Source organism: Plecotus auritus, assembly GCF_963455305.1.
Source record: "Plecotus auritus genome assembly, chromosome: X".
Classification (NCBI taxonomy): domain Eukaryota; kingdom Metazoa; phylum Chordata; class Mammalia; order Chiroptera; family Vespertilionidae; genus Plecotus; species Plecotus auritus.
The window spans coordinates 14,142,836-14,271,641 of NC_137784.1; the positions used below are offsets into that span (position 1 = coordinate 14,142,836).

At 43.5% G+C, this 128,806-nt stretch overlaps 1 protein-coding gene across 4 annotated transcripts; it reads left to right on the top strand.

Annotated features, from left to right (window-relative positions):
• The first annotated feature begins 48,630 nt into the window (after positions 1-48,630).
• SMS (spermine synthase) lies at positions 48,631-107,765 on the top strand. 4 transcript variants are annotated; one of them, XM_080653895.1, is made up of 11 exons: positions 48,631-48,938; positions 72,584-72,704; positions 76,951-77,041; positions 77,555-77,619; positions 82,087-82,262; positions 83,875-84,029; positions 84,467-84,556; positions 96,801-96,915; positions 97,728-97,807; positions 103,920-104,035; positions 107,224-107,765. In XM_080653895.1, the coding sequence occupies exons 1-11, from the start codon at positions 48,890-48,892 to the stop codon at positions 107,261-107,263; spliced, it is 1,098 nt and encodes a 365-aa protein (XP_080510021.1). In that variant the 5' UTR covers positions 48,631-48,889; the 3' UTR covers positions 107,264-107,765. The 4 variants fall into 4 exon arrangements, with proteins under 4 accessions (XP_080510021.1, XP_080510018.1, XP_080510020.1 ...); XM_080653892.1 differs by lacking the exon at positions 48,631-48,938 and adding an exon at positions 49,174-49,296; XM_080653894.1 differs by lacking the exon at positions 48,631-48,938 and adding an exon at positions 62,751-62,860.
• The last annotated feature ends 21,041 nt before the right edge of the window (positions 107,766-128,806 follow it).

Sequence of the window (128,806 nt, forward strand, 5' to 3'; positions counted from 1 at the left end):
CTACCACCTTTTGGTGTATGGGATGACTCTCCAGCCAAGGTATGTGCCCTTGACCGGGAATTGAACCCAAGACCCTTCGGTGCATGGGCTGACACTCCTGGAACACTAGCCAGGGCTTGATTCTAAAAGCAGCCTTCAGTTTTTACTCAAGCGATCTGTATGTGAAAGCCCTTGCAGGCATGGAAAGAAGTCTTTAAAATAAGATTCCTGTGCTCTCACTACTGTTTTGGAAATGGCCTGTTTATGGATGAAGAAAGAGGACTACTATCATGTTTCCTTTTATTAGTGTCTGACAGAAGTCTTCTTTAAATTAGTCTATATTTTTAGGAATTTGTGAAAGGAAAGTGCTTCAACTATGACATTTGGTTCTTCTTGACTTTTTGTCCTCGTGCTTCCTCTCTTGTCCGCAGAGCCTACCCCTCTCCCATACTCCTATATGTACACACGCATGCACACATGCATGCACACATTCTCTTTCTAGGAGGTTATTAAGGGCCAGATAAAATAGGCTGAAAATTTAACCCAATTCCTGATTGGTTAGCCTCGTTCTCCTCCTCCTCCTTGCCTCTGATCCCATTGTACCACACTGGCCAGGGCTGATCTTAGTTGTTGTTTTGTTTTGGTTTTTAATATATTTTTATTGATTTTTTACAGAGAGGCATAGAGAGTTAGAAACATCGATCAGCTGCCTCTTGCACACACCCTATTGGGGATGTGCCTGCAACCAAGGTACATGCCCTTGACCGAAATCGAACCTGGGACCCTTCATTCCGCAGGCCGACGCTCTATCCACTGAGCCAAACCAGTTAGGGCTGATCTTAATTGTTTTTACATTTTTTGTTTAATTTATTGTATTTGAGCAACATGACTAAATGACTGGTTATCTAAATCACCTTTTTTATTAGCAGCTTTGTTGAGATAAAATTAAATACTATAATGTTCACCTGTTTAAAGTGTGCAAATCAATGTAAACTATTTTTCTTTTAATGACTTATGAAACAGTAATATACCTATGCTTTAGTATAATTGAACCTTTATTTTTTTAAATATATTTTATTGATTTTTTTTTTTTTACAGAGAGGAAGGGAGAGAGAAACATCGATAAGAGAGAAACATGAGAGAGAAACATCGATCAGCTGCCTCCTTCACACCCGCTACTGGGGATGTGCCCGCAATCAAACCTGGGACCCTTCAGTCCGCAGGCTGACACTCTATCCACTGAACCAAACCGGTTAGGACTAATTGAACCTTTATTTATTTATTTATTTATTTATTTATTTATTTATTTATTATAATTCTTTATTGTTCAAAGTATTACATATGTTCCCTTTTTTCCCCATTGACCCACTCCAGCCTGCTCCCACCTCCCCCCACCCCATCCCAGACCTTCAGCACCCTATTGTCTGTGTCCATGGGTTATACATATTTGCATGCATGGTCTCCCTCCCACCCTCCCTCCCCCACCTTCCCTCTGAGATTCCACACTCTGTTCCATGCTTCCATGTCTCTGGATCCACTCTGTTCATCAGTTTATTTTGTTACTTAGATTCCACATATGAGTGCGATCATGTGATACTTGTCTTTCTCTGACTGACTTATTTCACTTAGCATGATACTCTCCAGGTCCCTCCATGCTGTCTCAAAGGGTAGAGATTCTTCTTTTTTACTGCTGCATAGTAATCTATAATATAAATGTACCACAGCTTTCTTAACCACTCACCTGCTGATGGGCACTTGGGCTGTTTCCAGATCTTAGCTATTGTAAATTGTGCTGCTATGAACATAGGGGTGCATACATTCTTTCTGATTGGTGCTTCGAGTTTCATAGGATGTATTCCTAGAAGTGGGATCACTGGGTCAAATGGCAGTTCAATATTTAACTTTTTGAGGAAACTCCACACTGTTTGCCATAATGGTTGCATCAGTCTGCATTCCTACCAGCAGTGTATTAGGGTTCCCTTTACTCCACATCCTCAACACATGTGATAAGAAAAATGTTTCTGTGATGTCACAGCTATTTCAACTTTGAAGTAATTTTAAGCACTAGCATAGAGTGGAATAACAAATTTCTTTTTTTTTAAACTGGAGTTACTGTTTTTTAATATATTTTTATTGATTTCAGAGAGGAAGGGAAAGGGAGAAAGAGATAGAAACATCAATGATGAGAGAGAATCATTGATTGGCTGCCTCCTGCATGCCCCCTACTGGGGATCGAACCCGCAACCACAACCTGGGCATGTGCCCTGACCGGGAATCGAACTGTGACCTCCTGGTTCATAGGTCAACACTCAACTACTGAGCCATGCCAGCTGGACAACAAATTTATTTTTAAGGTGAAGTATGTGATATACTTTGAGACAATAAGCCTTTTAATCAGTGCATTTGCAAGCTACTCTTACTGTTTAGGCCATACTAATTGGAATAATCCATGGTATTTTATCAGACCATGGCAAATTAATTCAATGAAAGGAAAGCCTGTATTTCAGAACCTAATGCTACAATAGATTATACTCAGGGTGGAGGTAGAAAACAATGGCTAAAGGAAGTTGCAATTTCTAATTAGCAAGCAGGTTATATTGTTTGTGTAATTTAATTTTCCATTAAAGAGAGAGGAAAACATCCTTATACCTTAGTTTTATTTAGCTAAAGATTGATGAGTATTCAATAATTGTCCCTGCTTGTTAACTGTTTCACAAATTCTTCTACTGAAGTGTTCCTGACACTTTAGAGGAGGGAAAACCCAGAAGGAGATAAGAGTAGTGCCCTGTAAGTGGCTCTCCATCCTACAAAATTCAAGTCGCACTTTATTTTATTATTTTTTTAAATATTTTTATTGATTTCAGAGAGGAAGGGAGGGAGAGATAGAAGCATCAACGACAAGAGAGAATAATGGATTGGCTGCTTCCTGCACGACCCCCTCTGGGGATCAAGCCTACAACTCGGGCATGTGCCCTTGCCAGGAATTGAACCATGACCTGGTTTGTAGGTCGACACTGAACCACACAGACCGGGTAGGTCTCATTTTTTTTTAATTCATGTGAATTTTGCATGCCATTAATCAGGCTTTGTAAAGACAGTTCTCTTAAAGATAGAAAACTAAATGATAAAGGAATTAGATGCTAATTATATAAAGATTTTCTACGTGTCTAAAATACATTGGTAGAAAGTAGTATATAACATATGGTCTGGAGACTAATGGCAGTCTATGATAGTGTTTTTGTTATTGAAATGAGAAAAATAAAGCTTATGTAGATTCTATAATTACAGAATTTTTTTAAAGTATGTGTGTTGTGCCCTAGCTGGCTTGGCTTAGTGGATAGAACATTGGCCTGTGGACTAAAGGGTCGTGAGGTCGATTCCGGTCAAGAGCATATGCCTGGGTTTTGGGCTCGATCCCCAGTGGGGGGGCATGCAGGAGGCAGCTGATCTGTGATCCTCTCTCATCATTGATGTTTCTCTCCCTCTCCCTTCCTCTCTGAAATCAATAAAAATGTACTTTTTTAAAAAAGTATGTGTGTTGTTATAAAGTTGCCTGGTGCCCTTTATCAAAGAGCTACCATCTATTTGCAGTATGGAAGGACTTAATTTGACTTAGCACTTCCAGATTGCTCTCCAGAATGGCTCTCCATAACTCACACTCCTTGGCAAGACATAAGCGTTTCATGTTTCCCCACACCCTTACCTCCACCTAAGTTATCTGACGTCCATGTTCTGACAAATCCGTTGAATGCAAAATGGAATTTTTAAATTTGCATTTCTCAGACTATTAATAAAGTTGCACGTCCATAAACTTGTTTAGTCATTGGATTTTTTATTCTTCCAAATGCTTGTTGATATCCTTTGCCTGGTTCTCCACTGAGTGTTTTAAATTTCTCTTATTGACCCATGGGAATTGGTTGTATATCCTATATTAGGAGGTAACAAACAACAGCCTGCAGGCCAAATCCTGCTCACCACCTGTTTTTGTAAATAAGGTTTTATTGGAACACAGTCACTTTCACTCATCTGTGTATTGTCTATGGCTGCTTTCGTGCTGTAACACCAAAGTTGAGCAGTTGCAACAGAGACCCACAAACCTAAAATATTTACTAATTAACTGGTTACAGAACAACCCATGTTCTAAATATCTATCTCACCCACTTAAGATGTTGCAAGTAATTTTTTTAATGTATTTCTTTATTGATTTCAGAGAGGAAAGAAGAGGGAGAGAGAGAGAGAAACATCAATGATGAGAGAGAATCATTGATCGGTTGCCTCCTGCACGCCCCCCACTGGAGATGGAGCCCGCAACCCAGGCATGTGCCCTTGGCCGGAATCGAACCTGGGACCCTTCAGTCTGCAGGCCCACGCTCTATCCACTGAGCCAAACTGGCCAGGGCTGTTGCAAGTAATTTTTCCCAATCCATCATCCATCTATAAATTTTCCTTTCTTGAACAAGGATATGTTTAGTTTGATATAGTCAAATCCATTAATTTCTAGTTTCATTATTTATAATAATGAATGCATAATATGCTAATTAGATCAGACATCCTTCTGGATGAAGCTGGAGACAGAGGGAAGCCCAGGTCCGGGGTGCCTGCCCCCTGGTGGTCAGTGTGCTCCCACAGGGGGAGCACCACTCAGCCAGAAGCCCTGAGCCTGGCTCACAGCTGGTGAGTGTGGCAGCAGTGGCAGGACCCTCTCCCACCTCCAAGGCAGCGCTAAGGATGTCCAAATGTGGGCTTAGACCAGCCGTGGGCAAACTACGGCCCGCGGGCCGGATCCGGCCCGTTCGGCTGTTCTATCCGGCCCGCGGAGCCGAAAGAGTGGAGGGTTCTCTTGCTCTCCCCTCTGCTCCTTCACCAGCAGCAGTGTTAACATGGCAACGTCGGGAAACACGGCCGCAGCTCCTTCTTCTGAGTGGGCGGATTTATATCCCCCATTCAGTAGAAGGAACAACCTCTCAATCTTCCAGAGGCTCCTTGTAATGCCCGCGGACGCGTCCCCCTGACATCACCCTGGGAATGCGTAGATACGTTATCGTGGTGATGTAGGGAGACACGCCCCTGGAGAGCACAGTATCAGAGCATTAGCTAAAAAGGAGACCAACAACACTGTTCCCACTGAAGTTGGTGTTTTAAAGACCAAAAACCTTTCAACCCAGTCTACATTGCCATCTACATCGACGTCCCGGACATAATTTGGAAGTTGCACTAAAGAAAATGTTTAATTTACTGTTTACACATTTTGTTCTTTTCTATTTGTTTTAGTTTTAAATTATTTTATTATATTTAAGTTTTATTTGAAAGGCTTTTGTACCTTTCCTTTGTTAGGCAATTTTATTTTGCCTTTGCCATCTTCAACATAAGGTATGTTATTGTGCTATGATTCCTCCATTTTTTGAAGTTTCAAATTATAATAATTAGTGTTTACATTCTTCTTGTTAAAATGTTTGAAAGGAATAAAACTATTGAAATGAAAAAAAAAAGACCGTACCCTTTTATGTAATGATGTTTACTTTGAATTTATATTAGTTCACACAAACACTCCATCCATGCTTTTGTTCCAGCCCTCCGGTCCAGTTTAAGAACCCATTGTGACCCTCGAGTCAAAAAGTTTGCCCACCCCTGGCTTAGACCCACTCCCCACGGGGAGGGGACCTATGCCATCAGTCGGACATCCCCCAAGGACTCCTGGACTGTGAGAGGGCACAGGCGGGGCTGAGGGCCCTCCCCCCCACCACTTCCAGTGCACGGATTTTGTGCACCAGGCCTCTAGTGTTACTATAAAAGCCCTACCCTGTCCCAAAATCATAATAATAGTCTACACTTTCTTCTATTTACTTTAGAGTTGTACTTCCACAAAGAGATCTTTAATTTCTAGAATACAGGGTGGAGCAAAAGTATTTTTACAGTTGTTCATTTGGAAAATAATACAATAATTAATAAATATTAAACAAGAATAAATTCTGTTGCACATACAACTATAAACCTAATTTTGCCCCATCCTCTATATGGTGAGAGGCAGGAAATCCAGGTTTCTTTTTCTGTGTAGAGTAAATGATCTTTAAAATAAACACAAGTATTTTCCTGTATAAGATTAATAAACAAAAGTTTACATAAACTCACATTCTCTAGTTATGTACTTAAATGACATATTTTCAGAATGCAGAATAATGACATAAATTTGCCCTGACATGTCAGTCTACACTTCAGTTAGATCACGCCTCCTCTTGGTATACCTTCTTGGCTTCCAGGCCTCAGGCTGGCTCTGGTTGTCCAGAGGATCTCCCAGGCCTTGGCCCTTTTAAACATTTCCCCTCAATCAAAAGGGACCTAAAATTGTAATATTGAAGATGTTGGCTAAGGATTTTGTTCAAAATAACTTGTGTTCATAGGTGTTTTCATTGATAGTAATATAGGCATTTAAATCTGGTCTGACCCAAACAATAACTTAGGAGGTACTATGACAAACCAATATAGGAGAGAATTCAGGATAGTATGAACTTTCAGGACTAAATCAGACAATACAAAGCTCTCTACTCTGTACAGTCTAGGATATCACATTTCAAAATGAGTTTTGTGGGTTTTTTTTAATGAAATTGTCAGCACCTATTTTATTTTTTAATATATTTTATTTTTTTACAGAGAGGAAGGGAGAGGGATAGAGAGTTAGAAACATCGATGAGAGAGAAACATCGACCAGTTGCCTCCTGCACACCCCCTACTGGGGATGTGCCCACAACCAAGGTACATGCCCTTGATCAGAATCGAACCCGGGACCCTTGAGTCCGCAGGCCGATGCTCTATCCACTGAGCCAAACCGGTTAGGGCTCAAAATAAGCTTTTTAACATGCTTATTTTAATTTGCATTTTTAGCTAAACTTTTATTAATGTGTCCTTTTGTAGATCTTTTTATCAGCATATTTCGCCCATTCTTCCCTGCAGTAATAATCATCTTTTCATCATCCAGTACCTATAATTTTACAGTTTGCAAACATATTTGATCATACCATAGCTTCTTTTATAGGTCCCCGACTTTCATACTTTATTCCTAGCATTCTTTGTTTTTTTCTTTTCTTTCATTTCAACCACTTTGTTTCCATCTTAAATGGCTTCTAATTTTATTTCTAGGTTTTTATCACCAGAAATCTGCAGTTCAGGGCACTCCTTTTCTGTTATGGAAATACCTAGGAAAAAGGTTGGTAGTCACGAGTTTACTTGGGAAGTATATAATTGGAACAGGAAGAGATAGATAATGTAATTTTTGGCCTGTATAGAAAAAACAATTCTTACTGAAAAGAAGTACACTTTTATTATAGAAAACATGTTAAATCAAAACAAATTTTAGGCAAACTGGGAGGGAGGGGGGGTGAGAGAGAGAGAGAAACATCAATGTGAGAGAGACAAATGGATTGGTTGCTTCCCCCACACACTGACAAATGGATTGGTTGCCTCCCACACACACCAGGGGGGTGGATCAAACCTGCAACCCAGGTATGTGCCCTTGACCTGGAATCTAACCTGCAACGCTTCTATGCACAGGCTGATGCTCTAACCAGTGAGCAACACCTGCCAGGACGGTAAGCTGCTTTTTAAATTTGACAGTATATTATAAGCATTTTTTAATGTTATTAATATACTAGTGTTATTTAGTGGCTATATAATATTGCAGTGTTAAATACGCCATATTTTAATCAACCTATTATTTCTAATCTCACAATATTATGAACAAAGCTATAAGAAATATATAACTATTTTTTTTGTATATTATGATTTTTTTAAAATATTCATGAAACTTGAGATAATCCTAAAAGGAAAATTGCTATCTTGAAAATTGCTATCACAAACAAAGTTTTATATACATATTGCCTCATTACACTGTTTTTTCTGGTAGTTAAAATGGCATCTCATTTTAATTTGCATTTCTTTGATTAGAAAAAAGGTTGAACATTTTTAAATGTGTTGGCCATTGTATTCTTTTTGTTAATCCCCATCCTTTGCCCATTTCTCATGGGAGTGATTATTGTCTTCTTACTGCTTTTTATCATTCTGAACTCTACTGTTTGATTTGTTACATGTGAATATATTAAAACTTTATTTAAATGTAATGCTTATTTTTATGTTTTTATTTATATCATTGTCCATCTTTGCCTTATGTTTGCCTTTGGTGATATGTTTTTAAAGTCTCAAGATTTTATAAACATTCACAAACAACTTTATGAAAATTTTATGATTTCATATTTTTCAAACATTCAAATCTTTGATCTACATGCAATGTATTTTGAAATTGGTACACAACAGGGATATAACCTTGTGTTTTGTTATCTCCAAATAACTAAAGAGGCATTTTTTTTTAATCCTCACCCGAGGATATTTTTCCATTGATTTTTAGAGAGAGTAGAAGAGAGAGGGAAAGGCAGAGAGAAACATTGATGTGAGAGAAACACATTGATTGGTTGCCTCCTGCATGAGCCCTGATCAGGGCCCAGGCCAGGGAAGAGCCTGCAACCGAGGTATGTGCCCTTGACCGGAATCAAACCTGGGACCCTTTGGTCCGCAGGCCAAGGCTCTATCCACTGAGCCAAACCAACTAGGGCCAGGCATATTGCATACCATCCAGGAGAAGGTGTAAATTTACATCCTTTGGGGAGAATAGATACAATAAGTGAAATTTCTCTCATTTGAGAAATCATATTTATATAAGAGGCAACTATTACTTTACTTTTTTAATTCAGTAATACAATGAATTGAGACTATATCTCATGTATTTTAATTGAATAGAGTGCTTAATTTTTCAGTATTTTTATTTTTATTGAAATAGTATTTCTCGTTCCTAAACAATATAGATTAGCATTCTGAAGATTATCCTTGATATATATAATTAATAAATAAATAAATAAAGGTACTGTTTTATCAACTTCTTAATTAAAATATCTTTTGCTTCTCTAGATTTTCAAGCTTTAGTTCTCTCTGTGTGTTGTCTAATATTAGTCTTTAAAGGTTTAAAAAAGTGTTTTTGGAATAGATGTCCTGATTTTAGAGTAAATATCTTCATCTCTTTTAGTTATATAGTGATTAAATATGGAATACTACATTCCCTGATTACTTGTTTATTATTTGTTTAAATATATGCATTACTTTTTTACTCATAATTTATTTTTTTTAATATATTTTATTGATTTTTTACAGAGAGGAAGGGAGAGGGATAGAGAGCTAGAAACATCAATCAGCTGCCTCCTGCACACACCCTACTGGGGATGTGCCCGCAAGCAAGGTACATGCCCTTGAGCAGAATCGAACCTGGGACCCTTGAGTCCGCAAGCCGATGCTCTATCCACTGAGCCAAACCAGTTAGGGCTTTACTCGTAATTTAAAATCATGAAAATAAGAGGGTACTATAAACTTGTATTTTATTTCTTATAAAATGTTAACAACTTTTTCTATTCATAGTAATCAGTTTCAAAGAAGTTGGTTGAGCGTGTTTTTCCCCCCATTTACTAGTAAAATGCTTTTTTTCTGCAACCATTGTAGTTAGTTTTTACACTTGCCAAATTCTAGCGTATGACTGTTGTAAATATGCTAATCTAAGTGATGCTTATTGGATTTAAGAGGTTCCGTTTTATTGCTCATCCCCATACAGTCATTGAAACTGATACATATTTTTTTCATTCATTTAAGAAATATTTGTTGCATACCTACTATGTTCCGGGCACTGTTTTGGCTTCTGAGGATACAGCAGTAAGTAAGACAATTTTTCTCTTACATTTTATCAGAAAAAAAAAATACCATTTATTTTTTAAATAATAAATATACCCTGAGTACTACTTAGTGTTGCAGGCATAGGCGGCAAAAGGTTAAGCTAAGGTTAGCAGAGGCCAGATGTTAGAAATACATTAAAGAGAGTGTGTACTTAAGCCTAATCACAAATAGGAAGTCATTGAAAGTTTCAAGCAAGAGAGGGCCACAATGAGATTTGCATTTTGGGTAGATCACCTTGGCCAAGGGTAAATATGGATTAGCCGGGAGAAAGTTTGGAGGCAATGAAATTGGTTAGGAGACTGACTATTTCAGTTATCTTGGCAAGAAATGGTGGTGATACAGAATAGGACAGTGAGTAGAGATCGAAAGAGAGTAGAGGAAAACCTCAAAATTAGAATCCACTGTACTTGATGGTTACATGTAGTTTTGGTTCAGGAAGGAGTCAAGAAGACTTCAGGTTTCAGGCTTGGACAATTAAATGATGGCAGTGCCATTAACAGAGGACATCAGTAAAGGAGCATTTCCATTTGAAACTCTTGAGTTTGAATGCCTGGGAGGACTTCAAGTGGGCCATTGGACGTATAGGTCTGAAACGTGGGAGAAATTAGTTGGCTATATGGTGTATGAGCTCATGTACCCCAAATATGTAATTGAACTCATGGAGTGGATAGGTAGTCTTGGGAGAATGTAGAAGAATTAGAAGGAAAGAGAAGGTGTCTTAGGATAAAGCTCTCAGGAACACCAGCATTTAGGTAAAAGGGGTACAAGGAAGCAGAAACAGAAAGGAAGCTTCAGAAAATGAAGAAAACCTTAAGAGTATATCTCCCCGCCTACCTATTCTAAGGGCCCATTTATCTTCCCAAAGTTATTTGTTTTCCCATAAGTGCCCTTTCTTTCCCACCTTCTAAGAAGTCATTTGTTCTCCTAGAAGGGTACCATATCTCTCCCCATCCCCTATTAATATGGTAGATAAGCCCCAAATACTAAGGTCTCCTAGAGTCACATTTCCTTGTGAACTTCTGGCCCATGTATGTAATTAAATCTGTTTTTTCTCTTTGATAATCTGTCTTTTGTTAGCTTAATTTGCAAGTCGCAAATCATTAACTCGAGGGCAGAGGAAAAGTTTTTTTCTCTCTGACAAAGTAAAGACATGCTTGAAACTTATTCTCAGGTGGTTGGTTCAGAGAGAAAATAAAGCAGATATGTCAAAATGGTAACAATTGTTGAATCCGGATGAAAGGTATGAGGGAGTTCTTTGTACTCTTCTTGAAGAGAGAAAGAGGATAAAGCAAATATGTCAAAATGGTAACAATTACTGAATCCGGATGAAAGATATGAGGGAGTTTTTGTACTCTTGAAACTTTTGTTTGAAATTATTTCATAATAAAGTGATTTTTTAAAAAGAACCAGCTTCTGCATTTACTGATCATCTCCACCTTCTTTATTTTCTATTTCATTCTATTTCCAATTTCAAAACCTTTTTATTTCATAACTTTCTATGAGTGGAAGAATGAGGGATTTGAAAGACAGCTGCTTTGGGGGTTTAGGCAAATTATATCTCCGTATCTTAATTTCATCTTTGCAAGGATAATACCTTCAAACCTTTGCTATGTAAACTGATATAAGAACACAGTAGGCACTCAATAAATGTTATGTCCTACTATGGTATTCACATACTTGTTTTACATTCTATAAAGTCTTTCGTTATTCCCACAACAACAACTTATTTTGCATCACACCATACATTAAACTAAGTGGCTTTTTATGCATTACCTCTGAATTCTCCCAATAACCTTAAATCAATCATTTTCTCAACCTTGTAGATTAGGACATTTAATGAAGTGAAATGACTTGGCTCCGGTCACACAGTCAGTGGAAATGCAAGGATGAGAACTCAGGTTCTTTTAGCCCAAGGCTTGCGTTCTTTATGTCACACCACAATTTCTTATTTCTCCTCAAGTGTTTCTTTTTATTCGTGGTAAACTATACATAACAAAATTCACTGTTTTAGCCATTTTAAGTGTACAGTTTAGTGGCATTAAGTATATTCACATTGTTGCGCTACAATCCCCGCCATCCCTCTCCAGAACTCTTCATCTTGCAAAACTGAACCTTTATGCCCATTAAACACTAACTCCCTTTTCCTCCATATCCCCAGCCCCTGACAACCATCATTGTACTTTCTGTCTTTATGAATTTGGCTATTCTAGGGACCTCATATAAGTGGAATCATACAGTTTTTGTCCTTCGGTACTGTCTTCTTTAACTTAGCATGATGTTTCCAAGCTTTATCTTTCTGGTAGCATGTGTCCTACTTAAGTTTTATACACATTTGTGCCCATGACATTCACCTATGACCTCATGTGTCTGATTTCCTTTCCTGGTTTATAAATTCCTTGAGGGCCACCCTCAGAATGTCTAGTTCCTAACAGTACTTAATGAGCTCTCTTGTGAATGGATATGGGACACTCTAAAGTCGAAAATGATCCTTTCTTATGCTTGTACATTCCAAGTTTACTCCTATTCTCAGCATAATTGCTCTTTGTACTATTGCAATGGGAGACAGGCAGAACTTAAGTTTCCACAGGTTGCAAGCATGGCAGCACGTGAATTTTAGGCATGTAAAGAAAATGTCTTTTAGTGCAAGTTCGGCAATTTTTTTCTCCTCCTGAGGGAAATAAAAGTGACTCATCACATTATGGTAAGGATGAACTTTTCAGATGATTGATCATCAGTCTTCGGTGTCCTGTGAGTGGGCTGGAAATGCATTTGAATTGTCATGCTATTTGATTATTACATAATTCCTGTAAACATTCAAGGATACAAAGAGAAAATGAACAGGAAATATTTGGGGTCTGGATTTTAGCCTTGCTGCCCACTTTGACTTGCAGAAGGTGAAGACGTTAAGCCGAAACCGGTTTGGCTCAGTGGTAGAGCATCGGCCTGCGGACTGAAAGGTCGCAGGTTTGATTCCGGTCAAGGGCATGTACCTTGGTTGCGGGCATGTCCCCAGTAGGGGGTGTGCAGGAGGCAGCTGATCGATGTTTCTCTCTCATCGATGTTTCTAACTCTCTATCCCTCTCCCTTCCTCTCTGTAAAAAATCAATAAAATATAAAAAAAAAAAGAAGGTGAAGACGTTAAGTCCCTTCCCATTAGCATGCCCAGGTCTCCCCCTCTAGGAAGCAGCAGAGCTTCAAGGGCAAATCTGGCTTTGGGGCCAAGCAGGGGATATGGCCAAGCCAGGAGCACACCCAGGAGGCAAAGGTCTTCCTCTCCTTGTCTGGCAAGAGCTGTTGCTGGACCACATGCCACCAGTCCCAGCCCTGAAGGAGAACATTCGATGAGCGGCCGAGAAGCAGAGGCCACCTCTCCCAGGAAGAAAGGCTATGCTTCAACAGCCTAAGTCTACTTCAAGCCAGGGCACCCAGAGGAGGTGCAACCTGAGGGATTCAGCCGCATGTCTCTGAGCCAGGCAGGACCTCTAGCACGCTTTGGAGCAGCGGTCGCCAACCTTTCGGACCTCACGGACCACCAGTGGTCCGTGGACCATCGGTTGGTGACCGCTGCTCCAGAGGTGTCCTTAAAGTGATGGTATGAAATAACTGAATGCAACCTGAAAAGAAAAGTTATTGCACTTACTGATTTCTCTTGGTGTGTCTGCAAAAAATGCCATTGGGGCATCTTTCTTAACATTGCAGTCGCTGTGGAGATAAAGCAACACACACGATTTTAGTATATGTGCTGCCGAAGCGAGCACAACACACACGATTTTAAAAGATTACCCCTAATTGGCTCAGTGGATAGAGCGTCAGCCTGCGGACTCAAGGGTCCCAGGTTCGATTCCGGTCAGGGGCATGTACCTTGGTTGCAGGCACATCCCCAGTAGGGGGTGTGCAGGAGGCAGTTGATTGATGTTTCTCTCTCATCGATGTTTCTAACCCTCCCTCTCCCTTCCTCTCTGTAAAAAAAATATATATGTATATATATTTTAAAAATAAAAAAATAAAAGATTACCCCTACTAAATGGAAATCAAGCCGGCTTTTATTTTAGCAACCTACTTAATAACCTCAACCTATTTGTTTTATGTAGTATAAAATTTTTCACATACTGAATTGGGTTTCTTAAAGCTCATTTCATTTTATTTTTAATCCTCACCCAAAGACATGCTTAGAGAGAGGAAGGCAGAGAGGGAGGGAGACAGATCAATGTAAGAGAGAAACATCAATCAATTGCCTTCCGTACGTGACCTGACAGGATCGAACCTGCAACCTAGCTATGTGCTCTGACCAGGAATCGAACCAGCAACCTTTTGGTGCACAGTACGGTGCTTAACCAACTGAGCCAATCTGGCTGAGTTTAAACCTCATTTAAAGTTTTCAAATCAAAACAGGAAATACAGAGAAAAGGCAGCTATTAGCGTGCTCTTAGGACATTGGTAATACCACAGGCTTTTAGACTGAGGAGCAGTCTCTTAAAATAAGAGTTGGCATACACATTTGGTTACCTACCCAAAAGCCATTTATCTTTCTCTTCTCCCTTCTAGCAAGGTCTGTTCCCCATAACAGATGCTAAAAATGCCAGATACTCTCGCTCCCACTCTCCTTGCATGTAGGGCTGGCCACGTGCCCAGGTCTGGTCAGTGAGCCTTTCAGCAGCACTCCTTCTAGAAAGATTTTCCATCCTGATGAAAGCAAGCTATTCAAGAACTTTCTTTCCCACCTCTTCCTTCCTGTCTTTTTCATAGGCTCTGGGAGCTGTGGAGGCCTTATCGAAGCCAGTGAGTGGCAGACAAAGGTGAATGTGTTGAGGCTGGCAACATATAGGGGTGAAAAGAGTCTGACTTGCTGAAACCGGTTTGGCTTAGTGGATAGAGCGTCAGCCTGTGAACTGAAAGGCCCCAGGTTCGATTCCGGTCAAGGGCATGTACCCTGGTTGCGGGCACATCCCCAGTAGGGGGTGTGCAGGAGGCAACTGATCGATGTTTCTCTCTCATTGATGTTTCTAACTCTCTATCCCTCCCCGTTCCTCTCTAAAAAATCAATAAAAATATATCTTTTAAAAAAAAAGAGTCTGGTTAGCCTGGGATGACCATCTACCTCTCAACTTCTTGTTAGGCAAGACCATAAAACACCTGCCCTAACTGGTTTGGCTCAGTGGATAGAGCATCAGCCTGCAGAGTGAAGGGTCCCAGGTTCGATTCCGGTCAAGGGCATGTACCTTGGTTGCGGGCACATCCCCAGTAGGGAGTGTGCAGGAGGCAGCTGATCGATGTTTCTCTCTCATTGATGTTTCTAGCTCTCCATCCCTCTCCCTTCTCTGTAAAAAATCAAAATATATTTTAAAAAAAGAAAGACCATAAAACTCCCTGTTTGTAGTTGAATGCTATTCACAACTAAAAGTATCTTAACTGACCTAAGGAGATCTTTAAATATAGTCCAGGAGAAAACTATTTTATGCCAAATATTTACTAATTTTCCCTCAGATATTGGGAAGGCATGTTATTGAGCATAAGCATATGAGAAAATCCTAATAACATTGGGATAAATGGAGGCTCCAGGATAGAGCCCCAAGGGTCGCCCTAGCGATGTCTCAGGTATTGCAGTGTTGGAAAGAGTTGTTCATCGTGTAAGAAGAAGGACATGCTTTAACAGTGCAGATCCGTGTTGGGGGTAGGGGAAGATTTGGCCAAATTTATTGACACAATTATTAGAATAGAATCCAAAAATAATTGGCTTAAATTTAAGGGCAAAGATAAGACTGCCAATCTTTATTAGTGAAGGTTTTTCTTAAGGATTTTAATTCAAATGTGGCATTCATTCTGATCGTAATGAGGGTTTTAAGTTGTCCTATTTGAAATGCTATGTGAATCTTCCAGATTGAAAGTAGAATTCATAAGCAAAGCAGCTTTGAAATTGTTTCTGTAATACCTTAGAAAACTCAGATAGGTGACCTTGCATTTTACTTAATAAAACAGAAAAGGCCATTTGGTGATAAAAGATAGTTATTCACGGGTAACTACATAATGAACAAACCCATTTTGCTAGAAAACTTTCGTCATTAAAATTTATATTTACTGCAGTTTATATGGAAGTCACACATCTGGTTCACAGATTTGATACGCTGTACTTAGCAATTTATGTCCATTTTACTTTCCCACTTATTTGCTGAGAAAATACACTTTTCTCAAAATGTTACAATATTATTGAAAAATGAAATTAATACAAAAAGTGTATGTTAAAGAATGTTGGTATCCAGGTGTTCCATCTTTTCCATCTGTCATTCATTTTGGTATAACCAGAGCTTATTAAATAGAATTACCGAGCCCTGACCAGTTTGGCTCAGTGGATAGAGCCTCGGCCTGCGGACCGAAGGGTCCCAGGTTCGATTCCGGTCAAGGGCATGTACCTTGGTTGCAGGCACATACCCAGTAAGGGGTGTGCAGGAGGCAGCTGATTGATGTTTCCCTCTCATCGATGTGTCTAACTATCCCTCTCCCTTCCTCTCTGTAAAAAATCAATAAAATATATTTAAATATATATATATATATTTTTTTTTTAAATAGAATGACCGTAAATATACCATATGTAACATACCAGTGGTTCTCAACTGGGATGACTGTATCCCCCAGGGAACATTTGGCAATGTCTAGAGACACTTGTGAGTGTCACAACAGGGGTGCCACTGGCATCTAGTAATTAAAGGCCGACAATGCTACTAATCATCCCTAAATGCATAGCCCCCCGAAACAAAGAATGATCCGGTGAAAAATGTCAATAGTGCCAGGGTTGAGAAACTGGTCCACACTGAGCACCTTGATGTTTAAAATATAACACAAACTGGTTCTTTATTCGTTGGAATTCATAGAAAGAAAAGACTAGATCATTATCATTTTAAAGTCATCTCAACAATTTCTCAGGGGAAGCATTGATCCCTATAAACTGCAACATATTAGGTTGAAGTCTAGGTTGAATGTATCATTTGTTTTCTATTAGAAATTCCTTCTTTAGATGTTACAATATTTTCTTTCATGCAAAGATAGAACTTAGATGGAGTCCCTTCCTGGAACTCCCTTAAAAAAAATTGTTGTTTAGCCCAGCCTTGGCTCAATGATTAAGTGTCAACCTATGAACCAGGAGTTCATGGTTCAATTCTTGGTCAGGGCACATGCCCGGGTTTCAGGCTCGATCCCCCAGTAGGGGGCATGCAAGAGGCAGCCTAGCAATGATTTTCATCATTGATGTTTTTATCTTTCCCTCTCCCTTCCTCTGAAATTAACAGAAATATATATATTTTTTAAATTTTTATTTATTTGGTCTCTCTGAAGGTGAAGGAGTTTCGAACATCCCTCCCCACGATGTACCATTGTGACATGTGAATTAATTTGAGTTGAAGGGAATCAAGACCCTGTGGGCTCAAGACTAACTGTTACCCCTGCCTTAAAGAATTTAAAGTGGGGCTTTACCCATAATAAACATTATCACCAGAAATAATTTTATGACCTAGCTATAGAGTAAACTTCTAATTATTGAACATCTGATATCATCCTGATACCAATCTTCCTCCTCTTTGGCTGAGAATGTCATATATACCTCATTTTTCCTTACTGTCTGTGAACCTCTCATGTATGTGTGGTTCACTATATATACATATGTAATTAAATTTGGTAATTTTCTCTTGCTAATCTCTTTTATGTCTATTTGATTTTTAGACCAGCCAGAAGAACCTAGAAAGGTAGAGGAAAATTTGTCCCTGCCCCAGTGGTGAATCTGAACTTTACTAACATTACAAAGAGTTCTCCCCAAGGTGTGGGTCATATATGTGAGTTTGATATAAATTATATGGCTATAAGAAGGTCACTTAAAAAATGTTTTGTGTCTCAGTATTTCCCTATCTATAGAATAGACACTTACCTTGTGTGTAGAGATAATGTCAGAACATTTGACTTGGAAAGAAAGTCACCATCCAAATCTAAGATAGAAGGTAAAGACCACCATGTTCAGGTTAACCTTTCTGTTACTTGTAATTTTTTAAAATATATTTTTATTGATTTCAGCGAGGAAGGGAGAGGGAGAGAGAGAGAAACATCACTGATAAGAGAGAATCATTGATAGGCTGCCTCCTGCACTGCCAACACAGGGGATCGAGCCCACAACCCGGGCATGTGCCCTTGACCAGAATCGAACCCAGGACCCTTCAGTCCACTGAGCCAAACCAGCCAGGGCATGTAATTTAAATGTCTTTTCTTTTTTTATTCAGAGTTGGAAAACCTGTTTTATGTCTTTGAAAGTCTGTCCTAGAACATAGAGAAGGGAATTTGTGTTCTTTTTAAAGATCTCTAAAGAAGATTATTCTTCAGTCCATGAGGCTGTTCTAATATAGCCTATAATTTGTCATGATAAGACATGACACATTGCAATGTAGATTGATATAACTAGTTTGGAAAGCAATTTAACAATATTTTATCAACTAACCTCAAAAATTCCATGGCCTTTGAGGCAGTAATTTCTTTTCTGGGAATTTATCCTAAAGTAATCATTCTAAATATATACTAGGCTTTCTACAAAGAGATGTTCCTAAAGTATTTTACCCCATTGAATAACAGCAAACTACCTAACTGCCCAACAACCAAAATAGTGGAAGGGATACATTAAACTGGCTAACTTTACTTATTATGTCCAAAATATTAAAAGTTGCTTTTACAAAAACAAACAAGTAAAATTTTAAAATGCTTTTACAGAACACATGATAACATGGGAAAATATTTCTGTTAAAACACAAAACAGAATATGCCCTGGACAGTGTGGTCCAGTGGTTGGAGCATAGGCACTGAAGGGTCAAGGGGTTGTACCTGGGTTGAAGGTTCAATCCCTACTATAGTTGGGGTGAGTACAGGAGGCAACCAATCGATGTGTCTCTTTCACATGGATCCCTGTCTCTCCCTCTCCCTCTCCCTCCCTCCCTCCCTTCTACTCTCTCTAAAAATCAATGGAAAAAATATTGTCAAGTGAAGATTAACTAGTCGCCCAGTGCACGGGTGCGTGCACATTGAAAGGAAATTAATTAGAAGAAATATTTTAATATCACTATCCACCCTTTCTCTATAATAGAAGTGTCAACCAAATTCACAATCAACAATGACAGATCGAAACACACGTGTGCAATTGGCGCCAGTGAAAGCGTTACATGTATCACACATGCACTAGTCAACTTAGCCTTTTATAGATATAGAACAAACTTGCTTAATTAGACCTGCTTTCTGATGAAGCTAAACTTTTTCCAGCCCAGTGAAGCACCCCAACTTCTCTTTCAGGTAATTGTCAGCAACAAAGCAGTAAATATCAACACGAAGCAGATTATTATTGTAGATCATGCAGGGAGAACAAAGGGTAAAATATTTAACTGCAGCAGTGTTTGACTATATTCTGTGCAGTGAGAAAACCTGAAGTCATTTTCAAGGTCCTCCATTTCTTCTTTTCAGTCTGGTCAAATTTCTAAACTTTCTAAATCTCTGTTTTCCGGTAATGAAAAGAAAATAGTATTCTACCAAGTCTCCTATTTACCTACTCCAGGACTCTGGGAGGATCAAATGAGATGAGGCATGGGAAAACGCTTCACACACATTTGGTTAAACTGTAAAATGTATGCACCTGGCTATAAAGCAAATCATGTTCCTGGGCTGAAGAAACTCCAAGGAGGCTAGTCTCTAGGGAGAGGAAGCTGGGCATTGCTACATGACGTCACTACCCAGTGCCCATAGCGACTATTTCCGGGCTGGGCTGAGCTGTGGGCTTCATTTTGCACTATGGTGTCTCAGCAGCGTTGGCTGCAATTTGGTGGGCTGTTGCTCCAGGGTGGTGGCGGGGCCTGTGACCCACTTGGGGGAGGCTGAGTGTTGCTTTGTCGGCACCAGGTCCGCGGTGCCGTTTCTTTGTAAATGGCCAGTGCATGTCACGGCAGCTCCTGCGTTGAGCATCTGCTCCCTAGTGGTCAGTGCACATTCTAGCAACTGGTCAGATGGTCGGATACTTAGCATATTAGCCTTTCATATATAGATATGGATTATTAGTTAGCCAAAAGAACTTAGAAGGTAAGAGTAAGGGAAATTATTTTTCCTCCCCATTAGCTTATCTGCACTTACAGAAATTCTTCCTTAACACCCATAGAAATTCCTTCATTCTATTCATATAATCATTCCCCTTCCTTTCTCATAAATATCCCTCACCTTCACTTTCTAATTGGAACACTATTTGGGTTTCTGTCTGAATCAGTGCTTCCAGAATAGTTATTTTTTGGGATCTCAAATAAACACTTGTTGCCTCTCACCTTGACTTTAGGTTAACACCTAATTGTCTACCTTTTTTTACTATGAAAAAACATCCACATATAAAGAGATGCGCCATTAAAAGAAAACACGATGCAATGTCATCTTTAGAAGAAATATCTTGGCTGAATCACTTCCTTTGATTAAAACACCTGTCTCACATAGGATAGGCTAAGCTCTGTTGTGGTAACAAACAAGCCTAAGGAACACAATGTTTTCCTCTTCATGCTCCATGTCCATCACAGGTCATCTGGAAGCTCCGCTTCTCATAGTGACTCAGAAGCCAACATTTTAAACTGTGCCAGTTGTCAAATCAGAGGGGGAAAGAGCTCCGGAAAGTTGCACATTGGCAGCAGAATGCTCCACAATTAGTTCCATGGTCCTAATCCAACCCCAAGAGGCCCAGAAAGTATGTAGAACAGATTATATTTGGTGAATGGCACCTAATAACACAGCCTCAAAATATAGTAAGCAAATATTTGAAAAGTTCTAAGGATTCCTCAACAAATCTATAATCCAAGTGGTTGTACTTCTGGTACTTGCTACTGGAGTCTGTAGCCATCTTGATCTTGTTAGATATGTTTTGTAGGAAGCATACAGATGTGTCAGGTAGAGACCAGAAATCACGAGGGAATACAGTAATGCTGTTTGTGAAACCAAAAAGCAATAATGCATTTGTTGAATGTTTGGCAAAAAGGGAGCATGCGATACATACACAGGTGGAGACCTTTTTCATTGACTCACGTTATACTCAGTTGTGCTAAAAATGTCGTTTTTCTTATATCCCTAAGTCTGCTCTGATTTGCCTTACAAGCGCTCATCTTCTAGGTAGAAGTGCGGGGAGGGGACAAGATAGAGTCCAATATATTAATCTCAGTTTAATCCCATAGTTTGAAATGTCTTTGTAGTTTTAAAGTTTCTACTTGTATGACTCAGTTAAGTGCTCAACAGGTAAGAGTTCTGCCCCTCCCTCTGGAGCTCTCCAAGAAGGCATCTGGGAGTTCGAGGGAGGGGTATGGTTCAAGACATCATAGTAGCAAAGGGCAGATGTTAATCTTCCCAAAGAAAAGCAGTATCCACATCTGCCCCCTACTCTCCCCAGCTTGCCCAACAGCATAGCTAACATACTTCCCGCCCTAGTACCTGGAAGGAGGAGATCAGGACAATTGTGTCTTGAACGCCCCCACCACCACCACCACCACCTCAGACTCCATTCCCCCTCTCTTTTCCCCACAGCTGAGTCCAAAAGTGGGGGGACACTTTCCCCTCTCTTCTTGACAGCCTGGGGGGCCTCCTTTCTATTCTGCACACAGGGCCTATGTATTAAAAAGGAAGCTTTGTTACTTAGAAATCCCTTTTCCCAAAAAAGCCTGGGTTTTATGTACATTGTCTTACTAAAGAGAGGTCAAGAAAATCAGCTTTGACTGATGAATAGCCGCTCTGCTCAGGGAAGCACCTGCCTGTCCTTTCTTTCCTGGGACAGTAAGCTTGATGAATCTGTCAGAAGGCTACCAGGAAATAGGATTTAAAGGGTGGAAGCAAAATGCTTTGGTTTAATTCTTATAAAATGTGTTCCCCAGAGAGGTGAAATTAGATGAACTAAAGTAATGAGATTCATTTTCTTTGGTGTCTTGTGAGGTGCGTGTCTCTTCTTTATGCAGACACCGTATAATTTTCAAAACACAAGCCTAATGAAAATATAGACTGAGTATATGCCACGGGTTTTATGCATTAATGAGGGAACCAGCAGGATAGTAAATCTGGTACAAAGAGAATTAAAAAAAGACAAATTTATATGTTCCACAAGGAAAAACATGCTGAAGTAAGTTTGTTAAATTAGAAGCAAAACAGAGCCAAAATAAAAATACAAACATAACCTCTGGGGTTATCCCTTCCCTTGCACAGGACAAGTTAACATGTCTGAGCCTTAATCAGGCAGCAGGGCATTCCCGTAGAGAGCCGAAGAATCCTTGGGTGGGCCTGTTAGATAAAGGCCTTTCATAAAGTTTAGTCCAACATTGAAAAGACAAGGAATCACCCTTTTGCCTTGTTTTCAAGTGTTGGGTAATTTTTCTTACCATAGTCAAACATTGCATATATCCCACCCACCTTGACAGTCATACAACCAGGCTGGTGATGGAATGGATGAATTTATAAAGAGCCCAGGGAAATAAGAGAGGGAGTATTTAAAGCAAGTCCAGGTTTCTGCCTTAGAATGGCTCTAAAAATGTAAAATTGTGATGTTGTTCCAAAACTACAGATTTTAGAGATATTTATTATTCACAAATTACCTGTTCCTTAGAATCATAATCTAGATAGATTTAATTAGGCCTAAATGATTCCATTACTAAAGCAAATTAATCTGGTTAAATGAAACCATAGAGGCATGCGATAATTATTTTTTCCATCGTCATAGGTTACGTAGTTTACCATCACCCATGAAATGTATCCATTATTGCTAACAAACATTATTTCATCGATAAGACATACTCAGAGTTGGCTTAAGTTTAAGGAATTTGGCACCGTCTACATGGAAACCACTTTCCAACTGACAGTACTTTCCAAGACAGATTTTTTAAAATCTCATCATAACAGCTCATTTGTAATACCATCCTCCCTATTCACGTGGTTTTTGAAGTACCCTCTTGGTTAGAGAGAAATCAAAGAAAACGAATATTATAAAGGAACAAAGCCTGCTCTGACAAGCCATTTCCCCATGGAATTTCATTTTCTGAGTAGAGAGCAAGATCATCTGATTAAAAAGGTCCACTTTTCTGAACCTTTCCATTGAAGTCTATGCTGTGTAACATGAGCATGTTTCCACATTAAGGTTATTCAGCCTTGGAAAACACCAGAACTCACACGAAGCTTGTCCTTAGAAGTTGAAGAAATCTAAGACCCTGCGTGATTAGTGCAGAATGAGAAATCTAAAGGTGTTGCTCACAGACTGCTTGGCCGTGGTTTTTTTCCCGCTGCAAGAAAGCAAAGACAAATATTCGAGAAAGCGTTATAACTCAAAAGCATGACCAAAGCTAAGAAATTTAAGTAACCGTGTCACAGAAACATGGGAACATAGATTCTGTTGGCTAATCCAAATAGATAATTAATCATGTTCCTGACAGTGTGGAATGCAGATTAGCCAGCTATTTTCAGAGACTTTAGCAGGCAGGCGGAATGTTTTGAATACTGGAATCTGGAGTGGCTTGAGTAGCTGTTCAGTCAATGAGTCTGAAATCTACAGATTTCTTAGACCAGTAAAATTTCAAAATAATGTTGAAGACTAACATAGTGTTAGCATCTTTATTTTGCCAAATAATAATATTGGGAGGAAACCTTACTATCTACAATTACCAACATTTTATAAAAGAGACAGCTTCACATATTCTTTTTTTTTTTAATAGTTTATAGTTGGATTTACCAGTGGATTTTGGGTCAAGATACCTTTGGGTAACCTAACTTCTTTATCAAATCTTTCATTAGTGACTAACAGGCACATGAAGTACCTGCCATCCATGACTGATCAAAACAAATGCTACTCCTAAGACAGGTGAATGTGACAGGGCTAGACTTTGGCTTAGGTACGGGTTTGGTTTGTTAGGATAATTTTCTCTTAAGGACGATTTTTGTTTTCAAATGGAGAGGAGACAGGAGATTTAAACATTGACGAAATTCTGACTGAGGCATATGTTCTGTTTTCATCTGCCCTTTGGACAAGATTCAAATCAAATTCCCTTAATACCTATTGCTAAGAGTTCTGATCTAGGCTTTGGGGCAAAAATTCTCAAATTTAAGTCTTCATAATTATAGGCTGAGAACCTATCAAAAGTACATATTTCTGGGGTTTAGTGCCATGGTTTCTGAATGAAGTCTGAGACAGAAGCCATGGAATCTCAATGTTTAACAAGCATGACATGTGATGTTGGTACACACGGTCCATGAACCTAATCTTGAGAAACATTGTTCTAGGAACTATAAAGAAATGTCACTTCCAATTTAGTAATGGCACACTAGCTAGTGCAGATCAACCTTTCTGCTGAACATAATATATTAAACATCTCTTTAAAAGTATCAAAAGCTAACAGAAAAAACTGATAAATTACTGGGCTGATAAATTACTGGGATGAGATCTAGAATGGAAATCCAGAGGGGATGAGCCTGGCACTCTGGACCATTTTGCCTTGGAGTCATTAGCTAATCTGGAAGAGATCATTGACAGGGTGAGCTGTCTTTTTAGCCACCTCATGAGATTAGGGAGACAAGAGTCAAAGCAAGGCATGACAAGGGTGGAGACCTGGTAAACCATTCCAAGTTTCATATGCACATACCTGTTAGGAGTAAGGGTGAACTAGAAATGGCTCCTTTAGAAAGTTTCAAATCTTGAACTTGGACTAAAGTAATCCTGGAAAAAAAAACACAAAAGAACATCTCTAGAGGAAGATTACATCAACCTAGGCATTGAATTATTTCTACAAATATTTTTCATATATAATGTCCAGCACACAATCAAAGGTAACTAAGTTTTAATGAGAGACAGAAAACCATAAGCAAGAACCACTAGGAAAAATAAACAACAAAACAGACTCAAAGAGACTCCAGATATTGCGTAAATCTCCCTTGAAGGTAGGTGTGGTCTTACCAAGTTTGGACCAAAGGGATGTTAATAGAATTGATGTGAATTTATCTCCTTAAAGATGAAGCTGCTTGCCTTGATTTTTTCCCCACCAGCTTGGAAATGGCAATAATTGGGACAATTCTTTGGGCCCTAACAGGGATGCTGAGGATGGCAGAGCTGCCCATCAGCCAAGGTTACTATATGTCCTCATGGAACAGAGCTGCCCTGCAGGCCCTGGACTATCCTATATAATAAAAGCCTAATATGCTAAGTGTCTGGTCGTCCGGTCATCCGTTCAACCAATCAAAGGGTAATATGCTAGTGATATGCGAAGGCCGTTCAACTGCTCACTATGACGTGCACTGACCACCAGGGGGTAGGCAGTCAACTGGTCGACCAGTCACTATGACGTGCACTGACCACTAGTGGGCAGACGCTCCGACAGGTAGGTTAGCTTGCTGCTGGGGTCCAGCTGATCGGGACTGATGGGCCGGACACACCCTGGAGCCATCCCGCGGTCCCTCCCCGGCCCCAATCATGCACCAGTGGGGTCCCTCTGCCTGGCCTGCGCCCTCTCGCAATCTGGGATCCTTCAGTGGATGTCAGAGAGCCAGTTTCGGCCCGATCCCGCAGGCCAGGCCGAAGGACCCCACTGGTGCACGAATTCGTGCACCAGGCCTCTAGTTACATAAGAAAGAAAGAAACTCTGATCATATATAAACTATTGTACTTTGGGGTCCCTTTGCAACAATTTTGCCTGTACCCTAACTAATGCATAGATGTGTTATGGAGTAACACAAAGGTGAGTTGGAAAGGTGGGAGTGAAGAGGAAGCAGTTGTTGCAAGCCTTAATAGCAAGGTCAGGAGACAGGATTTGAGGGGCTAGGTAAGGTGAAGCAGTGCAGAAGGACCGGGTAGATGGTGGTGACATTGATGGTAATGGGGAAGCCGATGAAATGTCTTCAGTTACCTTGTGTGATGTTTATAATTCTATATCTCCAGGCATACCCTTCTCCAGAATTCCAGGCACATATTTCTAAAGGCTGGCCAGAATTTCTCTCTGGAGGTCAAACAAGCCCCTCAAACTCAACATTTCAAAACTCAGCTTTCTTCCCCAGAGAGCCTTTTCTTGTCCTGGTATTGCCTGTTCTTACTAATAACTGCACACCCTTCAATATAACCCTTCACTCAGTTGTCCTAAACTAGGGTTCCCAATGATTCTTCCTTCATCACCATGCCCAACTTCTCATAAAGGCCATCTCCTACCATTCTTTGCATTCATTTCTCTATTCCCATTGCCAGTACCTTGGCTCACGTCTCCATTATCTCTTATCTCAAACTAGAGGCCCGGTGCACAAAATTTGTGCACGGGGAGGAGGTATCCCTGAGCCCAACCTGCACCCTCTCCAATCTGGGACCCCTCGAGGGATGTCCGACTGCCCGTTTAAGCCCGATCCCAGTACGGGTAGTCGGACATCCCTCTCACAATCCAGGACTGCTGTCTCCCAACTGCTTGCCTGCCTGCCTTCCTGATTGCCCCTAACCGCTTCTGCCTGCCAGCCTGATCACCCCCTAACCACTCCCCTGCCAGCCTGATTGATGCCTAACTGCTCCCCTGCAGGTCTGGTCCCCCCCAACTGCTCTCCCCTGCAGGACTGGGTCCCCCCCAACTGCCCTCCCCTGCAGGCCTGGTCACTCCTAACTGCCCTCCCCTGCAGGCCTGGTCCCCCCAACTGCTCTCCCCTGCAGGCCTGGGTCCCTCCCAACTGCCTTTCCCTGCAGGCCTGGTCGCCTCCAACTTCCCTCCTCTGCCGGCTTGGTCACCCCTAACTGCCCTCCCCTGCAGGCTTAATCGCCCCCAACTGCCCTCCCTTGCAGGCCTGGTCCCTCCCAACTGCCCTCCCCTGCTGGCCACCTTGTGGCGGCCATCTTGTGTCCACATGGGGGCAGGATCTTTGACCACATGGGGGCAGCCATCTTGTGTGTTGGAGTGATGGTCAATTTGCATATTACTCTTTTATTAGATAGGATGTTGCATTATGTTCCTTTTTCACTGAGCTCTCTCATTGGTTTCCCTTATGCTTCACATTGCTCTCAGGACTGTTTTTTCAAAACACAAACTTGACCACGTCACTTTGTTTATTAACTTCCTCCCATTTCATATAAGCCAAAGAGCTTAAACTCAGTGCAGATCTGGTCCCCTCTGAACGCATATCAAGCCCCTCAGTGTGCTGTGGGCCCTGAGCATACTGGGCCTTGGCAGTGATTGCTCTGCCTGGAATGTCCTTGTCCTCTCCTTAGTGAAGTTCTACTCAGCCTCCAAAACCATTCCAGTATGACCCATTGGAAAATTTTCTCAGAACCTTCTAGCTTAGTTATTGCAACCTCAGTATCTGATAACTGAATGAGTGAATTAAAGTACTAATAACTGAATTCCAAAGGACACACCCAGCAGAAGAGCAGAAAATTTCAGAAGTATAGAATTTTACAACCGAGAAGGGAACTTTGAGATTTTAAAGATCATCTAACTGTGTTTGCAGATGAGGTTCAGAGAAGTTAAATGACTTTCCCAGGATTAGACAGCAGAGCTGGAGTAAAATGGGTTTCCTGGTTCCGTTTCTGGTGCTTTTTCTTACATTTTGCTGTGAAAGTATTAAAGAATGATTTCTAAAGAAGGGTTTGTTTGAAAGGTTGAGTTTAAAGGTTTAAAGGCTGTTTCAGCTTGTGGACTAGGTGGTGGTACTTGAGGGCAGATAAGAAATGATCAAAATGTCAGTGTAACCTTGTCACAGAGATAATTATCTAAGCTGTGAGCTATTTTGCCCGAGGGATGGAAAGAAATCCTGTGTACACACCAGTGTGAGCACTGACAACTTGATAGTGTTCAGTCCAAGAGCTCAAAACATCTTTTTTTAAGCGCCCAGGGGACCTTTTAGTTTGGCTTTTGAAAATATGGTTTTTGAATGCATAAAACATCATAAAGAAGAATACAAAGGAAATCAATTACATGAAAACATGGTTATCAAGGTATCAAATATAAATGTGTGATACATGTACTTCTCTATTTGATCTATTAAATAAGATCTAGCAGCAGTCTAATAACTACCATGCTTTTTGAGTGGCAATGAGTATGAATTATATTTCAAGATATCAACAATTGTCATGTGATATGAAAGTCTTTGTGATTTCTATTAGTGACAAGGCACAGGTCCTGCTAACATAACCATAGTTTGATACTTATATTTGCAATTGAAGGAAACACTTCTGTTAGAGAACAGTGAAAATGGAGAGGAAACGGTTTTCAAGTTCACTGATCTCCTAAACCCAGGTTGACAATCCCTGGCTTAGTCTAATCTCTTCATTTTAATGGTGAGGAATCTTTTATCTGAAATATGTAAAATGATTTCAAAGAAAACCATTGATGGGGTCTATAAAATTGTCATCTCTCAACTCAGCACACTTTTCTCAAGGAACTTGGGCTTAAAAACAAAGAATTAGAAAAGGGAGGTTGCTTTTTTGTGAATATAGGGTACTTTACTATATTCTTTTTTTTTTTATTATTGACTTCAGAGAGGAAGGGAGAGGGAAAGACAGAAACATCAATGATGAGAGAGAATCATTGATCGGCTGCCTCCTGCACGCCCCCCACTGGGGATCGAGCATGTGCCCTGGCCGGGAGTCAAACCTGTGACCTCCTGGTTCATAGGTCAATGCTCAAACACTGAGCCATGCCGGCCCAGCTTGCCTATATTCTTTAATTGAGCAGAAAAGACGCTGGGGGACTCAGAGCTGATAGTAGGAGTCCTCCTGACCCAGTTTACATTCTGAACAACAAAGATCGCCAAGCTACTCAAAGGGGCTATATTTTAAAGAAAGTCTCTTCTACAGTACTGAAGGACTGCTTTTTAAACATTGCTGCTTTCTGTACAGTGTCCCTGGTCCCTAAGTTCTGCTTGGTGCAAAGGGCTTTGGGGAGGAGAGATATAAGAATAAAACCTAAATCAGTATCTCAGTAAATTATCCTGCACCATACTGAGAACAAGGAAAAAGGTATGATTAACTTTTGAATAAGTGCCAACAATCGGAAGCATCCATATAATATATATCTATAATAATAAAAGCATAATATGCTAATTAGACTTGATGTCCTTCCAGACGAAGCCGGGGCTGGGAGAGAAGCCTGGGTCCTGGGTGCCTACCGGCGGCCAGAGGGAAGCCCAGGTCCCAGGTGTTGGAGGGAAGTCCTGGTCCCGAGTGCCAGAGGGAAGCCGGTGCTGGCAGGCGGGGGAAGGAAGGCCTACTCTTGCACGAATTTCATGCATCGGGCCTCTAGTATAAAGTAATTGTTGTACACCTGAAACTAATGCAATGTTATATGTCAATTATATCTCAATTAAAAAAAAGAATAATGTTGACTATTGGTTTGGGATACAAATTCACCTGAATTGTATTCTGGTTATTTTTAATTTGACCTTTTAAAAGAATACATTTTGTAGGGTGTGGAGTCAGGCTCTAAAAGATTTGTTAAACCAAATAATTGACTAAATATGGCAAAACAACTTGAATTCATGTCTCAATGGTTAATTTATGATGCCGCCTTTGTCATGTATTAGATTCTTATATGTACTAGAGTGTACTTCTTGATTATATAACTCTTTCCTTCTTTTGCCTCTCCATTCATGTACTATTACATCTCTGAAATTTGGGTCATTTGAATAATAATAATAATAATAATAATAATAAAGTAATAACAATATATATTAAAAGAAGTATCTGAAAATGCCCTTTTGAAGAACAGAATGCCCAGCCTTGAATTGAACTGGTATCTGGAAGTCCTGGGTAGTTGAATCTTTTCAACCATTTTGAGCATGACCCATGTTAATAAATAAATTTTTTAATTGGAATTCACCAATTAAGGGGCATGCAGAAAGCATGCATACACATATATGTGATTCAAACAAGTTTTCCCAAATGGACTTCTCTTCAGTGATGGAACCCACTGACATTATTTTGTTCTATGCCATTCCACTCCACTCAAAGAAATGCTGGCCAGTGACCTGCTAGTTATGACCAAGGACTGAGTTACAATCCATCCTATATAATAAAAGGCTAATATGGAAATAGACCGAACGGCCGAACAACTGAAACAACCAGTTGCTATGATGTGCGCTGGCCACCAGGGGGCATGCGCAGAACATGGTGGACTTCGCCTGCAGCGAGATGGTGGAGCAGGTGAGCGGGGCTGCCAGACCAAGGCGGGGCGCTGGACGCTGTCATCGGGGCAAGCCTCTGATGGTTACTGAAAATTCTTTGCTCCTGTGTGCCGCGGTTCTGCCCGGCGCTTGCACCTGCTGCCAGTGCCTGAGCCACCACTCGCACCCACTGCCAGTGCCCGGCGCCCGTCCCAATCGCTTGGCACTATCAGTGGGTGTGAGTGGCAGCTGCCGACCTTGATCGCCCCTCAGGGCTTCTCCGCCTCTCCCCCTGCTCCTGAGGGGAGATCAGGGCCAGCATCTGCCTCTCACACCCACTGCCGGTGCCAGAGCTGCCACTCGCACCCAGCACCCATCCCAATTGCTTGGCACTATCAGTGGGTGTGAGTGGCGGCTGCCGGCCCTGATCACCCCTGAGGGCTTCTCCTCCTCCCCCTGCTCCTGAGGGGTGATCGGGACAGCAGCTGCCGCTCGCACCCACTGCTGAAGCAGGCCCCAATCACTCCACGCCTTCAGTGGGTGTGAGCGGGGCTGGCGCCGTCAGCATGTGGGAGCAGTGGCAGGAGTGGGATGGCTGGCAGACAGGACCGGGGGCTGCAGTGGGAGGGACCAGGTGGGGACACGGAGGATGGGCCGAGATCTGCCGCTGTGCCTACCGCAGCCTCACGGCCCACAGTTCTTTTCAAGGTGCACAAATTCGTGTACTGGGCCCCTAGTAGTTTAATGAACACTAGGCTGGATGAACTCTGAGGATTCCCAGATTCTGTGATATATGTGGGGATCATATAAATAACTACAGAATGGCTGTAGCTGGTTTGGCTCAGTGGATAGAGTGTCAGCCTGTGGACTGAAGAGTCCTGGGTTCGATTCCGGTCGAGGGTACATGCCTGGGTTGTGGGCTTGATCCCCAGTAAAGGGGCATGCAGAAGGCAGCCTATCAATGATTCTCTCTCATCATTGATGTTTCTCTCTCTCTCCCTTCCTCTCTGAAATCAATAAAAATATATTTAAAATAAATAAATAAATAAATAAATAAATAAATAAATAAATAAATAAATACAGTATTTAGGAGGAAAATGTTTTCAAGAAATGCTCTTCTTGCCCTAGCTGGTTTGGTTCCGTGGATAGAGCATCGGCCTGTGTACAGAAGGGTCCTGGGTTCAATCCCGGTCAAGGGCACATGCCTGGGTTGCAGGCTTGATCCCCCAGTAAGGGGCATGCAGAAGGCAGCCAATCAATGATTCTCTCTCATCACTGATGTTTCTATCTCTCTCTCCCTCTCCCTTCTCCTCTGAAATCAATAAAATATATATATATATATTTTTAAAATGCTCTTCTATTTTTATCTCCAATTCTTTATTCTGAAAATTTTTTAAACCACAGAAAAGTTCAAAGAATAGCACATTAAAAGCTCTATAACATTCACCAAGATTGACAATTTTATCACATTCGCTTCTCTCTCTCCAAACACACACACACACACACACACACACACACACACACACACACACGTATGTATTTAAGTTTATTCTTATATTTCCTGAACCATTTGAAAATAAGTTGCAGACAACATTTTATCTTCTTTTTTAAATGAATATTTTTTAAATTTAATTTTTGATTTTTTTATTATTTGAGAGAGAGAAACATCAATTTGCTGTTCAACTTATGCATTCATTGGTTTATTCTTGTATGTGCCCTGACTGGGGATTGAACTTGCAACCTTGGCATATCTGGATGATTCTCCAGCTGAACTACCCGGCCAGGACCCAGAAATGTTCAATGAAAAACCTGGATTCCATTATACACAATTTATTTACTGATTTGCTTAATCCTAGAATGCATAGGAAGTAGTTTCAGGCTTGCAAACTCATGCCTATGCAAAACAAGCGTTCTTACTATAGCTCAATATTTAGTATTAGAGTGCTTTAGCCTAAGGGCATGCAGTCCGAATTCTGGGTATCAAATTACTTGGATTAATGCCGCCTCCCCAATGTGATTATGTTATTTGAAAAAACGCGTCAGTTAATGTGTTTGTTTGTATTCAATTTTAAGGTCCTCTCAGTTGTTATTTTAAACCACTGAATTCTACAGTGGTTTATCATGCAGCAATGGATAAACCAGACACCATGATCTCACATCACAAGGCACTTGATGTCAGTTTGTCCCATTATCAGTGATGAAAAGTTGGATCATTTGCTTAAGGTTTTATCTATCAGGTCGCTCCATTATAATGAATAAGTAATCTGTGGGGTGTCTCATCTTCTTTCTTTAGTGACTCTTGCTACATGAACTTAAGCCCACCATAGCAACAACAATAGAGGAACCCTGCTCCCGAGTTACATTTTCTCTGCTGAAGTACCTGCCTTAATGCCACAAGAGTACAGAGAGAAGGTGAGCACCTATTGGCTGATTACCCAGCGGGTGGGCTCCACAGATGGGAGGGAAGCTGGAAATCCAGCTGTGATGAAAAACACTTGATTCTATTTGTAGTTTAACAGCATCTTTGCTGGAAACAGAATGCTGCAAACTCTGTAGGTTTGCCAACTTGTGATTCTGATCTTCAAATCATGAGATTTGGAAAAAGAAAAAAGCAAAGAGCAGTCTTTTTATTTTAAGCTTTTCGGATGAAATTAGGATCCGGCGCCCACTGAGAAAGAAGTCTACTAAGGATACTGCTTCTCAATTTCACAGTAATGCCATTGTTTCGTAGTTAGGATGAATGTCCCACTGTATAAAACTAGTCAGGTCTAGGTTGTCTTCTTGGTTTCATGTCTTTTAAATTCTGCTTTCATAATATCCAATTAAACCATGGTCCTCTTATATCCCAAGCTTATAGATGTTCTAGGATGAATGCCACATAGTAGGGGCCTAAGTCTGTACATGCATGAAAAAAAAAAAGAATACATGGTATTCCCATTCTTTCATTCATTCCTCACATATTTATAGTAGCATGCCCACTCTTCCTGTCATATGCCAGGTCTCATCCTAGGCAGTGAACCACAGATGTTAATAAAACAGCTCCAGCTTCAAGGGCTCACAGGCTAGAGGGGAAAGAGAAGGATAAACAATGAATTCTAAAACTCGGGGTGGGTGGCAGGCACAGATAGAGATAAATACGTGCTGGGTTTGTTGTTCTCGCCGTCCTATTTATAAGGCATTGTCAGTGCTTTTTGCAGTTTTCATGACTTTATTTGACAATCAGCAGTTAGTTCTCATCCACACAAACTGTTTGTAGATTTTTTTAATATATATTTTATTGATTTTTTACAGAGAGGAAGGGAGAGGGATAGAGAGTTAGAAACATCGATGAGAGAGAAACATCGATCAGCTGCCTCCTGCACACCTCCTACTGGGGATGTGCCTGCAACCAAGGTACATGCCCTTGACCGGAATCGAACCCGGGACCCTTCAGTCCGTAGGCCGACGCTCTATCCACTGAGCCAAACCAGTTTCGGCTAGCCAGCTTTAAAATGGCTTGAGCCCTAGCCCGTGTGGCTCAGTTGGTTGGGTGTTGTTCTGTACACCAAAACGTTGCCCCACCCCCACCTGTCAGCCCAGTGGAAGATATGCAGCTTATCCATGTTTTGCTCTCTTCCTCTCTCTGAAAATCAATTTAAAAATCTTTTAAAAATGCCTTGAATTCCTGCACATAAAAGAAAACCAGTTTTAGATGGCAATAGTGAATGAAATAATTTCATTTATTGAAATTTTACTTAAAATTATAAGGAAAATACTAACAACTGTATTTTACCAAAAAAAGAGAAAGATCTTCAATTAAAACACAGAATAATTGCCTGTGGAATACCAGAACTTCTAACAGTACCTAAGATTAATTGATTTGAAATTGGAAAAATTGCAAGTACTTTTCTTTAGCTTTGGATGATTCATGTGATATACTAGTAGGACATCGTCTAGTTAGTATTTGGGGTATGTTTTGTTTGAAAGGACTGCCATGCTTGCAAATAAGTGCCAATTCATAGCCCCAAAAAACAATAGCATAGATATTTTATTTTATTTTTTAAAATATATTTTATTAATATTTTACAGAGAGGAAGGGAGAGGGATAGAAAGTTAGAAACATCGATGAGAGAGAAACATCGATCAGCTGCCTCCTGCACACCTCCCACTGGGGATGTGCCTGCAACCAAGGTACATGCCCTTGACCGGAATCGAACCCGGGACACTTGAGTCCGCATGCCGACGCTCTATCCACTGAGCCAAACCGGTTAGGGCAGCATAGATATTTTAAAATATTTTACATCTGTCAAAGAAGAACCTTAGTTGGATATAAAAAAATATATCATCACAGATGGTGCTCCAGCTGTTAGGTCAAGATTTTGGATCTGTTGAAATTTTAAAACAAGAGACTGATGTTTTTCTGGTGACTTCGTGCCACTTATGATACACACTGAAAATATTTGTGCTCACTTTTCTGAAAGGTATCATGGAAACGATTGTTAAAACTGTTCAGCATATACGAACACATTTTATGACTCATCACCAATTTATGGAACTGTTGAAAGAAGTAGACAATGAATGTAATGATCTTTCGTTTGTTGCTAAACAAAAAGTTTTACAAAGTTTGACTGTGCTGTTAACAATAACAAAAGGATTGCTTGCCAAATATCCATTACTTTAAAAAGCTGGTAATGTGATTTACATGTTTTCTTATGGATAGCACACTGCATATGAAAAAGATAGATGTGAGCTCTATGGAAAGAAAAAGCGTATTTATGATTCAGCTAGACAGGTATAAGAGTTTATGTTGAAATTGAAACGTTGCATGATTTAAATCAATAATATTGAGCCCTAACCCAGTGGTCGGCAAACTGCAGCTCGTGAGCCACGTGCGGCTCTTTGGCCCCTTGAGTGTGGCTCTTCCACAAAATACCACGGCCTGGGCGAGTCTATTTTGAAGAAGTGGCGTTAGAAGAAGTTTAAGTTTAAAAAATTTGGCTCTCAAAAGAAATTTCAATCGTTGTACTGTTGATATTTGGCTCTGGTGACTAATGAGTTTGCCAACCACTGCCCTAACCGATTTGTCTCAGTGGATAGAGTGTCGGCCTGCGGACTGAAGGGTCCCGGGTTTGATTCTGGTCAGGGGCATGCACCTTGGTTGCGGGCACATCCCCAGTAGGGAGTGTGCAGGAGGCAGCTAATTGATGTTTCTAACTATCCCTTTCCTTTTCCTTTCCTCTCTGTAAAAAATCAATAAAACATATTTTAAAAAATCAATAATATTGATTTTATACATTTTTCTAACATGAAACAATATGCAGAAAACTAATTATAATAGACGGCATTAGGTATATTGGCTGTAAAAATTGTAAGTAAACTTTGAAGAATGCTTTGTTTATATTGATGAATCTAGAAATGCTTTTCAAATAACACAATGCTTCTTTGAATTTAACATTAAGAATACTGAGTTGAGCCCTAACCGGTTTGGCTCAGTGGATAGAGCGTTGGCCTGTGGACTGAAAGGTCCCAGGTTCGATTCCAGTCAAGGGCAGGTACCTTGGTTGCGGGCACATCCCCAGTAGGAGGCCTGCAGGAGGCAGCTGATCGATGTTTCTAACTCTCTATCCCTCTCCCTTCCTCTCTGCAAAAAATCAATAAAATATATATTTTTAAAAAAAGAATACTGAGTTGACATAAATTAGTGAATTTAACTTGTACGGACGTGGTTTTGAAACTGATATGTTTTGCTTCAAAGTCAAATCAATTCTTTTATTTTTTATTTATTTATTTTTTAAATCTAGTTCTTTTTTTATATTTTTATTGATTTCAGAGAGGAAGGAAAGAGAGAGAGAGAGAGAAACATCAATGATGAGAGAGAATCATTGATTGGCTGCCTGCTGCACACCCCCCATTGGGGATCGGGCCCACAACCCAGGCATGTGCCCTTGACTGGAATCGAACCTGGGACCCTTCAGTCCAAAGGTTGATGCTCTATCCACCAAGCCAAACCAGCTGGGCCAAATCAATTCTTTTAAAATTAGTTCTGTCAATGTGGATGTAAACATTAAAGGAAAAGGATTTTTGGTACTTAGTTCAGTTATGGGAAATTTTTAGGTACATTAAGACAACTTGGGTATGTAATCTTTTCTCAATTGTAAATTTTATGAAATCTAAATACAGATTAAATGTTTTTCATTAAAATATAGCATCCAAAGATGTGCTATAAGGGTAAAATACTTACTGGAATTCAAAGACTTAGGATAAAAAAGATAATCTAAAATATCTCATTAATAATTTTTTTACATATTGAAAGGATAATACTTTGAATATATTGGGTAAAATAATATACATTATTAACCTCAATTTCTCCAGTTTGTTTTTATTTCATTTTTAAAAAATATATCTTATTGATTTTTTACAGAGAGGAAGGGAGAGGGATAGAGAGTTAGAAACATCGATGAGAGAGAAACATTGGTCAGCTGCCTCCTGCACACCCCCTACTGGGGATGTACCCGCAACCAAGGTACATACATGCCCTTGACCAGAATCGAACCTGGGACCTTTCAGTCCGCAGGCCGACACTCTATCCACTGAGCCAAACTGGTCAGGGCTTTTATTTCATTTTTTTAATGTGGCTACTAGAAAAATTTAAATTGCATATATGGCTCTATTGGACAGCACTGCTCTGCATTAGGTTACATTGGAGCACTTATTTAAGAATATTCCAGTACAACAAAGAAAGAGCATGGAGTAATCCTTTTATTATTTGATAAAAAATCTTAATCCCAAATTTTGGGTAATTTTCTTAACATCATTGGGTAGTGAAAAACCATGATGTGTCTGCGCCTTGCAAAAACTTAGCAGGGTTAGAACCTGTGTCTTTGGAGGAATAATAGGAGCCACGTGAGAAAAAGAAGGCTCAGGTCAGATTGTGAAAAGTGTTTAAGCCATACATAGCATTTGAACTTCATTCTGCAGGCAATTGGCACTGAAGAGTTGTAGCAGGGGAGTTGTTATATCATTAGAATTGTATTCTGGAAAAATGACTATTGAAGCCTGTGGGGCATGAATTGCAGGGAGCCAGTTATTACTGTGGAGGACAGAACGAATAAAGGCCCAAATTTAGGTAATAGAATAGGGGTTCCGGGAAATGACCAAATGTACTTAAGAAAGATTTGGTGAGGAGGCAAAAGTCTGAATTGATCCAGGGTTGGGAGTTTGCAGGGACAAGGGATGAGGGTTTGAGGGTTTGAGGATGTGATAACCAACTATGGGGAGAGAACAGAAATGAGGTGAGTGATAAAGTGAGGAGGAAATAGAGTGGTCCTCAGACTGAAGGACTATTTAAAGCAGCCTTGGGCAAACTACGGCCCGCGGGCCAGATCCGGCTGTTCTATCCGGTTCTCTTGCTCTCCCCTCCGCTCCTTTACTTTGAATTTATATTAGTTCACACAAACACTCCATCCATGCTTTTGTTCCGGCCCTCCGGTCCAGTTTAAGAACCCATTGTGGCCCTCGAGTCAAAAAGTTTGCCCACCCCTGATTTAAAGGGTGGAGGGTGTACTTTGATATGATCGAAGAATGGGCACTGTACACATATTCTGAGTGGCCATGACTTTTACATGCACTGCCTCCTGCCCCCACCCTGCCGCCAGCATCCAGAATTATTGGAGCTGAATAGTTGAAGGAACTGAGATAGGGCGTTGGCCAAATCTCCCACAAAGAAACAAAACTCCACCGAGGATGAGATGGGCATTGCATTCAGGTGTCAAAGTTGTCAGTGAAGGTGAGCTGCCACCTGGAGGCCTGGTAGTGAGCGATGGGGCTGGGTAATGCATTAACCTCTGGGTTTTTATTCAGCCTGTGAACAAAAAACTGAAAGGATCAAAAAGGCAACCTTCCTGTTTTCCTCAACTCTGCACTTTCAAAGGCTGAGTGTTTCCCTGAAGTCAAGCTTGCCTGTTACCAAGACATTTAAACATGTCTTAGACACCACTGTGTCATATACACCTTAGGAGCATGGCTTTTCTTCCTTCTTTTTAACATTCTTATGTTTTCTATACATTCACTGCCTCTTTTAAAAATATATATATATATTTCTTTATTTCAGAGAGGAAGGGAGAGGGAGAGGGAGAGAGAAATAGAAACTTCAATGATGAGAGAGAATCATGGATCGGCTCCCTCCTGCATGCCCCACACTGGGGATCGAGCCCGCAACCCAGGCATGTGCCCCGACTAGGAATCAAACTGTGACCTCCTGGTTCATAGGTCGACGCTCAACCACTGAGGCTCACTGCTCTTGATAACTTTTAATTTTAAACGCACACACATAAAAGTTTCAAATAGTGTACAAGGAACACTTGTACACCCTTTACCCAGGTTCAACTATTTTTTAAAATATATTTTATTAATTTTTTACAGAGAGGAAGGGAGAGGGATAGAGAGTTAGAAACATCGATTAGCTGCCTCCTGCACACCCCCTACTCAGGATGTGTCCACAACCAAGGTACATGCCCTTGACTGGAATCGAACCTGGGACCCTTCAGTTCGCAGGCCGACACTCTATCCACTGAGCCAAACCGGTCAGGGCCAGATTCAACTATTGCATTTTGTCCTGTTGCCTTGATAGTCACTCTCTCTTTTTTAATTTACACATGCATATACAATTTTCCCCAAAGCATGGATTAGTTGGAGACATTATGCCCCTTCACCCCAAAAGCTTCGGGGTGTAATTCTTAAGAACAAGGACATTCTCTCTTTTTTTTTTCAATTTTTTTTATATATTTTATTGATTTTTTACAGAGAGGAAGGGAGAGGGATAGAGAGTTAGAAACATCGATGAGAGAGAAACATCGATCAGCAGCCTCCTGCACACCCCCTACTGGGGATGTGCCCGCAACCAAGGTACGTGCCCGCAACCAAGGTACATGCCCTTGACCGGAATCGAACCCGGGACCCCTCAGTCCGCAGGCCGACGCTCTATCCACTGAGCCAAACCGGTTTCGGCAAGGACATTCTCTTATATAATCACAGCACACTGACCTAAGTCAGGAACTTGAATGTTGCTACAAAGTTATTATTTAATCCACAGTCCTTGTTCCACTGTGTCGGTTGCCCCCATAATGTCTCCTATAGCAATTTTTCTTTCCTGATCCAGGATCCATTCCAGAACCACACATTATGATTTACTTGTAAAATCTCCTTAGTTTCTTTTTTAAAAAATAATTTTTATTTTTCCATTGATTTTTAGAGAGAGTGGAGGGGAGAGCCAGAGAGAGAGAGAGAAACATTGATTGGTTGCCTCAAGCCTACAACCGAGGTACATGGCCTTGACTGGAATCGAACCCGGGACCCTTCAGTCCGTGGGCCAAGGCTCTATCCACTGAGCCAAACTGGCTGGGGCTCTCCTTAGTTTCTTTTCACTTGAAATGGTTCCTTGGCTTTTCTTTGTATTTCTTGACCTTGACATTTTTTTGAAGAATATGGGCCATTCATTTTGTGGAAGGTCCTTTAGTTCGAGTTTGTCTGATGTTTCTTCAGGATTAGGTTCAGGTTGTGTATTTCTGGCAAGAAGACCACAGGAGGGATGTTGGGTCCTTCTCAATACATCATAGTAGGGGGCACATGATGTCGGTTTGGACCAATTTGAGATCTTTTTAATTGTACAACAACGGAACATTCTTTAGCTTTATTTTTTCCCATTTGACAGGCATCTTGCATTGCAGTACATGTTTATTTTTTGCACAAGCATGTTAATGGGAAGTTTCTAAATTATTTTTGATTAATTGCAAACAGCCAAGGTGCAATAACCTGGTGTTTTTTAAGGAAGCAAGTTTAAAATAATATACATTTGCCTGGCCGGTATGGCTCAGTGGTTGAGCATTGACCTATGAACCAGAAGGTTGTGGGCTCGATCCCCAGTGTGGGGGGTGCAGGAGGCAGCCGATCAATGATTCTCTTTCATCATTGATGTTTCTATCTCTCTCCCCCTCTCCCTTCCTCTCTGAAATCAATAAAAAATCTATTAAAAAATAACATACATTCATTTTCACTTATGGAGCTTTTATGTCAATAGATATACTCAGATTAAAATATATCTACTATCTATTTCAGACAAAAATGAGAAAACTACATATTTGTAAATAATTTAGAAAAAATGTGATTTGAGATTATTAAAGGACAAACTTCCTGATGCAATGAACAAATTTTTATTATTTTTTTGAAAATCTAATTGGCTTTATTAAATGAATCATAAATCGGGCAGCATCTATCTAGCAACTAGAAGGGTGCTCCCCAATGAACATATGTTTAAAATATCAATATTCACATTTCCTTCAAGTGTAAGACCCTTATGATTAACATGCTGACATGCCAGTTAATCTACTCTAAAACCAGAAGAAACTATGGTTTAGTGGGAAGGACTGAATTATCATGTGTGGTGTGGATCTTAACAGTAACTGCTGCATAACGATTTGCAGCAGATTCGCAGAGACTGGAAGAGGGGGGTCATGGGACTGGTGATGCCAAGAGGAAGAAGCTGAAAATGGAGCCAAAGAAGAGTTTAAAATAAGAGCTGTGTCAACATGCATAAATTCACTTGCTTTGAAGAAGCTGCAATGGGATCCAGGAACAGGAAAAAAAAATATTGTTTTGCCTTTGCGTGCCAAAATGTAATCTCTCCTTTTCTTCTACTCTTTCCTTAAAACAACAATTGTCTGCATGTAGGATGAGTGTGTTTTAAATGAGCCATTCAGTGCTCCCCCCCCCCCCCCCGCTCTCATTTCCAGTACTGAGCGGCAACATGATAGATTAGAAATTCTCCTGACTTTGGAGTCAGACTGGCCCATGTTCTAAGCCTTGCTCTGCCACAGACTGCCGTGTGGCCTTGAGCAGGTTGCTTGGCCTTAGTCTCTATGTCTTTAAACAGGAAAAGAAACTTTGCTGGGTTGGGAGGGTTAGAAATGACATATATAAAGAACTCACAGTACTTTACGTACTGTGGCCCATAGTGGACATTCCATAATGGAAGTGGGACAGAAGGACAGAGAAGAGAGCCCTGGCTTAGGAACTGGGGCATCATGGTCCTGGGCCCTAAGCCTTCATTTTACTATCAAGCACCTGACCTTGGGTTGCTCCCTCAAACTCTCTGGGTTTTAGTCGCATTAAGGAAGGCGTATTGGGCCCTAACCGGTGTGGCTCAGTGGATAGAGCATCGACCTAAGGACTGAAAGGTCCCAGGTTCGATTCCGGTAAAGGGCATGTACCTTGGTTGTGGGCGCATACCCAGTAGGGGGTGTGCAGGAGGCAGCTGATCGATGTTTCTCTCTCATCGATGTTTCTAGCTCTCTATCCCTCTCCCTTCCTCTCTGTAAAATATCAATAAAATATATTAAAATAAAATAAAATAAAATGGGAGTTGCCCTCTAAACCCCCAGGTACCCACCATTTGGACTGGGGCAGAGGAAAGTACCAGTTAAACAGCAGTCTTAACTCATCAGTAATAACGAATTCTTCCATGGGGCTTTCTATGTGTCAGGCTCTGTTCACTACTCTAAGTACTATACTTCTGTGAATTTATTTAAACCTCAGGATAACTGTATGAAAGTGGCGCAGTTATACTTCCTTCACAGATGAAGAAACGTAGAAAGATTAGATCATTTGCCAAAGGTTACCTGCAAACAAATGGAATAATCAAGATAAGGATCCAAGCTTTGCGCAGTGGCAGTATCGTAGCCAATGAGGTTTATCCAAGGCGTGATTATTGCTAATTGAAAAAAGAAAAAAAAGATAAGGATCCAGGCTGGCCAACAAAAGGCCCTGAACCTAATCATTCCGTGGACTGCTACTCTAGAGACTACGGGAGAAAGGAATCAATCTTATGGGAAAATAGATATTTAACTAGCACGAACAGTTGAGAATTTACTTACATCTTCCAACTAAATGGTGCACTCAGACAAGAAGCCAGGGCATTACTTTTGGGACCAAAACACACTCTATTATTTGCTTTGGTAGCACTTTTGATTGTGTCATTACTTGGGGCACTTAGGTAATGCATTGCAACGATTAAGTCTCCCTCCCCTGTAATGTGCCATTCTTTGCCAGAAATGAGAGGAAAAAAGGAAGTGGGGTTGCACAGTGTTTCATGTGGAGAAATGAGGGCTTTGTAAAGAGGCTCAAGTGGAGATTCTCTTTTTTTTATTTTTTTTAAATATATTTTATTGATTTTTTACAGAGAGGAAGGGAGAGGGATAGAGAGTTAGAAACATCGATGAGAGAGAAACATCGATCAGCTGCCTCCTGCACGCCCCCTTCTGGGGATGTGCCCGCAACCAAGGTACATGCCCCTGACCGGAATCGAACCCGGGACCCTTCAGTCCGCAGGCCGACGCTCTATCCACTGAGCCAAACCGGTTTCGGCAAGTGGAGATTCTCTTAAGAAAGGCAGGCCTGGTGTATCATTTCAGGGCTGAGTGATGGAGCTTCAGACTTTCAATCTTTCCCTCCAAGTCAGGTTTTCTCAAACTGGAGGAACCCTTTGGGGGTGGGTGGACGTGTCCTAGCACACTGAGAGTCTGTGGGGTGAGGAGTGTCTGCAGAGTAATGGCAGAAACTGACCTGTCATCCTTTTGTGTTCCACATGCTAGTTCTAGAAAGGCTAGCGGGGACACAATGAGGATGATGACCGGCACTTGGAGCGCTGGCTTGAAATGTCTTGAGGAAAGCCTTTTTATAACTTACTTTTCTTTTCTTTTTTTAATAAATCTTTATCGTTCAGTTTATTACAGTTGTTCCTCTTTTTTCCCCCCATAGCTCCCCTACACCCGGTCCCCACCCCACCCCATGCCCTTACCCCGCCCCCCACTGTCCTCGTCAATAGGTGTAAGATTTTTGTCCAATCTCTTCCTGCACCCCCACACACCCCCTTCCCCCTGAGAATTATCAACTTTTCTTTTTCTTTCTTTCTTTTTTTTTTAATCTTCACCTGAGGATATTTTTCCATTGATTTTTAGGGAGAGTGGAAGAGAGAGGGAAAGACAGAGAGAAACATCGAGGTGAGACAAACACATCGACTGGTTACCTCCTGCAGGAGCCCGACTAGGGCCCGGGCTGGGGAGGAGCCTGCAACCAAGGTACGTGCCCTTGACCGGAATCAAACCTGGGACCCTTTGGTCTGCAGGCTGATGCTCTATCCACTGAGCCAAACCGGCTAGGGCTAATTTACTTTTCTTAAATAACCCTCCAGAAAATTCTACCAATGAACTCTTAAAGACCTTCTGAATGGGCTGTGGACTGCCTGGCACCCTGGGGAAGAGAAATATGATGGGGAGCCGAAACCGGTTTGGCTCAGTAGATAGAGCGTCGGCCTGCGGACTGAAAGGTCCCAGGTTCGATTCCGGTCAAGGGCATGTACCTTGGTTGCAGGCACATCCCCAGTAGGAGGTGTGCAGGAGGCAGCTGATCGATGTTTCTCTCTCATCGATGTTTCTAACTCTCTCTCCCTCTCCCTTCTTCTCTGTAAAAAATCAATAAAATATATTTTAAAAAAAAGAAATATGATGGGGAACAGAGTGGGAATGGAATGGCGGTCACCCTCATCTCCCTCTCCCAACACCTGATCTCATCTCAGAGAACTGGGTCTCTCTTGGGGTCTTTGGAGTGTCGAGCATGATGTTCCATTCCTCAGTTCATTTCGAAAGACACAGATATTGAGGGCCTACACTGTGCCAGGCATGGTGCCAAGCAATGGGAGTGCAAGGGTGAAAAATCAGGAGTCCCAAAGGAGCTAGGTGCCTTGGAGAGAGAGAGAAACATCAATGATGAGAGAGAATCATTGATGGGCTGTCTCCTGCACACACACCCCACTGGGGATCGAGCCCACAACCCAGGCATGTGCCCTTGACTGGAATCGAACCCGGGACCGTTTAGTCCCCAGGCCTATGCTGTATCCACTGAGCCAAACCGGCTAGGGCCACACCGCTTCCTGATTTGACAGTGGCACCTGTGGCTTAACATTGGCATCTCCTATTGCTTTGTTTTTGTTATTTTGTTAATCCTTGCTGGAGGATATTTTTTCCTATTGATTTTTGGAGAGTGGAAGGAGGGGAAGGAGGGGAGCGACAGAAAGAGAGACACATCGATGTGAGAGAGACACATTGATTGGTTGCTTCCTGCACGCGCCCCGACTGGGGCCAGGGAATGAGCCTGCAATCCAGGTGCCCTTGACCAGGAATCAAATGAGAGACCCTTTGGTTCATGGGCCGACGCTCTAACCACTGTACACACTGGCCAGGGCTGTTTTTTAAAAATGTATTTTTATTGATTTCAGAGGGAAGGGAGAGAGAGAAGCATCAATGTTGAGAGAGAATCATTGAGCAGCTGCCTCCTGCACGTCCCCTACTGGGGATTGAGCTCGCAACCCTGGCATGTGCCCTTGACCAGAATCCAACCCTTCAGTCTGCAGGCCCACGCTCTATCCACTGAGCCAAACCAGCCAGGGCTGGTTTTTTTTGTTTTTTTTAAACAAGGCCGATGCCCAGGCTGGACTTCATGGGCTGGGGCGCCAGCAGGGGTAGGCTTTAAAGCTTCCAGCTGATCCAGTGTGCAGCCAAGTTGGAAACCCTGTGCCAAAGATTCCGGGCCCCCCTCAGTTACACTCTTTTTAATCAGAAATTTAATCGTGTTCAACTAGCTGGGGGAAGCCCACATTCATCTGCAAAATGGCGGGGGACTCATCCAGATTTCTGTCAACCATTCGCACCCTAATAACTAAGGCCAGGTTTTTAAAGAACGGAAGTGATTTCATCACAGCTGCATACAGTGGGCAGGGAGGCGGAATGTCTCCAAGGGTCCCAAGTGGACTGGTGAAAGAGCAAAAACAAACAAACAAACAAAAAAAACAGTAAAACCGAAAGTTCTGGCTTTGATGACAGGTGCAGCTGCTAGTGGCTGCCAGCCCCCTACCTCTCTTCACAAGGAAGGTTGGGGACAGCAGCACAATGACTGGCCTCTGGAATCTGACAGCCTGGGACAGTGTCCAGTTAGCACTGTCTCCCCGTTTCTGCCACCACCACCTTCTCCTTTTTAATGGAGGGCTCTTTCCCATTTGGACTTCCTTCTTCCTGGTTGGTAGTTACTGGTGCTAACTGCAGGACAGTGTGGCTCCTCCTCAGAGTTTATAAAACTCGGTTGCAGCCCAGCTGGTGTGGCTCAGTGGTTGAGTGTCAACCTATGAACCAGGAGGTCACAGTTCGATTCCCGGTCAAGGGCACATGCCCCGGTTGCAGGCTCGATCCCCAGTGTGGGGCGTGCAGGAGGCAGCTGATCAATGATTCTCTCTCTCATTGATGTTTCTATCTCTCGCTCCCTCTCCCTTCCTCTCTGAAATCAATAAAAACACAATAACAACTCTGTTGCAGATGTTCAAGCTGGGCTGACTAAGCAGGTGGGTCCTGGTGAATGTGAGTTTTGGCACTAAACCTATGGTTTTTCACCTTCAGCGTTGACTTCATTTTAGTTACTATTGGCACTGCCCTCTAGTCATACCCCCCCCCCCCAGGAACACACCTGGAGTGGAACAAGCAGGCGTTCTTCTCCTTGTAGAGGGGGAGAAGGCACACCGTGGGGCATCACAGCAAGAGGGTGTCAGGAAGGCCCACATGTAAGATTGGGCCCATATTAGGTGTTTGGGGGAACATTTAAGGAAGCCAGGCATTGCTCAGGACTGGGGGCAGGGTAATTCCATGACTGGGTGCCTTAAACAATGCCATCTGGAAGCGGAGAAGATTAGACAGAGGCTGTGATGGGTAAAGAAGCAGCCATCACTCATTACCCAGGATTGGGGGATGTTTGGTGACGTTTGTGGTTGGACGAGGTTCAGGTTCACATGTTCTCCATGTTCAGACATGATTCTGGAGTGGTCTTTTTTTAAATATATTTTTATTGACTTCAGAGAGAAAGGGAGAGGGAGAGAGAGACAGAAACATCAATGATGAGAAAGAATCATTGATCGCCTGCCTCCTGCGCGCCCCACACTGGGGATCGAGCCCGCAACCTGGCATGTGCTCCTGACCGGAATTGAACCTGGGACCTTTCAGTCCGAAGGCCAGCGCTCTATCCACTGAGCCAAACCAGTTAGGGCATGGAGCGGGCTTGTTTTTGTCTTGTCCCCTGCTGCTCAGAGGATGGCCTTATTTGATGTGGATATTCTGGGGAACTGCTTATGTTCAACAGGAAAGTGTGTGTCTGCTCCAGGAGCGCAGGGGCTGCATTGATTGTCTCGGGCCTCCCTTTTGGCCAAGAGCAGATGAGGTGGGTCCAGAGGACACTGGTCCATGACATCCACATTTTCGCCATTGCCAAGATCTTGTTGATTAAAAGGTTGCTTCCAGAATGCAGGCTGTAGTTGGGTGTCTCCTGGTTTTTTGTTGTGGGATTCTGGCAATTTCCAGAAACTGTAACATAAGCAATTCCCACAAACAAAGGGATTATTCATCCTGTAACTAACCTTGAAGCCCGGGGCCTAGATTATAAAACCCAGGCAATGAGAACAGGTTCCAGAATCCAAATAGGTACTCATAGTTCAGGAGGGGATTTAAAGAGGCCTCAATCCCTTGGTTCCTGGCCATGTCCTACCTTTAACAACCTTGCCAGGATGGTGTCACGGGTAGGTGACACATGCATTGAGGACATCCTTACAATAACTCCTAAAGCTACCCCAATGTCAGTTCCATATACACTGAGTGGCCAGATTGTTATGATCTCTGAATGCATAATCATCTGGCCACTCAGTGTATATCCTATATAATAAAAGGCTAATATGCAAATTGTCCCCTCGACCAGGATTTCAACCAGCAGGCAGGCCGGCCAACCGCCCATGTCCCCTCCCCCTGGCCAGGCTGGCCGGACCCCACCCATGCACAAATTCATGCACTGGGCCTCATATATATATATATATACTGAGTGGCCAGATTATTATGAGTTCAGAGATCCTAATAATCTGGCCACTCAGTGTAGAGGCCCATTGATCTCCGATGTTCTGCACCTCATGAAGCATTTTTGTTAAATTCCACTTTTGTTACGGCTATCCGATTAGTTTGGGGCAAAGCAGCTCAAGGATTTTCACCTCTGTCTATGTTGCTTCTGCAAGGTGAGGCCCTAGCACAGCAGGACACAAGCTGCTGAGCAGGACTGGCTACATAATTTGCAGGCCCAACGCAAAACAAAGACACAGGGCTCCTTGTTCAAAAATTAGAGCATTAAACCAAGTGCAGGCTCCTCTGAGCCCTTGACAATGTGCCACTGCACAGGTTATGCGCCCCAGAGGCCCACCCTGCTGCCGAGTGGGGAGAGGCACACTTGAGACCGGTGGAGCCACAATGCCATTCAATGTGGCCAAGGACAACTTGTGTTCCCAGTAACCTGACTCCCGAGGAAAGCAAGAACTGAAGAATATCCCAGGAAGAAAGTAGGAGCTGCAGGCTGAAGTATAAGGACTGAAAGCTGAGAGAGAGTAGCTACAGGCAATTGAGAACCTGGGAACCACAGAAGAAAGGAAAACATACAAACAGGTGGCTGTGGGTGGGAAAAAATTAATGCGTTGCTAAAAAGGGGATTCCGTTCTTAATAGAATAGTGTGTTGAAGAAAACTTGTGAAGACATTGCCCAGTTCTTGTAGAAAGGTGAAGGATAGCCCCAGAAGGTTTGGCTCAGTGGATAGAGCGCTGGCCTGCAGACCAAAGGGTCCTGGGTTCGGTTCTGGTCAAGGGCAGGTACCTAGGTTGCAGGTTCCTCCCCTGGACACTGATCGGGGCACGTGCAGAGGCAAACAATCGATGTGTTTCTCTCACATTGATATTTCCTTCTGTCTTTCCCTCTCTCTAAAAATCAATGGGAAAATATCCTCGAGTGAGGATTAAAATAAAGAAAGAGAGAGAGAAAGACAGAAAGAAAAAGAAAGAAAGAAAGAAAGAAAGAAAGAAAGAAAGAAAGAAAGAAAGAAAGGTGAAAGATTCAGCAAAACAGGACTAGTGGCTGCCTGCAGGAGAGATGAGTTTAATATGAGGTTCTTCTGGTTTTGTGGATCTAAAATTTGTCCAGCCAGTACAGCAATTCACGTGCCGAGAGGCAAGATAGGCACAAAAGAGTGATGGCAGGATGGAGGCATTTGCCCAGTGATTTTGTCACTGTAATAAAGGAGAGCTTTAATGCACAGCCATTGATGTTGTTTCCTTTACCACATCTTGTTGAACACCAGCCACACCAAAGTCAAAGACAAGCGCAGAGCGGGAAGGTTCACTGCCACGGATGGAAGCATCAGGGATGGAGGCGCAGCTCTAGAATCTGTAATTTCCCAGATCAACGTTAACAACGTTATCCCCTCACTTGCTTCTCACCCATTCTCATTTTGCATAAAAAATGTGGGTAACTTAAATGCCCAGGTGTTTTTCTATTCGGTCCTGAAACGCAAAGCGGACCCTGGCTAATAAGAATGGCCATCATATTTCTAATGGGCTTAACTGTAGTATGGGAAGAGTTAAGAAAAAGGCGGCAGTGCAGTACTTTAAGACTACAGGGTGGATCCTAGCATTTTATTTTCTTGACTTGGCCGGGAAATAAGAGGGGCCTTGGTTTGGGGGCTGGTCTGGGAGCAGTAGAGCGGGTGGGCCCCCCGGAAGTCGTGCTGCGCTGTTTAAACCTAAGGTGACCTAACGGATGGCGGGAGCGCCCGCCCGATCCTGGGCGCGGGGCGCGGCCATTGGTGACGCACGCCGGGGAGCGCGGGGCCCACGTTTCCACCATCGCATTAGCGAGGCCTCACCCCTGCGCTCCAAGTTCGGGGCTGCGGGCGTCCGCGCTTCCTCCCTCCCGGAGGCGGGCCCGACCCCGCCCCTGCGCCCCGGGTGGCTCCCGGCGGTCCCTCCCACCTCCTATCCTCGGCCTCCCCGGCGCGGCGCAGTCCCACCAGCCGCTGGCTGAGCCGTCGCGCGGACCCCCAGTTTCCCGCGGCCGCCTCCCCAGGCATGGCCCAGGGCCTCGCCTCACTATGGCAGCAGCACGGCACAGCACGCTCGACTTCATGCTCGGCGCCAAAGGTGAGGACACGCGGCCGCCACCTGCCCCGCCGCCCTCGCCGCCCGGAGAGCCGGGGCCCGGCGAGGCGCACGCCGCGGCCGAACAATGCGCCCTGTGGGACCATGTGCACCGGCGGCCGGGGGGAGGCCGCGCTCAGATCGCGCCCCGCTCCGTCCCGGCCGCAGCGCAGGGCCTGGGCGGGGGGGGGGGGGGGCCGCGCCGGGTGCCTCCTCCCAGCCAAGCCTCCCTCTGGGGCCCGGGTCGCCAAGCAGCCCCCCAGGCGGGACAGCCATGGGGCGGGGGTGCAGGGGCGGCGGCGGAGCGAGGCGTGGATGGCGCGGGGCCGCCCGCGTGACCTTTTCCTGTTTTCCGCGGCGGGTAAATTCCCCCACGGGGATGGGGACTCCCCTCGCGGGAGCTGGGGCTGGGGAAGGACCGCTCCGCGCTTGCAGCATTCTTAGGCGACTGCGTGGGAGATGAATCCCCCGGAAAGGGACCGGCGACGGGAAAAGGAAATGATTATTATTATGTGGGGTGTTGTATGGGGCAGGGGGGGGGGGTTGAGGTCTAGGCGCGGGATCCCGATCTCCCCGAATCCGCGAGGCTTAGAAGACTGAGAGGCGACCAGAACCGAGGGCTGAGGAAATAGGAACCGTGTGCGGGAATTATGATGGGGAGTGGTATTTTGCAGGCTTTTCTCTGGGTGCTTTTAACGTGGGGGGAGGGGGAGGACTGCGGGCCTGGTTTTCTGATGGCTTTTAAACCTGTGAGAGCTGTAAATTGCGATCTGCCTTTCCCGCATGCCCCCCTTGGAGCATCTCGTCCATATCCTGCTTTTTCAGTGTTTTCCTTGAATTGGATGGATCAGCCTTTTTTGTTACCATTGAAAACATTGACTTTCTCACTTTCTCTTCCCGATTTTTGAACTTCTGAGTACTTACTTTGCATTTTCTTCCCCAAATTAAAGGATCTGGAAGGCACAAGACTTAAAAAGTGAGGACTGGAGGAAGGTCTAGGTTTGCGCCCTGCCCTTCATGATTGGCCCTGCATGTGACTTTGGCCTTGTTTCTCCTCCTGAGTCTCATCTTCCCCCTGGTAAAAAAAAAAAAAAAAAAATGGGGCGGGCTGGGGGGGGGGGCGGAGAACAGTGCAGACTTCATTGGGCTTTTAATATTAAGGGAGTTGCCGTAAAACACTACGAGGTTGCTAAGTAATCTCATTGTATTTGGGTGGTCTGGAAGTGCCCTGGAGAAAACAAAAGCTTTTTTTAGTTCCCACATTTCTTAGGTGAGGATGGAGGGAAAGGAGACTGCTGGGAAGAATCCGGAGGTAAAATGGTGATTGGGGAATGTGGCTGGTGGGGTGTGAGATAGCTAAGGTTTTGTTGAGTAGTCACCCTGCCAGCTAAAGCTGATAGTGCTGAGTGAAGATTGTAGCATACTCAATTTATTTATATATATATTTAAAAATGTATTTTTATTGATTTCAGAGAGGAAGTGAGAGGGGGAGAGAGCGAGAGAAACATCGATGAGAAAGAATCGTTGATTGGCTGCTTCCTGCAAGCCCCAGCTACTGGGGATCTAGGCTGCAACCCAGGCATGTACCCTGACCGAGAATCCAATCATGATCTGGTTCATAGGTCAACCCTTAACCATTGAGCCATACTGGCCAGGCTGTAGCATACTCCATTTAGAGGTGAGGAGGTTGAGTGAGAATGGAGGAATACCTAGCTGCTAAGCGGTGAGTCCGACAGGGGTCCTCAAACTTTTTAAACAGGGGGCCAGTTCACTGTCCCTCAGACCGTTGGAGGGCCGGACTATAGTTTAAAAAAAACAAAAACTATGAACAAATTCCTATGCGCACTGCGGGCCTGGGATGAGTCGGCTGCTAAGCAGGACAGGCAGCGGCACCCGGCGGGCCGGATCACTGTCCTCGGCGGGCCGCATGTGGCCCGCGGGCCGTAGTTTGAGGACGCCTGGTCTAGGAAGTGACCCTGATGGTAAGCACCTGTGAGCACGCACCTGGACTTAGCATGAGTGTCTAGGCTAGGGTCTTAGGCTCTAAAGAGGGTACTCTCTGGATGAGGCACAAAGATTCTGGCACTTTACTCAGTTTGAGTGTCCCTGCCTGAAGCCGTAACAGCTTTCGGCTTAATTTGGATGTTGCCTGCCGAAATGATGGCTGCTTCTGTGTCCTGTTGTAAAAGTGGGGGAAAACCTTCACATAACTGTATGAAGAAAAAGTGAGAGAACTTGAACACTGCCTGACACTGGCCAGAGAGGGAGAGGGAACCATGGATGTGCAGTTTGGAAGGGAGCAGGAGGAACTGGCAGGTTCAGAGCTGGCAAGGTGTGAAAGTGACATCTAAATAATTTAGTTGTGCCAAGAGAAAGTAAAGGGAAAAAGATCGAGGCGTATTCCCAGCCATTTATTCTTCATTCCCAGCCTGTTAATCTTTAAGTTGAGAAAGTTTTGATGGCACGGTGAAGAACATTCTGGAAAGGAATAATTCTAAGGAAGGGGATGTGTGTGTAAGCATGCATCTATGTTAGATCTTGAGTTCCCTACAGGAGTGTTTCGGCAGTACGAGAAGTCTGGTTGTTATTGTATTCCCCCCATCATTTGATATGGGGGGAGGCATGTCACCTCGCTTGTCAGTAGGTATCCAACCTTGTAAAATAAAGGGGCCTGGCTAGACTAGGCTCTTGTAAGTTCTTTTGGTTTTCATTAAAGGGCACTTTATGAGAGATCTACCACCTGTGAGGTCTCCAAAAACATTTATTTTAATTGTTAATAATGAGTCCAACTATACTACTCTTGGCACAAGTATTGCATGTGACTCAAGGGTGAGTCAAAGCCTGTGGAGCCTTGATTTATGTTCTTTTTCCCATTTGTCAGTATTTTTTCCTAATCCTACAGTTCTGTGATGTGATTTTAATGGAATTAAGCTTGAAGCATATAGTTATGTTACTGTGATTCCATATAACTTGGTTACCAATGCAAGCCAGGCGCACACAACAGCCACTGGCCACTAAGGGCAATTTTACGTTGGGCCTGGTGCTGCCTTTTGAGCATGCTGGCTGATGAGGTAACCCGGAAACTTTAATGCTTGCTTAAAAAAAAAAAAAAGCCCCATCTTTGGTCATCTTGCAAGTGAAGTACTGGACTCTGAGGACTCTTGAGCCCAGAAAACATTTTGTGATTTCTCAACCTGAGGGGATAACAAGAATAAACATGTCCCGTGTTTGTATAGTTTAAGGATCTCTATAGCGGTGGAGGATACCTTGTATGTTTCTAGTTGGACATGCTAGGCAGCCAGCATGCGGGTAAACAGAGATGCCCTTTTAGAGCCCAGTCTCTGGTTGGCCAATTAGCTCTGGAAGGTCTATCAATTCTTTTGATGTTCATCTTCCCCCTAGGCTGGGAGCATCTCTGAAGGCAGATCTCCAGGGTCTGTATTCTGGAAATAGCTCTGAAACATCATAGATGTTTGATAAGTGCTGGTTAAGTGGGCCCTATGGGTGTTACGGTAAATGTGGAAAGCTAGCTCAAGAGCACTAGGGGAAAACAGGCCCATATTTACATTAATTAGAATTGAGGATGAGTCCTGAGTGGGAAAACCTGGCTGATGCTGTTACGTTTGTCTTTTGGACCACTGACTGATACTTTATATAGCAGGGCGGAAAGTGACTGCATCACTCATTCACGAATTCGTTTCATAATAAAAGTCTTGTTTATAATAAATTAAGAACAGAAGGTTTAGGCTAGGGGTTCTTAACTTCTTGTGCCTTTGACCCTCATAAGGGAAGCTTGTGGAGCTCTTCTCAGAACAAGAATTTTAAATGTATAAGATAACCCAATTCTTTAAAATGCAACTTGCAAATTTAAAACTATAATAAGATGTGTGGCATAGTAACATGTGCTTCTTTAGTGACACATTAAATAACATGACCTAGCAGCAGGCCGAATAGTAGGCCATAATTTCGAAGGAGAGCGGAGAAAATGTATATAAAAGCTGTGATGTGGTAAGAAAAGCTGTGATTTTATTGGCGACGATGGCCAGATATAGTTGATAATGTGTGTTTTTAACAGTATAATTGAAGAAAATGAGAAATCTTGACTCATAAAAAGTAAGGACGTGTATTTTTTCCCATCCAAGTTCACCGACCCCCCCTCCCCCTAAATTGTGTCCCCTGGCCTCTTGGGAGCCCATGGACTCAGGTACAGATCCTCTAGGAGCTAGAGAGAGAACCGGATTGCCATTTCTATATATTGTTGTTTTTTTTTTGTTTTTTTTTGAAATATATTTTATTGATATTTTACAGAGAGGAAGGGAGAGGGATAGAGAGCTAGAAACATCGATGAGAGAGAAACATCGATCAGCTGCCTCCTGCACGCCCCCTTCTGGGGATGTGCCCGCAACCGAGGTACATGCCCTTGACCGGAATCGAACCCGGGACCCCTCAGTCCGCAGGCCGACGCTCTATCCACTGAGCCAAACCAGTTTCGGCTTGTTGTTTTTTTTTAGGAGGAGGTTTCCACTCAAGGCCAGAGCTATAAGCGGAGGTCCCTGGTTGTTCTTCGAACAACTCTTTGAAAATATAAAAGCTAATATTTATGAAATGCCTCCTTGGCTAGGCATTGCCTTGCAAATTACGTTATGTAATCCTCACAACAACTTTTTGGTAGGTCTTGTTGTCTCCGTTTTAAGATGAATCCATAGGCCCATTGAAGTTTTCACCTTATTGGTGGGTGGGTAGCTGGGATTCAAAGCTACGTCTATTTGATTCCAAAGCCTTTGCTACTTCAGTAACTGGGAAGCCTCAGTTTAAGGCAGTGATTCCCAGCAGCCCCGTCTCCCTCTTCGCCCACCCCCAGGGATGTTTGGTGGTATCTGGAGACATTTTTGGTTGTCACAACTGGGGAGAACCAGGGATGCTGCTCAACATCCTACAGTGCGCAGCAGCCCCCTGGCCACCAGCATTGGCAGCACAAACTGTCAGTTAGTGCTGGAGTAGAGAACCCCAATGAAAGTTCTAACTAGGCTATTGCAGTAAATGGAATGACCCACCGTTAGCAAAATTCCCTGGTTCTTTTTTTTTTAAAGATATTTTTATTGATTTCAGAGAGAAAGGGAGAGGGCGAGAGAGATAGAAACATCACTGATGAGAGAGAATCATTGATCGGCTGCCTCCTGCACGCCCCACACTGGGGATCGAGCCCGCAACCCGGGCATGTGCCCTGACTGGGAATCGAACTGTGACCCACTGGTTCATAGGTCGATGCTCAACCACTGAGCCACGCTGGCAGGGTGGCCCCTGGTTCTTTTTGGAAGTCTCCATTATGCACAAATAGGCACGAAAGGAGGATGGCTTCCTCCAAGGTTTGCACTGGGATTGGTTAGGAACAGATGGCCACCACTTCCTACCCAACTGAGCCTGTGGCTTCAGGTGGCCCTCCCAGACGTCTGTACCTTAAGCCCATCCACCAGGCTCCCACTCTCCCTTGTATTTTTTTAAAATTTATTTTTATTGATTTCAGTGAGGAAGGGAGAGGGTGAGAGAAGATAGAAACATCAATGATGAGAGGGAATCATCGATTGGCTGCCTCCTGCACGCCCCCCACTGGGGATCAAGCCTGCAACCCTGCATGTGCCCTGACCGGACTCGAACCCGGGACTCTTCAGTCTGCAGGCCGACGCTCTATCCGCTGAGCCAAACTGGCTAGGTCACCCTTGTATTTATTTAGCTGCTTTCTGGTGGAAGCATATCGTCTTGTGGTGTTTAAAATAGCTGTAAGTTACAACCTCAACAATCCAGTTTTAAGTTCATCAAGTATTTTTGTTAATTCAAGAGTAGAAAAAGCTTTCCCCTTATCCTCTCAGCAGTATCATGAACCCTCATCCACCCTTATGATAAACAACACACCCCTCCTCCCCACTTTAACAATTAAGCCTGGGGAGGGATGCCTGGGAGTGGGAAAATGCCCACTAGGGTCCCACTCTAGATTGACTGAATTACACTCTGGGAGGGGACAGAGTTCCTGGAATTTGCCGGTTTTAACCAGTTTTCTCGCAGTAGTACTGATGTTGATTAAGTAGGTGAAGTGCTATAAAAAGATCCTCATTTAAAAACAAAACCCTTGCCCTAACCGGTTTGGCTCAGTGGATAGAGCATCGGCCTGTGGACTGAAAGGTTCCAGGTTCGATTCCGGTCAAGGGCATGTACCTTGGTTGCAGGCACATCCCCAGTAGGGGGTGTGCAGGAGGCAGCTGATCCATGTTTCTCATCGATGTTCCTCTCTATCCCTCTCCCTTCCTCTCTGTAAAAAAAAATAAGATATATATATTTTTAAAAAGAAATGAAAACAAAACCCTTTTTGTATAACTCATGGACACAGAGTTTTGTATAACTCTGTCTCTCTTTCTCTCCCCCTCCTTCCTTATCTTTCTCCCTCCCCTCTCCTCTCTCTCTACAATCAATAAAAAAAATTTTTTTATAGGATGGTGAAGGCCTGGGGCAGGGGCGGGGGTGGGCTGGAGCGGGTCAATGGGGGAAAAAAAGGGACATATGTAATACTTTCAAGAATAAGGATTAAAAAAAAATACTGTACTATGCATGTAAAAAACAAACAAAACCCTTGCCCTGACCGGGGGAGGGGGAGGTTGGGTGGAGTATCCTCCTATGCACCCTGAACAGAAAGATGGAGGGTTGATTCCCTGTCAGGGCACATACCCAGGTTGTGGGTTCGATCCCTAGTCTGGACACATTTGGGAGGGAACGGATTGATATCTCTCTCTCTCTCTCTCTCTCTCTCTCTCTCTCTGTATAAAATCAATAAAACAAACAAAATCCCCCTGGTGTCAGAAGCCTTTGGGGCACCCACCCACCTCAACCCCAATCAGCAAGTCATGAAATAACCACTACACTCTCTCAGAATCCTTGCTCACTTTTTTCCTGGCTTCAGTCCTTGGCCACAATCTCCCTACTTGTCTCCATTTTGAGGATGGACTCGATCATCAGGAACTCAACAGATCATTTTCCCTTTACCCATTTTAGAACCCCCTTGAGTGTCCTCATTGTCCTCTAGAAAAAGTCAAACTCCTTATCAACATTTATTTATTTATTTATTATCCTTATCAACATTTACAAGGTCCATTTCTACCTGGTTCTCCACATCCCTGAACACACACTTCGGTCTCACACTCCTTGTGCTTCCAAGTAGCCTGGACGCAGAATTGAAAGCTTTGGGGGAGGCGTGGTTTGACCTTTAGGTATTCTCTGGGACCTTAAGTGTATTTGAAAATGTCTTGTGGACTGTTTGGGGGGAGGTCCTCATTGGAGTCTGCCTTCATTTAGCATGCTCTTTGGCTTTTTTGGGGATTTTTTTAAAACTGCTTTCCACCAACTCTACAATAGATTCTTTTTAAAAAATTTTATGTTTCTTGTTGCAAGTATTACAGATTCCCCCTCCCCCCCATTGACCCCTTTTAACCACCTCCCCTCCCCCTACTCCACTGTGTGCATATATATACACTAGAGGCCCGTTGCAGGAAGATTCCTGCAAGAATAGGGCTTCCTGTGGTGGTCTCCACCGCCCCACCTGCTTCCCTCCCTTCTCCACTGCCCTGCTTCCCTCCCTTCTCCACCACCCCGCCTGCTTCCCTCCTTCTCCACCGCCCCGCTTGCTTGCTTCTCTGCAGCTTCGCTCCTTTCTGCAGCGTTTGGCTTCCTTCTACGCTGTCTTCAGTCTTCGCTCTACGCCTGCATATGCAAATCAACCATCTTGGTTGGGTTAATTTGCATACTCGCTCCTGATTGGCTGATGGGCGTGGCTTGTTGGAGTAGTGGAGGTATGGTCAATTTGCATGTTTCTCTTTTATTAGATAGGATTCTTTGGTTACTCTTCCACCGCTTTTCCCCCCAACCCCTTTCAGCCTGTTCCATGCTTCTATGTCTCTGGGTCTATTGTATTCAACAGAATAGATTCTTTTTTTAAAAATGTGTTTTTATTGATTTTAGAGAGAAAGGAAGGGAGAGGGGGAGAGAAACATCAATGAGAGAGAGAGACGTCAAACATCAATCGGGTGCCTCCTGCATGCCCCCTATTGGGGATTGAGCCTGCAACCCAGGCACGTGTCCTGATGAAGAATCCAACTGAAGATCTCTTGGTGCATGGGACACGCTCAAACCAACTGAGCTACACTGGCCAAAGCTACAGTAAATTCTTAAACGCACCGATTATGCCCTATTTGACTCCAGGCTGAATAATCGCACATTGCTGGGAATTTATTTTGTGAGCTTGCCATTAAAAATTTGTATAGGCCCTGGCCGGGTAGCTCCGTTGGTTAGTGCATCGTCCCAATATGCCAAGGTTGCAGGTTTGATCCTCGGTCAGGGCACCTACAAGAATCAAACAATGAATGCATAACTAAGTGGAACAACAAATTGATGTCTCTGCCTCTCTCTGTCTCTCTTTCTCTCCCCCTCCTTCCTTATCTTTCTCCCTCCCCTCTCTTCTCTCTCTACAATCAATAAAAAAATTGTTTTTATGGCCCACAATTCATTTTAGAGTGTAGTTCCAACCTTATACCCATTTCTTGAAGTCTGCAGAGGTCAAATACGACAAAATGGTTTGTGTTAGTTCTTACTTGGTAGTTCTCCAGTGTTTTACATGAGGGGATGACAGCTGTTATCAAGTCTTAACTCCATAATCCAGGCATTAGGGATGATCCCCACCCCAGCTCACTAGAGATAGGCATGTTTTCAAGTAATCTGAAGCCCTGCCTGTGATGTTTCTGAAGGAGAGCAGTTTTCCAATTCTATGTCTAATCCATAGACAATTTGTCTGGTGGGTTTTTTGGGGGGTAGGGGGCGGTTTTATTTTGCAGTGGAGGAGATATCAATTTGCAATCTTCTTTGAGTCCCCTTAATTGTATAATGAAATTGGCTGTTTGAGCGCTCACAGGCCATTGCTACCTTCTTGGGAGACAGACTGAAGTGCTGTGGTCTCTTACAGCTTTGAAAAGTTAGAGCTTCTGGTGTCAGACTTGATACCCGGGTAAGGCTTTATGATTTGAATTGAGACCACCACGGTTATACTAACCCTTGTTAGGTAAGGATTAGTTAGAAAGTTACTGGATTGTGGTTGGGTGTCTGTTTAAAAACGTGTTCAACGAAGCTGTTCTTGAGTTTAGTTTTTGCAGCCTTGGAGCTTCCGGGCATTTTAATCCACCATTTCACTGCAGTCGTAACCTAAGCCTGCTGGTGTGCCCCGCGGCTCCAACCACCATTTCATGGTCGTTTAATTACAGGCTCAGTTCTTTGGAGAAGTTGGGAAACCTCCTCAATTGAATCTGCAAACCAAGTATGTAAACCATTGCACAAATGCTCTTTTAAACCCTTACAAGTAGGCACTTTTCCAGACCCCAGAAAAAACAACTGTGGGGCCCTAAGTTGTGGTGGGCCTGGATTTCGTTAAACGGATACTGTCCTCTGTGTTCTGGAAGGAGCCACTGAGCTGGTGCATAGTTTTGATCAAATGCATTTATGTGCTAAGCCGCAAACTCCAAAGGAGCCGGTATGAGCCCGCAGGTAGCATGCTCTAGATTCCTGAGTTGACTTGACCTGCCAGGTAGTTTCACTTTGCACCTTAATTTCTCTCTTTGCATGAAGGCTCTAATGATACCCAGATCCCACACACTGTGTTGTTGGGTGGGATGTCCCATAAAATGTTTGGAAGAGTGTCAAATGGTACATAGAATACGTAACACTAATTGCAATACTTAGGGCTGAGTACCTTGAAATCGTGCCAGTGGATAAAGATGCTCAGTTATAAAGAGGTGTGAATTTAATGTACAGAAATACAGGGAAAGTTCTGCTGGCAAAGGTAGAGGCAGAAAATGATGGGTGGGCATGTGATGTGAATATTGATCTACTTATATAAAGGACCTCTTTGAGTTAGTAAAGCAGAATTTGAAAAAGACACTTTGATTTTTAAAATATTACTTCATTGGATTTGTGTTGCATGATTTCGTTTTTCTAGGATGGGAATTTCTGCAGTGAAAGCCCCAAACCAGTTTCTGGAACATTGTTATATTTCACCAAATTGTCTCTTCCGAAGGACTGCAGATCATAGTGATCAAGCCAGACTGATAGGCTAAGGGGCCTTCTGAATTTCTAGAGGGGAATATAGAATGTATCTCAAACTTGGTTCAAAATGGAACCCTTTTTCTTAGTTTTCAGGACCAGTGCCTTGGGTCACGCTTTGGGAAACAGTAATGGTGTAGGTTTTAGAAACAGTATAATACTGGAATTTTTGAACTACGTAATGCTGCAGCTGGTTTATGTGGCCCCGTTGGTTTGGGAGTTTTGAGGAAGAGGGTTGTAAGTGTGTTTGTCCAAGTGTTTGATGTTCCTAAGTGGGTTTAGTCTAAGTTGGAGAGAGAGAAAAGGGCTTATGGAGTGCAAAATTACGATAGGACTTTTTTTTTTCCGAAGCATTTTGTGAATGTTAAATTGTTAGTGGATTTCCTGTGTGTGTGTTTTTTTTCTTTGAATAAAGATCTGGCAGTTTACTTGAAGAAACTGCAGAAGCTGTTCAACTAAGGGTTCATGCATTTGTCTTTTCACATACATTTTTTTTGCTTTAAAAGCTATTTACTCGTTTTAGACTATATATAGGGTGTAGGGAAAGGGGGAACCCAGATCTGGAATCCTATCACCAGTACATAACCACTGTTGATGTTTAGTGTATGGAACTAATAAGCCATGTTCTTGTTGCATGTATAGCTAAGGAAGGCAACACAGTGTCTTGATTAAAAGTACTAGATTTTGGAGCATGACTGCTTGAGTTGGAATCTTGGTTGTACCACCACTAGCTGTGTGACCTTGGGCATGTTCTGTACCTCTCTGGCTTACTGGGCTGGCTACTTTAGTTACAGGGTTGAATAACACCAGGGAGAGTGGACATCCTTGCCTCATAACCATTCAGTATTCAGTCTGTTACCATTGAGTATAATGCTAGTTGTTGATGATCTTTATCAAGTTACTAGTAGCCCGGCGCACAGATTCGTGCACCAGTAGCTCTCTGCAGGGCCTGGCCGCTCCACGCCCGCGGCCCAGAGGCCCTCCACAGCCGGGGTGGAATGCTTGCCTTGTCGCCGCGGTGACGAAGCAAGCATTTCGCCTGGCCGCTCACACTGCCCGCTCTCAGCGGCTGCCCCCCCTGGACTAGGGGACTCAGGCAGGGCTGAGAGTACTGGGCGCCACCATCTTGTGGCTATGGGTGCCGCCATCTTTGTGATGGAGTGATGGTTAATTTGCATATTACCCTTTTATTATTATTACCCTTTTATTATATAGGATGGAAGTTCCCTTCTATTTCTTTCTTTTAAAAAATATATTTTTATTGATTTCAGTTAGGAAGGGAGAGGAGAGAGAGACAGAAACATCAGTGACGAGAGAGAATCATTGATCAGCTGCCTTCTGCATGTCCCCTACTGGGGATCGAACCCACAACCCAGGCATGTGCCCTTGACCAGAATTGAACCAGGGACCCTTCAGTCCGCAGGCTGACACTCTTATCCACCAAGGCAAACCAGCTAGGGCTATTTCTGTTTTTCTGTGAGTTTTTATTTTGAATGTCGCATAACTTTTCTTGCATCATTTAATATCATGTGATTTTTCTTCTGTAGCCTATTAATATGGAGCATTACATGGAGCTTTAAAAATATTGAACCTGGAATAAATCCTGCTGGATAATGGCTGCTTATCATCATCATTATTATTATTCACCACTGAGGACTTTTTTAAAAATATATTTTTTATTGATTTTAGAGAAGAAAGAAGAGGGAGAGAGAGAGAGAAACATCAATGATGAGAGAGAATCATTGATTGGCTGCCTCCTGCACGCCCCCTACTGGCTGACACTCTATCCACTGAGCCAAACCAGCTAGGGCTGAGGACATTTTTTACATTGATTTTTAGAGAAAGTGGAAGGGAGGAAGAGTGAGGGGAGAGAGGCAGAGAGAGAGAGAGAGAAATAAAGAGAAACATTGATGTGAGAGAGACACATCTATTGGCTGCCTCCTGCAGGTGCCCTAGTTGGTTGGGGCAGGGAATTAAACCTGCAATCCAAGTAGTTTCCCTTGACTGGGAATCGAACTTGAAACCCTTTGGTGCTTGGGTCCACTGGGTCAACACTACCACTGAGCCAGGCTGGCCAGGGCTAATTATTTTTTTATATTGTGGAAATTTTACTCGTTAAGGATTTCAAGGATTTGCCCAGGATTTGTTAAGGATTTTTGTGTTTATAATTATGAAAGATAGTGGTCTGGTCTGGAAGTTTCCTTTGGGGTCATTTGTGGTTTTGTGTTAGGATAATGGCTTCATTAAAATGAATTGGGAGGAGTTCGCTCCCTTTTTATTTTCTGGAAGAGATTATGTAGAATTGGTGTTAATTCTTTTTTAAATGTTTAGTAGAATTCTCCAGTGAAACCATCTGGCCTCAAGATTTTTCTTTTTTGCAGTTTTAAAAATTATACATTCAATTTCCTTATTAGTTAGAGGGCCGTTCAGATTATCTCTTTCATATTGGTGAATTGAGGAATCGGCCCATTTCCTTCTCAACCTGTCAAATTTATTTTCGGAGAGTTGTTTGTAGTATTCCCTTATCATCCTTTTGGTATTTGTAATGATCTCTCTTGTTTATTCCTAATATTGGCAATTGTGCCTTCTCTCATTTTTTTCTTTGTCAGTCTTGCTCGAATTTGTCAATTTTATTGCTTTTTTTCTCCTCAAAGAAATACCTTTTTGCTTCCTTTTTTTTTCAATTCCATTGATTTCTGCTATTATCCTTATTATTTCCATCCTCTCTGTTGGGTTTACTTTTCCTAGGTTCTTGAAGTAGGAGCACAGATTAGTGATTTGAGACTTTAAGTATTCTCAATCTGTAGTGCGGGGTTTCTGTTAGCTGCTAATGTCACTTCCATGTATTCTTAAAAAACAGCAGGGGCCTGGCCAGCGTGGCTCAGTGGTTGAGAGTCGACCTGTGAACCAGGAGCTCACGGTTCGATTCCCAGCAGAGCACATGCCCGGGTTGTGGGCTCGATCCCAAGTAGGGGGTGTGTAGGAGGCAGCCAATTAATAATTCTCATTGTTGATGTTACTATCTCTCCCTCCCTCTCTGAAATCAATAAAAAATAGATTTTTTTTTTTTTAAAAAAAAAGCACGGTTCCTAATTATGTAGCTTATTAGCTGGCTTCCCCCAGTCTTCCCACATTTAATAAGTTGCTAACTTGAATATAGGATATATTCCTCAGATTTTAAGAACATCGCTTCTGGAAATTCAGGTTGTAGAATTACAGCTAAGTGTCGCTATGCCTGTTGGTTAAAAATTTAGAGCTGAAACACTTTATCCCAGGAGTCAACCAACTAAGGCTCTGGGGCCAAATCCTGCTCTCTGGCCTATTTTAGTATGGCCCTCCAGCTGAGAATAAATTTGGCATTTTTAAAGGGTGGTAAAACACGTAAACACACATTTGTGACAGAGACCTGCTTTGGCCTGTAAAGCCTGACATCTTTCCTATGTGGCCCTTTACAGAACAAGTTTGCTGCCTTTTCGCCAAGTCCCGTGGCTTGCTTCAGAGCCATCTGTGAAAATGTATCAGTACAGATTCCCAGGCCCCGCATGGCCTTTTTCTCATCTGGAATCCATCAGCTCACGTGCCCCTCTCTGTGTCTGAGTTCTGACTTGTGTCCTTTGTCTTTCATCTCTGTGCTGTTCTGTGGTCACGCTTCATTGTCCAGTGCCTTCTAGGTGCTGAGTGATCTTGGAGGTCCATTCTGAAGGGGGCAGACCTAAATGTCTTCGCTGAGTCTGCCCTGGTCAAAGTCAGAAGGGAAAGTGCCGGGCCGCCTCAGGATCAGCTCTTACAGAAAGGTGATTTCTGACATCACAAAATGCAAACTCCTTTATCTCTGGAAATGTTGTTTTTTGTTGTTAATCCTTACTCACCCGGGGATATTTTTCCATTGATCTATTTTTAGAGAGAGTGGGAGAGAGAGGAAAAGACGAAGCGAAACATCGATGTGAGAGAAACACATCGATTGGTTGCCTCCTGCACGTGTCCCCACCAGGTCCCGGGCCTGGGAGGAGCCTGAGACCAAGGTACATGCTCTGGACCAAAATCGAAAACGGGACCCTTTGGTCCGCAGGCTGATGCTCTATCCACTGAGCCAAACCTGCTAGAGCTGGAAATGCTATTTTTTAAAAATATTTTTTATTGATTTCAGAGAGGAAGGGGGAGGGAGAGAGAGAAATAGAAGAGAAACATCAATGATGAGAATCATTGATCAGCTGCCTCCTGCACGCCCCCCACTGGGGACAGAGCCCACAACCTGGACATGTGTCCTTGACCAGAATCAAACTCGGGACCCTTCAGTCCGCAGGCTGACGCTCTCTATCCACTGAGCCAAACCAGTTAGGTCAGGCTATTTTATTTTTGATTCATAGCCCGGCATAGAAACTTGGCAGAAACCCCGGAACTGTTTATGGAAACATAAATGGTCATAGGTCCGACCTGTAAAGGATTCTGCCCACCTAAAGTTCGTGGGAAGAGAGCTGGATATTCCTGCGACTGGTTAATACTCCTTCCTGGATAAGAAAAGCGGCAGTCCCACAGTTACTACTTGGGGAAAGAAATCTGTTCTCCTGGGTCGAGCTGAAGGGAACCGTTGCTCTCTGACCTCAGGCCAGCCTGGAACTTGTTTTCATCCCGCTGCTCTGTGACAAGAGGGGCCAGGGGGAGGGGGCAGGTGGCAGCTGGGACCCCTTTCACACCTCATGATGGACTCCGGATGGCAGTTTTCAACTAAAGGTAAGGGCTGGTCCTATTTCCTGGTTTAGGTACCTTAAGTCTTCTCCTGTTCTCTGATCTCAAATCCTGCACGTCCCCTCTTGCCAACTGGCGTGTCTCTTTTTTTTTAAATATATTTTATTGATATTTCACAGAGAGGAAGAGAGAGGGATAGAGAGCTAGAAACATCGATGAGAGAGAAACATCGATCAGCTGCCTCCTGCACACCTCCCACTGAGGATGTGCCCGCAACCAAGGTACATGCCCTTGACCGGAATCGAACCCGGGACCTTTCAGTCCGCAGGCGGACGCTCTATCCACTGAGCCAAACCGGTTTCGGCTGGCGTGTCTCTTTTATGATGCCCAGGGCCTGCTTTCGTGTCACACCTTTAACTTCTTCCTGTTGGGATGCGTGCAGGCCTTAGAGAGGGCCCTTTACGGCCTTGACCTCGTCTCTGCCTCCTGCCTTGGTGATCATCCCCTTTTCTCTTGCACAGCTCTGGCCTGACTACTCCTTCCTCGTGTCTAAAAAGATGGCCCTCAGCCCATGGAGTCTGAGCATGCCTTATGTTGCTCGAATGATTCCTTCTGGGAGAGGGCAGGTGGGCCGGTGTTAGCACTGGGCCTCTAGTTTTATATAAGGCACTTGAGCATTTCTGGATTTTGGTGTCCATTGTATATTCAGAGTCAAGCTACTGTCACCACAATTTTAGAATATTTTCATCACTCCCAGACAGAAACCTGTGCCCCTTAGGCGTCATCCCCATTCCTCCCAGCCCTGGCACCCACTAATCTGCCCTTTGTGTTTAGGGGTTTGCCTTCTCTGGCTATGTCAGATAAATGAGGTTATATATAGTATATGGTCCTGTGTGACTGGCTCCTTTCACTCAGCATCATGTCTTCAAGGGCCATCCATGGTGCAGCGTGTGTCAGTGCTGTGTTTCTCCTATTGCTGAATAATAATAGTTCGAGGTATGAACATACCATGTTTTGCTTATCCATTTATAACATTTTGGCCAAGTGGGGTATTTGCACATTTTGATTATTGCGAATCATGTTCCGAACATTCCTATTGGCTTGGGTTTTGTACGAGGAGATTAATCATCTTGCTGCTGTTACATAAAGAACTGGACGTGGACTATAAGACCAAGCTGTCCTAAGGAAACCATCTGCTTGACCTTCACTTTAATCCCTGGAAATGCATCAGGCCTCTGAATGTGTGAGAAGACTCCTGATACACAGACACTAGGTTAAAATTTAAAAATTAAAACAATCTTTTCTTTAAATCTTTTTTTTAAAAAATATATTTTTTTATTGATTTCAGAGAAGAAGGGACAAAGAGAGATAGAAACATTGATGAGAGAGAATCATGGAAAGGCTGCCTCTTGCACACCCTACACTGGGGATCGAGCCCATAACCCGGGCATGTGCCCTGATCAGGAATTGAACCATGACCTCCTGGTTCATAGGTTGATGCTCAACCACTGAGCCATGCCAGCCGGGCAAAAATTGAAACAATCTTAATGTCATTTTAAATTTAAGCTCTTGTGAAGTGTGAAGACTGTTTCTGTCTACCACTTGATTTCAGTGATCTGGACTCACTGCCGGTCAACATTCATGTTTTCGGTTATACCTAGCATATCCTGGGGGAGCTCAGAAGATGTTCTCTAAGCCTTAGGCAGTTGTGAGCAAGCTGCTTGGGTGAGAGGGAGCCCACAAGGAATGCTGTACTCTTTTGTTGGTCTCAGAGGGGTTAAGCCAGTCATGGTGGTAAGGCTGGAACAGGCTTTTGTTTTAACTTAATATAATCTACATAGAGTGCATTTTAGTGTACAGTTCTTAGAGTTTTTTTTAAAAAATATATTTTATTGATTTTTTACAGACAGGAAGGGAGAGGGATAGAGAGTTAGAAACATCGATGAGAGAGAAACATCGACCAGCTGCCTCCTGCACACCTCCTATTGGAGATGTGCCCACAACCAAGGTACATGCCCTTGACCGGAATCGAACCTGGAACCTTTCAGTCTGCAGGCCGACGCTCTATCCCAGGGGTGGGCAAACTTTTTGACTCGAGGGCCACAATGGGTTCTTAAACTGGACCGGAGGGCCGCAACAAAAGCATGGATGGAGTGTTTGTGTGAACTAATATAAATTCAAAGTAAAGGAGCGGAGGGGAGAGCAAGAGAACCGGATAGAACAGCCGGATCCAGCCCGCGGGCCGTAGTTTGCCCAAGGCCGCTCTATCCACTGAGCCAAACCAGTTAGGGCAAGTTCTTGGAGTTTTGACCAATGCAGCGTATCCACCACCCACTGTCAAGATTAGGCCCTCTGAGTGGAGTTTTTTTTTTTTTTTTTTTAAATATATTTTATTGATAGTTTACAGAGAGGAATAGAGAGCTAGAAACATCGATGAGAGAGAAACATCGATCAGCTGCCTCCTGCACACCCCCCACTGGGGATGTGCCCGCAACCAATGTACATGCCCTTGACCGGAATCGAACCCGGGACCCCCCAGTCCGCAGGCCGACACTCTATCCACTGAGCCAAACCGGTTTCGGCTGAGTGGAGTTTTGAATCAGATACTTGAATGACTTCAAACTGTATTGGAGTCCAGAGGCCTATCAAGAAAACCAGAAAGCTGGTTTATGTGGGAAGAGAAACTGCACAGCCCAACTCTGGTTTCTAGGTGCTGTGACATCAGAGTCTCGGGATATGAGGAAAGGATACCCGCGTCTTGGCTTCCGCTTGCAATGAGCTGCTCACACAGGTGATGGAGTGGGGGTGGGCCCTGTCCACTGAAGGGCCCTCTGACCTGGACTTAAAGGGGAAGTGTAGGTGTGGGAGGCCAGCCAGAGTGAGTGGATAATCTGGTAGGAGGACGGTACAGGGCTCTGGAAACATCAGGGTCTGGGGAGTGGGAGATGGGCTGGCAGGAGGCTGGGATTTGGGCCTCACCACTCGGGCATGGTGCAGTGATGGGATAATGAACCACCCCATGGAACTTACATAGCTTGAGCTGTTGTGGAAGAGAGACCTAAGAGACAAACCGGGGAGGGGGGGGTGTTGGCGGTGGAATTTCCAGCCTGCATAATTGAAGATAAGCTTGACAAGAATAGAAATTCATCTCCTAGTTTCATAAGCTGCTTGAATGTGTGAGAGAAAGAGCGGAAAGGAACATGGCCACAAATTGTCTATTCCAACCTCCTAATCCCCCTAATTTCATAGGTGAGACTAGTGCAGCTCTAGCCCCCCCCCCCCCCGCGCCCCCCTCCCCCCCCGATCCCGGCGGGCTGGTGCAGTCTGCGGAAAGGGTGGCCTCCAGTAAGGCAGAGACTGGGATTGGGTAGTTTAAAGAAACTCCACACATATTTTATCCTAAGTTGTCTTATTTGAATTTTTTTTATTTTAGAGGGGGGGTAGGGGGAGAGAGAAAGAGACAGAGAGGAGAAAGAGGGAAGGAGGGAGGGAGGGAGGGAGGGAGGGAGGGAGGGAGGGAGAGGAAGGGAGGGAAGGAGGAAGGGAGGGAGGGAGGGAGAGGGAAAGAGAGAGAGAGAGAGAAACAGTAATATCGATTTGTGGTTCCACTTAGCTATGTATTCGTAGGTTGATGCTTTGATGCTTTTATGTACCCTGACCGGGGTTCAAACCCACAGCCTTGGTGTATAGGGATGACACTATAACCAATTGGGCTACCCGGTCAGGGCTTAGTTGCAGTTTTTGAAGTGGAAAAAGACTTCAAGGTGCAAGTTAAGGCCATTGATAGAGAGTCAAGAGTTTTTCTGGATTGCTTATTTCCCCGAGGGCAGCCTTTAATGGAATCCACTTTGTTTAGAGGGTTACAGCATTTTAGCCTCTTAAAAGCTGAAGAAGTGGGGATATAACAAATATGTTTTCCCGCCTTTTTGCCAGGGTGCCTGGTGTCTTGGATTTTTCTTCAACAAGAATCCTTCAATTAGTTGGGCTACTAAAGTTGTGTGGGTACAGCTCAGCTTAATTTATGCCCATCTGATGGATCAGTGATGAAATGGTAGTACCAGACCACAGGGATGGAGGGAATGAACACTAGTGCGGGTTCCTTAGAGGAGAGTGGGGTGAGCAGTTGGGCGGGAGACAGGTTCCTCCTGCTTGTACAGATTTGGGATTTGGGCATCTGGAGCTGATGATCAGGGTCAGAGGACTGAGGTTCATTCTCTTAAGCCAATAAATGGATCCCTGGGAGAAAATGAGGAAGGGAGATGAAACTTAGGCCTTCACCCCCTCCTCCGCACCCAAGTTAAAGTTATTGCTGAATAAACGCACTCAAAGTGGGCATTGATCTGGAAATGGGGGCATTGAATTTTCCAGGGGACAGAGGGCACATTTTGCCCTGGGACTGGCGGCTATGGTTCTGCACACTTTGGAAGGCTCTGAGTACTATGCTACTTAGCACGCATCATTCTTGCCTGGCCAGAATTTTCTAAGAACTTTTGCCAAACAACATTTTTTAAAAATATTTTTATTGATTTCGGAGAGGAGGGGAGAGGGAGAGAGAGATAGAAACATCAGTGATGAGAGAGAATCATTGATTGGCTGCCTCCTGCACACCCACACTGGGGATTGAGCCCGCAACCCGGGCGTATGCCCTGACCGGGAATTGAACCGGTGACCTCTTGGTTCCTAGATCAATGCTCAACCGCTGAGCCACACCCGGCTGGGCACCAAACAACATTTTATTAGCCTGTTTTGGTTTACTATGTCTACTTGAAAGCGGGTGGCTCTACCTCTTTTAGAATTTGAAGCTACTGTGGAATTTTCTGAATTGTAGGCATTTTATGGCATTGCTATCTTGTGTTGCCAAAGTTGGGTATGCTCTGACCCAGGCTCATTTTCACTTGTGTGTAGAGTATCTAGTAGTTGTCAAGGTGTTCTGTCCCTGGGCAATTGAGGAATGGGGCCCTTTTTTCCATAAGGGGGTAGGGTACTCACATTTAGTGGGTGTGGCTGGGTTTACCAAAGTCCTGTGGAGGGAGAGGACAGTCATTGAACCATATTTTATCAACCTCAGTTGAGGAACCCTGCTAGAGTCAAGTACATTTTGCTTGTCATATTACATGCTCCTAGACAGGCATAAAGGCTGAAATTTTGGTGACTTGAGTTAATTAGTTAGGATACTGTGGGGATTTCTCTCTTTTTGTATCTAGTGGCTAGATCAGTGCTTCTCAACTGTGGCTGCATCTTGGATTTTCCCTGGATCTTTAAAAAATACTGGTGCCTGAGCCCCACCTCCAGATTTTCATTTAATTGGTCTAGGATGTGGAATCAGAATTTTAAAAACTCCCCCCGTGTTTTTTTAAAATATATTTTTATTGATTTCAGAGAGGAAGGGAGAGGGAGAGATAGAAACATCAATGATGAGAGAGAATCATTGATCGGCTGCCTCCTGCATGCCCCCCACTGGGGATCGAGCCTGCAACCCGGGCATGTGCCCTTGATCGGAATTGAACCTCGGACCTTTCAGTCCGCAGGCCAACGCTCTATCCACTGAGCCAAACCGGCTGGGACTCCTCCTGTGATTTTAATGTGTAGCTAGGAATGCAAACCACTGGTCTAGATGTTGGTCTAGAATGTTCTAGAAACTCTGAAAAGTGGAGCTCATGTCTTTGGTTTTCTCCTGAAAACCATGATTCTGGAAAAGAGATGCTGGACAGCTGTTTCAGCTCTGATTCCCCTTTCTGGAGTCTTAGCCATGGGCTGGGAGCAGGGTGGGTAACGGGAGAGTCCCCGGGTCAGGAATAAGGTGAATATGAGGTGAAGCGGACAGTGGGCAAAACGGCCTGGTCTTCGTGTCAGTAGCAGGACTGGCACACTCTGTGCCCATGTGGACCAGGCGGTGGTGACAGCCAGAAATAAACATTCAGACCTGGCCTCCTTCTGCTGAACTGGGACGGGACCGGTAAACCCAAAGTATAGAAATAAGTAACGTATCAAATTGGATTTCGCTTGTATTGTGTTTTTCTTCCGTTTGAAACCTGGCGGGAGGGCCTCCATTAGCCCAAGCAGTGCCTTTGCTAACAGTGCCAGTTCGAAAAGGGGCTGCTGGTCTCCATGCTGGACTCGGCCAGCAGTCAAAGGCTGTGCGTGTGTCACACAGAGACAACCCCCAGCTCAGCCTCTGGGCCGGGGTCCTCATTCACTGTCCAATGTGGCCAGTGACACACAGGGTGGCCCTGCCTGCATTGTCCTCTTCACCAGCCTAGGGATTTGTGTTCTGTTTTGTAATGTGCCAACAGAAGCCAGCCTTCAGGCCATTGACCAGGAGTGATGACTTGTTTGATACATTTTCAAAACGGAAAACATCTCTTCTAGCCAAGGAGGATTGAATAACTTCAAAGCGGCTTTCCTCCTCTTCAGGGTTAAGTACCGCTGGGGTATGTGGACTCGGGCGTATGTGGACTTGGGCATGCTGGGCACACTTGTCTTTACCACTCTGCCCTTCAGTCACATCCACGGTGGCCTGACCTCACCAGGCTTCCCTGACAAACACAAACTGAACGAGGTCAGTTCTTTTCGTCAAGTTTGAAATCGGAATTTTTGTAGGTGGGGGAGAATTCAGTTCTGAGGATATCCTTCCGACCTTCCTTTTTTTTTTTTTTTTTTAAATATATTTTATTGATTTTTCACAGAGAGGAAGGGAGAGGGATAGAGAGCTAGAAACATCGGTGAGAGAGAGACATCGATCAGCTGCCTCCTGCACACCCCCCACTGGGGATGTGCCCGCAACCAAGGTACATGCCCTTGACCGGAATCGAACCCGTTACACCTCAGTCCCCAGGCCGACGCTCTAGCCACTGAGCCAAACCGGCTAGGGCGCGACCTTCCCTTTTAATTTCCTGAACCCAGTATCAGAATGGAGAAGCCAGCTAGATCATTTTCTGCCAAACGAGTTTCCCATAGGCACGGTTTTCCTGGGAATGAGTGAAACTTGAGTGAGACACAAGGTCACTGCTCATGTTGGTCGATGCCTGTGTTCCCATGGGGGTGTGGTATGGATTCTGCTCCAGAAATCTCTCCCGAAAGTGGGGCTTTTTCCTGGAAGTGGCCTCAGTTCACGTGGGTTGTCCAGAGGGTCACCCTGACATTCTCCGGCCCTGCCCAGGTCCCCTGCTCTCCCTCCTTTGGCCTGCTGGGTGCTGCCTTCTCAAAGGGAGGAGGGCCCCCTTCCTTGTGGGTCAACCACTGTTGGTGTTTTATTTATTTATTTATTTTTCTAAATATATTTTATTGATTTTTTTTACAGAGAGGAAGGGAGAGGGATAGAGACTTAGAAACATCGATAAGAGAGAAACATCGATCAGCTGCCTCCTGCACACCCCCCACTGGGGATATGCCCACAACCAAGGTACATGCCCTTGACTGGAATTGAACCTGGGACCCTTCAGTCCGCAGGCCGACGCTCTATCCACTGAGCCAAACCGGTTAGGGCGGCCACTGTTGGTGTTTTAATGTGGGGGGGCAGTTTGAAGTCCCTTTGCTTTCTCAACTTCTTCCTCTCTACAACTGCTGGTACCACACAGATCTCTGGGCTCTGTCCCGCTTGCCTCCACCTACTCCTATTTTGGGGTTTGCAGGTACGCCCTTTCATCTAGCTTGGTTCTAAATGGTGTCCTTGAGTTTGGGGTTGTGGTACCCTCATTGCTCTGTGTTTGGGGATTCAGAGGATTACAAATTCACCCATTCACTACCATTTTTTCTATTCCATTTGATCCTGTGTAAGTGAAGCTGAAAATAGGAATTTGGGTGGGTCTATTAGTCTGCTACGGGCTGCTGTAATCAAGCGTTAAACATGGGTGGTTTATTTTTATTTTATTTTTTAATATATTTTATTGATTTTTAACAGAGAGGTAGGGAGAGGGATAGTGAGTTAGAAACATCGATGAGAGAGAAACATCAATCAGCTGCCTCCTGCACACCCCCTACTGGGGATGTGCCTGCAACCAAGGTACATGCCCTTGACCGGAATCGAACCTGGGACCCTTCAGTCCGCAGGCCGACGCTCTATCCACTGAGCCAAACCAGCTAGGGCAAACATGGGTGGTTTAAAACAGAAACTTATTCCAGCCTCCCAGGTCTTGGAGACTGGAAGTTGGAAAACAAAGTATAGGCAGGGCCACGCTCCCTCTGAAGGCTCTGGGGGAGGGTCCTGGTTGCTCATCCAGCCGCTGGTGGCTCCAGGTGTCCTTGGTCTGTGATTGTATCACTCAGATCTCTACCTCTGCCTTCACATCACCTGCGCTTTCTCCCTGTGTCTTCTCCTCTTCTGTCTCTTATAAGGACACATTGCATTTAGGACCCACCTGGATATGGATAATCCAAGGTGATTTCATCTCTGGATCTTTAAATTAACAGTGTTCTTTTGTGTTACCTGGTAATCTGTATCCTCTCCTTGCAGGGTCGAGAATCTTGTTTTTTTTAAAAAATATTTTTATTGATTTCAGAGAGGAAGGAAGAAGGAGAGAGAGAGAGACATCAGTGATGAGAGAATAATCAATCGGCTGCCTCCTGCACGCCCCCTACTGGGGATCGAGCCCACAACCTGGACATGTGCCCCTGACCGGATTCGAACTCGGGACCCTTCAGTCCACAAGCTGACGTTCTATCCACTGAGCCAAACAGGCCAGGGCTCGAGAGTCTTTATAGCTCATGACAAATGGGACTCCGGCTACTCGTTGTTCAGCTTTTCTCATAAAGTTCAGTCGTCAAACTGTGTTTCTACTGGCTTTTCTTCTGAATGTGATTCATCTGACCACCTTGCCTTTTCCCTCCTCTAGCCGACAGCGAGACCATCCTAAAAGGCCTCCAGTCCATTTTCCAGGAGCAGGGGATGACCGAGTCGGTGCACACCTGGCAGGACCATGGCTACTTAGCGACCTACATTAACAAAAACGGCAGGTGAGATGGACCGGAGTGCTCTTCTTTACATCTGAGCACTTCAGGAATGGGGGAGGGGTTCAAAGGGCAGTAGAGGGTGGTGGTGTCCGGGGGTTTTATTTTCCCTTTGTTGACAATTTTTAGGAGGAGGCTAGAATTCAGTGCTTCTTGGCCTTAAGGCACAGCAGCATCGCCTGGGAGCACTTCCACAAAATCCCATGCCCAGAGGGGAGGGAGGGTGGGAAGGTGGGTAGGTGGGAAGTGATCAGCCAAAGAACTTGTATGCATATGTGCATAGCCCATGGACACAGACAATAGGGTGTTGAAGACCTGGGAGGAGGGCGGGGTCAGCTAGAAGGGATCAGTGCGGGGAGAAGGGGGACATTTGTAATACTTTCAACAATAAAGATTTTTTTTTAAATATATTTTATTGTTTTTTTACAGAGAGGAAGGGAGAGGGATAGAGAGCTAGAAACAATGATGAGAGAGAAACATTGATCAGCTGCCTCCTGCACACCCCCTACTGGGGATGTGCCCGCAACCAAGGTACATGCCCTTGACCGGAATCGAACCTGGGACCCTTGAGTCCGCAGGCAGACACTCTATCCACTGAGCCAAACCGGTTAGGGCCTACTGGGTATTTTTGATGGCTTTCATTCCATTCCCCCAGTGGATACAGAGTCCTAGAATTGCACGTGGCATCATTAATGTCTCACATTCTCTCCCTTGTTTTTCTATTAAAAGACACCCCCCTTGCCCAGCCAGCATGGCTCAGTGGTTGAACCAGGAGGTCATGGCTCGACTCCTGGTTAGGGGCACATGCTCAGGTTGTGGACTCGATCCTCGGTAGGAGGCAGCCAATCAGTGATTCTTTCATCATTGATGTTTCTCTCTCTCCCTCTCCCTTCCTTTCTGAAATCAATAAAAATATATTTAAAAAATAGATACCCCCTCAACTAGGTTTACAGAGGCCCCGAAAACAATGCTGTGAGAGGAGGGAAACTTATTTTGAGGCCACCTCCCCTTCCATTATTCTCTTTATATGTGTACTTGGTCCACCCTTATGGCGGTACTTGGCATTCCTCTCCTGATGCTTCTCAAAGATGTCCTCACCCCTCTCTCCCCAAGCCCAGATTTGTATTTCTAACTATGTAGCGTACCTCCACATATGTGTTTAGCAGATACCTCAAATGCATCTAAAGTTATTTCTTCCTCAAGGGTGATCCGAAATCAATCCCCTTCTGCTCGCCATCCTGTCCATGGTCTGGCCCAGTTTCCAGCAAGTCTGGAAGCAGTGGTCTGAGCTATCACTGCACCCTCCAGCTCCTACACGCTCTCACATGCAGCCCCTCTCCACCCTGGCCTCTCTTCTCTACCCTCCCTGCCACCATCTCTCACTGTCCTTGCTGCGGTCCATCCTTTGGGGAGCACAGCAAATTACACAGCGAAGCCTGCATCTCTGACCATCTCCTCAGGCGCCTTTGTGGCCAGCCCCACCTCCCTCTCTACTGCAATTCTTTTAAAAAAATATATATTTTATTGATATTTTACAGAGTGGAAGGGAGAGGGATAGAGAGCTAGAAACATCAATGAGAGAGAAACATCGATCAGCTGCCTCCCGCACACTCCCTACCGGGTATGTGCCTGCAACCAAGGTACATGCCCTTGACCGGAATTGAACCCGGGACCCTTAAGTCCGCAGGCTGACGCTCTATCCACTGAGCCAAACCGGTTAGGGCTCTACTGCAGTTCTTGAAGCTTCTCCCCCAGACACCAATTCCAGCTGTCCAGAGGGCTTACAGTTCCTCCTGGAAGAGAGTTTTTGAGTGACAGGAGCTGTTTGGAAATTGCTTTTATAAGCAGAAGAAATTAAAAGGAGCATGCTTAGTTTAAAAACGCATTTTCTCCATTGGTCTTCCTTTTTCACTTGGGCAGCTGGGACCCATCCCCGTGGTGCTTGACCCATGCTACCCGTCCCAAAACCTCACTCCCCGCCCCCCACCACCATCCCGGCACCTGCTCAAGGGAAGCACTGCCGCTCCACACCCTGCTTCTGGCCTGGCTTCTGGTTAATGGCCCCATGGCCATGCCAAGGTCCTGGTCCTCAGCCACCTTTTTACATGTCCTCCATATTCCCACTGGTCACTTCTTTTTCTTTCTGCTTTTAATCCCGCCCGGTTGGTGCTTGGCACCCTACCTTCCAGGGTTCTCTGAGTTCCCTTGGTTCTCTGGCAGAGGACTCTGCTACAACCACCCAGGTGGTTAAAGGACCCCATTCCTTTGTTGCTGCTGGGGGGCGGGGGTAATCAGCTCATTCAGATGTAGATGAATGTGTGGTGTCCTGGGCCTGAACTTGATTTTGAGGCCCTCTAAGGGCTGAAGGTGAAAGTTAACTAGTTGCATTTATTTTTACATCCAAGCACACTGCCTCTAGTCTCTGAACAGAATTCATCTTCTAATTTAGTATATTTCAAATATGTCTTCAACCATGACTCATAGTAGGAAATAACTTCACATCATCACATACACATCTGCGTACATACGGTACAAATACACAGTATAATTGAAAAAATGCTTCCTCAAATAATTAACTCTTAATGCATGTGATACTCTCACATTTTTATTTCATCAGAAATGCTGCTCACATCCACTAAATTGGGGGTCAGAAAGCTTTTTCTGTAAGGAGTCCCATAAAGTCTCTGTTGCATATTCTCCTTTTATTAAAAGAAAAGCGCTCTTTAAAGGCGTCAAAACCATGTTTAGATTGCGGGCTTTACAAAACTTGCTGCGTGCTGGATCTGGTTTGTAGGCTGCAGGGAGTGTGCTGACCCTGAACTTAGCGAATTTAATCACCACCTGCCTGCTTTCAGAAATAACCGGCTCTGGTTTTCCTTTTTATTTTTATTTTTTAATTGGATTTATTGGGGTGACATTAGTTTGCAAAACCATACAGGTTACAAGTGTACAACACAACAAAACATCATCTGCACAAGGCATTGTGGGCCCATCACCCCAAGCAAAGTCTTTCTGTCCCCATTACCTCCCCATCTGCCCCACATCCCCTCTCCCCGCTTTCCCTCAGGCTATCACCACACTGTTCTGTGTCCATGTGTTATGTACACTGAGTGGCCAGATTATTATGATCTCTGAACGCACTCAGTATATATGTGTGTGTGTGTGTGTGTGTGTGTGTGTGTGTGTATGTATATATGTATGTATGAGGCCCAGTGCATGAATTCGTGCATGGGTGGGGTCCGGCCAGCCTGGCCAGGGGGAGGGGACATGGGCGGTTGGCCAGCCTGCCTGCTGGTCGAACTCCTGGTCGATGGACAATTTGCATACTAGCCTTTTATTATATAGGATATACACTGAGTGGCCAGATTATTATGTGTTCAGAGATCATAATAATCTGGCCACTCAGTGTATGTGGCTCTGTTTGAATTCTGCAGGTTAATGGGGAGAACCTAGTTGGCCCCTCCCACCCTCTCTCCCCATGGTCACTAGACCGGCTGAATCACTTGCTGGGAAAGCTTTTTAAAAATCAGATTCACAGAACTTGCTACTGAATGACTTTCTGGGCCCAAGAACCTGTTTTGAAAAACTTAGTGTTTGGTGACTCTAAATCAGGGGTCCTCAAACTACGGCCCGCGGGCCACATGCGGCCCACCGAGGACATTTATCCGGCCCGCCGGGTGCCGCTGCCTGTCCTGCTTAGCAGCTGACTCGTCCCGAGCCCGCAGTGCGCATAGGAATTTGTTCATAGTTTTTTTTTTAACTATAGTCCGGCCCTCCAACGGTCTGAGGGACAGTGAATTGGCCCCCTGTTTAAAAAGTTTGCCGAAACCGGTTTGGCTCAGTGGGTAGAGCGTCGGCCTGCGGACTGAAGGGTCCCGGGTTCGATTCCGGTCAAGGGCATGTACCTTGGTTGCGGGCACATCCCCAGTGGGAGGTGTGCAGGAGGCAGCTGATCGATGTTTCTCTCTCATCGATGTTTCTAACTCTCTATCCCTCTCTCTTCCTCTCTGTAAAAAAGCAATAAAATATATTTAAAAAAAATAAAAATAAAAAAATAAAAAGTTTGAGGACCCCTGTCTGAATGATTGGTGGCTACCCTGTCCCTAAGTGGCTCTAAAAAGGAAGCAGCAGGGTTAAGTATGTAATTTATGGGGGGAGGCGGAGGAGAATTGGTCTTTCCTTTGAATTGGTTGACATCTTTTCTCCCCTTTTGATACAATTCCTTAACTTAAAATTATGCTTTCCTTCGTAGCTTTGCCAATCTGAGAATTTACCCACACGGATTGGTGTTGCTGGACCTGCAGAGTTACGACGGCGATGCAGAAGGCAAAGAAGTTGACAGTGTCGGTTTTTCACCGTTGTTTACTCAAGTATTGGAGGGTCCCAAAGCCAGCTCCGTTTAATAATGTTACAATGATTGCATTTAATTGCTGACTTCCCAGTGAACAGGAGACGTTCCTCCCTCCACAATGAGTGTTTTTAGAAGAGAAATAGTTGATCCTCAAGTTGTTTGTAGGAACCTGGCTGCCACTTTTCCCTTGACAGCTTGAGGACTGATTTTACTGTCCACCGCTTTAGCCGAGATGTTATATCTGCATTACCCTTGAGCCTCCCCCTTCCCCACTGTTTTCTTGGTAACTTAGACTGAGGTTAGGTCAGCAGCACGGGGACTGGTTGGTGCGGGATGCAGAACCCGTGGAGGCTGCTGTGTAGGGAGGGGCGGACCAGGTGTATTTGGGTACCCCCCAGTTCACACAGCTCTGTCAACACAGCCTCAAGCTCCTGGTCTGTTATTTAGCCGCAGTTCCATTCAACCTATTCTAGAAGCCCATTGATTTGATTTCTTTTAATCGCAGCTTTTGAACAAAGTAGAAGAAAGAATGAAAGAATTGAGTCAGGACACTACTGGGCGGGTGAAGCGGTAAGTCTACTCCCGAATGTCCTTTTGTGTTTGGTTAAGTGGTACAATAATCGGAGAGGTGGTGGTGTCCCTGAGTGTGTCTGCTAAAGCTGTGGCACAGATCAAAGTCAGCTTGTGCTTCTGGCAACATGTTAAGACTGAGCTAGTGGCCCCTCACACCAAAGCAAGACATGAGAGAACACATACACGGACCGCGAGAGAAACATGCTGGATAAAATGAGACAAAGGCACAAAGGTGATGTGGAGGGAGTCCCAGAAGCTTGAAACTTTGGAGAGCAGAGAACCCGGTGAGGCTGCCGCCTCAGTCAAAGGGGAGCGAGGAAACTTCCCCCTGTTTGTCCAGTGAAGAGAAAAGGGCGCCTGTCTCTGTTCCAAATTCCGGGCTCCAGAGTGGAATGAAGCAGTTAAGAGATTTATGACAGGGTGGGGTGATAGAAAATTTGCAAGTGAGAAGTCTTTGCAAGGTACTAAGGATCAAGAGGCCACCCACCTTGAGCAGCCCCAGGTAGGTTCTCTTCAAATGGTAATGAAGACAGTTCAGCTTTCCCTGTCCAGGAGTGTAGCCACTATACCACATATGGCTCTTTAAAATTAAGGTAATAAAAAGAAATAGTTCATGCTCTGGCTGGTTTTGCTCAGTGGTTAGAGCGCTGGCCTGCGGACTGAAAGGTCCCTGGTTCGATTCTGGTCAAGGGCGCATGCCTAGGTTGCGGGCTAGATCCTCAGTAGGGGGCGTGCAAAAGGCAGCCGATCAATGGTTCTGTCTCATCATTGATGTTTCTATCTCTCTCTCCCTCTCCCTTCCCATCTATAATCAATAAAAATATTTTTAAAAAAAGAAAGAAACAGTTCAGTCTTCAGTCTCACTCCCCTCATGTCAGTTGATGACTGCCAGGCTGGACAGCGCAGAGGTATTTGCCAGTGGTGTCAGATGTTAAGAGCTTTGCTAGAAGCTATAGTGTCAACATTTATTAGAAGGTTTAGCGTCTGGTAGGTCCTTGGGAATTAATGGATTTACAGCACATCATTCTCAGGAGTTTGCTCTTGCCTGCCTAGGTGGTTCCTTATCAGGCCCCCAAAAGTTAGAAGGCTTGTCCCTTGCTCATAAAGGCCAACACATAGATGCAGAGACATAGAGGGACTTTACCAAGGTCATGCCATCACTAATGGAAGCACCTGAAATACAGATTTCTGTAGTTCATGGCCCTTGCCAGAAGTGGGAATCCTTATTGGCAAGAGCTAGGATGTCTAAGTACTTAGTGGCTCAGCATGCTAAGTGTGATGAACCCATAGGAAGGCTCCAGGGCAGGGGTGGGCAAACTTTTTGACTCGAGGGCCACAATGGGTTCTTAAACTGGACCGGAGGGCCGGAACAAAAGCATGGATGGAGTGTTTGTGTGAACTAATATAAATTCAAAGTAAAGGAGCAAAGGGGAGAGCAAGAGAACCAGATAGAACAGCTGGATCCAGCCGCGGGCCGTCGTTTGCCCAAGGCTGCTCCAGGGCCATGTGCCAGAACTAGAAAGGCTTTAGTCTCTGGTGGGGCAGAGAGCAGGAACATGGCACAGTGCAGAATCTGCCCGCTTTTTTTTTATTTCTGTCAGAACGCCACGTTCAGTTTATGTGTTCTCAGCCCCTTCCCCATCCTTAAAAAACACATCCACACCCATGCTCCTTTCTGGATTTGTTCTCTTTTCCCATTTCTAAGCGTTTTCCTTATCTATACCCATTTGAATTGAACGGGTTCCCGCTGTGTTGTAAAATGTCTAAACGTGGAGATGATGGATTGGCCGACTTCAAAATGCCTCTGAGTTTTATTGGTCTGATTTTTATCGGAGTTCATTCTGGGAAGAAGGAAACAGATGGAAGGCATTTATGGGCCTGAGCATTTATGAGAAGTCTGGCTAGTTTGTGTCTTTCGGGTCTAGGAGTTTCTAAAGGGGGAGTGAAGTTAGGCTTCAGATGTTCAGTTCGAAATGAGGACCTTGTTTTTGCTTGTCACTGTTTTTACGTCTCTTCATAAAATCAGGGTGGAGGAGGTGAGAGGTGGTTGGAAATACTTTGTTGTGGGCCCTTTGCTATTGACTTCAAAAGGACAAGGATGGTGCCACTTTTCTCTCCCGGGAATGACATTGTTAGAGAATCAATCGTTAACAGATAAGTCAGTAACATCTGAAATGATTACTCCCCTACGGGCAATGAATTAAATGTAATTTTTAATCTATGAAGCCATGGGTTGTTTTTTTTAAGAAAATGTATTTTTGTATTCTACTTTTGAAAAGAAAAGGAGAAAAGGAACAGGAAAACAAGCTCACATCAGTTTTGTTGCAAATAATTCTTACAATTTACACACTGTATCTGAGGCCCAGGGCATACTCTGCCTGACTGTCTTTTCTTTAAAAAAATATATTTTTATTGATTTAAGAGAGGAAGGGAGGAGAGGGGAGGGGGCGGGAATGAATATCAATTAGTTTCCTCCGACACACATCCTGACGGGGATTGAACCCACAACCTGGGCATGTGCCCTGACCAGGTACCAAACCAGTGACCTTTTGGTGCCCTGGATGATGCTCAGAGCCACCCTGGCCAGGGTCTGCCTGACTTTTCTACCATCCAATTTTGATTTTCAGCAGTGATGGCTGGAACAAGAGTTTTGTAGGCTTCCAGAGTATCCCTTGTAGCCCATCACAGGGAGAAAAATGCACGTCCTGGTAGGATGAGGACTTCATCGTCGTAATGCCTTCCCCATCCTGCTGCAGATCCTTGTTTCTTTGCCAGTCTTTACAAACCACTATGTTGCAATTAAGGGAAGAGCTCAACCTTAGCCAAGGTACTTTGACATAACTGAGATTGGGCATCGTTTATTTTCAGTGGGTTTGCGCATAGTTCAGTGAAAGCCTATAGCTGGCTGGCTGGCTGGCAACCAGGAGGTAGGTTTGGTAGGTTTCTGCCCCCGAAAGCTGGGGCTACTCCCCACCTTCAGCCAGGGGTGGGAGAGGCCTCCCCCAAGTCCTATTTGCCTGCTCGTGGGATGGGGGAAGGTGTCCTGATTGGGGCTGCACATTTTACAAGAAAAATGTCTGGTCTGCCTAACATTCCAACAGCTGACTTTGTTTATCTGAAAGATGAAGTGGTAAATCAGGAGCTGTTAGTTAAATGAGAGTTTATGGGAACTTGGTTTTGTAAATCTCAAGTGTTCTTTCCAGACGCTAGTACTGTTTCCCCACGGGAAGCCTCATTAACTTACAACAGGTCCAGACTGGACTCTGGGAAGCATGTGAGCAGGGAGGGGAAAAAAGCTCAGCAGAGCGAATCAGGGGCCGCATCTCCTGGCGTTTGAGGTGTCCGCAGCTGTCTTGCTATCAAACACCACTGTCTGAGAACACGTGGATCACAAAAGCAATACAGAAATCTAGTGTGTCAAGCCCCTTTTCCAAGTCTGTGTTTCCCTGTCACTTAGTGTCCTCTGCTGGTAGTTTCTAGTACATTCACCCTATCTGAAGTACTGAATACTTCTGCAATAATGGAACCGGAAAATCATCCCGTTTGCAGCCACTCTAGTAATAATAGGTTCAGGCAAGAACCGTGTAGATGCCAAAGCCACCAGTGAAGGCTTCTTGGGAGATCAGGACCTTACCCAGTTTTGGAGGATCACCCCCCAGCTTGCTTAGTGATTTTAAAGGGAAAGAAAGGTACCTTTGCACATGGACAGATCTGGTGCCATCTACTTCAACTGCTTGGTCACACTTAGCAATAAAAGGACAAGCACACATCTCCTGTCCCTAATGTGATGCCTCTAGGATATATGACAACCTGACTCTAATGAAGAGCATCAGGCAAACCCACCTGAGGGGTTTTCTGCAGAGTACCTGGTCTGGACTTTTCCAAGATGTCAATGTCATGAAACATGCAAGGGGGGAGGGGACCTAGTCTAGATTAAATGAGGCTAAAAAAGGAAAAAAAAACCCAGCAAAATACAGTGTGTGATCCTTCGTTCAAAAACAGAACAACTACAAAGGACATTATTTGTACAGTTGGAAACACTCGAGGGTGGGTTCTGAGCTACATGGTGGTATTACGTCCATGTGCGCTTGGCAGGAATGTGATAATGGCCATGTAGTTAAGTAGGCAGTCTTAAGAGATCCCTGCTGACTTATTAGGGGTAAAGTGTGATGTCTGCAGCGACCATTTTCTCCTTCAACTTGTTATTAGGAAAATTTAAATCATGCCAGGAAGGTATTTTAAAGAATATAGTACTATGTGCAGCAGTTGTGGAGATTTGGTGGTGGCCATGTTGGTTAAACCTAAAAGACCAAGCATTAGATTTGTGGGTGCTATTCAGGAGTCGGCCTGGGGTCATGTGGCTTGCTTCCGCACACTCTTGCTCCCAGGTCCAATTTTAAGGCAGGCGGTGTCACCGTAAGCGGCTTTCTTACAAGGCTCGTTCCTGTTTCCCTTTTTTTCCAGATTACCACCCATAGTTCGAGGAGGGACCATTGACAGGTACTGGCCCACTGCTGATGGCCGCCTGGTTGAGTACGACATAGATGAAGTGGTGTATGATGAAGACTCACCTTATCAGAACATTAAAATTCTGCACTCGAAGCAGTTTGGAAATATTCTCATCCTTAGTGGGGATGTTAGTAAGTATTCCAGCCCTACCCCAATTATATAACAAAGTGACTGTGTTGGCCCCAGCTGGTTTGGCTCAGTGGATAGAGCGTCGGCCTGCAGACTGAAAGGCCCCGGGCTCGATTCTGGTCAGGGGCACATGCCTGGGTTGCGGGCTCGATCCCCAGTAGGGGGCATGCAAGGATCAATGATCCTCTCTCATCATTGATGTTTCTATCTCTCTTTCCCTTCCTCTCTGAAACCAATAAAAATATATTTAAAAAAATTTCTTTAAAGTGACTGTTGGATTATGTTGTTTTCCTGACAAATATCACTTTTGTGGATTTGCCCAAGCTTGTCCTTGGCACTGGTGTTTTTGAACATTTCTGTTGTATTAACTTGTGGATTATCTGGGCCTTCATGTTTTACAGCAGAACCAGGAAAACTTTGTCCTGACATTCCTTTTTCTTAATTTCTTAATAATGAGTATTTGGATTGTATTTCAAAAAGTATATAATTGCTTATTTACAAATTTTTTTTTATATTTTTTATTGATATTTTACAGAGAGGAAGGGAGAGGGATAGAGAGCTAGAAACATCAATGAGAGAGAAACATCGATCAGCTGCCTCCTGCACACTCCCCACTGGGGATGTGCCCACAATCAAGGTACATGCCCTTGACCGGAATCGAACCCGGGACCCTTCAGTCCACAGGCCGATGCTCTATCCACTGAGCCAAACCAGTTTCGGCTACAAAAATATTTTTGTTATGGAAAACCTCACATCTAAGTAGACAAAATAGTATGACGAACCCACATAATATACTCACCACTGAGTGTCAACGGTTATTGACTCCTGGCCAGTCTTGTTTCCCCTAAACGCCAGTCCACTTTCTTTCTCATTTTTTCAAATTGATTTCAGAGAGGAAGGGAGAAACATTGATGATAAGAAAGAATCACTGATCAGCTGCCTCCTGCATGCCCCACACTGGGGATCTAGCCTGCAACCTGGGCATGTGCCCTGACTGGGAATCGAACTATGACCTCCTGGTTCATAGGTCAGTGCTCAATCACTGAGTTATCCTGGCTGGGCTCTTTCTCATATTTTTATAAATATATTTTATTGATTTTTTTTATGGAGAGGGATAGAGAGTTAGAAACATCGATGAGAGAGAAACATCGATGAGAGAGAAACATCGATCAGCTGCCTCCTGCACACCCCCCACTGGGGATGTGCCTGCAACCAAGGTACATGCCCTTGACCGGAATCGAACCTGGGACCTTTCAGTCCGCAGGCCGACGCTCTATCCACTGAGATAAACCGGTTAGGGCTTTCTCATATTTTGAAGCAACTCTCAGATGTTGTGTTATTTCATCTGGAAAGCCATAATTGCTTTTAGTAATTCACATCAGTACATCCTTAAGACTAAGTTTTCTTCCGAATGACTAATGCAGACATGTATGTTATCTATGTGTGTAATCTGTTGTCTTGGGATTGATAAAAACTCCATAATCCAAAAAACTACCTTTGTGCATTGTCGAATGTGTTTAAAATGGAAAGTGAAACATCTTGGGCTAGAATCCAGCCCTTCCCAGAGGTGTGGGTTTGGGTAGAGTCACCAATTTGAGTCTGTTTCCTTCCTAGATCTGGCGGAGAGTGATTTGGCATATACCCGGGCCATCATGGGCAGTGGCAAAGAAGATTACACTGGCAAAGACGTGCTGATTCTGGGAGGTGGAGATGGGGGCATTTTATGTGAAATAGTCAAACTGAAACCAAAGATGGTCACTATGGTAGAGATATCCTTTTTATATGGAGTCAGGTTCAATGGGCTGCTTTTGTTTTCTACCTCCCTTTTTGTCTTGTGACTCCAGTTAATGTTATGAGGGAAATGTGTGATAAAGAGTACCTTGAACAAACATTTCAATTTATGTGGCCAGCAACAAAGAAGCAGAGATAATCTAGTTGCAAATGAAAGAGCAAGCAACTGTGGTACCATGTCTACTCAGCAGCTGCCAAAATAGCTTCTTTATGAGAAGAAAAAAATTCATTTCTTTTTGAGTGTCCTGGGTGCAAAAATATAATCATTGTCTTACTCATCTTTTTTAACTTGTGATACCTAAATGAATGTTATAAAACTTCTGTTTGTTTTAACCTTTTTAAAAAAGTATTACTATTTCAGAATTCTTTGGTATGTTTAAATTCTGGCTAAATTTCTCCTTAACCTGTTCCGAACATTGACCAAATGGTGATTGATGGATGTAAGAAATACATGCGAAAAACATGTGGTGATGTCTTAGACAATCTTAAAGGAGACTGCTATCAGGTACTTGTGTTTTCCAGATAAAGTTTTTCAGTGAACTGATAATATAATTAATCTGAATTGTGCCTTCCTAAAACAACGTTAGTTGTAACTGGCTAAGAAGATAAATAGACCATCTTGTATGGGAGGAGAATTTTCTGTCTACCCTTCTAGTTCTTGGTTGAGACTCCTGTAATCACAGACAGATTAACAAGAGAAAAACAGACATTTATGGGCATGTATACCTCATGTATATATGGAAGATCCCAAGAGAAAAGTGAGTAACACAGAGGTAGCTTTAGAATTTAGGCTTAAATATCATCTTCTATATATATAAAAGCCTAATATGCAAAGTGTCCACTCTAGAGTTTGACCAACCGGGAGTTCGTTTGCTCGCTATAACGTGCGCTAACCACCAGGAGGCAGCGTGGAATGAAGGAAGGCCCCAGCCGGCAGATGCTAGGGACCCTACCTGTGCACGAATTTCATGCACTGGGCCTCTGGTCTTAAATAGGGAAAGGGGATGTAGGTGTTTTAAGGGAGAATAAATGACTTTTTGGAAATATGGATGGGCCCTTAGAAGAATAGATAGAAGTCAAGGTAGTTTGTGACAAAGTTTATCTGAGTCCACATAGTGTCAATCTTCTCTCCTGTGATAAGAGGTAATGTTCCTGGTTGAATCCTCCGGGGAGGGGAATGGATGACAGTTGAGTTTCTTTTGGAGGATCTGTCTTTAGGTAGATAAGGGGAGTTCAAAGAAAGCCTCTCTAGTCAGTATGCCAGTGTAGCGTATTTTGAGGTGGCATGTTCTGCTCCCCTTCATTCTCTGTGAGTTATATATAGATTTATATTTAAGGCAGAAGTGTACTTATAATAAGAAAGAACTCTATAATTTCTGAATTTAATACCATTCATTTTTTTTAATCCTCACTTGACATTTTTCCATTGATTTTTAGAGAGAGTGGGAAAGAGAGGGAAAAGACAGAAATATCGATGTGAGAGAAGCACATTGATTGGCTGCCTTCTGCACAAGCCCCAACCAGGCCCAGGCTGGGGAGGAGCCTGCAACCAAGTTATGTGCCCTTGACTGGAATTGAACCCAGGACCCTTTGGTCCTCAGGCCAACACTCTATCCACTGAGCCAAACCTGCTTGGGTTCATTCATTCTTATATAAAAGATGTCATGTACCATTTTATGACCTGACAGCCACCACCTTTTGTCTCTCTACCCTGGATAATCTCTCTGTGGTTCCTGTCCTAAATTCTACTGTACTTTCAAAGTCACCAATCATTATAGTTTGTAGGATACATTTTCTATTATATTTTAGGATGCATGTTTGATGTTCATACCTGCAGTACTTTTTCGAACAAGATAATCAAGCAAATACTTATTTTATTTGAACAAAAATCTTGTATATCTCCAAATGTATAGACATTTTAGATGTGAGCTTCAGTTTGTTGATATGTAAATTATCCCATCCCATTGTCCCTAAAGTGTGTGTATCCAACTTTGATTTCACGGTACAGGCATGTTAAGTTTTTAAGCTGAGAGGAATTATTTCCACATTAAAATGACTGTTTTGTGGGCAAGAGGAAAAGATATACATTTCACTTATACTATGTGAAAGTTTAAAAGGGGGTGGAGGATTAGGTTCTTCAGAGCATGACAGGTTTTTTTCACAATGAGCTAAAAGTTACCATTCTTAACAAATAATGTTTACATTGTTAGCCAGGCCCTCTGTCTGGCTGGGATGTTTTAACATTGCATGCTCACACGTGTACCAAGTGGATATTATTTCTGTTTTATGGATGAAGAAGATTAAACTTAGAGTTTGAAGGACATTTATTCAAGGTTATAGGGTAATTTTAGAGGAGTGATTCAGATTCCTAGTTCCTTATATGGCTTCCTTATATGGATTAAGGAAAATACATAAACAGAACCCGAACCCAAACCTGCAGTTCTGTGGAGTTGTACATGTGGAGTTGTGCACTGTTATAATTAACTAGAGGCCCAGTGCACCAATTTGTGCATGGGTGGGGTCCCTTGGCCTGGCCAGTGATTGAGGCCTATGGGGGGTGCCAGCCGGCCAGGGGGAGGGGTCGTGGGAGGTTGTCTGTGGGAGTGCACTGACCACCAGGGAGCAGCTCCTGCATTGAGCATCTGCCCCCTGGTGGTCCGTGCACATCATAGCGACTGGTCAACCAGTCATTCTGGTTGCTTGGTAGTAATGGTCGCTTAGGCTTTTATATACACTGAGTGGCCAGATTATTTTGATCTCTGAACGCATAATAATCCGGCCACTCAGTGTGTATCCTCCTATATAATAAAAGGCTAATATGCAAATTGTCCCCTCGACCAGGAGTTCGACCAGCAGGCAGGCCGGCCAACCGCCCATGTCCCCTCCCCCTGGCCAGGCTGGTCGGACCCCACCCATGCACAAATTCATGCACCAGGCCTCTAATATATATATGTATACACACACTGAGTGGCCAGGTTATTATGCATTCAGAAATCATAATAATCTGGCCACTCAGTGTATATAGAAGGGCATATATAAGTGGGAAGATTTACTAATGGCCTGGGAAATAAACCTTTCCAATTGAAAGTCCATCTGAGGGCAGAGCACTGAAGGCAGAAGGTGAAACAGACAGTTGGACATTTTAGAGAAGGGAAAAGTAGTATTTTATTTGAAATGGCTGGGCTCTTGAGTAAGTTGTTTGCCTGAACACATCCTTTTCCTCCTGCCTTCTTTCTAGAACAGAACAACCAGCAGGGGGAGCCTGTAAAATTCTTCTGAGGCCCACAGTTTTCCCAGCTCTAAAGGGGTGGAGGTTGTTGGTCTCCCTGGCAGTGGCAGACAAGCCCCTTAGGCATTAAAATTCTACCACCATTAACAAACCACCAGGACTTTGCAACTGTTAACCTTTTTTAGAAAATAGTAAGTGTTCCAAAGCACTCTACTGAAATCATTAAAATAGTAAAAAAGAATACTAAAAGCCGATTTTTGTATGTGCAAGATTTCTAAGTAAGATAGTAGTAAATTAAATCTGACACTTTACTTAAAGAATGATACATATTATGTGCAAGAAAGTTTAGTTCATAAATGTAAAACTCTTAAGACAACATAATTTATTATATGAATAATTTAAAGGAGAAAATAATTGACATTAATAGATGATAAAGCATTTGAGAATATATAGTCATTCTTTTTTTCAAAGATCAAGATATTTGTATTATGACATCCAGGTGGCTTAGAAGTATTTATAAAATATTTTTAAATTTTCTATTCTTTTTTTCCATCACCATTTATCCCCTCTATGCCCTCTTCCACCTCCACCTCCACCCCCATCCCCACCCCCATAATCACCACACTGTTGTCCATATCCATGAGAGTTCTCTCTCTCTTTTTTTGTGTGTTAATCTTCACACAAGGATATTTTTTCCATTTTTTTTAGAGAGTGAGTGGGAGGGAGGGAGAGAAAGAGAGGCAGAGGGAAACATCTATGTGATGTGAGAGAGACACATTGATTGGTTGCCTCCCGCACTCACCCTGATCGGGGCAGGGATTGAACTGACAACCCAGGTATGTGCCCTTGACCCAGAATCAAACCCTTCCATGCACATGCTGGCGCTCTAACCACTTAGCAACACCAACCAGGGCCTCTCTCTTTTATTATTATTATTTTTTAAATAAATCTTTATTCAGATTATTACAATTGTTTCTCCTTTTTCCCCCCATAGCTCCCCTCCACCCAGTTCCCACCCCACCTTCTGCCCTTACCTCTCCCCCACTGTCCTCATCCATAGGTGTATGATTTTTGTCCAGTCTCTTCCTGAACCCCCCCCATACCCCTTTCTCCCTGAGAATTATCAGTCCACTCCCTTTCTATGTCCCTGATTCTATTATATTCACCAGATTATTCTGTTCCTCAGGTTTTTAATTCACTTGATTTTTAGGTTCACTTGTTGATATGTATTTGTTGTTCATAATTTTTATCTTTACTTTTTTCTTCTTCCTCTTCTTTAAGAATACCTTTCAGCATTTCATATGATACTGTTTTGGTGGTGATGAACTCCTTCAGCTTTTTCTTATCTGTGAAGCTCTTTATCTGCCCTTCAATTCTGAATGATAGCTTTGCTGGGTAGAGTAATCTTGGTTGTAGGTTCTTGCTATTCATCACATTGAAAATTTCTTGCCACTCCCATCTGGCCTGCATAGTTTCTGTTGAGAAATCAGCTGACAATCGTATGGGTGCTCCCTTTTAGGTAATTAACTGTTTTTCTCTTGCTGCTTTTAATATTCTCTCTTTGTCTTTTGCTCTTGGCATTTTAATGATGTGTCTTGGTGTGGTCCTCTTTGGATTCCTTTTGTTTGGGGTTCTGTGCGCTTCCTGGACTTGTAAGTCTATTTCTTTCACCAGGTGGGGGAAGTTTTCGGTCATTATTTCTTCCAATAGGTTTTCAGTATCTTGCTCTCTCTCTTCTTCTGGCACCCCCATAATTCTGATGTTGGTACGCTTGAAATTGTCCCAGAGTCTTCTTACACTATCTTCAACTTTTTGGATTTTTTTTTCTTTTTGCTTTTTAGTTGAGTGTTTTTTGCTTCTTTGTATTTCAATTCTTTGACTTGATTCTTGTGTTCCTCTAGTCTGTTTGTGGGTCTCTGTATAATATTTTTTATTTCAGTCAGTGTATGTTTAATTTCTAGTTGGTCCTTTTTCATATCTTCAAGGGTCTCATTATATTTATTGGCCTTTTCTAGGATATTCTTGAAAAGCCTTATAACCGTGGTTTTGAATTCTATATCCAGTCATTTGTTTTCCTCCATTTCTTTCGTTTGTGATGTTTCTTTGACGCCACATTTTCACTGCTTCCCTGAGTTGGTAGGGTAGATTTGTGTGCTAGGTTTCCTATATGGCCCAGTGGGTCGGCCTTCCCAGTTAACCTGAGGTGGACACTCTTGGTGCACCCCTTTGTGGACTGTGTGTACAGCCTTGTTGTAGTTAAGTCTTGATTGTTGTTGGTATCACTGGGAGGAATTGACTTCCAGGCCAGTTGGCTGTAAGGATCAGCTGTGTCTATGCTGGGAGAAGTTCGGTGTTGGAGACAGCCTTATAGGATTAGACTTGCCAAATTGCAATAGCCTCTGTGCTCAGTTTGGATGGGGTGGAGTCTCAGGGCGGAGCAGACAGTCTTGGCTTCCCGTCAGCCTTGCCCTTGCGCGCGCGGGCAAGACCTCTGACTTCCCCGGCTCCCGAGTCTCCGCCCGAGAGTCCAGATTCCCCCCCCCCCACAAGAGCGTGGGTCCCCAGGGGCTCGCCCGGAACTGGGGTTCAGTGCAGTCAGAACTGGGGCTCAGTGCAGTCAGGAGCTTCTGACTCCCTTCCACTAGGGAAAGCCTGTGGCAACCTCCGCAGCCTTTGTGTGCACTGGCACGTGCGCGCCTTCAGACCTCTGCCTTCCCCGGCTCCCGAGTCTCCGCCCGAGAGTCCAGACTCCCCCCAGTAAGAGCGTGGGTCCCCAGTGGCTCGCCTGGAACTGGGGTTCAGTGCAGTCAGTACTGGGGTTCAGTGCAGTCAGGTGCTTCTGACTCCCTTCTGCTAGGGAAAGCCTGTGGCAACCTCCGCAGTCTTTGTGCACACTGGCACGCGCGCCTCCAGACTCCTGCCTGCCGGGGCTCCCCTGGGTCTCCCCTGGGTCTCCGAGTCTCCGGGTGCTTTTCTCTCTACCTGACAGTCCAGACACCCCCTGTATGAGCCTGGATCCACGGGGTTTTGCCCGGAACTGGGGTTCAGTGCAGTCAGGGGCTTCCTTCCCCCTTCCGCCAGAGAAAGTCAGCCAGGCTCTCAGCCACCCTTCCTCTCTGCGTGCACAAAGCCCCTTTGCCGTACCTCCAATTCTCTGTGAGCTTTTCTCTTTCCTTCTAGTTGTAGAATTTTCACTCAGCCAGCTTTCCTGTGGTTTTGGATGGTGTCCGTTCTGTCTTTTAGTTGTAGTTTTGAAATTGTTGTGCGAGGCAGCAGTTTATGTGCTTACCTATGCCGCCATCTTGGTTTCTCTCTTTTATTATTTTTTGCTCAACCACTTTAACCCCCTCCATCCCCTCTTCCCCCACCTGAGCTGTCTGCCTGCTCTCTATCTATGAGTATGTCTCTATTTTGCTTGGTAGTTCAGTTTATTAATTAAATTCTACATATGAGTGAAATCATATAATACCTGTCTTTCTCTGACTGGCTCATTTCACTTAGCATAATGCTCTCCAGGTCTGTCCATGCTGTCACAAAGGGTAATGAAATTTTTTAAAAAAATATATTTTATTGATTTTTTACAGAGAGGAAGGGAGAGGGATAGAGAGTCAGAAACATTGATCAGCTGCCTCCTGCACACATCCCACTGGGGATGTGCCTGCAACCAAGGTACATGCCCTTGACCAGAATCGAACCTGGGACCTTTCAGTCTGCAGGCTGACGCTCAATCCACTGAGCCAAACCAGTTAGGGCAAAGCTGAGTTTTTATAGTAAAAAGTACATTCTTAACGAGAGTCAATCCCGCATTCTTATCCCATGAATCGGGCCAGGATGGTAAGCTTCACATGTCCCGTGATCTGGACAATGGACCAATTTCTTCTTGAGGTCATTCATATGGTCATCTGAGGGTTTGATGTGTGTGCAGGTATTGAAGCACAACCAGCAGATGTGTATGCAGGCACTGACGCAGGACTGGAAAGTTCAGAAGTTTTAGTCCCCAGGATAGTTAAGGCAAGAATACAATCATTTGTGCCTCAGCTTATTTTATTTCTATAATTTAGCAGCTTGACCATAGTGACCCCATTGTATTTCTTCACTCCGTTCCTTCATTCTACTAATCATTTTGCTTGGGTAAAGGAGATTGAGTTGATTTAATAAGTGATGCTGGCATCATGGACTGTATCTATGCATGAGAACAAAGCTAATTAACCTTAGAAACCATAGAAAAATCAATTTCAGATGATTTAAGCTCTATATAAAAACTAATACATAGCCCTAGTTGGTTTGGCTCAGTGGGTAGAGTCGGCCTGCGGACTGAAGGGTCCCTGGTTTGATTCCAGTCAAGGGCACGTGCCCGGGTTGCGGGCTCGTTCCCCAGTAGGGGGCGTGCAGGAGGCAGCCGATCAATAATTCTCATCATTGATGTTTCTCTCTCTCCTTCTCCCTTTCTCCTCTCTGAAAGCAATAAAAATATATTAAAAAACAAAAACAAAACTAATACATATAGGCAAGTTTAGGAGTTGGGAAAGAAACATTTTTAAAAAGGAGAAGAACCTCAGAAATTGTAATGACAACATAATACCATAAACAAAGCCAAAAGGCAGACTGAAAACAATACTGCTACCAAACAGGACAGGGACTTAATCCCTTTAATATATAAAGAGACCCTACAACTTTTTTATTTTTATTTTTTTATTTTAATAAATCTTTATTCAGATTATTACAATTGTTTCTCCTTTTTCCCCCCATAGCTCCCCTCCATCCAGTTCCCACCCCACCTTCTGCCCTTACCGCCCCCCCACTGTCCTCATCCATAGGTGTATGATTTTTGTCCAGTCTCTTCATGAACCCCCCATACCCCTTTCCCCCTGAGAATTATCAGTCCACTCCCTTTCTATGCCCCTGATTCTATTATATTCACCAGATTATTCTGTTCCTCACTTGATTTTTAGGTTCACTTGTTGATAGATATGTATTTGTTGTTCATAATTTTTTTAAAAATATATTTTATTGATATTTCACAGAGAGGAAGGGAGAGGGATAGAGAGCTAGAAACATCGATGAGAGAGAAACATCGATCAGCTGCCTCCTGCACACCCCCTACTGGGGATGTGCCCGCAACCAAGGTACATGCCCTTGACCGGAATCGAACCTGGGACCCTTCAGTCAGCAGGCCGACGCTCTATCCACTGAGCCAAACCGGTTTCGGCTGTTGTTCATAATTTTTATCTTTACTTTTTTCTTCTTCCTCTTCTTTAAGAATACCTTTCAGCATTTCATATAATACTTGTTTGGTGGTGATGAACTCCTTTAGCTTTTTCTTATCTGTGAAGCTCTTTATCTGCCCTTCAATTCTGAATGATAGCTTTGCTGGGTAGAGTAATCTTGGTTGTAGGTTCTTGCTATTCATCACATTGAAAATTTCTTGCCACTCCCGTCTGGCCTGCATAGTTTCTGTTGAGAAATCAGCTGACAGTCGTATGGGTGCTCCCTTGTAGGTAACTAACTGTTTTTCTCTTGCTGCTTTTAATATTCTCTCTTTGTCTTTTGCTCTTGGCATTTTAATTATGATGTGTCTTGGTGTGGTCCTCTTTGGATTCCTTTTGTTTGGGGTTCTGTGCGTTTCCTGGAGTTGTAAGTCTATTTCTTTCACCAGGTGGGGGAAGTTTTCGGTCATTATTTCTTCAAATAGGTTTTCAGAATCTTGCTCTCTCTCTTCTTCTGGCACCCCCATAATTCTGATGTTGGTACGCTTGAAGTTGTCCCAGAGTCTTCTTATACTATCTTCAACTTTTTGGATTTTTTTTTTTTTTTTGCTTTTTGCTTTTTTGGTTGAGTGTTTTTTGCTTCTTTGTATTTCAATTCTTTGACTTGATTTTTGTGTTCCTCTAGTCTGTTTGTGGGTCTCTGTATAATATTTTTTATTTCAGTCAGTGTATGCTTAATTTCTAGTTGGTCCTTTTTCATATCTTCGAGGGTCTCGTTATATTTATCGGCCTTTTCTAGGATATTCTTGAAAAGCCTTATAACCGTGGTTTTGAACTCTATATCCAGTCGTTTGTTTTCCTCCATTTCTTTCGTTTGTGATCTGATTCTTTGACGCCGCATTTTCACTGCTTCCCTAAGTTGGTAAGGTAGATTTGTGTGCTAGGTTTCCTATATGGCCCAGTGGGTCTGCCTCCCCAGTTAACCTGAGGTGGACACTCTTGGTGCACCCCTTTGTGGACTGTGTGTACAGCCTTGTTGTAATTAAGTCTTGATTGTTGTTGGTATCACTGGGAATAATTGACCTCCAGGCCAGTTGGCTGTAAGGATCAGCTGTGTCTATGCTGGGAGAAGTTCGGTGCTGGAGACAGCCTTATAGGATTAGACTTGCCAAATTGCAATAGCCTCTGTGCTCAGTTTGGATGGGGTGGAGTCTCAGTCTTGGCTTCCAGTCAGCCTTGCCCTTGCACGCACACGCGCGCCTTCAGACTTCTGCCTTCCCCGGCTCCCGAGTCTCCGCCGGAGAGTCCAGACTCCCCCCGTAAGAGCGTGGGTCCCCAGGGGCTCGCCCGGAACTGGGGTTCAGTGCAGTCAGAACTGGGGTTCAGTGCGGTCGGGGGCTTTCTTCCCCCTTCCGCCAGAGAAAGTCAGCCAGGCTCTCAGCCGCCCTTCTTCTCTGCGCGCACAAAGACCCTTTGCCGTACCTCCAATTCTCTGTGAGCTTTTCTCTTTCCTTCTAGTTGTAGAATTTCCACTCAGCCAGCTTTCCTGTGGTTCTGGATGGTGTCCGTTCTGTCTTTCAGTTGTAGTTTTGAAATTGTTGTGCGAGGCAGCAGTTTATGTGCTTACCTATGCCGCCATCTTGGTTTCTCCAACCCTACAACTTTTAAAATTTTAAAATTAGCTACTTAAAAAAATGGTTTAACCGTATGAACTGGTACTTCTCAGAGGGCAGAAGTCAAATAACCTGCAAACTTTTTTAAAAAATATATATTTTATTGATTTTTTACAGAGAGGAAGGGAGAGGGATAGAGAGTTAGAAACATCGATGAGAAACATCGATCAGCTGCCTCCTGCACACCCCCCAATGGGGATGTGCCCACAACCAAGGTACATGCCCTTGACCAGAATCGAACCCAGGACCCCTTAGTCCGCAGGCCGACACTCTATCCACTAAGCCAAACCGGCCAGGGCAACCTGCAAACTTTTTAAGACAAGATGTTCACCCCTGTTGGTGGTGCAGGAAGTTCATGTGAAAATATTAGCAAGGGATTTGATACCAGGAGAAGAAGGGGGACAACAGCCAATGCTAGGAAGGGTGAAAGGAAACAGTTGTTCACAAGCATTGACGATTGGAGTGTGAATTGCCTTAAAAACTAAAATGCACATGCCTTTGTCTCAGCAATCCCGTGTTTGAGCATCCAGCCCTCAGACAAAAAAAAGCATCTATACTTTATTATGGAGGTTTATTATGGCTGTATTTGTAGGGGCCAAGGCTTGCAGATGCTAAGGGTAGAACATTTTAATAGAATGATACAGTTTTTACAAACATCATTACCTGGAATGATATTAGGTAAATATTTCCAAGTTTAGAACAATGTGTGTGATCCTAGTTTTACAAAAGAATAAGCACTTGTTTTTATTTGCGGATGAGAGTTTATAAGAATCTTTATGAGCACAGGGAAAAAATCTTGAGATCTTTTAAGCACTTAAATGGGATTGATAAATAGATTGAAGGCAACTGGGGTGTTAGTGCCTTCTTTGTTTTTGCATGGTTACACTTGAATGATGTATTAAGTCAGCGGTCAGCAAATTTCGGCTCGCGAGCCGCGGTTTGCCGCTCTGTTGACTAATGAGTTTGCCGACCACTGGCCTAGGGGCATAATCACAAGGAACAACAACAGCCTGTAATTATTGGAATCGAGAGTCTAGGTCAGTGGTCGGCAAACTCATTAGTCAACAGAGCGGCAAACTGTGGCTCGCGAGCTGCGGTTTGCCGACCACTGTATTAAGTGAGGCACATTATAAAACACTAGAGGCCTGGTGCACAAATTTCTGGCACGGGGTAGGGTCCCTAGGCCTGGCCCGTGATCAGGGCTGATCTGCGGGGCGACCAGCGGGGTGATGGGGACCCTGCTCCCACCCTGTGGGCTGGGGGCAGGTCCTGCATTGAGTGTCTGCCCCCAGTGGTCAGTGTGCGCCATAGATGAGACTTTGAGGATGTGTGTAAGAGCATACATATGAAAAATCTGGAATAGATTATTTTAGAGGATTGTGGCAACGTTGATTTCTTTTTTATAAAAATATATTTTTATTGATTTCAGAGAGGAAGGGAGAGGGAGACAGAGATAGAAACATCAATAATTAGAGAGAATCATTTTTCGGCTGCCTCCTGCACGCCCCCTACTGGGGATGGAGACCACAACCCGGGCATGTGCCCTTGACCAGGAATCGAACCATGACCTCCTGGTTCATAGGCTGATGTTCAACCACTGAGCCATGCCAGCCAGGCGAACCTTGATTTCTGATTTGTTATATGTGAATTCTTTTTACACAAATATGTATTTTGTAACTAGAAAAATGGAAGAGAAGGGGAATAACTCTCGCCTAGTTCAGGATGTTGCCTGGAGCCAGATGGGTCCCCAGCACTTCAAAGATAAGGCAACCCCCAAACTTAGTTCCTGAATTTACTGTAAACTGTCAAGATGAGAATTCCAGCTCTTAGCTTCTGTACTTACCTCATTAATAACTGTTTTGGGAGCTGGTATGTATTACATGGCTTTATTACCGGCAGTACTCATAAGTGTTAGAGGAAATTGAAAAACCTTAGGTTAAGAGTTTGGAGTAGCCGAAACCGGTTTGGCTCAGTGGATAGAGCATCGGCCTGCGGACTGGAGGGTCCCGGGTTCGATTCCGGTCAGGGGCACGTACCTTGGTTGCGGGCACATCCCCAGTGGGAGGTGTGCAGGAGGCAGCTGATCAATGTTTCTCTCTCATCGATTCTAACTCTCTATCCCTCTCCCTTCCTCTTTGTAAAAAAATCAATAAAATATATTTTTTTTAAAAAAAGAGTTTGGAGTAAAGTGCAAAAATACATCAATAGACAATGAAGTTATTCAGTACTCGTGTAGAAGAAAAACTAAAAATAGAAGAAAATACAGAGAGTAGGAGAGGTGATTTAGATTAGGGTTAAAAGCATGAACTTGGCTTTCAGATATCTCTAGGTGTACTTCTTGGCTCTGTTACTGGGTGCCTTTGGGTAAACTTCGTATCCTCCTAAGTTTGTTTTCTCCTTTTGTAAAACAGGGATAATGAGAGCACTTGTAGAGTGGTTTAGATAAAATGAGATGGCACATGAAGCATGTAGTAAGCACTGAATTTTAGTTCTTACAGGCATGGGTGGAAGTCATTTTTATTCGTGTGGCAGGTGCTGTGGGCTGTCAGCCCCAGCTTGCATTTTTCCCCTTCCTCTACAAGTGTTTAACTACTTCCACGTGTGTTGGCTCACCCGAATTATTTCTGTTCTTTCTGGAAGGTTCTAGTAGAGGACTGTATTCCGGTACTGAAGAGGTACGCCAAAGAAGGGAGAGAGTTTGATTATGTGATTAATGATTTGACAGCTGTTCCGATCTCCACCTCTCCGGAAGAAGGTAGATTTTGTTTTGTTTTGTTTTTAACCACAATAATGGAAATGTTCATGGAAATGTTTTTCTTGGTACCAGGTGAGAATGATAGGATCTTGGAGATTATCTAGTTAAGTGTCTTCATTGTTTTTTTTAAGGTAGTTAAACTGAGGCCCACGGTGGAAAGATGGCTGTATTTGGCTTTGGTCAAATCCTGTCCTGCTCCTAAATGAGCAAATTAACTCAGTCATTTGAAACAAACATGAAAGAAAATGACTCATAATTATACCATTAATACATTAGCTTGTTTGATCATTTGCCCTAGGTGATTTTTAACCTGTAATGGAACAAACTGGTGACCTGCCTAAACAACGCCAGAGACAGTTCCCTTCTCAAACCCCAGGCTTGAAATCACTGCTGGGTTGGGGTTTGAGCGTTAATGATTTTTCTATAACCTTGTCCTCCTGCTGACTCTGCAGGCTGGATTCCTACCTGATGACCCTTGCAGTTTCTCTCTCGGGATGTTGCTGCTTAGCCCCCTTACTTAGTCTTTCAGATTTCAACCACTGCCTTTTGTGTCGAATCTTTATTGGTGTTGTGAGGACAGTGCTAAGTAAAGCACATTTGCTTTTGACCCGCTTGGGTATGTGCACATGTGTACAAGACACCCAGTCGATATGTTCATAAGTGAGAATACATTTTCATTGGTTAATAAGCTCTCTGATATTGGGTCTCAAGCTCGTGGCTCTTTCTTTCTTTGGTATTGTTGAGTATTGATGCATTTTGTTTCTGATGCATGCAAACCCATATTTAATAAACCTACATTTTTCAACATCCAGATTCCACCTGGGAGTTTCTCAGACTGATTCTTGATCTCTCCATGAAAGTACTGAAACAGGATGGGAAATACTTTACACAGGTAGGCTACTTAACTGTCCCCCCACCCCCCCCAAACTCTTAATAAGCATTTTCTATTTTGAAATTTGAATGCATGTTCATGAAATTTATGTCTGGTAAGGAGAGAACAACATAATTCGATTATGATCTTTGAAGCAGTTAAGTTTGTAAATAGCCAACCTGGCATCTATTAAGGAATTAATCAGCTTTGTTGTATTATGTTTGTTACCGGATTTATCAACCTTGGGCTCTGGCTGTAGTATGAGCTGCTGCCACGAGATGGAGACAGAGATGGTGATTTCCCCCTTTCTAGGAAATCTCCAATGAAACCTGCTCCAAGTCAGCTTATTCTTATAAAAGCAACCCACATTCAGTGAGTTGGGGAATTTTCACAAGTGGAGGTAGGAGGACAGTGGGACTGTTTTCTTTCATTGAGAATATTTGTCCAGTAGACTGCCTTCTTGGGGAACTGATATCTCAATGTGGAGGCTTAATAAAAACACTTCCTTAGACTGCCTTCTTGGGGAACTGATATCTCAGTGTGGAGGCTTAATAAAAACACTTCCTTAGCAGATCACCACAGCCCATTCATTAAATATTAATGATCCAGGCCTTGATAACTTGCCTTTGCCAACTGACTTTTATGAAAAATCTCATTATATGCCCAGGGCTGTGCCACTTTGCAAGAATTTCAAAATCTGTATTAGGACATGTTTCCTGTCCCTGCATTCATTACAGGTGGAGGCGCCAGGCTATCTCATTTGATCATACCCAGGAGTGATCAGTGGTTGAATGTGTGATGGCACACGTGGACTAAGGAGGTTGTAGGCCCTTGAAGAAGCAGTGGTCAAGTCAAGAGTGCAGGGTGGTTTGATTCTGGAGGTACTGATGTAGTTGCCACAGTGCGATATATTTTTTTTTTTACTGCCAGGTGATAAGCTCAGAAGACACCCTTGATTTACACCAAGCATGTCAAACTCATAGGCTAACACAGGCCAAATAAACAAGTTTCAGTTTATGTGGGCCGCAAAAAAACAAAAACTTCAATTTCCATAGAAATGTAGGTTTATTTCGATAGAGACATGCTGAAGACAAAGGGCTGAAATAAATGAGTCACTGTTAACATAAAATAATAGAACATTTTAATAAAAATTAATATTTTTTCTTGAACATTAACTTACCAGACTCTGAATAACTGCACAAATGAATAAGCGTAATGCAAATAAACCTATTTTTCTTGTTCTCCGAAAGTGAAATATTTCCTGTTGTGCACACCAAACAAGTCAGTCCAAGACTAATGACGTGGCAATTGGCTGCTAAAATATTTGCTGCTGGTATTAGTGAGAGAAATGGTGCGCCTGTGCATAAGGTACATAAGGGAAATGAATACAACACAATTATAGTCATCAGTCATTAGCGAACGTTGTAGTTCGTTATTAATAATTATGTATAACAGGATATTGTAAAAATTAAGTTACAAAATTTTATTAAAATGTTTCTTACGTACTGTTATATTGGCTGGGCCACAAAATATTCGTTGTGGGCCGCATGCGTTACACCCACACCCACCTCCCTTCCTCAAGTGTGTCGCTTCGAACTGGAGTAAGACAATAGGGTGGTAAAGGCCTGGGGCAGAGGGCATATTAGAAGAGGTCAATGGAGGGAAAGGGAGACATGTAATACTTTCAACAATAAAGATTAAAAAAAAAAAAAAAGAACTGGAGTCAGGGTAAAGATGGGATGAAAGTGTTGTTTGACCTGTTGCTTGGTGATTGACAAAAGCTAAATGTTTCTGCCTAACATTGCTTGCATCACAGTACCCAGTTCATAATGTCATTGGTGTCACTGTGACCTTGTCATTGTGCCACAAAGCTGGGGAAAGCATCATGGAGTGCCTGGACTTTGGCTCTGCCGGATGGGGGAATTTGAATCTGAATCTGGGGGAGAATTGCTTTCACAGGACTAGGAGGCAGATCCTGAGACTTGGCCTCCCTCCCTTTACTCCCCACTCCCCATTAAGACTAGGTTTTTTGATAATGTGTGTGACATTCATGTAAATTATAATGCCAAGTATTAGCAAACTCTGACTCCCCTAGCTTGAGAATTGGACATTGCCAGTACCACTGACACATCCCCATTCCTCTCTAATCCGTGCCCACCTTCTAGAAGTAAACTATCTTTAGTGTTGTTGGGTTTTTTATTCCTGTGCTGTTCTTTATAGATGTTTCACATATTTGTGATATACTAAATTATTATATTGTGTAGTTTTTCTTGCTTTTGAACCCAATAAAAATGGTGTCCTTAAGGATGTATACTTTTGCACCTGCTTTTTACATTACAGAAGTAATACATGCTAACTGTTAAGTTTAAAAGACACAAGCAATACAGAAATCTAAAGTAAAAAACCAAGTATCACTTACCCACATCTAACATGGGTCAAGGAGAACTTTCTAGAACTGAAGCTACTGAATTGGGATTTACTCCGTTGGAGTGCACCCCCCCCCCGTCCCATTGCCCCATTATTCACTTTCTCTCATCCTTAATAAGTGCTTAATTCTTTGCTATTAGATTTTTTTCCTGCATTTCCCATGTATCTTTCTTAAGCAAATAAAAAAAGTAGTTCTATTTAAATAAACAGGAAAGTGGAGTGCATCATGTTACTTTTTCGGGTAGGTCTCTATTTGTGGTGAGTTTATTTTCTTTTTTAAACTGCTTTTTGACAGTGTTGGGGAAGAACAAATTGAAAGTATCCCATTTCCTTACCACATTCTCTGTAAGGAGGTTCTCCTGTATACCCTCTATGAAGAGAGTGTGGTGTCAATTTTGGGATGGCAAGGGAAACCATTGAACCGTGTACATCGGTGGCGTTTCTATTCTACAGCTTCCCCAGGGGTGATGTGCTCTAAAAACAACCAGGCAGTGTTTTCTATTTGTGAGTCTTAAATTACACATGTGGTGTTTATATGCTCTCATGCTGAACTTGATGTTGAAACCAAATTATATGCTGGCCAAGGGCACTTTGGCCAAATCCCATTGCAGGACCTAGATGATGGGTTACTAAACTGGCTGGCACTGAAGGATGACGTCATGCTGAGCGAATGTGCTAAGTTAAAACCACCAAGGCCAGCTCTCAGAATAGTTCTGTCTACCGGCTTGCCCATGGCTGGCTGGTTGATTGGTTTTGAAAGACCATCCTCAAAAATGGTTACATCACAGGCTGTCTTAATCTGTGAATAATATTCATCTTATATTGTACATGCCTATTTTTTGGCAGGTTGACAGTGACGTTCTTTTGAAGAAATAGAATCAGCACATACATTCATTAGCCCTCTGAATGTTATGAACTTCAGTGGTTAAAAGAAAGTAGGTGGTGCCCGGCCAGTGTTGCTCGGTGATGGAGCATTGACCTATGAACCAGGAAGTCATGGTTCGATTCCCGGTCAAGGGCACATGCCCGGATTGTGTGGTCTTGATCCCTAGTAGGGGACTTGCAGGAAGCAGCTGATCAATGATTCTCTCTCATCATTGATGTTTCTATCTCTCTCTTCCTCTCCCCTCCTCTCTAAAGTCAATAAAAATATATTTTTAAAAAAGAAAATAGGGCCGAAACCGGTTTGGCTCAGTGCCTGCGGACTGAAGGGTCCCGGGTTCAATTCCGGTCAAGGGCATGTACCTTGGTTGCGGGCACATCCCCAGTGGGAGGTGTGCAGGAGGCAGCTGATCGATGTTTCTCTCTCATCGATGTTTCTAGCTCTCTATCCCTCTCCCTTCCTCTCTGTAAAATACCAATAAAATATATTTTTAAAAGAAAATAGGTGGCCAAAAAAAGAAAGAAAATAGGTGGCATGAAATACCTATCTTGTCTTCTAAGTCCATTATGAAAGCACTTGGGAAGATATTGTGCTAAAATGATAGACCCTACCCTGCCCCCCCGGCCTACTAAATGAAAATCTGTATTTTAGCAAGATCACCTGTGATTCCTATGTACACCAAGCGTTGAGAACCACTGCTTTCCAGTGCTGGGTCTCCTTCAGAGAAGGCCCAAAATGGCATGACCCTGAAGCCCCACTTCCACAAGTTCTGGCAGCTGTGCACTGTCACATGGTTGAACCACCACATGTGGGATCCGCCAATGCAAGGCCCAGTAAGCCAAAGCCCGCCCTGTATCCAGACCCATACTGTCCATGGAGAGATGCCCCACAATGAGGTACCACAGCACAGTGTGAGCCAGCAGGGGCTTCAGCTTGGAGGAATTAAGGGTGACCGGCATCCAAAAAAAGGGTGGCCTGGACCATTGGGATCTCGGTGGATCCGAGGAGGCAGAACAAGTCCACCGAGTCCCTACAGGCCAATGTGCAGCGGCCTGAAGGAGTACCGCTCCTTCCCCAGGAAGCCCGCGGCCCCTAAGAAGGGAGACAGTTCTGCTGAAGAACTCAAGATGGCACCCAGCTGACAGGACCGGTCATGCCCATACGGAACGTCTACAGGAAGGAGAAAGCCAGGGTCATCACAGAGGAGGACTTCAAGGCATTCACCAGTCTTTGCATGGCCCACGCCAGTGCCCAGCTCTTTGACATCTGGGCAGAAAAAGCCAAGGAAGCCGCAGAACAGGATGTAGAAAAGAAAAAAGAAAGTGCTGTTGGCAACTTGTGATTAAAAAATAAAAAGATTAGCCCTGACTGGTTTGGCTCAGTGGATAGAGCATCGGCCTGCGGACTCAAGGGTCCCGGGTTCGATTCCGGTCAAGGGCATGTACCTTGGTTGCGGGCACATCTCCAGTGGGAGGTGTGCAGGAGGCAGCTGATCGATGTTTCTCTCTCATCGATGTTTCTAACTCTCTATCCCTCTCCCTTCCTCTCTGTAAAAAATCAATAAAATATATTTAAAAAAAAATAAAAATAAATAAAAAGATTAGAAGCAGTGCTGTAGGACCATGCAGATGAGGTATCCATTTAGCCGCTCTGCCATGGCTCTTGGCCAGCATCTCTGATTCTCTTCACCTTTTTTTTTTTATTGTAACATTTGCTGCAGCTCCAAATGTTACATCTAGGCTATAGGCTAGAAGGAAATTGAAGGGATGGGTCACAGTTCATTCTTGATTGTCCAGAATAAAATACTTTCCCAGTAGCCCCCTAGCAGATGTCTACTATATTCATTGACCACCCTGATCTGCTTGCTAAGTAGATCAGTGGTGGCAAGAAAGGCAGAAAATTTAGAACAATGAAGTCAAGAGAAACTGATAAGGAGTGGAACTGGGCAATACCTTTAGTGTATATATCGTGAATAGACTTTTGCTCTCTTATGCCTTAAGTCAGGGAAATTTCAGGGAAAGCATGGGGGGTAAATATAGTTCTGTGCCGATATCTTAGACTGTTATGATGGTCATAGTTTAAGCCCTTCTGGAAACCGAGAATATTATATATATTTTTATTTGGAAAAAAGGGGAGGGGGGAGCTGGCCCTTGCCCCCCCCCCCCCCCCGGGAAAGGGTGCGCATCCACCGCCACCCACCAGAATATTATATATTTTTAAAATATATTTTATTGATATTTTACAGAGAGGAAAGGAGGGGGATAGAGAGTTAGAAACATGGATGAGAGAGAAACATCGATCAGCCGCCTCCTGCACACCTCCTACTGGGGATGTGCCCGCAACCAAGGTACAAGCCCTTGACCCGAATCGAACCTGGGACCTTTCATGCTGCAGGCTGATGCTCTATCCACTGAGCTAAACCGGTCAGGGCGAGAATATTATATTTTTGATACATTATTCTAAACACAGTGTGACTACTGGGAAAACTTACATTGAATGGGTTTTGTGTATGAATCTTTGCTATTGCATGGTGTTGATACAAAGGCTGTGTCACTAAATGAGAAATTGGTCTCACTTGTTTTTGTATTGCTTCATACTCTAATCATTTGAAATGGCTTGGTAAATGAGGTAGAAGAATAATGAACTAATGGATCTATAAATAGAGCTCAGTGCAATTTGTGAAAGTACAGAAACCATATCTCATTTTCAAAGATGAACTTTTACCGGAAGCTAGAATTGTTCCCATTTATTAGTGACCTTCAAATGAGTGGGACCCTCAGTGGACTCCAGTATCCCGTTGTTTGTTTTCTCTCTTTGATTTAGGGGAACTGTGTCAATTTGACAGAAGCCCTGTCACTCTATGAAGAACAGCTCGGACACCTGTATTGTCCTGTGGAATTCTCAAAGGAGATCGTCTGTGTCCCTTCATACTTGGAATTGTATCCTTTGACCTTATCATTGTGTTGCCAGATCAGAACACCAAGTCAATCCTGTGCCAGCTTAACATTTTGAATAAAGAGAATTCTCTGTAGTATATGAGGCCCCAGTTTTCAAGCGTGGCTGCACATCGGAAGCCCCTGGGACCTTTAAAACAATACTGATTCCTGGGTCCCGCCCTCAGATTCTGGAGTGTGACCTGCTGCAGCTCCCACTGGTTCTGACAGGTGGTCCCCAGTCCTGCAGCGTCATCTGGGAAATAGTTAGACGTCATCTGGGAAATAGTTAGACGGGCAAATTCTTAAGCGCCCCCGCCTTGCTGCCCAATGAGAAAAGCTGGAGCTGGTGACTGGCCTTAAGCAGCCCTCCAGGGGATTGATGTGCACATTGACACTTCAGAACCCCAGCTGTTGCAGGCAAAAAGACTAAAGACATGCATTCTACTTCTATATTACGATGATCCTACTTTAATATCAGTTTCTATACTTCCCTTGATATTCCGATTTGCAATAGAAATCGAGAGCTAGGAATAATGCTGGGGATCTCAAAGTTAACGTTGGTGTTTTCCATTAGGGCCACTTAGTAAATTTAATCCCCAGAAATAAGAACTCCGGGGGCGGGGAGGGGCGCGGAATGAGAGCATTGTCACTGGAAATTTATAATGGGTTTCCTCCTCCTAAAAGGCACACTGGAGTGTGCAGACAAAAGCTTGCTTTCTTGAGGTGGCGGAGTTTCCTGTGATTGCTGCTGGTCTGCAAGGTGGGGCAGGTTCTGACAGGAAGGAGGCCATAACATTCCCCTCCCCCAGGGTCCTCCGTGGGATGCCTGAGTGCTCTGCGCTTGCTGGGCCATGTTCTTCCTTGCCTGTGTCAGACTTGAACACCTCTCCCCCTTCCAACCATCCACCTTCATCAGGCCTCTTCTCTAGAGCATTTTTACAGTCAGGTCTGTGTTTCTCTCTGGAACTGTAACCAGACAACCAAGGTCCGGGCTGCCTGTCACTACATGAGCCAATGAAGCAGAGACAGGGCGGAGTCATATAGGAGCATTTATTCCAGTAATGCCTGCAGCATGGGGGAGCAGCAGGTCACCCACAAAAATCTTCTCTGCCCCCCACCATAAACCGGCTGCTTATATTGGGTAGAAGGACAAAGATTACATGGGAAAGTCGGAATTACAGGGGTGGGAAAGTGGGCACGGGATAATCATACAAGTCATGTGGGCTGAGGGGAGGTCGCAGGGCAGGCGCCTCACAGTGTCCCGGGACCAGATTACAGGCAATAGGGGCTGGCGTTACAAAGAGAAGGTGCCTCCAGGACTAGATTGTTTCAGCCGCGAGGTTGTAAATCTTCCATAATGATGGAGGATGGACTGCATTCTGGTGTTAGCTCCCATGTCCTAGGGCCGTGGTCGGCAAACCGCGGCTCGCGAGCCACATGCGGCTCTTTGGCCCCTTGAGTGTGGCTCTTCCACCAAATACCACGGCCTGGGCGAGTCTATCTTGAAGAAGTGGCGTTAGAAGAACTTTAAGTTTAAAAAATTTGGCTCTCCAAAGAAATTTCAATCGTTGTACTGTTGATATTTGGCTCTGGTGACTAAGGAGTTTGCCGACCATTGTCCCAGGGCGTACAACTCCCAGCCAGGTTAGAGTGTGCTTTCTCTAATCAGAACAGAACCATCACGGTTAACAGAGCATGATTAAGATTTCTTATCATTATAATTAGTTTCCAATCTTCTATTTCTGCCCCTAACAAAGACTTTAGAAATCAGTTGATAACATTTGGAAAAAAGGCTTCAGCTTGGGCTCCGGCTCTTCTGCCTCCTTCCACCTTTTTTTCCCTCTTCTTCCCACCTCCCACACTCTCCCCACCCCATTCCTCACCTCCCTCTTGTTTGTGTCTCTTCCGCCCACCCTTGTAAGAATTTCCTAAAACTTCTTCGAGATCTTGAAAGCAGCCACTATCACCTTTCCTACGCACACCCCCTCCCCCACTCAGTGTCACAGGCTGGTGGGTGTCCAGGCTGCCAAGTGGGTTATTGAAGAGGCCTTCATTCTCATTGCCACAATGCTCTAAGCCAGCGGTTTGCAGCCAGGGTGCCGAAAGGACTTTTAAAACCTGCAGCCCTGACTAGTCAGGGGCACTGACCTCTTTTTTTATTTTTTATTAAGATATTATATGTATACATATCTTACCATTGCCCCCCCCCACTCCCATACATGCCCTCACCCCCCAATGTTTTGCATCTGTTGGTTATTCTTATATGCATGCAAGTCCTTCGGTTGATCTCTTATTTCCCCCACCTCTCCCTAACTTTCCCGGCACTGACCTCTTTTCCCTTAGATTGCCAAGTAAAAAGACGACAACAGCCAACACAACAGTAGCTATCTGGTATGAATGAATCAAAATGATACTTCTTTTGTCAGATTGGCAAAAAGTATAACATATTTTTTTGGTGTGCCACAGAATTTTAATAGTAAAATGTGCCATGAGAGGAACAGGGTTGAAAATTGCTGCTCTAAGCGATTTCTGTAGGCCGGCAAATTGTTAAGGAAAAAACATTCAAACCTGTAAAGAATTTTGTGAATTAATTTGAGCCATACAACAATTGCAGGGAAGCAGAATCTCAACGTATTGAGATTGAGATAGTGCCCTATAATGGCGGGTTTTTGACCTTGTTTTAGACATTACAGTCAAAGGAGGAGACATAAGTGGGATTACGTGAAGTTCATTGGTGATAGGTTAGGGAGGCGGGATAAAGCAAAGCGGCCAAACCTCTGGGATTGGATAGAAAGTAAAATGATAGACACATGCTTCTTTACTCAGGTGGATAAAAGATTGTTAGCAGTCAACGACTAGCAAGATAATAACAATGGTTGTGCCCTGGGGGGTCCGGAAAAAGGGAAGTTACCAGTGGCCCTGACATTCCACAGGTAAGTTACCTTAGATGCAAAAAGACAGTAGGCTCAGGAAAGATGGAAGTTGATCTTTGCCAGGGAAGATACTGGCCTAGGACATGACTACCCACTGTAAACTGCTTTTTCATTAAAGGTTTTCATTTCAGACCATCCTTTGTGGTTACTGTAGGTCTCTTTTGAGTTTGCAAGGTCACCACATAGGCCTTTCCACAACATTTTAAGTGATACCTGTTCTTCGAATTACCAGTTCTCATTCCTTAACTCCTTGTCCAGGTGGGTATTTTACACTGTTTGGAAGAAAGCTAAACCTTGAAGATCAATATCCCCTCATCACATGTGCTACAAATAGCCTTCCTGACCTTCACATGCTGTACATGCCATCAAAATGAGTCAGGCAATTGATTGTGAATTCCTTCAAGTTTTCTTTTTTAATTATTTTTTAATTTAAAAAGGCAAATGGAAAATGTATATTTTGATGACCTAGGGTGTTATTTTTTGCAAGTCAGCTGAAGGATGATTAGCTAGCATAGCAAAGGCTGCTAAATGCACTGAACCCTAGAATGTGATTTTTTTTTTTTTTTTTTTTTTTTTACTTTTTTTCCTGTGTGGGCTGTTTTCGTTTTTGTTTTGGTAGACTTTGAATTTGGTTGTTTGAAAGAATGAACATCATTGTTTTATTCTGGAGGGGAGTTCTTGATGGTGTTTCTTTCCCAAAAAACGAATTGACTTACATGATTAAAATTTGGTGCTTTTATGAAAGTAAAAAAAAACAACAACGAATTAGCAATGCTTTGATTAAAATTACAAATGAGAAATTTCATGTGTCTGTTCTTTTATTTCGGTTAGGTCTCCTTTTTCTTCCTACTGCGAAGAACAAAGGTATCTCCTGGGTCTTTTTTTAGTTCTCTTTTATCACTCCTGGTGTCATTTATCTCTTTACAATAGGATGGCCTTAGGGCCTTTTTTGAACAGTAGTAATGACTTCCATTTACCATTGTGGTAAATGATACACACAGCCTATTACATTCACCAGTTCTTCATTATAAAATTGACCTGAGGATAGGAAAAGATTTGGCCTTACTGTGAAGTTGAAAGTCAGAAGCTTTTTTTTTTTTTTTTTTTTTTTGTCCCCCATCTTACTCCTGTGTTAGATGTGGAAACAAAGATCAGTTTGGATCGCTGCTGTGAAGCTTTGAGAAGATTTTTGGATGCACAAATAGATGATAGTTTGTAGAGAGGCCTGCAACCAGAGCAACTTGAACTCAACCTAAGGAAGTGCTTGTAACTACTAGCTTGGTATGTTAGTGGGAAACAACCCACATGAGAGGTGAGGGTATATTGACTTGGCTGATTAGATATCACTGAGTTATGTTGTTTTTTAAATAAAATCTTTATGCTTTATCAATAGAGTTCATTTATGGTGAATTTACAATAAGCAAAACTTTAAAAATGAAATAATTCAATGTTCCTTTTGAGATAGAATTAGTAACCTATCTTCCTCCCAAGGTTGTCATGGAAGAAGAAACAATAATCTACACTAACAAAAGAGAAAAAAAGCAAATTGACTGTACCTTTGTGATGCCCACCAGCCAGTCAGGAGTGAGTATGCAAATTAATCCAACAAAGATGGCGGGTTAATTTGCATACGCAGGCATCGAGCGGTAGTGGGCGGGGCGGGACGCAGGCGTTCTGCACTGCCCCAGCCACTCAGGGCCTCTGGGCAGCGTGGGAAGGCAGGGCCAGAGTAGAAAGAGGCGGTTCCGGGGCCGGAGCAGAAAGGCGGTGCTGGCAGCCAGGGAAAGGAAGGCCCATTCTTGCACGAATCTTCGTGCATCAGGCTTCTAGTATAATATAATAAGAGGAGTTAAAATCATGTTGGAACTAGATTGGCTTTCAGCAAGTATTTTTCTTGTTCGTAGAAGTTAAAAATGGCATGGATAGACATTAAGAATCCTACCCACCCCTCAAATGCTTCTATAATGCTTTACAAAGGCTCTGTAAACTGTAAAATTAAAAAATAATGCTGCTATTACTGTTCAAATTCTGTTTTAGGTTAGTAGAATGGGATGACTCCCACTTTAGAAAAAAATTCAAGTATATCTGGTGTCTGGAAATAGTGTTTACTAATATGTGGGCATGGCTTTATGCTTGAGGCCAAGGCACAATCAACTGATAAATCTGGTGACATACAGGTCCTGCCAAGAGCTTAGAGTCAGAAATGAGGTGGATCAGGTTGTGCCAGCCCATGGAAGATGCATTCAGGGAAGAGTAAGGAATGTAGTAGGGTGAGAATGGCAAATTCTGACCCTACCCATTTCTCCATATTGAAGAAAGGACAATTTAGCCTGATTGTTATGAAAGAAAAGCATGCACATTCCGAATTCTGATCATTAAAAACAACATCCACTTTTGCTGTATTTTTTAAGGATATGTGATAAGATCTAAGCACTATTATTTCAATTTAATGGCTATAGTGTTGTAGTCTCCTTTATAATCTAAAGGCCCGGCCAGAGTAGCTCAATGGTTGAGCTTTGACCTATGAACCAGGAAGTTATAGGTTCAATTTCCTGGTCAGGGAACATGCCGAGGTTGCGGGCTCCATCCCCAGTGTAGGGCATGCAGGAGGCAGCCGTTGAATGATTCTCATCATTGATATTTCTCTCCCTCTCCCTTCTCTCTGAAATCAATAAAAATGTATTAAAATAACATTGAATATGCTGTGGTATGAAGATACCACAGCATATTCAGTTTTTTTAAAGACAAGAAATATGGCTGTAGTTTAAATTCCAATTCAGCAGATATAAAAAATCGGTTTATTAAAAAAAAAAGAAAATGCTATTTTCTCTTGAAAGTGTGATTGAATATTTTAAAAACGTGATTGGTGTGTGACTGGGCTGGAGGAAGGCTGGTTGATGGTGCTTTTACTGGGCTGGAGCAGTGCTGATAACAGAATAAAAATGTGCTACTGTTTCCGTGCAGTTGAATAGTCCCCTCCTTGCTTGCGTTAGCTATTGCTGCCATAAGAATTTGCATTGATCTCGATAAATTGATACATTTCATTCAGTTCCCTTGAGTCATGGGACAGGTTGAAGGAAGTGATTAAGTGATGTTATATACCACTAGAGGCCAGGTGCCCGAATTCATGCACGGGTGGGGGCCGGCCAGCCCGCCCTGATCAGGGCCGATTGGGGCGGGGCCGTGGGCAGTGGCCATCTGGCCCCCACCCCCTGGTTGAACTCCCAGTTGAGGGGGCAATTTGCATATTAGCCATTTATTATAGAGGATTGGCCTGTATTTGAGGTTCTAGAGCAGTGCTGCTAAAAGTGAAGTCCTTCAGTTGTTTTCTAAGCACTTGTTTTTTTACTTCTGCTGAACTTTTTTGTTCGTGACGAGGCTTTCTCTCTGAAGGAAGCAGTTCATTGATTGATTGATTGATTGATTGTGGCTCAAGTGCCTTACCCAGTCTTAGAATAGCACTTTGCCCTTGGGTTGCATCATTTTTTTAAAATGTTACCATTTATTTTAAAAAATATTTTAAATATATATATATATTTTTAAGGGAGAGGGATAGAGAAACATCGATGAGAGAGAAACATGGATTGGCCGTCTCCTGCACACCTCCTACTGGGGATCGAGCCCGAAAGCCGGGCACGTGCCCTGACCTGGAACAGAACCCTTGGTTCCTGGGTTGACGCGCTCAACTACTGAACCACACTGGCCCGGCAGAGCCGCATTATTTGATAGGAGCTGCTGTGTGACCTTGAGAAAATAATCTATTACCCTGTCGCTGAGTGTCTTTTTGTATCAGATAATCTTGACCTTGCTGTGCTTTGGGTTAATAAACCACTTTCCTTTACGTTATCTTGCTCAGGCTAAAACTAGCTTTGTGAATTCGATGTTAATATCACAGAGTAGGCCAGCAGTCAAAATGTAAAATATGCCTGGGGTCCCATGGCTAGTAACCATTTGAGTCTAGTTTCTAGCATTCGGAATTTGCTCTCTGAAAGCTGACATCAGGGTTTCTTATCCTTTTTTGCACCTCAGACTCTGGCAACCTGGTGAAACGAGTGAGCCCCTCTTTATGTTTTTAATACATAAAGAGGAAATAATTACAAGGAAACAAGTTATATTATTTTTTAAAAATTTATGATTTAATATTTGTGCTTTAATAACTTGTTACACGGCTGGATCTAGTGGGGGGTTGAATATCATATTAAAAATATTTTTTATTGATTTCAGAGAGGAAGGGAGAGGGAGAAAAAAAGAGATAAACATCAATGATGGGAGAGAATCATTGATCAGCTGCCAGCTGCCTCCTGCACGTCCCACACTGGGGATGGAGCCTGCAACCTGGGCATGTGCCCTGACGGGGAATCCACCTGTGATCTCCTGGTTCCTGGGTCAGTGCTCAACAGCTGAGCTACAACTGGCCAGGCTGACTACCATATTTTTGAAGTAGTAATGAGCACAAATATTTATAATATCTGTAGCAACTGAAACGTGATAACACATCTGATTTCTATTGACAAAGTCATAGGTACTGCCAATACTGACATGGTTTGCCACCTACGTTCATGTTCAAAGGAAATGCCAAATTTCAGTGAGTGGTTAGTGACAATGAGGATAAAAATGTTTCCCCAGCCAAGTTTAGGGACATACAGAATTCTGTCCATAGATCCCAGGTTAAGAACCCCTGACCTACAGTTTTTGCTTTCATTGTATTTAAGTGGTGGGCAAGGGTAGCTGGGTACTTTTCACCCTGATGTCAGAACCTCAAATCGGTACTGGCAGATCAGTTCTCCTTGGCCAGGATCATTTAAAATCTCAATTACCTGGTGTAGTCATTCCACCGATTTCTGCTTTATTCATTATTTCAAAAATGAAAAATAGATCATGGGCAAAAAATAGTCCCGTGCTTTTGGAAAGCTATTTGAGTCCTCTTGGATGTGATTTCCCTGGGAAATCAGATGATAAATGTGACTGGACAAGTAGGCTCATCTCCTGTACTGGGGTCCCGGAGATACGCTGGCCAGCTCATTAACGCAGATGGTGTCCCCTGGCAGCATCCAGTGATGTGGTGGTCATTTCTGTGAGCGATTCCTTTATGATGAAGCATTAGGGAACAGGCCCCTCTGCAACTTGACACAGAAATGGAATAGAATCAATGAGTCAGGGGATCTCCCAGGTAAAGCAAGCTGAATGAGCCCAGTCCATATTGACAGAAGCCCTCCAATATCCGGAGAGGTGCATCTAGAGATGGAAGCCCAGGATTGTTTGTCTAAGGTTTAGGCATGTCGTAGGCACTGACGAGTTAAAGTGCACCGTAAAGGCCAATTCTTAGAATATTTTTTTTTAAGGGAGAGGGATAGAGAAACATCGATGAGATGTTTTCCAAGTGGGACATGGGGGAAACAGGCTGGTGTGAAAAAATTGCATGGGGTTGGGCATGTTCAAGAAGAGAATAGGCTATGATGATAAAGGGAGACGTGCCTGCCCTGACCGGTTTGGCTCAGTGGATAGAGCATCGGCCTGCGGACTGAAAGGTCCCAGGTTCGATTCCGGTCAAGGGCATGTACCTTGGTTGCGGGCACATCCCCAGTAGGAGGTGTGCAGGAGGCAGCTGATCGATGTTTCTCTCTCATCGATGTTTCTAACTCTCTATCCCTCCCCCTTCCTCTCTGTAAAATGTCAATAAAATATATTTTTTCAAAATGGGAGACGTGCCTGTGTTTTCATGCATCAAGGAGCAAGAATGTCCCCCCCCCTGCCCTAGCAAGACTGCGGTCCCACTATGAGTGACAGCACTGTGTAGGTGAAGGAGGTCTCTTCACCAGGGTTTGAGTCTTTGGGGTTCCTTCTTGCTTCGCCTAAGGGCTGAGGAGGAGCAGAAACTTCTGTGTTCAACATTCAGACCAGAAAACCGGAAGTGTAGGATCTGCAGCCATTTTGGTGCCAGCCACTTCTGTATCTTCTCTTTTTCTTTCCTGTTGGCGCTCCACCGTCCACTACATCACTCCTGAATGTCTCCACCTTTGGTGATGGCCCACCCATTGGGCAGGATGCTTGCACATGGGCTCCAATTTGGTCCTCACCGGCTTACAGAGGACTGTGGCTGGAGTTCCTATACCAGTCCCTGCAGGTCAGGCAGCAAGGCCACTGCTCCTGTCTGCTCGAGGGATGTGATAGCAAGAGACTCTTGATTGATCCTGGATGCTTGTGATTAGTTTGAGCCTGGCCCTACGCTCCAACTGGGTAAATCCAGGATGGATTTATGCACTAAGATATTTAACCATAGTAACGAATTGTAAATGACTGCAAGAAAGTTGGAAGTCATGAGGGTGCATGGAAAACAAATATACAAATAAATGGGGGACAGATAAAATGGATAAGGTGCTTACTGTAGAATGCTGATTACCAACTAGCTAAGGGGGAGGGAGTGCTTGCAGTTGAAAAATTAGCATTTTGTTGGCACAGTGAGGACTGAATCAGGCAAAAATCATCCACGGGTGACAAAATCTTGGGAGATTTTGACAAGGAGCATATTTATGTGGCTTTGTTTCCCACAGATTGCTTATGATCTGTGTATCAGTTTTTTTTAATATATATTTTATTGATTTTTTACAGAGAGGAAGGGAGAGGGATAGAGAGTTAGAAACATCAATGAGAGAGAAACATCGATCAGCTGCCTCCTGCACACTCCGTACTGGGGATGTGCCCGCAACCAAGGTACATGCCCTTGACCGGAATCGAACCTGGGACCCTTCAGTCTGCAGGCCTACGCTCTATCCACTGAGCCAAACCGGTTAGGGCTGTGTATCAGTTTCTTATTGCTGCTCAAGCAAATTTACCGCAAACAGTTCCTTAAAATAACACAAATTTATTCTCTGACATTTCAGGAGGTCAGAAGTCTAAAATAAGTCTTGCAGGGCTCAAATCAAGGTGTCTCCGGGCTGGTTCCTTGTGGAGGCTCTAGGGGAGAATCTGTTTCCTGCCTTTTCTAGCTTTTGGAGGCTGTCTGCCTAATTGGCTCTTGCCCTCCTTCTTCCTTCTCAAAGCCAGCAACATAGCATTTTCAAATCTCTCTCCCTCCGCTGTCACGTTGCCTTCTCTCTCTGACCCCTGTGCATCCCCATTGTAAGGCCCTCGGGATTCTATTGGGTCCACCTGGATGATCCTCGAGACTCGCCCCAATTCCACCACAGCTGCAGCGTCCCTTTTGTGATATAAGGTAACAAGGTTCTGGGATTACAGTATGGTGTGGACATCCTTAGGGGGCCATTATTCAGCCTAGGACCCATTGCAAGAGGAAAAACCGATTTACAGTGGAGGAAATGTGCAACACTTTGACCAGGTGATCAGAATCAAAGAGCAGGTGGACGTTGCGCCTCCAGGACTCAGGAGGGTCCATCAGCAGCTATGCAATACTGGGTAAGACGGCATTGCCCGGATGTAATCTTGAGTAAACATTAGGCCCCAAATGAAAAATGCTCTATTAAAAAGGGGCCTGGATTCTTTAAATGGATTAATGTTAAAAAGACAAAAGGCTGTGAAAAGGTTTCCAGATTAAAGGATGCTGAAGAGTCATGGCAACTAAATGCAGTACCTGACCCTACACTGGACCCTGTATTGGAGGGAAAAGGCTGTAAAGGGTATTATTGTAGAAATTGACAAACTGGAACAGGAATGGTAGTTTTTTCTTTGTTTTTTATATAAATATCTTTTTAATGTTTTTATTGATTTTTTTTTTTAGAGAGAGAGGGAGAGAGAGAGAGAAACATCAATCAGCTCCTCCTGAACGCCCCACACTGGGATGGATCCCACAACCCGGTCATGTGCTCTGACCCGGAATTGAACTGTGACTTCCCGGTTCATAGGTCGACACTCAACCACTGAGCCACATCAGCTGGGCTCCATTGATTCTATTTTAGAGAGTGGAGGGGGTGGAGGGAGGGAGAGAGACAGACAGACAGACATTGATGTGAGAGGCACATTGATTGGTTGCCTCCCGCAGGTACCTGCAACCCAGGTACGTGCTCTTGACCGGGAATCAAACCTGCGACCCTTCCGTGCTTGAGCCAACACTCTAACCCAGCCGTGGGCAAACTACGGCCCGCGGGCCGGATCCAGCTGTTCTATCCGGTTCTCTTGCTCTCCCCTCCGCTCCTTTACTTTGAATTTATATTAGTTCACACAAACACTCCATCCATGCTTTTGTTCCGGCCCTCCGGTCCAGTTTCAGAACCCATTGTGGCCCTCGAGTCAAAAAGTTTGCCCACCCCTGCACCGCTGAGCCCCACCAACCGGGGCTGAATTGTGATAGTTTAAATTTGAACATAGGATCACATTAAAAAGCTGTTCAATTAGTTTTATGAGAAAACTGGCTGAGGACTTTAAAGGGTTCAGCTGGAACAGTAGTTGTCCTGCTATTTAGAAGTAGAAATAAAAAAAAACTAGGACAGTGCTTCTCAAACTTGACTGTGCATAGGAGTTGATTACCGGAGGACCTTCTTAAAATAGTCTGATTCAGTAGGTCTAGGGCAGGGCCCAGGAGTCTGCATTTCTGACAGTCTAATCAGCTGGCATTGTTGCTGTCAGTCTGCGGACCACGCCTTGAATAGTACGGAGCTAGAGAGACCTGGGAAATCATATGGGTTGCACTGGAGAAAAATGGAGAAAGCTGATGCATGAACCACTGCTGACATGAAATGTTTGAAATATCAACTTATTGTTATAAGCGGCCTCCAAAGCAATAGATATTGCCCTAGTAATGCTAAGATGGGTTTGTGTTTGATGTCCAAGGCTTTGACATGTCCTCATAGATTTTGTTTAAAAAGCAATTGGGTAAACCATCAATCTGCGGCTCAATTTTTAACCTCCCAATATTCCCCCAAAGGCTTTTATCCCCCCAGCATTTGAAAAATGACAAAACTGGTGGTGGATGGAACCAATTAGTGGAGACTTTGAAGTAATGAGCAGTACAGAAATGTTCAAGTCCTCCCTGCAATTCTGAAAGGCTGTGGAGACCCCGTTGATGTGACAGAAGGTTCTAAACACAAGGATAAGGGATTATGCTTTTTATTCAACTAAACATGCAACTTACTGAAGCTTGGATTGTGCTTTGATTTCACGGGTTTAGGTAAGTTTGTTTATATTCGTGGAGAGTAAAACCGGAACAAATGTTCAATTTGTGCTTGGGTCTTTTTCGGATTTATTGAAAATACAGAGAATAATAAAGGGAAAGATTAGAGGTTATGTGATTCAGTTTTGACATTGTGCTAGAACAGCTTTTTGTAGCACTTCTCGGCCACTTTTGCCACAGCCTCTGTAGAGGGTCAGAGGAGACAATGAGCTACATTAAGGGCAGTGTATGAGGGAAAGAACATGTGGGCAGCCTCTTCAGCAGAAAAAAAAAAAAAAGCAGCATGAAATACTAGCCCAAAGCAACAGGGTACTATCAGGGCTGCTGGAAATAGAAGCATGAAGGAGTAAATGTAGATTTACTAAGGCAAAGGCTATAAAGTAAGCACAAGAGAGTAGGGGTAGAGGTGATTTACTACAAGTGGTTTGTAAAGCAGCAAACATTTAGAAGACAGCAAGACCTAATATTTATTCCTACTGCAGCTATGTAGAAAGATAAACTCTTAGATTTTCCATTAACCAAAAGGCCATCAGATTTTCCAGTCTTACTTCTCCCTTGCCAGAAAGACATCTGGGATAGTGTTATGGTTGAATTGTGTGTGTCCCCTGCCCCAGAATGTTGAAGTTCTAACCCACCGCCCCCAGTACCTGTGAATGTGACCTTATTTGGAAATAGGGTCTTTGTAGATTGATCAAGTTAAAGAGAGATCATTAGGGTGGGCTGTTATCTAATATGACTGGTGTCCTTATGAAAAGAAATTTGGACCAAGAAACACATATAATGTGAATACACAGGGGGAACGCCATCCTACAAGCCAAGGAATGCCTGAGGAGAAGGGCCTGGAACAAATCCTCCCTCACAGCCCTCAGAAGGAACCAACCCTGCTGACACCTTGATTTCAGACCCCTGGCCTCCAGAACTGGGAGACAATACATTTCTGTGTAAAGCGACCTAGTTTGTGGTACTTTGTTACAGAAGCCCCAGGAAACTAATAAACCCAGTCTTCCAAATAGATGGCAGATAGAGGAGGGTTTATCTATTAACTATTACCGCTATCTTACCTAATAATAGACAAACATGTAAATTGACCGTACCTCTGCTACGCCCACAGCCAGTCAGGAGTGAGTATGCAAATTAACCCAACAAAGATGGTGGGTTAATTTGCATATGCAGGCGAGGAGCAGCCGGGAGGGGCAGGTCGCCTGCTATGAGGGGGTGGGGGGGGGCAGCGGAGGGAGCTACAGGAGCGGTGCTCCGCCAGGAGCAAGGACTTTCAGGCTCCCAGGTGGCCTGGAGTGAAGCCAGGGGAAGGAAGGCCTATTGCATGGATATCGTGCAACAGGCCCCTAGTAATATATAACAAGCAAGCCTGAAATTTCAACAGCTTAAATCAGTAAGTATTAATTTCTCTCTCACCCATCTATGAGTTGGCTGAGGTTCAGCAGATCCAGGCTGGGCTCTGCTGGGCTTTGTCCAAGCTGTGTGTTGGGTCTAAGTCTGCTTCACATGTCTTTCAACCTCCTTGGACCAGTGGCTGCCTGAGATATGTTATGGTGACAGATGAGAGTGCAGGAGGGCAAGCACAATGATGCATCCACATTTCCAGCCTCTGCCTGGGCCATGTATGTCACTGTCCCATTGGCCAAAGCACATTGCTTAGCCAAGCCTAAGGCTGAGAGGCAAGGAAGTCTGCTCCGTCAGTGAGGCTATAGCCAGCATATGAATGACAGGGGAGTGACGAATTGGGAACAGTAATTCAATCTAACACATTTAACTTCAGAACTTAATGTAAAATTCAAGGAGTGCTTAATGCCCCCTGTTCAGAATTCATGGTGTTTAAGGAAAGAGGAAATTGTCTTACCGAGAGACAGCAGCATAAATTGTCTACCTTGACTGTGACAAACGTGGGAAGACAGGACCTTAGAGCCCTATATCACACTTTAAGTGAAGCGGTCAACAAATGGCCTCTTATTAGCAAAGATAGGGTGACATCTTTATATATAACTTTTTTTTATTGATTTCAGAGAGAAAGGGAGAGGGAGAGAGAGATAGAAACATCAATGATGAGAGAGAATCATTGATTGGCTGCCTCCTGCACGCCCCCTACTGAGGATCGAGCCCGCAACCTGGGCATGTGCCCTTGATTGGAATCGAACCCAGGACCCTTCAGTCCGCAGGCCGACACTCTATCCATTGTGCCACATCGGCTATAGGGTGAGAGGGTGAAATTTTTGAAGGAAGTAACCAAAAGCATGAATAGGGACGTTATAAGTAAAATGATACTGGGAATTGCGTGGTCATCCTGCATTGGTATGAGATGCCAACGTTCACGGCTTCCTGGAAGGAACACTGTTCTGGAAATAGGAAAGGTGCCACTTGGTGAACATATTCTCTTGCTAATTAGAGACCCTGAATCACGAGTCTGAATTAGAAGTCAAGAGTCACAAGGCAGCATTGTTCTTTCTTTGCTTTTAGTAGTAGGATCAAGACTGGCTTGAGAAACCACCCTAAATTTCCAGGCATAAAAGTCCATAGTGCTCCACACGTACTTAGTGATTTTACAATTTACTCATCACATTCAGGGCAAGCAATGGCAACTTCTGCAAATACTACTTATTCATTGGCTGCAGGATGTAAAGGTGGTTTTGAACATAGGCTCTGGGCTTAGACCAGTGGCTTCAGATCCTGGTTCTGCCACTTCCTGGTTCTGGGACCATGGCCCTCTGCTTCTGTAAAACAGGGATAATAATGTTATTTCTGTCTCAGTCCTTTCATAACACCATAGATGGGTGGCTTATAAACAACAGACATTTATTTCTCACCGATCTGGAGGCTGAAAGTCCAAGATCAAGATGCCATATCTGGTGAGAGCCATTTTCCTGCTTCAAAAATGGTGTCTTCTCTCTTTGTCCATGTGATGGAATGGTCAAGGGAACTCTCTGTGGTCTATTTTATAAGAGCACTCATCCTGCTCATGAGGGCTGCAATACACCCTCTTGACTTCGTCATCTCCCAAGGGCCCTACCTCTTAATACCATCACATTGGGGGTTAGAATGTCATAATATGAACGTGGAGGGTCACAAACATGCAATCTATAGCAACCCCCTCTGGATTGCTGTGAGGATCAAGTAAAAGCTGCCATGCCTAGATTGGTGTCTGGTGCAGAGCAAGTTCTCTAACTTTAGCTTTTTTTTTTATTTCCCAGCAAGTATCAGGTTTCAAAATTGAGTTATGTAAAATCAGAATTTATACCAGTGCAGCCCAACTGTCTAGTATTTTGAGTCATTAAAAGAAATCAGGTAGTGAGATCTTAATACTAAGTGCTATGCCTTCTTCAGTCTTTACATTCATCAAGAGAAATGATACAGAATTGGTTTTATGTAAGTTTTAAAGACCTACTACTTTAATTCCTTCAAATGCTCATTTTTTTCAGGTTCTCCACATGTCTTCAAGGTAACTGGCTATATTAAATGATTAGATGGGGGCAGTAAAGAGGTTAGATGGTCTTTTCTTTAATATATTTTTTATTGTTAATAGTATTACAGATATCTCCCAATTCCCTCTTTTCCCCCCTCCGCCCAGTTCTTACCCACGTCCCAGGTCTTCATTACCCTATTGCCCATGTCCATGGGCTATGCATATCTATATTATAAAAGGCCAGTGGCCGGAACGCTGGAACGACCAAACAACCAGTCACCAGGAGGTGCATTGATGGGTCCTATGGTGGCGGGCAGGACTCTGGGTCCCGTGGTGGTGGCGGGCAGGATTCTGGGTCCTGCAGCACGGTTGGACTCCGGGTCTCGCACAATTTCACGCGCTGGGCCTCTAGTAAGTATATAAGTTCTTTGGTTATATCTTCTCTTCCCCCTCACCCCAGGTTAGATGTTCTTAATGTGTCCTAGAAGGACTCATTGAATGGGTGATTGGGTGATCTTCCATTTGTGTATTAAAATTGGTTCAAGTTAGATGTTTATGTTACATAAGCTCTTGGAGAGTACGGACCATTCCCTATTGAGCTTTGCATCCTTGGAATTTACCAGGAACAGAGTTATCTCTACATATAAAAAGCCAGCAACCGGGATGCCGAAACGACTGGTCGCTATGACGCCCACTGCAGCTGGCCAACGGGCCCGATTGGGGGCAGGACCGGCCGGCCAATCACCTGTGGCCCCTCCCCCCCACCGCCTGGCCCCTGATCAGCCCCCATCGGGGCGGGCCAGCTGGACATCCCCCCCCCACCCCGGCACGAATTTGTGCACCGGGCCTCTAGTTACTCAATAACGGAGAACGAAAATAGAAATGATCAAAGTCATACTGTAACATAAATCATCAAAAAGATAATATCTGGCAGTTTGGGTATGGAAGAGCTATTAAAAGACAGCAACTGAAGTTTGAATTTGTGGAGAGACATTACATTTCTTGGATGAAAATATCAGAACAATGTCTTTCTTTCTAATGATAAATAATTCTACACAGAATCCCAAGGGAGTTTTTAGAATTAGACCAAGTGATTTGAAGTTCATTTGTAACAACAAATTTCTAAGAATAGCCAAGAAAAACATTTAAAATAACCATAGTGAAGGGAGATTTGCCCTCTTATAATCCAATAGGAAGTATGATGGTGACACAGGAAGAGACAGATAGATAAGAGGAGTGTCACAGAGGAGAAACCAAGATGGTGGCGTAGGGTAACACCTAAACTGCTGCCTCGCACAACAATTTCAAAACTACAACTAAAAGACAAAACGGACATCATCCAGAACCACAGGAAGGCTGGCTGAGTGGAAATTCTACAACTAGAAGGAAAGAGAAAAGCACACTGAGACTCAGAGGAGCTGCAGGAGGCAGAGGTACTGAGACGCATGTGCGCGGAGAGGATGGGAGGCTGATTGCGTGGCTGGCTTTCTCAAGCGGGAGGGAGACAGAAGCTCCCGACTGCACTGAAGTCCAGTTCCGGGTGAGACTCTGGGGACCCAGACTCATTTGGGGAGAAACTGGACTGTCTGACAGCGGGCAGAACTCAAGGGCGGCTTTCTCTCAGAGGTGCTTGCAGCGATTACCACGGGACACTGAGACACAGGGGCCTATTAGGGCAAGGCTGATGGGAAGCCAAGGCTGTCTGCTCCGCCCTGAGACTCCGCCCCATCCAAGCTGAGCACAGAGGCTTTTGCAAGTTTTGTCTCATAAGGGTGTCTCCAGCACAGAAGTTCTCCCAGCGTAGACACAGCTGATCCTCACAGCCAATTGGCCTGGAGGTCAATTCCTCCCAGTGATACCAACAACAATCAAGGCTTAACTACAACAAGACTGTGCACACAGTCCACAAAGGGGTGCACCAAGAGTGTCCACCTCAGGTAACTGGGGAGGCTGAACCACTGGGCCCTATAGGACACCTAGCACACAAAGCCACTCTATCAACTCAGGGAATCAGCCAAAATGCACAGACAAAGAAACAGGTCACAAATGAAAGAAATGGAGGAAAGCAAACAACTGGATATAGAGTTCAAAACCATGGTTATAAGGTTTTTCAAGAATTTTCTAGAAAAGGCCGATAAATTTAGCGAGAACCTCGAGAATATGAAAAAGGACCAACTAGAAATTAAGCATACACTGACTGAAATAAAAAATATTATACAGAAATCTAACAGCAGACTAGAGGAACGCAAGAATGAAGTCAAAGATTTGAAATACAAAGAAGCAAAAAACACTCAACCAGAAAAGCAAAAAGAAAAAAGAATCCAAAAATATGAAGATAGTGTAAGGAGCCTCTGGGAGAACTTCAAGCATACCAACATCCGAATTATGGGGGTGCCAGAAGAAGAGAGAGAGCAAGATACTGAAAACATATTTGAAGAAATAATGACTGAAAACTTACCCCCCCCCCCCCGGTGAAAGAAATAGACTTACAAGTCCAGGAAACACAGAGAACCCCAAACAAAAGGAATCCAAAGAGGACCACACCAAGACACATCATAATTAAAATGCCAAGAGCAAAAGACAAAGAGAGAATATTAAAAGCAGCAAGAGAAAAACAGTTAGTTACCTACAAGGGAGCACCCATACGGATGTCAGCTGATTTCTCAACAGAAACTATGAAGGCCAGACGGGAGTGGCAAGAAATATTCCAAGTGATGAATAGCAAGAACCTACAACCAAGATTACTCTACCCAGCAAAGCTATCATTCAGAGTTGAAGGTCAGATAAAGAGCTTCACAGATAAGAAAAAGCTAAAAGCCAAAACCGGTTTGGCTCAGTGGATAGAGCGTCGGCCTGCGGACTGAAGGGTCCCGGGTTCGATTCCAGTCAAGGGCATGTACCTTGGTTGCGGGCACATCCCCAGTGGGGGGTGTGCAGGAGGCAGCTGATCGATGTTTCTCTCTCATCGATGTTTCTGGCTCTCTATCCCTCTCCCTTCCTCTCTGTAAAATATCAATAAAATATATTTAAAAAAAAAAAAAAAGAAAAGAAAAAGCTAAAGGAGTTCATCACCACCAAACCAGTATTATATGAAATGCTGAAAGGTATTCTTTAAGAAGAGGAAGAAGAAGAAAAAGGTAAAGATAAAAATTATGAACAACAAATACATATCTATCAACAAGTGAATCTAAAAATCAAGTGAATAAAAAAATCTGATGAACAGAATAAACTGGTGAATATAATAGAATCAGGGGTATAGAAAGGGAGTGGACTGACAATTTTCGGGGGGAAAGGTGTGTGGGGGGTGCGGGAAGAGACTGGACAAAAATCGTACACCTATGGATGAGGACAGTGGGGGGCGGTAAGGGCAGAGAGTGGGGTGGGAACTGGGTGGAGGGGAGCTATGGGGGAAAAAAGAGGAACAATTGTAATAATCTGAACAATAAAGATTTATTAAATTAAAAAAAAGAGTGTCACAGAGGCTTGAACACATATAGCTAATATGTGGCATAAGGTGTGTGGACTCGGCTCAAAAGAGTCAGGAGGCTTTGGCTAGCAATAAATGGGATTCATTCAAGGTCTTGGGTCATTCAGCATAACAGTAAGCATAGTGATTACTTTATGTTTTAACTCAGCACTGAGAAAGAAATGAACAAAAAATGATGGCCAGCTTCTCTTTCATGGGATGAATGCATTTGACGAGGCAGGCCTTCAAAATTTAGAAGACTAATGTCAACATCTTCATGGAAGACTCAGAAGGCTCCAAAAATGCTACTACAGAAAAGCAGTGGAGAAGTTGGAAAATGTTAACATCACTGTGGGTTTTTGTTATGCATCAAAGAGCTCATTTCAAAATATCACTCCTTTAAGACATCACTGCACATGAAGGGCTAATAAACCAAAGCTATAAGAAGTTAGACCCATTACTTCTAGAAGTTAGAAGGGTACTTGGCAAAGTTTATCAGAGGTGACCTAGAACTGTATTGTTTTTCTTATCCGCTACCCCCCACTGCTTTGCTCCTGGCCTTAAATTTGCAATTTCTTTAGAAATGGCACCTCCTGGTAGACTCATTAAAAACAAAAACCCCCAGTTCTTCCAGTACCCTCCCACACATTTGCTTCTCTAGGCTTCAACTTTATTAGGTGTTGCCAAATTGCTTCCCTAAGTGGTGTACCAGTTTATACACTTACGATCAGAGCATGAGAACTGAAGTTGCTCCATTGCCAATACTTTTATAACAAATTGGCATTGTTAGACTTTAAAATTTTTGTCTCTCTGGAAGTGTGAAATGGTAATTTCTCGTGGTTTAAATTTCCATTCACTTGATTACTAATGAGGCTGGGCATATTATTATAAGGTATTTGGCCAGCCAGTGTTCCTATTTTGAAAAATACCTGTCTTCTGTCCATTGGCTATTGAGCTTTTATTTTCTAATTGATCTATGATGTTTACATCGCCAGTATAATAACCCTGTGTTGCTTATTAGTTACAAGTATCTACTCCCAGTCTGCCTTTCTGAAATCTTTCTCAGAAGCATTTTGTTTTAATTATATTTTATAACCATCAGGAGACTAGCTTTGGCTGTATTTGTCTTTTCATTTATTAATGGTGTCTTTGGATGCACATGAGGTTTTTATTTTAATATAGTCAAATTTGTCAGTCTGTTTCCTATATGATTTATATTTATTGTCTCATTTTAGAGAACTTTCCTTAGCCCAATTTTCTCTTAAATTGGTATTTTTCAGTATTTTCAACTTTTGCTTTTCATAAATAGATCTTTTATTTATCTGCCATTCCCTCCTCCCCTATCCCCAACCTCTTTTTGGTAGGATGTAAGGAAGGGTGTTTTTGTTTTGTTTTGTTTTGGTTATGCTTTAAGTTGTGAGGGAATTTTTTTCCCATTGTGATCAGCACTTGCCTCAGTACCCTTGATTATATTGTCCATTCATTCCCCAATGATTTGAAATGCATTTGTTGTCCTACATTAAGTTATGCATTTATTCATGGGCCTGTTTCTGGGTCCAACAGCTTTTTTGCACTTGGAGAAGGTGATAGTTGGTGGGGCTGTGCCAAAAATGTACTTTAAAAGAGATATACAAATGGCTGCAGAGTGCCAATGGATTATATTTTATCTTGTAATATTACAAAAAGGAAAAAGATGTTGATCACAGTCTAGATGAAATTTTTTTTATGAAGGCCCACTATATAATTTATTTTTAAACATTAAATTTAAACATTTGAATTAACAGCTGAGTTATATGGGAGCAGTTATCAAAGGCTAAATAATTGCATTATAACAAATTGCTGTGAATCAAATATTTTATCAAATTTGGTAGTTATACTGAAGAATGTTAAGTTTGTGGACTTTAGCGCGTGCAGTCTACCCCGCCCCCCCCAAAAAAAAATCTGTTTCTTGGGAACTATTTAAATGCTAGTAAATGTGTTAAGCCAGGACCCATGTACATTACTTGCTTTTTAAAAATTTTTAATTAAGCCAAAACCGGTTTGGCTCAGTGGATAGAGCGTCAGCCTGCGGACTGAAAGGTCCCAGGTTCGATTCCGGTCAAGGGCATGTAACTTGGTTGCGGGCACATCCCCAGTGGGAGGTGTGCAAGAGGCAACTGATCGATGTTTCTCTCTCATCGATGTTTCTGACTATCTATCCCTCTTCCTTCCTCTCTGTAAAATATCAATAAAAATATATTAAAAAAAAATAAAAATTTTTAATTAAGGTAACATGGTTAATAGCATTATACAATTTTTAGTTATTCAACATTGAAATTTGATATCCATAAACACTATAGCGTGCTCACCACCAAAAATCTAGTTTGCATCTCTCTCCATTTGTTTGACATCCTTTACCCATTTTGCCTTCCTGTCCCCATACCCCTTTCCCTCTGCTAACCACCAAACTATTGTATGTATCTATGAGTTTGTTCTTGTTTTGTTTGTTCATTATTTTCTTTTTTGTTTTGCGTTCCATATATGAGTGAAATTATTCAGTTTTTGTCCTTTTCTGTCCATCCATGTTGCCACAAATGGAAATATTTCACCTTTTTATGACGCAGTAGTATTTCATTGTATATATGTACCAGGTCTTCCTTATGCTTTCATCTGTTGAGGGACACTCAAGTTGTTCCTCTATCTCGACTATTGTAAATAATGCTACAATGAACATAGGGGTACCTATATCTTTTTGAATTAGTGTTTTCATATTCTTTGGATAAATAGCAAGAAGAGGGATTGCTGGGTCATATGGTAGTTCTATTATTAATTTTTTAAAGAACTTCCACACTGTTTTCCATAGTGGCTGTATTAAAGGGTTCCCTTTTCTCCCAATTCTCTCCAATACTTGTGATTTCTTATCTTTTTAATAATAGCCATTCTAACAAATTCCACCTCAGTGTGAGGTGATATCTCACTGTGGTTTTGTTTTGCATTTCCCTAATAATTAGTTAATTTCACTATCTTTTCATGTGCCCGTTGGCCATCTGTATATGTTTCGTGGAAAAGTCTTTATTCAGATCCTCTGCCCATTTTTTTTAAACTAAGTTTTTGTTTTTTGTTGTTGAGTTTTAAGAGTTCTTTAAATATTTTGGATATGAACCCCTTATTAAACATCTGATTTGCATATTTCCCATGTGTCAGATCCGGGAAAGGGGACCGGAGTGAACCAAGATGACTGAAGGCCCTCAAGAAGATCCCCCAATCTACTTGGGGAGACTTACTCATGGATATAAAACAGTGGGCCGGTTTCTCATGACCCTGCATGGTGTGCCCCACGGATACTTAAAACAATGCAAGTGCCCTGACTGGTTTGGCTCAGTGGATAGAGCGTCGGCCTGTGGACTGAAAGGTCCCAGGTTCGATTCCGGTCAAGGGCATGTACCTTGATTGCAGGCACATCCCCAGTAGGAGGTGTGCAGGAGGCAGCTGATTGATGTTTCTCTCTCATCGATGTTTCTAACTCTCTATCCCTCTCCCTTCCTCTCTGTAAAAAATCAGTAAAATATATTTTAAAAAAACCACACAAAACAATGCAAATAACAATCTAAAATGGCCAAAAAGGGACAGGAAAAGGAGGGAGGGAGTGTTTTTAAAGCACTTGGACAGAAACTCTGATGGTTAGTTGGAAGATACAGTGAAGCTGTATATTTTTCAGGTTTCTTCTTTTTCTTTTTTTATTCATTGTTTCAGATAGAAATGTTTAAGGGAAACAACAGGGAAGGGCTGCCGGGAACATAGCAATTTGGTTTACCAGGATCATTATATTTAGTACTTTAATGTCTAGCTTTTGAGGTGGGGGTGAAGGGTGTTGAATTGAAGGAAAAGTAAACAGTTGTTCTTAATTATACCATACGATGGGACTTGATGTACTAGCTTCAAACAAAAATAATCCAGCCTTTTCCACCATCACAGGAATGTCAGTGATTAAACAGAATTGATCATCTGAGTGGATATGATTGGGAATTATTACAGTTAAATAATGCCTAGCCTTTGAGAGGAGCAGTAAACTCCAAGTAGAATATCAGTGAGTCAGCCTATTGTGTAGTGTTATGCCCAGATTTCGTGATCCCCAAAGACCACCAGGGAGCCGAGTCCGATGCAAAAGCAAAGAGCCTTTAATCGAGCTAGCTTGAGCCCAGTCCCCCCCACCACCACACACACCGGTGCAGCGGCGAGGTGGAGAGAGAGAGAGAGCCCCAGACCTCAAATGCGCTGATTTATAGGGGGCCTGGGAGAGGTAGGAGGGGTGAGGTAGTGTGGCCTCCGCTGATTGGTCGGGGTCAGGTTGCACATGGGGGCAGGGCGCAGCTTACTTTCCCTTGCATTTCTATTGGTTAATTCAAAGGTGTGGGTTGGGCTCTTGGAGAGGTTCTAGGGCGGGAACCTGACTCCATGAGGTGGAGGACATGGAACAAAAGGAACATGGAGTCGGTCTCTCCCCGCCCTTTCAGTAGTATAGTATTTAATACCTACTTTTCTGTTTATATAATGTATTACATTTTTTTCTTTTATTATTATTATTTTTATTGTTTAAAGTATTACAAATAATAGTACATATGTCTCCTTTTTTTTCCCCATTGACCTCCCCCCGGCCTCCCCTACCCCCCAGTACATGCCTTTACCTGCTGCCCCCAGTGTCTTGTATCCATTGGTTATGCTTATATGCATGCGTACAAGTCCTTCGGTTGATCTCTTACAGCCCACCCCCCTGTATTACATTTTTGAAATTCATATATCACCTGATGAATTTTATGTAATACTAACACAGTAAAATATTCCTGGAATTCGACATGTTGAAAAATATTGTCTCCTTAAACAAACGAACTTGTATAAATTGCTTTAAGAACACCTGACTGAGGTCTTTTCCTTTTGCTTTAGCTGTCAAAGTCCTCAGTTGCAGGTACCTCATCCCCAACCTCTGAGATCTGTATTTCTCTGCTTACAAACAATTCTTGTGGTTTAAACTCCTTGGGCAGGTTTGATGCCAAAGGATTTAAATTGTAATCTGTGTGATGAGGTCTCCCGTTTTGCCCAGAGCCCTGGGTCCTGGTTTCAGAGGGTTCCACCCTGGCTCTCCTCTGGTGCTGCTCCTCACCACGGGGTGACGGGTCTGCAGTGCCACAGGGATGTGCCTAATTCCCCTTCTAGAATAGTTTGTGTATTCCCAAGACTTGAAATTTTGTGTCCAAATTGCTCAGAGCACACTTCCAGGGCCCACGGGCGTATCTTTCTCAGTTAGCTATCCCATCATCCTGATGGAAGACTTTGCTCAAGCTCCAGGGCCTGGGAAATGGTGAAGGTGCTACTGGTGGTGGGGGTGTGAGCAGAGAAAGGGGAGTGGGCTGAGAGTCCTTTGCTACCGTGTTTTTGCATGGAACTTCAGAGTCTGAGAATTTGGAATTGGAACCTGGCCTTCCAGGAGGATAGGAGATATATTTCCAAGTTAGAAGGAGAGAATGTATTTGATTTAATATTTGTAGCCTGTTTTGCAGCTTGAAATGCTATGCGGAGCCCGGCCAGTGTGGCTCAGTGGTTGAGCATCAACCTATGAACCAGGAGGTCATGGTTCGATTCCCAGTCAGGGCACATGCCCAGGTTGCAGGCTCGATCCCCAGTGGGGGGCGTGCAGGAGGCAACGATCAATGACTCTCTCTCATCATTGATGTTTCTATCTCTCTTTCCCTCTCCCTTCCTCTCTGAAATCAATAAAAATATATTTAAAACAAATAAATGCTATGTGGATGGACCTCCATTTGTACTCTGGTCTCAGACCCCACCATGTAGGAGTGGG

What these genes read in the sequence shown, in the direction of transcription:
- SMS (XM_080653895.1), top strand. Translation starts at nt 48,890, where the DNA reads ATGGCAGCAGCACGGCACAGCACGCTCGACTTCATGCTCGGCGCCAAA. An exon ending in ACTACTGGGCGGGTGAAGCG is followed by an intron (nt 77,620 to 82,086) that starts GTAAGTCTACTC and finishes CTTTTTTTCCAG; the next exon opens with ATTACCACCCATAGTTCGAG. An exon ending in AGATGGTCACTATGGTAGAG is followed by an intron (nt 84,030 to 84,466) that starts ATATCCTTTTTA and finishes CCTGTTCCGAAC; the next exon opens with ATTGACCAAATGGTGATTGA.